Consider the following 144,179-nt stretch of genomic DNA (forward strand, 5'->3'; position numbering starts at 1 on the left):
TTGTCAGGACAAAGTTCTACATATTATTCAAGTTTCAACGAAATACACTAACCTGAGTATGTAAGGTGACCGTCGAAGGATAGCACGACGAAATTCCTCGACGCGACCTACCCTAACTTCCACGACGGTGAGGTACGTGTTGCTTCGATAATTTCTCTGGTGAAGTGCGCTCAAGAACGTTGGCAGGCGCGCCTCACCTGCTGCGTTAGAATTCAGTAAAGACTAGAACGCCGACCCATGAATGCGTCAGCGGCCATATTGGAAATCCAGCGGCGCCAACAAATGCGCCAACTGAGAGCCCCATGGATGCCATTACTCGGTTTAACCGAGGAGATGGTATTCACAGTGGTGGGTTCTGAATTACGCGGAGGAAACCTCCCGTGAACCCTGACAGCGGCACACATTTATGAACTTGGTACCGAGGCTGGACAGGATAACCAGCCTTGCCATCTTGATCGCACCTCCAATAAAGATTGCCTATTTGTGCACTGAACGCAAGCAGTGGCTCTGGATACTTTAAACATCATTCCACTTGGACTAGTCCGATTACCCAAACCAAAAAATCCAATTACTATAGGTTTTATTCTGATGCACATCTAACACCTGAGTTTGAATGTTTGCCTTTTATTTGAATAGTTTTAAGCCATAGTAAATTATATAAACTTAAGCCGCTTTCGCTCCCACCTTAGAACATGTCAACAAGCAGGACTTCTTGTTGACATTACAAATGCATTCCCGGAGTCATCAGCATTCATGCCCTTTAGATAGGCTAGCATGAATAGAACCAACGTTGTGCCTTTACAAGTGCCACAGTGGGAAGAACCCAATATAACTGGCTGCATTCTGTAAATGAAGATATGCAAGTATGCCAATCCACCTACCAAACATGGCATAGAAAGTACCTGAAAGTCGGGAAGCCGCGTCAACATTGCAGTGTTCTAGAGGAAGATAGGAATATTAAAGTAACTGTGGCTGAGTGCTAATCCAAAATAACGTGCTTTGCTGGGGGTAATGCATTGAGTTATGTGGCGCACATATCAGTTTCAATCCGATAACTTCAGCAAACATTACCATGGTAAGCGGATTTGCTGTAAAGTTATTAATGTACATTCCGAGCTCGCAGAGATATATGGGTTTTAGAAGATACGATTAACATTGGCACACACATCAGGCCGCTCTTGGCAAGGTCTCTAGTGGTAAACGTACCTTTCTAGAATTAGAGAAATAGAAACTGGGGTGGTAATATGCAGCAGACATGCCAACTGCCACTTGACTATCTTCCCATTAGAATGAAAGCAGAATTAAAAGGGTGTTTAACTTGATAGGACTGGAAAAACATCAACTACAGGCTATGGAGCAGTGGAAAACACTGCAGACTTAGCATTATATCCGCACTGGCACTGCGGACAATCGATTAATAGCTAAGGCTACTGAAATTCTGCAATACCGGGAGAAACAAATTATGCTGCAGGGTTAAATAGATTGTATGGCAAGTAAGAGCAAAATATACGATTTACATAACCTTGGCATATTCACACATTAACATTGTCTGGGCAAAGGTTTAACCTCATTCGCACCATTTTAACATCCAAATACACTAGTAAGCAACTTAACAGGTGGCCAGTCAACCTGTGCATAAGGTGTTGCGCAGCAACCAGTGTAGCTGCAATTTTAGTACCTTTTGAGCTAGACACTTTTTGGTTAAAATCTAAAATATGCAGCGGATAATTATGCGGCAAATCCGTAATTCTGCAGCTCTGTTGATAGCAAAGGCAATAGATGTGAAAGTGGCAATTAAAGTGCAGTTTAGGTCATCCATTTTCGACAGCTTAAAATATAATATATTTATAATAATAATAAATTTAACAGAGATGAACACATTTCTGCATAATTCGGCTGCAACCGGTTAACTTAAGAGGGCTGTGCAGGTTGTATTCATTCAACTCGTTCTGGGAGTTCCACCCGAAGCCTCTTTCCAGTATATCTTATTTAAGATAAATGTAAATGTAGTCTCTGAAGGGCGTGCTTGGCTCCACCCGAAGCCTCTTTCCAGTATATCTTATTTAAGATAAATGTAAATGTAGTCTCTGAAGGGCGTGCTTGGCTCCACCCGAAGCCTCTTTCCAGTATATCCTATTTAAGATAAACGTAAATGTAGTCTCTGAAGGGCGTGCTTGGCTCCACCCGAAGCCTCTTTCCAGTATATCTTATTTAAGATAAATGTAAATGTAGTCTCTGAAGGGCGTGCTTGGCTCCACCCGAAGCCTCTTTCCAGTATATCTTATTTAAGATAAATGTAAATGTAGTCTCTGAAGGGCGTGCTTGGCTCCACCCGAAGCCTCTTTCCAGTATATCTTATTTAAGATAAATGTAAATGTAGTCTCTGAAGGGCGTGCTTGGCTCCACCCGAAGCCTCTTTCCAGTATATCTTATTTAAGATAAATGTAAATGTAGTCTCTGAAGGGCGTGCTTGGCTCCACCCGAAGCCTCTTTCCAGTATATCTTATTTAAGATAAATGTAAATGTAGTCTCTGAAGGGACGTGCTTGGCTCCACCCGAAGCCTCTTTCCAGTATATCTTATTTAAGATAAATGTAAATGTAGTCTCTGAAGGGCGTGCTTGGCTCCACCCGAAGCCTCTTTCCAGTATATCTTATTTAAGATAAATGTAAATGTAGTCTCTGAAGGGCGTGCTTGGCTCCACCCGAAGCCTCTTTCCAGTATATCTTATTTAAGATAAATGTAAATGTAGTCTCTGAAGGGACGTGCTTGGCTCCACCCGAAGCCTCTTTCCAGTATATCTTATTTAAGATAAATGTAAATGTAGTCTCTGAAGGGCGTGCTTGGCTCCACCCGAAGCCTCTTTCCAGTATATCTTATTTAAGATAAATGTAAATGTAGTCTCTGAAGGGCGTGCTTGGCTCCACCCGAAGCCTCTTTCCAGTATATCTTATTTAAGATAAATGTAAATGTAGTCTCTGAAGGGACGTGCTTGGCTCCACCCGAAGCCTCTTTCCAGTATATCTTATTTAAGATAAATGTAAATGTAGTCTCTGAAGGGACGTGCTTGGCTCCACCCGAAGCCTCTTTCCAGTATATCTTATTTAAGATAAATGTAAATGTAGTCTCTGAAGGGCGTGCTTGGCTCCACCCGAAGCCTCTTTCCAGTATATCTTATTTAAGATAAATGTAAATGTAGTCTCTGAAGGGCGTGCTTGGCTCCACCCGAAGCCTCTTTCCAGTATATCTTATTTAAGATAAATGTAAATGTAGTCTCTGAAGGGCGTGCTTGGCTCCACCCGAAGCCTCTTTCCAGTATATCTTATTTAAGATAAATGTAAATGTAGTCTCTGAAGGGACGTGCTTGGCTCCACCCGAAGCCTCTTTCCAGTATATCTTATTTAAGATAAATGTAAATGTAGTCTCTGAAGGGCGTGCTTGGCTCCACCCGAAGCCTCTTTCCAGTATATCTTATTTAAGATAAATGTAAATGTAGTCTCTGAAGGGACGTGCTTGGCTCCACCCGAAGCCTCTTTCCAGTATATCTTATTTAAGATAAATGTAAATGTAGTCTCTGAAGGGCGTGCTTGGCTCCACCCGAAGCCTCTTTCCAGTATATCTTATTTAAGATAAATGTAAATGTAGTCTCTGAAGGGCGTGCTTGGCTCCACCCGAAGCCTCTTTCCAGTATATCTTATTTAAGATAAATGTAAATGTAGTCTCTGAAGGGCGTGCTTGGCTCCACCCGAAGCCTCTTTCCAGTATATTTTATTTAAGATAAATGTAAATGTAGTCTCTGAAGGGCGTGCTTGGCTCCACCCGAAGCCTCTTTCCAGTATATCTTATTTAAGATAAATGTAAATGTAGTCTCTGAAGGGACGTGCTTGGCTCCACCCGAAGCCTCTTTCCAGTATATCTTATTTAAGATAAATGTAAATGTAGTCTCTGAAGGGCGTGCTTGGCTCCACCCGAAGCCTCTTTCCAGTATATCTTATTTAAGATAAATGTAAATGTAGTCTCTGAAGGGCGTGCTTGGCTCCACCCGAAGCCTCTTTCCAGTATATCTTATTTAAGATAAATGTAAATGTAGTCTCTGAAGGGCGTGCTTGGCTCCACCCGAAGCCTCTTTCCAGTATATCTTATTTAAGATAAATGTAAATGTAGTCTCTGAAGGGACGTGCTTGGCTCCACCCGAAGCCTCTTTCCAGTATATCTTATTTAAGATAAATGTAAATGTAGTCTCTGAAGGGCGTGCTTGGCTCCACCCGAAGCCTCTTTCCAGTATATCTTATTTAAGATAAATGTAAATGTAGTCTCTGAAGGGCGTGCTTGGCTCCACCCGAAGCCTCTTTCCAGTATATCTTATTTAAGATGAATGTAAATGTAGTCTCTGAAGGGCGTGCTTGGCTCCACCCGAAGCCTCTTTCCAGTATATCTTAAATGTAAATGTAGTCTCTGAAGGGCGTGCTTGGCTCCACCCGAAGCCTCTTTCCAGTATATCTTATTTAAGATGAATGTAAATGTAGTCTCTGAAGGGCGTGCTTGGCTCCACCCGAAGCCTCTTTCCAGTATATCTTATTTAAGATAAATGTAAATGTAGTCTCTGAAGGGCGTGCTTGGCTCCACCCGAAGCCTCTTTCCAGTATATCTTATTTAAGATAAATGTAAATGTAGTCTCTGAAGGGACGTGCTTGGCTCCACCCGAAGCCTCTTTCCAGTATATCTTATTTAAGATGAATGTAAATGTAGTCTCTGAAGGGCGTGCTTGGCTCACGTTTTGCTTTTTGACTAACTGCTGATACCTAAAAAATGTGGAAAGATGAGGAAGCTTCTGTGAAGTATCGCATGACTGGTCAAAGGCAGTAACTTCCTTTTACCTGTCTCGGTTCGTTTAATCATGGAAGAGGTCTCCAACAGCACTCAACAACCTTAACTAAATTATTCAGCGCGCTTATCAGAGTGTTAGTTACCAATGACTGCACTTCAGTACGCCGACTCATGGTGGATGTGGTTTGAAACACTCCAACTAATTAAACCAAGAAAGGCAAACACATGGGGTGCAACATACAAAGCTGGGGACTTTAAAACTGGGGAACGAGGTTCTAGTCTCGGCATAAACTCTCTGTGCCTTTCAAAAATAAAATGCAGACACATGTTGAGTATTAAAAATACAGCAAAGCAAAGGCGAAAGCCTGCTATTTGTTGTTGCATGTGTAAAATCTCAAAGAGGAGGCAGGCAGATGCAGTGTGGTGTGAGAATACTTGTGACAACTGAAAACAAGCTTTGTGACGCGGCCGCGAAAGTGAAAGTGATCGCGATCGCGATTACGATCGCGATCGCGATCGCGTGCTACGGAGGAAAGACACATGGCGCTGCGCGCGTGCACGTTCACGTGCACTGAAGCTTTAGGCCACGGCAGCACTTTGAAAAGCCTGTATACAAAATGTCTCGGCCAGATCAGCGCAAGCGCTGGATCAGACGAGACCTAAAAACATCTATCTAAACGACACCGTAATAGAGTATACCACCACTTATCCCTACCTAGGAGTCGTGATAGATAATAAAACCACTTGGAAAAGTGCCATAGAGAACAGAAATTCACAATTCATAAAAGCAACAACGGCCCTGAGAGTGTTCGCCCGGAGGTTGGGCAAAAGAGCATCTAAGGAAATGTTAGACATTTATAACTCAAAATGCCTCAGCACGGCGACCTACGGGGCCGGGATTTGGGGAAATTCACGAGTCACTTTACTTCAAAAGACAGAGAACTCCTTTTTGAAATTTTTGCTGGGAGTTCCGCCGTCCACTTCAACTTTTAATATTCATAGCGAACTGGGTCTTCCATATATCACAGATGTGATACGCATGCAGCCTATTCTTTTATGGCATCGCATCTGGTCCACACCAGAATTAAAATTCACTCAGGAACTCATTAATGACTGCTTGAAACTGGAGCACGGATCACTAATCACTTGGCTTGCTTTCGTTAAAAACTTTCTAATGGAGCCTTACCTGAATTCCATTCTAAGAAACTATGAGAAATTCCTACTCACCAGATTACGACTGAACATATTCCATCGCTTAATTACTTTCCCTGTGATAAACGACTAGAGAACCCAATTGAAGCTGTGCCCTTGTGACGACCTTTCTCCCCAAACAACTTTGCATGTAATTATGTTTTGTAAATTCTATGTAGAGCCAAGAAAGCTATACCTGATCCCTTTTTGAAACTTTTGGGCCTAACCCAATGTCGGACAGCTTTTATGGCCCTCCAAATGCTAGAAACAGAATCATTGGCAAAAAATATGGCAACGTTCTTAAAATTCTGTGTGCGACATAGAACCAACCTTTAAACGGAGATTAGCCCCCCCTCCTTGCTTTTAAACATCTAATTGACAGATGGTCTTCACAAGTCATCCAAACATTCCCTACGATGAACTGGGATTAGCCCCCCTATGCATCCTAAAATTGCTAGCTGGGGGTTTGTTTGTTTCTTTCCTGCCCTGTATCGTTTAAACACTTTTATTGTATTTTACTATTTTTAATGATTCTCAAAACATTTTTTTTAACCGCTTTTTTTGCACTTACTGCCATTTAGTCAGGCCAAACTAACTTATCTTGCTAAAATGATATGTGTATAACTGTTAATGTATTTGATATGCAAATGCTTTTATGGTATGTAATTGCCTTACCGAATAAAGTTTTTCAGTTACTTTGTGACAATGCATAACATCTCCACGGGGGTGGGGTCTAGTTCCACCACTCCCATGTATGCACATCATCTTGCCCCTTAATGCAGTGGGTTGACACAACCTGGAGCGATGGCCAGGCTCACAGGCACCATCCCAATAGCGACCCACCCCATCATCTCAACAAGCATTAAAATAGGTACACCTGCCCTGGGGACACATAACCCTGACTGAGCATCTCATACTGACCATACAGTATGTAACTCTACATTTTAGTAGCTAACAGTCTGGGTTGTTCCTCCCCAAACGCAGTAGCAAGAATAAATGTTTGAGGTACTTTTCATAGCAGATAATGGTTGCAATGCATTGCAATCACAGCCTCTAAAAGGCATCACAGGTAAAATCACAGGATTAGACATTTACAGCCAAAGTCCCTAGCAGGAATGCCTCGCACCACAACCCCACTTTGCTTATGAATCCACCTCACACAGGTATTTCACATTACACATGTGACTTCCAGTTCCTCTAAAATAAATAACATTGGTAAATGCACTTCTTGCGCAGTTGCACCTTGTTGGAAAGTGGATTATTGGTAGGGGCAAATGTAGGTCTGCCACTGGCAATAGGGCCACCAACACATGATTGGACTCAGCATAGGTCTTGGAAAAATATTCCCATGCTGAACCCTTGGTAACGTGGCTGCGAGCTGACAAGCTTAACTTCAAAGACAGGTCTGTAAAGCATTTAAAAACACCAATTCAGTAAATATTTATGACACAAAACATAATAAAAACCCAACATGAATTTATAAAAATAGGAAGCATTTTTATCTTTAAAATGACACCAAAACGACACAAATCCAATGTAGGGAACCGGAGATATGAATTTTCCAAAGATTTAGCATTATATAGCATTTAGAAACATATAGCACCTTATTGGGATATCTGGTCGTGATAGACCGGCTCAAAGTCATCGTTTTCAGGCCGACCACAATGGAGCCCTGAGCGGCTACCACTCGCAGTAGCTCCCGTCACAGTTTTTACCTTCGGACTTAGAAACTTTTCTGGAGCTTTCTTCCCAGGGTCCCTCAAAGCTCTCAGCCAGTCCGGATTTAGTGAGGATTCGCCGAATTGCCTTGTGATGAGCTCCCAGTCAAACTTATGGAAGTCATCCGGAGCGTTCCAGCGGAGAAAACCCAGGATCCTGGCTGACACGTGGTTGAAGGCAGGCAGCTTGGCTTTTGTGGTTTCTCCCGGTCACCTTTTCTTCGTTCGGACTCAGAAACCTTTACAAAGCTTTTTCACGAGGCCGGATTCGGTGAGGGTTCGCCGGCCTCGGATTTCTTCTACTCCCGGTCAAACTCTAGAAGTGAGATCTACGGAGCTTTTAGCGGGACGGACCAGGATGGCTTGGCCGGCTCGCGGTTGAAGGTAGGTGTCTTGGCTGTCCAGGTTGAGTCGGTCACCTTATGGAGCTTTTTTTTCAAAGTTGCTCCAAAGTTCTCGAAAAGTTCTGGAACTTCTTCCTGAAGTTCCCTAAAAGGTCTGGAAGCTCCGAGATGGTCCTTGAAAGTTGAAGACTTAGGTTCCCACAATCCACTTGGAACAACCCTTACAAATACACTGGTAATCCACAGGGCTGTAGTTTCAGCTGATGCAGTCTTCAGAGGGCAGGCCTTAGAATTTGCATCGTAACTTCTCAGCAGGGCATTGTCTTGCTTTCTTAAGTTTCAAGCAGCAGATCTGAGAGACTCTGCCCCTCTCAGATACTTATTCCCAGTTCTCTGGGTCAAGCAGGAGGTCACTGCTGACCAATGGGAATAGAGCAACTCCCCAAGAATATTACCACATCCTGTAGAGTGTGGCATTATTTTGTCCCAGAGTGCACTAAATCCTATAAATTCATAATGGCTGATTTTCCAGCAGGGAGGCAAGAGCTGGCTAAACACACCCCTGGGATGGCTACTTGTCATAACCTCTCCCCCTTGTATCTGTGCATTCCTTCCTTAAGCCTAGCTATGGCTGAGGTGAAAGGTCTAGAGTGGTAAATGACACTGGTTTCTTCACTTTTCTTTGAAGACCATGGTTTATGACTCCTCCCCCTGTCCTGGAATTCCTGTGGAATAGCACACTGCCCTCCCAGAAGAACTGGTTAGCCCTAGGGGCTCTTTCTCACCTCTTCAAAGCAGCCTGGATAATCCACTTAACTCTGACCAATCAGGACAGACCACTGGAAAGCTGAATCTGGTGTCTTATAACTTCTTGTATGTACACTTTAGGAGACATTCAACCATATCATATTCTTGAGTTTATTAATACCATTCTGGGATGTCTTTGAATGGTACTTTTAGACTTCTCCTATCAAGAGTTATTAGTTAGTAACTTCCTGCCATGTTAACCTATGTAGCAGGGGATTTGCAATGCAAAAATTACGTGATCCATTTTTCAAGCACCAGGACTTACAAAAACATATTTTTTAAGTACTTTGCTTATATATACAGGACCCCCACCCCATGGGACAACTAGGGTAGACTTTAGGGGTTCTGAATCTGTAGAAATATTGCAGATCCTCCCAATATAGTGCTCCTAGCAGCAAAGTCGAATTTGGGCAGCACTTTAACACAATGTGGGGAGTGAAATATGAAATTTCACCTAACCCAGGGCATATAAAACTCATTTTATAAGGGTCTACCTTATAAATACCTACCTGCCACCCCTGGGACACCTAGGGGAGACCCTGGGGGTTCCTAGTATGCCAAAACATTGTAGGTTATTCATTTTTAAGTGCCCCAAACCCCTAAATCGAGTTTGAGCACAATATAATTTTTAAAAGCTGTCCTGCCACCCAGGGCTCCTTTTAAACTGACCTCAGGCTTCAGCAGTGCACACATGCAAGTGCAGAAAAAGCTGCTGGCCTCTAAACTGCCATGCCCTATTGTGGGTCAGGGACTTCTAGGTAGTTTTAATCCCTCTGCCCTAATATTTAATAGGGTCTGATAGGGTAGGTCATGCCAACCACAGGGGTACCCCAACCCTTAGTGTACCCTAGTGCAAGTAAGTGTTTTCACTATATTCTACATATGTGTGTTACAGCATGGCACTGGCTCTGGGCCTGGTTAAGCAGAGCCCAGGGTCAGTCAGAGTCAGTTACCACCAGTACAATTCAGCAAAAAGTTGGGGGGTGCCCAGTGGACAGGATGACTTTGTAACATACCTCTTCACCTCCAGGGGATGCCCTTCTACAGACATCCCCAGCACAGCCTTCCACACATTGAGACAATCCTTAAATCACCCCCAACTGTAGAACAAAGTTCCACCCCAGGGAAAAGTTAATTGCTGGCTGAGCCCTTGAGGGGTTGTTTCTTTTAAGTCCCCATGAGACTTAGGGAGGGACTTAACATCATCATGCTGGGGGAGAATGTATTGCTCCTGCAGCTCCCCATTTGCCCCTTAGCGCACATGTTGTGGTGACCCCATTCTCCCGGTGCCACCACACACACCTGGGCTGCAAAGCATTATGGGGTGCTTCCTCCAGCCCCATGAAAATCATAGCAGGAGCTCCCCTGCTGCGCTGGGATGGCCGTGCTGTGGGCCTCCGGCCATGTCTTTGCTTCGTTGGAGGGTCCGGTCCCACCCATACCTCCAGGTGAATGATACAGCTTGGGGAGCCCACCCTTGGCTGTTCCTGCTGTTTTTCGGTGACCGGTCCTACAAGGGCCCCGGGCACCTATCACCTCCTTTGGGCCCCCGGTCCCACCCGGGTTCCCAGTCTGGCCTACTCGGTGGAGAACCACTCAGGGACCCCACCCCCGGCAGCTCTGCTCCATGACTCGCCAGCACCTTCGTGTGCTTCCACGGGAGCCGGCATTCCTGTTCTGGTCTGCCCGCGCCAGCGGGCAGATGCGAGGCCACTTCCCCGCGTCAGCAGGTCTTCAGGGGACTGCGATGGCACTCCCGGCTCCGCCTTCCTGCAAACGCAGGGGAGTGCGATGGCACTTCCCCACCTCATCTTCACTTTGGGGCCTGGGGATGGTGTCCCAGGCCCCCACAGGGACACCTTCATGGGGAGCACGATGACACTCCCTGGCTTTGCTTCTGTGCATCGGGGTCCAGAGTTGGGATCCCAGGCCCCTGGCAATCTTCATGGGGAGCACGATGGTGATCCCCAACTTGGCTTTGCCCGCAAGGTTGCGTGCCAGGGGGACCCCTTTTCTTCATCGCCCTCACCGGGGGCCAGGGTGGGCTCCAGGCACCCCTTTTGGGCATGTTCACAGGGAGCGCGACGGCACTCCCCAACTTTTGGCTTCGCCCGCTAGGGGAGTTGAGCGATGGTGCACCATTCTCCTCTTCAGGGCCATCACCGGGGGGCAGGGTGGGCTCCTGGCACCCCTTTTGGGCATGTTCACGGGGAGCGCAACGACACTGCCTGACTTGACTTCGCCCACGAGGGGAGTTGCGTTATGGTGCACCCCCTCCTCTTCAGCGCCATCACGCAGGGCCAGGGTGGGCTTCTGGCACCCCTTTTGGGCATGTTCACTGGGAGCACAACAACACTCCCCGGCTTTACTTCTGCCGGGGGCAGTCTCCAGGACCTGACCCACCCCGGGGGACCAGATTAGACTGGTGGCGGAGCCCCACGCACTTCGCCATCAGTCGACTAATCAGCTCCATTCTGGCTTCTTCTTGCTTCTGGTGGCAGTCCCCAGCCACTGGGAGCACTTTTTTTCACCCTCTGGGTATCCAGGAGGGTGAATTCAGCAAAGAGTAGTCTTCATTGGCTCCCTGCTCCAGCTTTCGCCTGGCTCTCCACCTGGGCCTCTCTACTCCTTGCGCAGAGGCCCAGGCTTCTGGTCACTTGTCCTGGTCCTCCCCTTTTGGTGCAAGTCAGGGTACTGGGCTAGTCTGGCGGTTCTTCCTTCCAGCTGCCCATGGTGCCAGGCTCCAGCACCAGTCATCCTCCGCAGACCACACCCCAGAGAGACCTCCTCTTCCTGTGCAAACTCTTTTTAAAAAATGGGGAGGGGGCTGGCAGGAAATCTCTGTTTGCCCTATCACACAGCGACACATCACTTCTCTGCCCCTGCTCCCTTCTTCCTGCCCAGGCCTCTGGGTTTGTTAAAAATTGTGTCATCCAGGGGTCTCATGCCACATGGTCTCTGAGAGCCCCTTGCTGCCTTCTCTCAGCAAGGTGCCTGGTACCTGGTACCAGGTGACAGCGGCTGATGGATTAACCTGTAGCTCCACCCATCTTCTCTTCTTGGAGAGGAGACCTTAGCCCTTGGAATGCATGTCGTGAAGGGATAGGTCTCTGATGCTACAGCTTGGGGAGGAAGGTAATTAATCCAGCCTGGCAGGGTGAGCCCCCAGGCTCTGGTTATGAGCTGACCCAGAGAAATATGAAATTTCTGGATGACCGAAAAGCAGTACAAATATGACTGTGGACTCTCAGAATATTTCTTCTCACATAAGTTACAGTGGACTTTAGTGCATGTCTGGAATTTGTGGCTATAGGAAAGTGAAACTAGCCAAAGTGCTCCCCATCCTCATAGGAGAGAAATGGAGTGAAAACAGTAAAGCACACTGACTTTCCCTCAAATGTTTATTCCCATTGTAGAAAGCCTATTCCATGTCACCACCCAGTTCTGCATAAGAACTGCCACACCATTCGACTTGTAGCTGCTCCTGGGCTGCGCACCCCAGAAATCTCTTACACTTGTGCACACGTATGTACACACATGTCTGCATGTAACCAGCTCAGTGCTCCTTACTCTGGCTGCAGCGCAGTGGCCTACTTGCGCCAAGAGGACCACAGTAAAATACACATGAAGTTTATTTCATCATGAGTTCACTGTGGGTGAGTCTCAACTTATGAGTCTCTCCCACAGTAAAAGCTCAACAAATAGGTGTTCAAAAAGCAAAAAATCCAGGTGGCTCAGATGGTCACCAAAACCACCTTCAAAAAGTCTCTTCAGCAGATCAAAGGGTACGACAAACTGTTCCACCAAATGAAACCTACCTAAAGACACTGTCATCTTCTGGTTCTATTGAATATACATTGACACCTGTCAATCAATCATCTAAACGCTGCTAAAATACAGAAGGTAGGTACCACCTCTGTGTAACACCTGCCACATTAATAAAAGGTCCAGAGGGCATCACCTTGTGCTCTGCCAAGCAGAGCTTTCTCATTGTCCAAATATGCATTAGTCTTAAAAGAAGAATAACTTCAAAGACCACAGGGAAAGCATTAAAAACCAAGTTAAACAAAACTTCATAAGAACAAGGGACAGGTTGACAAGAAACAGTTATGGTATGAGAAGAAACAAGGAGTGGATAAGAAGAACCAAGGACGGGATGAGAAGAACCATGGATGGGATGAGAAGAACCAGGGATGTGAGGATAAGAAACAAGGAGGGGATGAGAAGAAATTGGGAGGAGATGAGAAGATCCATTGACAAGATGAGAAGAAACAGTGAGGGGATGAAAGAAAAGGGGACGGGTTGAGAAGAAACAGGTTGGATAAGTTAAACAAATGAATGCTACCAAAGGCTCCCCCTTAGGAGCTGGAGTCATTTTACTTTACACTAGGGCTTGTGTCAGAATGAACAGAGAGCTATAAAAATGCTATTGAATGCTCCCAAAAAGGTCTATTGTGCTAAAAGGCTCACAAGCTGCTGGCCCGGTGACATTTACCTGTGGCGCTCACTCTGTCACTGTTTGTACAAGATGGCAGCTGACAAGCTCCACGTCACTCTGAGGCAAGGGCCTATCCAAGCAGAGCCCAAGAGCTCTGAAGAGGCCATGGTTGAGGGTTTGATTTAAAAAGGTGTTTGCCTATTGGATGGGCCTGTTAACAGGAGGGGTCAGGGCGGGTGGTGTTGATTTTTAATGGGATGATTTCTGTAGCACTTTTTAGTCAAGATTGGAGAGACAGGAGTGTGTGTGATGGAGGGATGTACTAGGGATGATTTGAAAAGAAATTGGGAGGGTGAGGCGATAAGATAAAAAAATAAAATAAAGACCTGGCGGGTGGGAGATGTGAAAACAAGGAGGGACAGGAAGGAGGGTAGAAGAAACAAGGTGGGCTGGGTGTAAATTAAATAAGGTGAAAGAAGAGCTATGACGCGGTCAGTTGCCCGTGTCTTGGCTCTTGAAGTAGCACCTGGATTCCAGCGCAAACAGAAGATGGCCAGCATAGCCTCAGTAATCAAAGAAAATGAATCTGTACTTGGTCTGTGCACCATGCGAAGAAAAGTAAGTGACGCATGGAGAGCAACAATGATGCACATAAATGGTAAGCTGTGGGTGGGTTTCAAGCCCTTTATTGGATACAAGAGTCTGACAATCTCGATATAATAACAAAAGCTGGACAGATAAATTATAAATAATTAACATCTTGAGAACCATTATTGCACAGGTTACAGATCGGGGATGAACAGTACCATTTCACCAGAAGGGGATTTAAAGCGTGCAGAGACAAAAATATTTAGGTAAAAATATAGGTTTACAGAAATATCGACAGAAAAAATATTGTGGTCAAGAATATCAATTTTAGTTAAGTAATATCGATGTAAAAAATATCAAAGTGTTAAATATCGTTAATAAAAATATAGGGGGTCATTACGATGGCAGACAGAAGTGCATCTGCAGTGCTGGTGGTAGCGGAAAACAGCGATTTAGTTACTCCGGGAGCAGTCTTTGTGCACGCCATATTACAATGTGCCAAGATTCCCTATTTTCTGTCCACTGCGGTGTTCCTAGTTCCGCACTATTTTTTATCATGCAAGGGTGTCCTGGACGGAGTCAATAGAGCAAGGCCGCCGTGCAGTATGACGTTCCAACCAGATTCAAACAGCACCTCATACAGCGACGGTAAAATCAATGCATCCCTGAAGGCGGAAGCGCAACTACGAAGAGAGAAACTCGAGCCTGAAATGCCTCAAGACGATCTGAGCCATCATGGATCCAGCTCTACAGGCCTTCCAGCTGCTCTACCTGATCCACTACCTGCAGATAAGATACTGTCGCGTTCAACAGCAGAGGTACGTCCAAAACATCTCTCAGCATGCAACCTCTCTACAACACTATCACACAGCAATCTTTCAGATATGGCCAGCTCTAAGAGTCTCTGTGGCACCGGGCAAAAGGGGAATGTGCAAGGCCCCACAAATTTACATGAGTGACACCTTCAGGGTACCTGAAACTGGTTTGTGTAGACTCTTCTGTGGCCGCAACAACCCGCGCTCCCACACACAAGCACCACTCACACAGCTCCAATAGGGCTGAAGGTGTCCAAATGCCTTGGGGGCTGAGAGTCATCAACCAATAGGAAGAATTGAACCCCTCGGTAGTAAATCAGTACACAAGGCATGTCCTCCTCCTTCCTCTTTCCGCTGTTTGCGTGAGGGTAAGGGTGTTTACCTAACAGGCAGACTGTGACTCAAAGGAGGGTCATGCTTCAGTTTGCCACCAAGTTCAATTGCACGGCGCTTGCAATGTCTTCGCAACCAACCGTGCCTGCCTCCTAAAAGGAATGCCAGTACCTATCATAATTCCCACACTCACGTTTCTGTCTAACTGAAGTCATGTCCTCCTGAAAAACCACAACTGCTGTGGCTCACGGGCAGACATATCATGCACAGTAACCTTCCCCAAACGAGTTGATTGTTGCAGCAATGTCCTATTCCCGCCCCCACATGGGAATGCAGATAATACGCAGTGGCCTTCCATTCCCACTTTGAAAACAGCTTTCAAAAACACCATGCTGAGTCAAAGCGCTATTGTTCCAACAGCAAATGGCTCTCACTTCGGCTCGAGAGACCTTTGAATTACAGGTGGCCAGGACTTCCAGTGGAATACAGTCACTGTTGGACAGGAATCTCCCACTAAATTTTGGAGAACTGATTCATCTAACATATATGCTTCTGAGACTAAAGTCCTTGCACAGATTTATTTTTTAAACTGGTGGGATTTGGCTCGGATCATCTTTCAAGACGATAGTTGGTGAAATTCCATCTTCCATACAATCTGTAAATCCTGCGCATTTGTAGACTTGCCTTCAATCCTCTTGGTCGCTGGTGAAGTTCTGGTGCTTCTACCACAACTTCGTTATGGCTACCAGTCATGTGGTACAATCACAGCTGTACTGTAGACGGATGCTGGATCTATTTGGGGGCTTGCCTCTGGCTGTCATGAGTGCTGCTTATGGACTACCCTACCACTACGCCTATTTTACTTGCGTCCAACTTGTATTCTGGGGCAGACAGTGCCCATTCACCTGGGCTGTGGGTTTGTGCCTCTCAAGCGCTGCGTGGCCTGAAGCCAATTATGACCTGTTGATGGATCCTTTGTTGGCTCATGACCAGACCTGTTGCGATGAGGACTGCATGCAGCTTGCTGCTACGAATGGAATCTTGGCATGCTGGAATACTTGTGAGGCTGCACCGCGCCTATTACAGCAAAGTTACATCGAATATGACGCAAGTTGCCCAGATATACTCCATGCTGCAATGGATTATGACGAGCATGTATGCTCCTTCGTACTGCTACATTGGATGCTGTCCCAGTTTGCATTGAACAACAACAATTGTATTTTGGAAAACATTGCCTTCCGAGGATCACACGATTTGGTGCATTTTCAATATGCGCCATGACCCTACATGGAATATGCAAACAGCTAAATACATACATTTTCTCTTCTCATTCGTTTATCCACCACTAATCACTTTTACTTCATCCTCAGTGCTTAGGCTCCGCTCACTCCTGAGATTTGGATTGCCCATTTGCTACAATCTTGCCAGGGTGAGGATGTCGCATGGTCAAAAGGGCCACTGTCGACATCTTCAAGTTAGCATGAGTCCGGGAGTCATGAGGATGTCTTTGCTCCCATTACTGGACGGTTTCTCTCAAGCAAGACAGTTGACGCCTTTCACATGAGAACTGGCTGATGCGAGTGACCTCCGCTTATATCTGTATGTGAGTCTGAACATTGTAAGCAAGGTCAAACTACAATGCCCCTTGTAATTCAGTTCAGGACAGGTCCGAGTTAATTCATTAAATGACCCTGCAGCTGCTGTTCGTGGAACACGCACACTTTGACATTACAAGGATGCATGTTCAACAGACACACAACTGTAGAGAGGCCTTGCAAAGGGAGAAGTGCTGTACGGACCTGTGATGTAGAAATACGATCTATGGCCTAAAGGTATGGGGTCTGTGGAAAATTCACACGGATCCACCATTACATAATGATACCAAATCTGTCAACGGAGAGGGAGCCTAGGCACTATAGTCACGTCTCCCTCGTCTGAATCAAATGACGTCTCCCTTCATAATGTATGTATTGGCTGTGATGCTGACAATATTTTACTAATGCATCATCATGCCAGCAGTGATACGTATCCTTCATTTTACAGAACGTTAATTGAAATAAATTGTATGAACTAATCAAGTTAATTAAGTGACTCTGTCAGATCTTGTTGTGGACGGCTACATGAGTGTGAGCGAAAGGGAGTGTCACCTTCACGCTATCCAGGATAGATCAGGGAGTGTTGTGTCCTGGGTTGTGTCATCATATGTTTTGCCATTTGTGAGTAGGAGAGGTAATGTGACACAATTGCCAGTCCATCTTTGGGCTTGTGGGTACTAAGGCTCTAGGAATGCATAGCCCCTATACATATGGCAGGGAATCCAAGAGATACCACGTATAAAATTACACTTAGGTCATCAATCAACAAAATATGTGGCACAGAGACAATATTTTGATGAAACTCATCATCACTGCAGCATCACTGTGATCCAGCAATGCAAGTAATGCATTGGTAAACAATGAGATGACTTGTCACAGTGACCAGCCCCTCATCTGTGTCAACTCGAATCATGTGTATACCACCAGCTCAAAATACATGGCTCATGTAGCCAGCCGTTGAATGTCCAACTTAACACAACTTTCACACATACCCCCACCTAATTATCTTCCACCTTCACTGCTCAACACCGGGGACCATGACTGACAAAGGTGAAAAGAAGTCCCTATGAGTTGTTTGAGACCCAATGGACACCCTTGTGTGTAACTCACAATATCTGATTTAAGCTCAAGGATGTCTGGCATAATGCAGAACTCTACGCAATTAGCAAATACTTGGATCACACACCACTTCAACAGAAGTCCAACAAGCATGGTCATGTGCAGCAATACAGTGCACAGCCAATCTGATACCATGCCACCCTGGAACAGATATCAGTTCGCATCTGGCCAACTGCACAGACTGCATAATCCATAGTAATCAGAATTAACATCATAAATGACACATATATATATTGAAGTGTCTGCATCCAGACTAATCTGCCAATACAGCCATAGAAACTCTGTGTGACATAGTCAGCATGGAGTCAGAGGGCCACACAAGCAATCCCATGCACAATCCAGACAAGTGGATGTGCAAATATAGGGGGCCAGATCACATTGTGCACACCAAACAAGCTCATTAATGAGAATCCACATATCAGTACATGTCATGCACACAATAAATGCACAATACATATAGAACACACAGATGAATGCATTCAAATACACACACTCCTTACATACAACGTCCTGCCAAGAAAACATAACACACACATGGACTTATCGCCATGAGAGGTACTTCACCTGTTTTAATTACATTTTGGCAGTCCACGCGGCACCCCTTTATACTAACCTGCTCCCTGCTGACGAGAGGCAACTACCTCAAAACACGTGTCCAGGGATGGCTAATGCAACACATACTTTTCTACATACATCGTTGCATAGGCGTACTCGCCGTCGCCACTACATTTTCCACAGTTCCTTGGAGCAACTTGCTGGTGTGACGAGCAGAGTGCGAACAACCTTTGATTCATTTATTACGGCTGCCTTGAGGCAACGGGCTGACGAGCCTTGGACCTGCACCTGCGCGCCATGAGAGGAACTTCACCTGTTTTTATTACATTTTGGCAGTCCACGCGGCACCCCTTTACACTAACCTGCTCCCTGCTGACGAGAGGCAACTACCTCGAAATACGTGTCCAGGGATTTCTAATGCAACACATACTTTTCTACATACATCGTGGCATAGGCGTACTCGCAGTCGCCACTACATTTTCCACAGTTCCTTGGAGCAACTTGCTGGTGTGACGAGCAGAGTGCGAACAACCTTTGATTCATTTATTACGGCTGCCTTGAGGCAACGGGCTGACGAGCCTTGGACCTGCACCTGCGCGCCATGAGAGGTACTTCACCTGTTTTTATTACATTTTGGCAGTCCACGCGGCACCCCTTTACACTAACCTGCTCCCTGCTGACGAGAGGCAACTACCTCGAAACACGTGTCCAGGGATGGCTAATGCAACACATACTTTTCTACATACATCGTGGCATAGGCGTACTCGCCGTCGCCACTACATTTACCACAGTTCCTTTGGGCAACTTGCTGGTGTGACGAGCAGAGTGCGACCAACCTTTGATTCATTTATTACGGCTCCCTTGAGCCAACGGGCTGACGAGCCTTGGACCTGCACCTGCGCGCCATGAGAGGTACTTCACCTGTTTTAATTACATTTTGGCAGTCCACGCGGCACCCCTTTACACTGACCTGCTCCCTGCTGACGAGAGGCAACTACCTCGAAACACGTGTCCAGGGATGGCTAATGCAACACATACTTTTCTACATACATCGTGGCATAGGTGTACTCGCCGTCGCCACTACATTTACCACAGTTCCTTTGGGCAACTTGCTGGTGTGACGAGCAGAGTGCGACCAACCTTTGATTCATTTATTACGGCTCCCTTGAGCCAACGGGCTGACGAGCCTTGGACCTGCACCTGCGCGCCATGAGAGGTACTTCACCTGTTTTAATTACATTTTGGCAGTCCACGCGGCACCCCTTTACACTGACCTGCTCCCTGCTGACGAGAGGCAACTACCTCGAAACACGTGTCCAGGGATGGCTAATGCAACACATACTTTTCTACATACATCGTGGCATAGGCGTACTCGCCGTCGCCACTACATTTACTACAGTTCCTTGGGGCAACTTGCTGGTGTGACGAGCAGAGTGCGACCAACCTTTGATTCATTTATTACGGCTCCTTTGAGCCAACGGGCTGACGAGCCTTGGACCTGCACCTGCGCGCCATGAGAGGTACTTCACCTGTTTTAATTACATTTTGGCAGTCCACACGGCACCCCTTTACACTGACCTGCTCCCTGCTGACGAGAGGCAACTACCTCGAAACACGTGTCCAGGGATGGCTAATGCAACACATACTTTTCTACATACATCGTGGCATAGGTGTACTCGCCGTCGCCACTACATTTACCACAGTTCCTTTGGGCAACTTGCTGGTGTGACGAGCAGAGTGCGACCAACCTTTGATTCATTTATTACGGCTCCCTTGAGCCAACGGGCTGACGAGCCTTGGACCTGCACCTGCGCGCCATGAGAGGTACTTCACCTGTTTTAATTACATTTTGGCAGTCCACGCGGCATGTGGTAAATATATCTTTTTACCTTGACTGAATTTCATACGGAATCTAAAATAAAGTAAAATAGCTCAGAATAACAAGAGGCAGAATCCGTGGTATAAGAGATTTTCTGAATGGCCTTTATTCCAAAATGGCCGACTCGAGTGGCGGCCTTCAGGTTCCGTCCCCACGAGGGTTCAGGAAGTGAAGTACAATACTTTATTGACAAGAAGTAACTTTTATAGGTCATACATTACAATGAAACGAATGCAAAAGGCGTAACAATTGATAAGAGGAATGACATAGTGGTACGTAATCGAAACTAGGCGTAATAAGGAGCAGAAAGAAACATGATTGGCTCTGATTATCATGCATAGGTGGATCTATAAGATAATACTTAACATAGATGCGCGCGCAGCAGCATGACGTGTGATTGACGTGCAACTAGGGAGTGAAGGGGACTTGACATTTAGCCCTACATGTGGAGACGAGAAGTCTGGGGGGTCAAGTCAACCTAATCCCAAATCATATCTAACATCCTATGTTTAGAGAACTATGTTATCCACAAGAAAAGACTCTCGGACAGAATCTATTCTATACTGACTGTGTGTGCGTGTACAAGCGTCTAAGTGTCTATATGAGATGCGAGGGGCAGAAAACTTTCCATGGCAACAGGGCTATGAATTACTTGCAGGAGGACGGAAAGGCCGAGTCCTTTGCTTGTGAGCTAAAGGAAATGTTTACCTAAATCACTAGACAGGAATGCATCGGCTGAAGAGCAAAGTAGATAATTCGAAGGTGAAATACAGCTTCTTGGCAGGCAGGCAAAACTGGCCGAGGCAGGCACCGTTAGCTGCACAGGGAGTAGGACAAAGTTCATGGATACAGATGCGAGCTCAAGCTGAAGCTGTCAGAGACAGAGAGCAGGGAAGGCTTTGAGGACAGAATCGGGCCTACTTGCCTGAACTGTAAAAATGGAGTAACTTAGCCATATAAAGTCGGTGGCCTTTCATACTTAGGAATCGAATATCCAGCCCATTGATGGCGGATCTGACAGAGAACATGTTGACGGTGGACGCACATATGTTTGCGTTTTGGAAACTGGAACTGGAGGGAACATACATGTACTTGTGACATGCACATAGAACCGTTGGGGTCCAAGATAGGGGACATAACGAATCAGGAAAATCCACATTTCCACATTCCCTCCTTGTCCCCTACTTGCCCTTCAAGAGATATCAATCTTCATCATTCCATCGATTTGCTCATGGAGCATCATTTCTTCTTCCTTCTTCTTCCGGCATTCTGAACGAGAACTTTGATATGGAATGCATGATGTGGCACACAGACCACAAATCGCTGGTCCACATTGCAGGCATAAACAACAACTGAAGAGCATAAGAAGGCCAATACCTAGGAACGATAGAACTCTCCATCCCCAGGCTGATATTACACTCCAAAACCACCCGGACCACGTCCAAGTGCCTGGATTCTCGTGTATCTGGCTCACAATCTTATGAAGGCGCGTTATAGCTTTATATACAGATGGCGAATTTTCTGGTATGAATATGCAGCAGCTGGATCCGATGACCCTGCAAGCTCCGCCCCTATCGGCCAGGATGACGTCAAGGACAAGACGATTCTGGAGAACAACAATTCTCATCACTGATTGTTCCTCTGTCAGATTGCCTAGGGCGGCTATAGTCTCGTTTACTACAGCTTCAAGAGTCTTGGTTAGTCTGCGTATCAGCTTACTATTTGATATTGTACCTATATAGGGAAAGATGCCTTTATTGAAATCTACATACTTGTCCCATGCCGTCTCAGTATAATCGACAACTGGGAGATCTCTTCGCTCTCTATTGTGTACTAAATGAACATTCCGATAATAATCAGGTGGAGCTAGGAAAACAGGTGGCAGAAGGAATGCTATGTAACAGGTACCATCCCAATCTAGAGGCAGACGCATATATGCCGTCTGACCACATATAAAGTAAGAATGGCGAGAAGCTCTAAATGAAGATTTACCTTGATCACTATATTCTACTGTAGTAACGCATTGGCTATGGCCCATATGTATGGAACCAACTTTTCTTACACATAATTCACCCTTAACTGGAAATACTGACATAGTGGGCAGAATTAGTTCAACTTCGGATTTGACATTCAGAATCATAAGATTAGGTGTAAAATTACCTAATTTATACACTTCATTTTCTAGATCAGTTCCTGTTCTACTGGGGTGACCCTCCTTATTAGGATGACAGACTTTGAATAAAACTAGATTCAGATTTCCCCATATCCAATGTTGTTGATAAACTGCTGTGTCTGGGTCTATGGAATTTAGTAAACTAAACCATGCTCCACAGGAGCCATTGTGTGTGAACGGATGTGGAAAGAAAGGCAGAACTCCTTTGTTATTCTGATAGGGAGGGAGTCGGCCACACACCCAACAATTGGTGGCATTACTAGTCTGATGGGAATGATGTAACATACTAATGAAGGTGTTATTGCGCAGCGCAAGTCTATAAGATAATTCATGTGGCGGTAGGTCACTAAAAGAATGTTCAGCAGCAACATTATAAACATGTCTAGAAATAGGATGATATATGTGCAAAATCACACTCGTAATAATTATTAAAACACTCAATAAAAACAAAATTAATAATGTCCTCATACAGTAGCTACGCAGTGATTTACAATACGCCTGTCGTTTCAACATTTCTCGGGTATTTTCTCTACTCAGGTCCAAGGGATACATGTCGGAGACAATTCAACCGCTTCACCTTGGAGAGGACTTAAACAATCAAATTGCTCGACTGTTTGGGCCTAAGCTTTAATTTATAGCACTGAGAGTCATTCTGTTCAACAAAAGGAAGTTTTGAATCAGTCTGTGAGGGAGTGCAGGGCACAGTGTCTATATCCGAGGATAGTCCATGAAATTTCTTAATGTGGCTGGAATGTATCCAGCCCTTGCGGCCCTCAACTTTCACGGCTGTTCTTGTGGTCAGCAGGACTAGCTTCGGTGCTTTCCACCTGGGCTCCAACTGGGTCTTCCGATCAAAATTTCTTACAAACACCAGATCCCCCGGAGCAACGTCATGGGGTTTCACCTCAGTGTTGTCAGGAAAAGCTGCAGCTACCTGTGAACGACAAGATTGTAGTGCAGACATCAAGGAAGCCAAGTAATCTGTCAGCATATTACAATTAACATCAGTTATTTTACGTGGTATAGGCGTCCCCCACATATTTGGTGGCCTTCCGAAGATCACCTCATACGGGGATAGCCCTGTTCGAGAGTGTGCTACCATTCTTATGTAAAATAGTGCAACTGGTAATGCTACTATCCAGTCAACACCTTTCTCCTTACATATTTTAGACAATCTGATTTTCAAAATTTGATTATGTCGTTCCACGAGACCTGCTGCCTCGGGGTGTCGGACACAGTGGAATTTCCACTGATATCCCAACAAAAGTGAGACATGTTTCATTAATTCGGATGAGAAAGGCTGGCCGTTATCTGAATATACAACACGTGGTAAACCGTACCGCGGGAAGAATTCTCGAACTAACTGTTTGGCAGTAGTCGGGCCGTGTAATCTGATACTGGGTACGCCTCAGTCCATCGGGAGAGAGCGCAGACAACTACCAGAACATATTTGAATCCTCGACATCGTTCCATCTGGATATAATCCATTTGGAGCACTTCAAAAGGATGATCAGGAGTCTGGAATCCACCCTGTTCTACGGGAACACTTTTTCCTGGGTTGAACTGACAACATATCATACAGGTACGGACTTTTTGTTTAGCTGCTGCTCGTAAATGTTTGTTGAACCAAATGTGTTGAATGCTATCTAGCATAGCTTTCTCTCCTAAATGCGCTGGGCTGTGAATTGTAGCTATAATGGCTTGGACCATAGAGTCAGGAAGAAACCATACAGATTTCTCCTTCGTCATCCATCCCTGATCTGTCTGGATCCCTCCTAGTTCAGTCCATTTCTTTAATTCTTCTGCAGTAGCATGTGTCTGTATGTCAATTACGTCAAGTGCGGGATCCTTAATTGTCATACACTGTGTTGGTGTCTGAACTATTGGCTTTGTCATGTCTAATGTGCGATTCTGAGCAGTCTGTTTAGCTGTTCTGTCAGCTAAATCATTGCCTTGAGAAATGATATCAGTAACCTTCGTGTGTGCTTTACATTTCATAATCGATATGGCAGTTGGTAGATGTATTGCGTCTAACAAGGCATGAATGAGGGTTCCGTGCTGAATGTGGGCACCATGGGAGGTTAAATAACCTCTCTCTCGCCACAGCACGCCGAAGTCGTGTACAACTCCGAATGCATAACGTGAGTCAGTGTATACATTAACTTTCTTATTTGTGGCTTGAATACAGGCTTGTGTTAGAGCAATAAGTTCTGCTGCTTGGGCTGACAAAGTATCTATACAATTTGTCTCAATAACTTCAGTGTCTGTTGTGACTGCATACGCGGCCACTAAGTCTCCTGTACTTGCTCTCATGCACGATCCATCTACATACAACGTCAGGTCTGGATCTAACAATGGAACGTCTGTCAAGTCTTGTCTAGGTTTCGTCTTTATTTCAATAATTTCAACACAATCATGAGCTAGTGGGTCTGTTCCAATTACAGGTAATAGTGTAGCAGGATTCAATGTATTACACCGTCGGATCTCTATGTGTGGCTGAAACAATGTCAGTTCATAACCGGTAAGTCTTGCTATGGTCAAGTGTTGTGTTTGTGTTCGGTTCACAAGAACTTCTACTGCATGTGGTACTTGTACTGTCAATGGATGTCCTAACACTATGGCATCGCTTTGTCTGATTGCTAAAGCTGTTGCTGCCACTGATTTCAGGCACGCGGGCAAAGCCTGAGCTACGGGATCTAATGTACTGGAAAAATAAGCACATGGCTTGCGTGATCCTGCTTGATCCTGAGTGAGTACTGACAAAGCAGTACCTTCGCGTTCTGTAACAAAGAGTGTAAAATGTTTGCTATAACATGGTGTTGCTAAAACAGGTGCTTGGCATAAAGCTTCCTTTAGGCTTTCAAAAGCTTGTGTATGTTCCTGAGTCCAAGGGAGAACAGTCGATGTGGCTGCCTCCTGTGTGGTTAACTGAATGAGTGGTTTTGCTAGAAATGCGTACTGAGGGATCCACTGCCTACAATATGAAGTGAGGCCTATGAAAGCCCGCACCTCCTTTTGTGTCTGGGGTATTGACATGTTAGCAATTAACTGGATGCGATCTGGTGTAAGCTGCCTTCCCTCCTTGGACAGCGAGTGACCAAGATAAACAACTCGCTGGACACAGAATTGCAGCTTAGAAGGAGACACCTTGTGCCCCTTGTCGGCTAGAAAATGTAAAACTGTTAGAGAAGCCTTTTCACATTCAGGTTCGCTTCTCGCGGTGATCAGCAGATCATCGACATATTGAAGCAGTGCAGTGTTGACTGGCATGTGGATACTGTCAAGTTCTCGTTTCAGTGCTTGGCTGTAGATGCTGGGGCTTTCTGTGAATCCTTGGGGAGCGCGTGAGAATTTAAAGCTGCGCCCATTTAAACTGAATCCGAACAAATATTGGCTTTCCGGATCTATTGGGACGCTAAAAAAGGCATTCTTGAGATCAATTACAGTAAAGAATGTTGCTTCGGAATCAATTGCTGTCAATAATGATGATATATCGGGGACCACAGGAAATTGTGGCACAATGCACTTGTTTAGTTCACGCAAATCAATAACCAATCGGTATACTGGCGGAGCAGTAGGGTCAGTTCGTTTAAGAATCGGAATTATCGGCGAATTACATACATTGGAGTCTGTTTCTACAACTACTCCTTGGGCAATTAACTCATCAATGATTTTCAGCAAAGCCACTACAGCATCTTGCGGTAACTTGTATTGTCGCAATCGTGGTAATACCACTCCTGCCTTGAGTGTAACTCGGTATGGTGTAATGTTCATGCAACCAACATCAGTAGGGCCTTGTGCCCATAGATGTGCTGGTAAAGTCTGTAGTCGGGGATCCATGTCTCTAGACACATAGTGACCTTTAAAATCACGTAAAAACAACCTTATTCCTCCCGGAGAACAACATATTATGGCTCCTAGGGCTTTCAGAGTTTTAATTCCTAACAGATTTTCTGGGCATGATTTAGTAAGCAATAAATCTGTAGTTCGTGTCAAAGGTCCTATCGTAAGTGGAAGAGGCTGTGATACTTCATTAACAATAGGTTTTCCTGAAAAACCAAGGGAAACATTTTGAGAGCCTGAGAGGGGTGCCCCTGGAACTTCACTACGTTTTATAGTTGTTCGACTTGCCCCTGTATCGAGTAAGAATTTTCTATCTTGACCTAATAATTCACTATGTACATAAGGTCCTTCTTGATCTACAGGAATCTCGATAAGCGGTAAGTCAACTTCCCTCTCTAGGCTGGTTCATGCGTAACGCTGATACTCAGGATATTCATACTGTGCAGTCTGATACATTTGTCGTGTTGTGGTTTGTGTGGCAGTAACAGGCAACGGTGGTGCAGCTGGCACAAACTGTATTGGCTGTTGTGCGGCTGGCATGGCCTGGGAATGCGGCATAGTTCCTTGTTCATTCTGATCTTGTCTGAGTGGCCGTGATCTTTCTTGTGTTTTACCTATGGCGATATTATGTTTTAAAACTGGACAATCGTGTACGTAATGACCTGGCTTTTTGCAATAATTGCATGTCCCTTTTACCGGTCCTGCTGAATCGGAATGTGTCATACCCTTTTTATGTCCTTCAGCCGGTACTGTCTGAGACACTAGCATTTTCATTTTTGTATCTTTCATACGTCTTTGTTCGTGTTCTTGTTCATCTCTAATTCTATTGTGATGATACTGTAACATTTGTAGCATTTGTGACGGAGTGTTACTTTGCCAGGTACTCTCGAATTTCAATATTCTATTCTTTACTGGAGGTAAAGCATTTTCTACTAATTTTGTCACAAATAAATGTGGATACGACTCACTACTTGTTTTTATACCACTATTTATTCCAAAACATTTTTCAAATCGGGCATAATAGTCACTTGTGTCTTCATCATGCTTTTGTTTACAGGCCGTGATTGCACCCCAATCTTCCTTTTTCGTAGTTAATAAACGTGGCAGTACTTGTACTAGTAAACCTGGTAATGCTTTGACTTTATCCCCGAGCCCTGAACCTGCAGCTCGGGCCTTTTCTTCCGTCTCTAATGCTGTCCAATCTATCTTTTGGTCTCCCACTTCCCACTCTTTTTCTTTCAGTTTTTCATAAATGCCAGCAGGTAAGAGCACCTTTAATATCGTCATAATATCAGGATAGGTATACTCTCCCATCCGCAACATGTCCTTAATTTCTCGATGGAAACCCGCTGGGTCTTTGTCATGACTTGGTACTACTTTCTTCATTTCTAACAATTCAATTTTTGATATGGGTGTGTATACAAATACACGGTGAAACTCATTGTCTTCGCCTTTTACTGGGTGCACTTCTCGTAAGGGATTTTGTCTATCCATATAATACGGCGTTCTTTCTCTGCGGGGCAGCGAGAAAGAATCCGGACTTACAAAAAGGACATACTGTTTACGTGACACTAATATTTCTTTAATTAACTTGTTACTAGAACCTTTCCATCTGTTCGTGAGTAGTTCCGTTAATATATCAGGTAAAGGACCAGGGTCAGCATGTTGGCTCTTATATAGTATAAGGAGTTGCTGAATCATATAGATTCCAGCTAAACGTTGTTCATCTGCACTAAGGTTAAAAAACGTGTGTGCTACGGTCTTATCACCGTATTTTCCAGGACTGTCAATCCAGTGAACGGCTGATCTGGCCAATTCTTGCTCATCCATGGAATCGAGGAGGTGGTAACCCCTTCGTTCTCGTAGTAGTTTATCTGCGGCTTGGAACAAATGTTCAGGAGACTTTAAATTTATTACAGGCGTCGGATACGTTCTGCTATTATTTGGACATTCTGAGTGTATGGGATCAGAAAAGCATCTAGTATTATCACAGGATCTTCCTCTGCCTACGTATGCTATGGTTTCTGACTGTCTTGTGGAATTCCCTGATTCGGATACTTCATCTTGCTCGAACTCGTCTGTTTCCAATCTTTCTTCGTGAATACGTTCTATTTCTCTACGAATTTTTCGGCACATGGCTATTATACAGTTTTTCTTATCGTGTCTCCCTTCTGATATATTCTGGCTCCATCTTGTAAGAATAAGCATTGTATTCGGGTCTACCCCCGGACGGTCTTGATTTCTGATCACACAGTTTATGAGGAAACGTAACAGTTCCCCCTGTATCTCTACTTTCTGGAATTCCATAGCTCTGTTAATACATTCTGGGTCTCGCCCTGTTTGGACAAAATGATATATGTTATCTAGATGCATAGTCATTCCTGGTAACCTCGCTAAATACTCTGCGGCTCGTCTGATACGTAATGATGCCAGGACCATTTCGTCCTCTTTACCGACCACCGGGTCATATCTACAATCTATAAGGAGTTCCTTAAGCGTACGTTCACTTACGAATTTGGGTGTACGTGAATGCGCTGATTCTTGAAAAACAAGTTTATTTATTCTAGGTGGCGTAAAAGTATTGCTTGCACCTCCCGTGGCCCCTTCAGGGGCGTCGGGTGTGAATGGATTCGTCGAACGTGACACAGCAACTATAGGTGTCGATACCACTGTAGAATCGATTGCGGGGACAGATGCGGAAACAGATGTGCTTGCCGGAGCTCGTGTCGGGACTTGCTGTTGCACGGGGACAGATACCTGATCCTGACGTTGAACCCCTCCGCCAGACGGTCTATGTGGTGTGGGGTTAGCATACTCGGGAGCTGCGTCATCTAGATATGAGGAAAGAAAAACATCTTCTGCGGTTCTGGGATGCCCTTTTGGATGTACCTTAATTGGAAATAATGGGGGTGGCAAGTCTTTTGGCATCTCTGGAACAGCCTTAGGTAGTCCTTCGGCTAGGAGAGGATACATACCACTCATAAGAGCGTTTCTTTGTCTATCTACTTGTTCTGATTTCACTCGGATACCTTCCTCAATTAATATATTTTCTTGAACTTCCTTTGAACTCTCTTTACTCCTCTCTTCTTGTCTACGTGCTTTTTCTGTACGTCTATGAGATTCTTTACGCCATAACTCAACAGCGTCTTTCTGTGACTGTCTGACTTTTCTTTTCCATAACTCTTCCTCCACTTTCATGATGCACTCTGCATCCCAGGTTCCCGCTGCGGGCCACCTTTGACTTTCCGGCAATCCCTTGGTATAATCTACCCATAGATCAAGAAACAATATGGCATCTAAGCCATGCTTGTGATACATAAAATGCCCTGGAGTGTCCCTAGGAGGAATAGGAACTGCTTCTTCAAGCACCCCTTTTCTAGTAGTAATCTGTCTTAACTTCGAAAAGAGCGGCATATTGACAACTGATCTGATACTTAATCTTGAACACACTTAATACAAAAAAAAAAAAACACAACAATGAACAATCATTCATACCACAATATGTAGGACATTTTTAACACATTAAACATTAAACATTAAACATTTTAACCTTTAAAAATGACCAACAATGATGACAGTCTGCATAACTAATCACCAAGCAGAATTCTTGACAATAACTAGATACTTCGGAATACTTGATATACTGCTAAACAGTACATATACACTGCTAAACAGTGCAGACCGGATTTGTGTACCCAAATCCGTCTTGACCGGCACAACCTATGTGCGCGTCAACACGCCTCCCCGGCGATGGTACTCACCGGGTAGCTCCTTGAAACGGAAGGCCTCAGAGAATGGACGGGACTCGATGACTGCGGATAGCGGACCCTCTGGACATCGGGATTTCGAAAACCTGGTGGGCCTCTGTATACCTCGGATCTTGCTCTCTCAGCTAGGCTCTGGTCGGGATACTTCGCACTTCTCACCGCCTCGTCTGGGTTGATCGCAGCCTCAGTCGCCCCCGCTTGACCGGAGGGAGCTTACAGGAAATCCTGCTGGTACGCGTTTATGGTCCGTCCAGCTGTGGCAGGAGACCGGGCCTGCAACGCACCGCCGGCGCGTGAGATGAGAAAGTGTCCCTGTTCGGGCGCCATTATGTGGTAAATATATCTTTTTACCTTGACTGAATTTCATACGGAATCTAAAATAAAGTAAAATAGCTCAGAATAACAAGAGGCAGAATCCGTGGTATAAGAGATTTTCTGAATGGCCTTTATTCCAAAATGGCCGACTCGAGTGGCGGCCTTCAGGTTCCGTCCCCACGAGGGTTCAGGAAGTGAAGTACAATACTTTATTGACAAGAAGTAACTTTTATAGGTCATACATTACAATGAAACGAATGCAAAAGGCGTAACAATTGATAAGAGGAATGACATAGTGGTACGTAATCGAAACTAGGCGTAATAAGGAGCAGAAAGAAACATGATTGGCTCTGATTATCATGCATAGGTGGATCTATAAGATAATACTTAACATAGATGCGCGCGCAGCAGCATGACGTGTGATTGACGTGCAACTAGGGAGTGAAGGGGACTTGACATTTAGCCCTACATGTGGAGACGAGAAGTCTGGGGGGTCAAGTCAACCTAATCCCAAATCATATCTAACATCCTATGTTTAGAGAACTATGTTATCCACAAGAAAAGACTCTCGGACAGAATCTATTCTATACTGACTGTGTGTGCGTGTACAAGCGTCTAAGTGTCTATATGAGATGCGAGGGGCAGAAAACTTTCCATGGCAACAGGGCTATGAATTACTTGCAGGAGGACGGAAAGGCCGAGTCCTTTGCTTGTGAGCTAAAGGAAATGTTTACCTAAATCACTAGACAGGAATGCATCGGCTGAAGAGCAAAGTAGATAATTCGAAGGTGAAATACAGCTTCTTGGCAGGCAGGCAAAACTGGCCGAGGCAGGCACCGTTAGCTGCACAGGGAGTAGGACAAAGTTCATGGATACAGATGCGAGCTCAAGCTGAAGCTGTCAGAGACAGAGAGCAGGGAAGGCTTTGAGGACAGAATCGGGCCTACTTGCCTGAACTGTAAAAATGGAGTAACTTAGCCATATAAAGTCGGTGGCCTTTCATACTTAGGAATCGAATATCCAGCCCATTGATGGCGGATCTGACAGAGAACATGTTGACGGTGGACGCACATATGTTTGCGTTTTGGAAACTGGAACTGGAGGGAACATACATGTACTTGTGACATGCACATAGAACCGTTGGGGTCCAAGATAGGGGACATAACGAATCAGGAAAATCCACATTTCCACAGGCACCCCTTTACACTGACCTGCTCCCTGCTGACGAGAGGCAACTACCTCGAAACACGTGTCCAGGGATGGCTAATGCAACACATACTTTTCTACATACATCGTGGCATAGGCGTACTCGCCGTCGCCACTACATTTACTACAGTTCCTTGGGGCAACTTGCTGGTGTGACGAGCAGAGTGCGACCAACCTTTGATTCATTTATTACGGCTCCCTTGAGCCAACGGGCTGACGAGCCTTGGACCTGCACCTGTGCGCCATGAGAGGTACTTCACCTGTTTTAATTACATTTTGGCAGTCCACGCGGCACCCCTTTACACTGACCTGCTCCCCGCTGACGAGAGGCAACTACCTTGAAACACGTGTCCAGGGATGGCTAATGCAACACATACTTTTCTACATACATCGTGGCATAGGCGTACTCGCCGTCGCCACTACATTTACCACAGTTCCTTGGGGCAACTTGCTGGTGTGACGAGCAGAGTGCGACCAACCTTTGATTCATTGGCAGCAGAAAGAGCTAACTCAGTCCAAACACTGCATCCTTCAGCACAACAATGAAAACATATGCACATCAAAACACATCCCATCGCAATATCACCTGTACATCAGGGGACTAACACCTGGCAAGGCCTAGGCACCATCCATGCATCATCCACTGACAGCAGTGCATGCACAGTAAGCAGTGTGTGAACACCAGGAAACCCAGTACCAGACATATCAGAAAACAACAACATGAACTTGAACATCACAATTCATCACAGCACACACAGCACTTCACACTCAGGATGGGTAGCAGTGCCACAGCAAACAGGTACACACTTTTGCTATCACCTAATGCCACACAACTCAGGGAAACACACATGGATGGAACAAGACAGGAGGACTGTGCTGGAACGAAATCAGTACTGAACCATGACTGCAATCAAGTAACATCAAAAAGCGTATATCACAGAGTGTGGCAGCGCTGAGGGGCACAATGGTTCTGGACACACATCTTTCTCCCACTGTACAGTGTCACACTAGGGAGGGTATGGGTGGGTCAAACATTCACATAGCATGCAGTGGCACATGTTTTCACTGAAGTGGTGTGTACTGGAGGGTTGCACAGGTGAGCAGTGTTCTGAGCTAAAATCCATAGTGGAGTATCGCACATTGTGTAGGGCACAAAGAGTCTATTTAAGACTGTTATGATTCTGAATAACACATAGTGGAGCACATGAAGTGTAAAGTGACAGCAATGTATGTGAATCGTCACATGAAATGTTTGTTTCCCAGAGTCAGTCAGCACAGTGAGCACAATTGTAAGTAACAGGCATGCCTGATACCAAACCTCACAACACAGACATAGCTGCTCTGGAGGGAGAGCATACATATATGACATGTGTGAAATAAGAGAGGCCATCATACACCATGAACAGGACAAGAGTAGACCATCACAGACAAGCATCATGGGCCCATAAATCCTCAGGGCCTAAAATGACATCAGTTGCGGTAAGCTCTGCAAACACCTGCAATAGCAAATGAAGTACATGCCAATGGGAATGTTGCATTCAGAGAATGGAACTGATTAACACATTCATTGTACTGCATCATTAGCATGGCCAGTGACAAATCACTGAACGGAAATACAGTTTCATTACATTTACTCAGTTTCTGCCCCCAAAGTGCTAAAAATCAAGGGCACCGGCCAGTCCAAACTATAGTCCGCACATGTGTGCATGGACAATTCCCATTCAAATTTTCAATAAAGTTCACTACTATTGAAATCAGCCCCGGACAGGGCCATCAAATGGGCAGGTCAGGCACCACTCAGGGAGGAATGGGGTGGGAAGGGGAAGACTCCTCCAATGATTGGTGGGACTGGGAGGGTGATGACTGTGTGGGACAGTCGGAAGACTGGACCTGGGAGGAGTAGGACCTGTTGAGGTAGAGGGATCCCTGGATGTGTGAGCCTCAAGGCAGGCTGGACCTGGTGCAGTCGTTCAATTCAATTTTATTTATTATGTTTTGGCACTCCGAAGAGGGCCACATAAACAAAATACAAAATACACAAATATAGATACATATTCCCAAAGAAAAATAACAATTACGACGCTCTCCACTGAAAAAGACAGATTACGACACAAACCTCCATATTTCATCAATAAATAGCTAAAAAACCTTTAAAAAAGTTAAAAATATTGAAGCAAAACATTTCATTTGGAGGAGTATATAAAGCCTGCAGAAAATAGTTCATATCCAAAATACCCAATTGCAAACATATTGATCTTAACCACTTTAAGCGAAGTGGACGCAATACTGGGCATATAAACAATACATGATTACGATCCTGTACAGACATATTACATAAGTTACATAAAGGAGAGGACACATACCATTTTGCCAAAAGAGTATTAAGTGGCAATAGGTCCTGCCTCAAGAGGAACCAAAATCTCCGAATACCATGAGGTAAATTCCAGAAGACATAAGGTTGGACAAACTTCCTTAGATATGTATTAGTCAGAAGAACACCTCCCTTCTTAGCTACCATGGACTTTTGGTCCAACATGAAACAAAGAGTCCAGGAAGCCTGTTTCAGAAGAGATTTTAGCTGGGAGGGAGAAATAATAAAAATAGTGCTCTCATCTAATTCTAGAAGAGCCACAGCCTTTCTGAAGTTTTTAACAATTTGGGAGAACTCTTTAAAACTTCCCAACAATTCCCCCTTGAGAAGGGATCTCAGAGTCCCCATTTCACCTCTAGCGAGGCTGGCGACCCATCGTATTAAGGCAGATAGGCCCTGCACCCAACTGCTATGAAGACCGAACTCAAGTCTACAGGAAGCTACAGAACAAGCAGAATTAAGAGAGGTTATAGACCTTAATAATTTTCCTTCGACCGTCTGTAGAAAACCCCAATGCTTTAAATCGACCACTTCTATTCCATACAGGAGAGTTGATGGAATTTTTGCCCTATAAACCTCAAGTAAACATGCAAAGTGTCTTCTCCCTGTGGCGGAATAAAGAGCACTCAAACTTTTACCTTGGGACAGGGCTTTACGAGAATTATTATCGATATGAGGTTTCTCACTCAGGTTTGAAGAAATTATTTTTCCTAAAAAGGTATATGTTTTAACCACCTCCAATTTCTGATCACCGACTGACCAGCCAAAATTCTCAGATTTAGATTTTTTTCTCCCTGTAATGCACATAATTTTACTTGTTGTGGCATTTATCCTCATGAAGTGGGTCTCTGCAAAATAATGTAAAGCCTGCAGACGATTAGCTAAACCTTTAGGAGTTAAATCTAGGATAAGAATATCGTCTGCATATAAAAGGCAGGAGATAGAAGAGCCCCCCACTACCGGGGCTATGCCAACACAAGATGCAAGTGAAGCTGGAAGCTCAGCAATATACAGGGAGAACAGTAATGGTGCCAGAATACAGCCCTGTTTTAATCCATTAATAGATGGTATAGCCCGTGATAAGCCCCTTTCTCCACCCTGTAGCACTCGACACCAAGTGTCTGTATGTAAGGATCGAACTAGGTCTAATAGAAGTGGGGGCATACCCAAAACTGCTAACTTTCTCCACAGCAAAAGACGATCTACTTTGTCGAATGCTGTGGAGAAATCAATAAAAGCTGCATACACTCCTCCTCCCCGAACTCTTACGTATTTATCCAAAATAACCTGCAGGGCTGTAAGGTTATCCAAAGTACCATGCCCCTTACTGGTGGAGTCGTTGCACGGGTAGGTGGTGAAATGCAGTTGGAAGGCTCAGTGGCTGATGTTGCATGTGGAGAGCTGGGCCAAGGGTGAAGTGAGGTGGATAATACAGCTTCCTTTTTTCCAGAAAGTGGAAGCATGTGGACATGGATCTTTCCAGGAACATGTATCAGATCTGGTGGTATGCTTGGTGCGAACACCAATTCACCCTGCTTCCCCTGTTTTGGAGGTACCACTACCTGACTTGTTCCCTGTCCATGCTTGCTCGGGATGGGTGTTGTAGTGTGCACCTTGGGCACAACAGCCCTCTGAAATGGTGGTGGGGCAGTTGTGGACGGCACCAAGTCCATGGCAGCCAGGGATATTTCTTGTGCAGATTTGGGATCAGGTTTGGGGATTGGAGGGCTCTTGGAGGGCGATGAATGTGAGGTATGCAATGTGTATGCATGTTCATTTGATTTCTGCTTTTCAGTTTTCTGTGATGGGCTTGTTGTAGTGCTGTCATGTGTGCTTCTTGTGTGCTTTGTGGATGATGTCTGGTGTCTGTCACTTGGAGTGATGTTGTCGTGTGCAGCGTGTGGATAACTTGGTGTCTGAGTGCTCTGGTGTGTGTGTGTGCTCTGCTCAGGCGGGGCCACTGGCAGGGTGGTTACAGAAAGGACATGAGCTGGACTGGGTGCTTGTGACTGCAGAATGGCTGCTGTTAGAGTTGAGTCCAAAGACTTAACAGGTCTTTGCAGGCCACCCTCGTCCGAATGAAGGACCTCCATGAACGCAACATCCTGTGACCAATTGTTGCCATGATCCTGGAGGGCATTCAGGAGCAAAATGTGCCCCACAGTCAGCTGTGGTAAGGTGACTATGGTCTCCACACTGAGGGCAGCAGGAGAGGCAGGAGCAGGGGCCTGGGTGGTTAAGAGACTCTACCCTTTTTCAGGCATCAGGCAAGGATACCAGTTGGGGTGCATCAGGGAGGGTGGACATAGGATTGGCTGTGGAGGACATAGAAGAAGAAGTGGAAGTTCCTCTGCCCAACAACACTGAGGAGTCACCGCTGGAGTGTGAAGATGTGGAGGTAGGTGTTTCTGGACATGACTCCTACAGAGCACTCCTGTCCCCCTCTTAGGCACAGGTCCCCTCAGTGTCGCTGTACTTCCATGGAGCTGTGATGCCCTTAGCTTCCACAACGGTGTTGGGCTGCTCACCTTCCCTGGCCTAAATAGATGCTGTAAGAGACAGACATAGTTCAGTGAGGTGGCCTGCTCACAAACATGATATGCATTACAAACAGAAATGCTTGAACTGACGGACCACATTTGACTAGCCATGAACTGCCTGCATTAGTCCCAAGTTAAACATGATCAGCTGATGCATGGAAACATGTCATGCTCCATGTAGGGTTCACACTGCCAAATGTCTGTGCGGGTGTCTACATCACTGCATCACATACTATCATCTTCAGGCACACCTACATGCCTTCGGTTAAGAAAGCTAGACATTTAAGTGTGCTGTCCATGTCACACCTGGATAATGAGTCCACAGAACATCACAGATGCAAATTGAAATTAAACTATTGTCAAGTGAGATCACATCCTTACAACCACTACATTCAGTACTGCAGCACAACTACTGTAGAAATTAGTTGAACAATCAGTACATGTATCAGTGACATGGAAGTGCACAACACTAATCTCCAATGTCACCCTGACATGATGCTCACTGATGTTCACTGCCAGTTGAAGTCTCTGAGACTGACACTGATGCATATGTTACCTGCCCACATGTGAATAGGAAGATTGTACAGATGGGGAACCTCTGCACTCACCACTGAGGCTACTTAGAAGCGATTGCACCACACTAGAGACATCTCAGAGGTTCCCTGCCTTGCTCTGGACTGGGAGTACTGCAGTCTGTCATGCACAACATCACACTGTGTACAATACTCACCCCAACTTGCTGCTGTTGGGCCCTCAAGCATCCATCCAGCTCTGGCTGTATCACTGCCAGGATGCGTGCCAATAGTGGGCTCATGCTCCTGCGCCCCAAATGGACACTTCGAGGACCAGCACCAGCATTAATTTAGCGAATGTTCTCGCTGAGACGGCAGACGTCAGCCCACCTCTTGTGGCAGTGATTATATCGCCGGTTAGAGTCCCCCTGGGCCTGCACCTTGTGGACGATGTCCATCCACATTGCCTTTCCCTGACGGCCCTTGAGCTGTTGCCATGGGAGACAGGATGAGACACTTTTTAGGCCATGCCTGAGCCTGCGCATGCGCCGCAAGTCATTTAGAAAGCGGTTTTTCAAAGTGCTGCTACCTCAGGCTTTGACCACCAGCTTGCAGTTACGCATGCGTGCATGTGTGCAGCCGCCGTCATGGGTCATTAAGTGCATCGCAATCGCGATCCCTTTCGCACCGTGTGCGTGCCCATAACTCCTGGGCTTCTTTCCAGGCATGCACGTCGGCATGGGAGACAGGATGAGACCCTTTTCAACACTGTGTTGTTTAACATTGGGGTCACTACAGAAGCATATATACATATACCACTCACATGGATCAGTGGACAGCAGAGTCCATGGACCGTGTCACATGCTACGCCCCGAACAAGATTGCAGATCACAATTTTCACATATGTGGTGATGTACCAACTCCCTGCCCATCTCATACACATGCAGCGTGCCAGCAGGGCAATCAAGGTGATACAGGGCCTCCTCTGTGATGCACAATGAGACTCAGCACAACAAAAGATACACTGTAAATGATGTCTAGTGGTCAGATTCACTGTGTCCAAGACTACGCACCCCTTCGTGTCCATGACCATTGCATTTCTACACATGTCATGGAGCTCACAATTGGGACCCTGAATGTACATTCTCCCAATAAATTCAGAATGTGTAGACGTGTCATGTGTCCTCCTCAGACCTCTGATTGCTACTTCATATGTACCATTGTGGACTACTCATGTGTCTTACAGAGTCCTTGTAGTGAAATTGCCTGGAGACAATGTGCATTTTCTGGACATGCCGGAGGCTTTGTCAGAGAGGCAAAAAGTAGCACATCAGAAGTTCCACATGCATTTACAATGACAAGGATGCGACAGTGCATACACATGTGTGACTCTACACATATAGAAATCCACCAGTAGAATGATATGTCCATTGAACATCCATCATTTGTGTATGGGTTGATTTACCAAAGATCTAGACAGATACAGATAAAGGCCTTTGACTCTTGTGCATACTGGGTTTATCTCCATTGTCACACTGTCAAATCAGTACAACCCTGAATCGGTAACCTCTGACCAATGGCCAGGTATCATCACACCAATGTTCATTTGTACACTCAATGAACTTCAACATGACATGTCACAGGGAATGTGTGTACAAAGTTACTTTTCATGAAGTCAACAGTGTGATTGTGGTACTGCTGAATCACAAAATGTCTAACTCATCATTGCAGTCAGTCAGGGATCAGAGAGAAAAATGCTCCTCAACATTCACTCTAAATGAATTTGGCTAAACAGAGTCACACGCGTACATTACACATTCTGAGATCAACATGTGTGATATTTGGCATCAATGGAGCTGCAACATTGTCAAAGTTCCATCCTCTCCACATACTCTGGTGCATCAATTTGTACATCATGTATGGGCCATGCAGAAGTCCACATTGTGATGTATGAACACTGGCTTTCATTCTGAGGCACATACTACTGTACAGTTACATATGTTGAGCATTTTGAACACTCAAACTAAGTTTCACATACACTTACCAGACCTCTGGAGCACCATAGAGCCGACCGTACTGGCCAAGGACCTTATCCACCACAACCTCCATCTCCTCTGTGGTGAAGGGATGGGCCCGCAGTTTCTGAGTGGTTCTGGGGATGGTGTACAGCAGCAGTTGGTGGCAAAGAATGACAGGCGGCAGGCAAGTGACAGGTGTGGACATGTCACAGACATATAAATATATATGGACTGCTAGGGTTATTCCAGTGTTATTCTACTGATAATATTGGTCCACCTGGTTCGCACAATTCAACTGTGGCCAATGTTGGGCACCGCATTGGCAGAGCAAGCCATACGCGATTTTCATAAATTTGAAACCACAACGGTGCTGGAGGTTTCCATTGACTGCTTGCACATTCGCATGGGCAGTGTCACAGAGCGGCGATCATGAAGCGGTGATCGCTACACTGCATCATACAATTGGGGCCAATGCGTGTGACCACAGTGGATGACAGCTACCGTGCCAGTCAGCACATTGTCCCTTTGCTTTGTAGCTTTGCAAATTGCTTCACTTATCACCAACACATTTAACCAAAGTAATTGGTGCACCTTGTGAAGAGATTTGAGAGTGTGACCTTTGACTTAAGTCTTAACACACATGTTGTGTACTTGATAAACAAGGGAGGCAAATAACGAAAGAGTCATGTCTTGTGTTTTGAAACTGAAAGGAGAAGTCAAGATTGGAAGCAGTACAAAGGCATCTTGCATCGTATTTATGTTATCTATCACAACACTCTAAATGGGAACACTCTTTGAACATCTCTTGTGCATGTGTTGTCTTATGAAGGGCCAATGATGGTGGCTGGCCTTTTGAGGTGGGCATTGTACGGAAGTCAGACATACTTGGTGTTACTGGCACTTTAAACACACGTAGTGAAGCAGCATACAGTTTCCCTTGCTGCCATTACCTGTATGCTTTTCACACATTTTCATCCTTGTGTGCATGTATGCACATTCCATGTGTATTTGTGTGTCAGTTTTGTAAACATGACAATGTGTGCAATGTGAGCTCCTACTACAGCAATAATGGACTGACCCCATAATGTGCATATATGTGTGCCCAGTATGCTGTATGTTTATCCATAGTTGTTCAGCTTACAGTCAGTGGCCTCATATCCTTAGGCTGTGGTGTTTTGTGGAACAGAAGGTTGAGGTTGTGCAATGTCAGCAGTGAACAAGAACTCAGCATTGTTTCTGTTAGCCACATGTGCTGTGTCCTCTACCCACAGTGCTGGGTACACATGATGTAGCTGTGTGGCACATTGTAATTGTAATTGTAATTGTAACTGGGTTTTGTATCGCGCCAACTCACCAACAGGTCTCAAAGCGCTACTGACCAAGTACAGCACAAAAGGTGGAATAAGAATATATAGATATCTGATCTAGTAACCGACTATTGAAGCGGGAATGCGTCTTTAAAAAGTAAAGTTTTCAAGGACTTCCTAAAGTGGAGAAGATTGGGCTCTCTGCGAAGTGCCTCCGGTAGCTTATTCCAGATGATAGGAGCCTGCACTGAAAAAGATCTGCCTCCTTTTGTTGTTAGCTTGAAACGTGGTCGGGATAGCAAAAAAGATCCGGACGATCGCAAGGCGCGTTTAGGTTCGTGTATTTCGAGCCTTTCTTTTATGTAAGCTGGCGCCTGTCCGTGGATTGCTTTGTGGCAGATACACATACTTTTAAATTCAACTCTCTGCACCACAGGCAGCCAATGTAGTCTGTGGAGCAGAGGGGAAGCATGAGTTTTAACACTGTCTCTGGCAAATTCACTTAGAGCATGCAATGGTAGGTTCCAAGGGGACATTCCGCCGCAACCAACTTTTAACAGACCAGGCCAGGAGTCCCGGATAGATTATATAATGATCAAACTCCAGGATTGGAAACTGGTTCTAGATTTTAAAATAGTCCCTAGGTTAGACAGCGACCACAATCCCCTAATCCTTTCACTAGCCGCTGACGGTTTTCTAAATGGTGCTGTTCTAGGAAACAGACTATCTGCCCCCAGTCTCACCTTATCCAGTAATAGGCGAAGAATAAGGTGGGACAAACTGCTAGAGAAACCGACTTGCATAAGGAGCATATATGAGCAAGTGGCATTAGCCCTTGAAAAAGTGGAAAGTCTCCTCTCTCAATTGCCCTCGCAAGATGGTTGTTTCCCCCTTGAGGACATTCACCAGACCCTCTGTGATAACCTAGCCGAGGTATTGAACCCTGTGGTCCGGGACAGGAAAGTGAGGAGAGAAAGAGCCTCATGGTTCAATGCCAGTTGCAGGGGAGCTAAGAAAGACCTCCTCCGAGCGTTTAAAAACAAGGAGGCCCCCTCGGTAATTAGGGAAAAGAGGGTTGCTTACAAGCTCCTCCTTGAAAACGCTAAAATCGACTGGGACTGGGAGAATTGGGCAGAAATTACAACTGCATTTAAAACCAGAGACTCAAGGAAATTTTGGCATATAGTCAAACATGGCTCAGCCGAACCTGTCATGGCTATAGAGGGCAATATTGCGCCCGAAGTTTGGGAGGAACACTTCACATCGCTTTATAGTAGGACTGGGCTAGACCAAATAGGAATCCAGGCCGGGACCCCAGTCGCCCTAATCATTGATAATTCCTCTGAGATGGAAGATTTTAACTTGGAGGAATTGGAAATGGCAATCACTCGCCTTTCCACAGGAAAAGCGCCAGGCCTTGACAAGCTCCCAGGTGACCTCTTAAAGCATGAGGTAAAAATTTGGGCACCATACCTCTTGGTATTGTTTAATGCCATCATCCATGGGATGGCGGTCCCTCCAACTTGGCTCGGGGCGGAGATTGTGCCCATTTTTAAAAGGGGCTCACCTCTGCTCCCTGCTAATTACAGACCGATCAGTCTGATAGACGTCCCACAGAAGCTTTTCGCGAGGCTTCTGCTGGATCGACTCTTGGACTGGATCGAAGAGAGGGACATCCTGAGCCCCTTTCAGGCGGGGTTTCGCCAGAAGACCTCCACCATAGACCAGGTCTTTAGGCTGTCCCTTCTATACTGGAAAACAATACAGCTGGAGGGTGGCAGTCTCTATACTGTATTTGTGGACTTAAGGGCAGCCTTTGACCTGGTTCCACGCGGTAAGCTCTGGGAAGTGCTGGCGAATGTTGGGGTGCCAGCTGATCTTTTGACCATGATCATCCGCCTCCACACAAACACCTATGCTCGTGTGAGGTGTGGTAGACATGGAGCACTGTCAAATAAGTTTCCCGTTGACAGAGGGGTAAGACAGGGGTGCGTACTCGCACCAACCCTGTTCTGCCTCTTTGTCAACGGCGTTATTGATCACCTCAACGGGGTCCCCGATTCGGATGTCCCGAAGTTGGCGGGAAGGAGGGTTCCAGCAATTATGTTTGCGGACGACACCCTCCTTCTCTCCAAGTCACCGATGGGAATCCAGCGTGTGTTGGATGGATTTGGGGACTTCTGTAGGGAGCATGGATTGGAGATCAATACTCTAAAGACTAAATTTATGGCCTTCAATCCGCCACCCAGGTTCCACCGCATCCCACGTATAGGGAATAACATACTTGAACGAGTAAACACCTTTGAATACCTTGGTGTTACCCTCAATGAGGAATTGGGGTGGGGTCCACACCAGGAGAAAGCCAGGATGAAATTAGTGCAACATACCAGTGGAATACTAAGGATGATAGGGAAGAATAGGTCGACCCTTAAACCTATAGGCCCACCCCTTCATATTTATAGGGTACAAGCCAGAGGAGCAGTCACATACGGTAGCGAACTATGGGGTCACAAAGTCTTGGATAGCCTGGGAAAGGAGGAGAACAGATTCCTTAGGTGTCTAGTAGCTCTTCCTCCGAGTACACCCCTAGTGCCTCTAAGACTTGACCTAGGCATTAGACGCCTGGAGGAAGAGTTGGCGCTTCGCCCCGTGATCTATTGGCGTAGATTATGGACGGTGCCTGAACTGATTCATTACAGACAGGGTTTACAGGAAGTTCTTGGCTTCCCAAATTTGGGGAACATTGCCTGGCTTAAGTTTGTAAGGAATAGTTTGGTGAGCCTAGGTCTAGATGCACTTTGGAACGACCCTTGGAACGCTTGTTCCAAGCTTCCAAAAAAAGCTCTTACCAAACTGTACTATGATTCCAAGGCTCCTTCACTTCGACCTTCAAAATCTTTAGGGTCTTTAACACACCAATTCCTTCACATGAAGACTACATATAGCTTTGAACTAGCCCTTGACAATGTTTACCCTGCAATAATCAGGAAGCTTTATTTGCAATGGAGGCACGGGTCCTTGCCAATTCGTGCTCTCACTAGCCTTTGGTCTGTGTCGACACCCAGTATTTGCCCGGCATGCAGAGCAAGCGATGAAACTGAGCTGCATCTTATATTCTTCTGTACGGGCTATACTAAGGCGCGCAGAAAGTGGATCATTCCCGTTTGCAGGAATCTGGGTTTTACCAGATGCCACGAAGCCTTTAGAATTCTTAAGAACGAAATGGCTGTACACATTGTGTTTGCTGTGGCAAAATTTCTGGGGGCTTTATGGCACAAACGGAAGCGGTACTTAAAAATGTCACCATGATTCGTTTTGTACTGTGTTAAAAGGCACATGATTTTATGTAACTACCAGGTATTTAGCCGTGCGGCTGCACCAACTTTTAACCATTTTTATCTATTGTTCTTAAATGTTTTTATATTCATTTTATGTACTTTTATGGAGATTCTCCGAAATAAAGTTTTCTTGACTTGACTTGGCATGAGTCCTCCTCGGCACTCCAAAAATCAGACGTGCTGCGTCATTCAGAATAATCTGAAGACGGTTGATGGAGTTCTTTGGAAGGCCGAGGTACAACGCATTGCCATAGTCTATTCTAGACACTATTGTGGCTGAAACAATGGTTCGCAGCATATTCCTCGAGAGCAAGGGGGCGAGTTTACGTAGTTACCTGATCAGATTGGTACAGGAGCCGACTACAACGGATACTTGGTTGGCCATCGAGAGTTCCTGATCGATTTTCATCCCAAGACTCTTGACACTAGGGCATGGTTTTGGAGTAGGTCCTAGTTCTTGTGGCCAAAACAAGTCGTTCCAGGGGGAAGTAGAGGTTGAAATTACGAGAACTTCCGTTTTGTCTCGATTGATTTTCAGCAAATTGGATGACATCCAATTCACTGTAAATCGTAGAATGTCTTGGGCCATTGACCGAGCCGATGGTGTATTATCGATACTCAGCAACAGCTGAGTATCGTCGGCATAGTTGAAAACTTTACACTTCATGTTTGCCAGGGACTCTATCAATGGTTGTAAATAAAGATTAAATAGGAGCGGAGAGAGCGCTGACCCCTGCGGGACTCCACAGGCTAGCATACCCACATCTGAGACCTGGTCTGCCAACTGGATCTTCTGCGTCCTTCTTGTTAAGAAGGCTGTTAACCATTTGAGAGCTTGCTCTCCTATCCCAAACCTAGCCAGTCTGTCCAAGAGCAGTGCATGGCTGACAGTATCAAACGCCGCTGAAAGGTCTAATAATATCAGGGCGCCTGGCTTTTTACATGTCATACACATCTACTCATTTTTAGCTGGCAGTAGTTAGTATGTACACCCTGGCTACCTGAATGACTACAGGATATCAGGGTTTATATGCATGTCACTTGCACATTACACATGTTCACCAGGCCTGTCAATTTAGTGGTTGTGTGAGTCATTCTATAATCTGTTACCCACATTTTATCTTTGAGTAATATTTTACATTTGTCCCCTGCCAGAGTACGTAGGAGAAGACCAGCTGTGTTTTGGCCTTTGCCAGACCTGGTGACAATGGAGGATGTGGACATCATCAAGAAATACTGTTTCAATCGCCTTACCCTGCGAGAGCTTTGTGCTCAGTTGGAGCCCCATTTGAGTCCTGACCGAACATATCCAATAGCTTTGACACCAACAGTTAAGGTGATGGCCGCACTGCATTACTTTGCCACTGGGTCATTTCAGTACACAGTGGCCACAGCAGGTGGGACGTCTCAGCCCATGTTCAGCATGGTTTTGCGTGGTGTCCTTTCAGCATTGTTGACCTACAAGGACAGCTACATTCATTTGCCAAAAAGATATGAATTAGCAGATGTGGAGGGGGATTTTTATGACCATGGCCACATCTCAAATTTTGTAGGAGCCATTGACGGGACACACGTTGGCCTTGTTCCACAACAGGCACAAGAGCACATCTACCGTAACTGGGGGCATTATCACTCCATCAATGTGCAAGTGGTATGCCAAGCTGATAGGATCATTTCAAACATATGTGCCAAATTTCCTGGGTCAGTACATGACTCATACATACTGCAGAACAGCAACATCCCACAGTTGATGGCAAGTCTTCGGCCGGAGAGTGCCTGGCTTCTTGGTGAGTGAGCTGTGTATATAAGGGTGGTGTATGTGTTACATGCTGTTCTCATCAACTATTTCTATTACATTGTTGGTCTGTGTTTCTCACAACTAGGTGACTCAGGGTATCCCAAATGCCCCTGGTTGATGACCCCACTGAGGAATCCAACTACGCCTGGGGAAGTCCGCTTCAATGATGCCCATGGGAGTACACGTCGTGTGGTCAGGCAAAATTTCGGATTTCTGAAGTCTAGATTTCACTGCCTGGACAAGAGTGGTGGTGCTCGACTCTACTCCCCACAGAAGGTGTGTCAGATCATAGTCGCCTGCTGCATGCTCTACAACCTGGCCTTGCGCAAAGCGATCCCCGGATTCAGGACGATGTTGAGCAGCAGGAGCCCCCCACTGCAAACCCACACATGCCCAGTGACAATGATAGTGGTGAGGAGGAAGGTCTGGACCTGCTCGAACAGCTCATCGCCAACTACTTCCATTGAGTGTAAGTTTGAATTGAGCTACTCTGACTATGTCTGTTCGCTTTTCTGTTCTGGGCAAAACATTGATGATGTGGTGGGATGCTGGCTGTCGTTGGCACAGTGCAAAGGGGTACTACATGCCTGCCTGTGTGTGTTTATCCACTCACCTCATGCCCATGTTGATGGTGTTGCTCAGTGTTAAATGAAATGCATCTTGTACAATGTTGACTAGTGGTGTGTTGCTGCTTTTATGCATCATCTGACAACTCAATGTTATGTTCTTGTGTAGTCCAAGGTTTCTCCACCCTATCAATGGATTGCAGATTTCCAAGTTCGTGGTATGTTGGAATCTGGGTTTACATTGTACTTACTGTCTGATTAAGATAATGACGCTGTTATCTGCCTACCACTCACTATTGACACTATAGCGCCGTGATATCCTACTTAGGATGATTGTTCATGCTTTATAAGTACTATTAACATAACATAACATAACATAACATAACATAACATAACATAAAGATGGTACAGACACAAAAGCATTGTGGTGTGAAATCTGTTTATTTGAGCGTGAGTGAGATGTGAAAGTTTAAGATAATTAGGGTATATGACACAATGGTGGAATACCACAGTCCAACAGACAGGTGCCATCTTGTGGCAATGTGACTCAAGATTTACAACAAAGTCAATGTTCAATGCAACACCGGTGACAGCTGGCTCCTTGAACCGACGTTTAGAGGTGCTTTGCCACGTGATCTTATTGTGGTCTTTCTCAGATGTTCCTTCTTCCGTTTGGTAGGGGTAGACCCTGCTGCAGACTCAAATGTGGAGTGAGTGTCTTCAGACTCAATCAAACAATCAATCAATCAAAGACATTTATAGAGCGCACTACCTACCCGTAGGGTCTCAAGGCGCTTAGAGGGGGGGGGGTGCCGTTGCTGCTCGAACAGCCAGGTCTTGAGCTTCTTCCTGAAGGAGAGGTGGTCTTGGGTCAGGCGCAGGTCGGCCGGGAGGGAGTTCCAGGTCTTGGCGGCCAGGCCTCCTATGGCCGCTGGTGAGGTAATACAAGTGTCAGAAGGCTGGCCACTGAGGGGGCAGTTATTTGAGCTTCATGAATGTCCCTTAGAACACTCACAAGATGTCTCATGTACTGAACAAGTTGTCCCAATCAGGTGTCCATGGATCTCTGCAGCAAGCAGAGTTCCCGCAGTTTTACAATGACCCAGCCCATCTGTCCCTGGCTTTGTTGGTATGCACCAAGGAATGTGTTGACTGCAACCAGGGCTTCAGTCTCAGTGTCCTCCTATGCCTTTTTCCCAAGTTTGCCTGCCACCTGCCCTGCAGACATGGACCTGTGGTGTTGCCTCTGCATGCACCCGCACACTTTTTCAGCAACCCTGGCGTGGCTGGTGGGATTGCTGATGACTGACTCCAGGACTTTGTTGCAGGCAGCGGTGGTGATGGTGGAGGTGGCTGCCACACAGGTCGAGGTTGCAGGGGTCAGCGTTGTTGTTGCTGTTGTGGAAGTCGTGGTGATGGGGAAAGTGAGGCCCTGAGACTGTGCGAGCCCTGCCAGTCCTGATGGTCCAGGTAGGTGCTCCTCGTCTGAGAAAGGGAGAGAATCTGCATCCGAGAGGTCACGTTACTTGGGGGATGAGTGGCTCGGCTCGTTGATGCTCCCATCGCCTGGTGTTGATTGGGAATCACCTAATGGACAGAGGTTATATTGTCAGCATGTTCAGTACACTCTACAACTTTCATGAACATGCTTTTTACGTTTCATTATGATAGCATTTGATAGCATTTGTTACAGTTTATCTGCAGAATTACATGATGTAGAGGTACATGCAATACTTGTTAGTGGTGTGACATGGCGAATACCGAGATTGGACATGCACAGTTATTGTGTTTCCACGGACATGCTCTCATCTGCCAACTTGGTGCTCATCCACTTTATGTTAGGCTTAGATCTTGTAGATCTTGTAGATCTTGTAGACTTTTTAAACAGTACCTGTCTTCTATGTGTGAAAGTCATGATTTCTGTTGTGAAATTTGGACTGACATCATGTGGTTTGTGTCCTTCGACTGAGTGTCTATGCATGTGTTGCTTGTGTTACTGTGAGCCTTCATGCTTAGAGCCAAAGGGGCTTGCACATTGTCTTTTTGCAATAGCGTTCTTGGGCTCTGCTTTCAGTTACATGTGACATTATCTTTGACACTGTGATTCATGTGACATCTATATGGGCTTAGCTGTGTGTACACTGTCTGTGACTTGTGGAACTTTTCGGAGTTGGCTAGGAAATTTGGGATGTGGTGGTCACATAGCTCCATGCTGCTTGTGTGGGAGGACAGCAGGCCTTGTGGGAGTTGTTGACTTGCTGCCTGAGCCCATGGACACCCTCCCTAGTAAGATGGCTACCTACCTGCATGGTGATGCAAAGGAGAGTGATGGCTGCCACATGGCTGTTGGATGGGGAGAGAGCTCCATGCTGTTGGGAGGGATGGGGTCCTTATGGGAGTTGTGGACTTGCTGCCTAAGCCCATGTACACTATCCCTAGTATGATGGCTACCTGTAAAGGTGCTCCATGCTGTTTGTGTGGGAGGACAGCGGGCCTTGTGGGAGATGTGGACTTTCTCTACAACAACACCCTCATTAGTAAGATTGCTACCTACCTGCACGGTGATGCAGAGGAGAGTGATGGCTGCCACATGACTGTGGGATGGGGAGAGTGTTCCAGGCTGTTTGGGATGGTGGACAGGGTGCATGGCCTGACTCCAAATCATTTTGTAAGCATGCATTGGACATGTGTTTGATGTGATCTGTGAGTTGAGGCTCATTTTTGCTGCAAGGAAGTACATTGCAATGTGATGGTATGATGTCATTTGTACTTACTAGTCTGTACTCCCCCAGATATCACTGTGAGCCTCTTGGGATGCAGGATGGCAAACACCTTCTCCTCCCATTCGGTGAATGTTAGTGGTGGAATGCGAAGGGCGCCGCCGATTCTTTGAGCAGCCGCATGGTTACTCTGAGCCCGACCTTTGACCCTGGTCTTGAGGTCGGTCCAATGCTTTTTGATGTCACGCAGTGTGCGCAGGGTGGTCCCTTCTGCATTGACTTTGTTGTAAATCCTTTTCCACATTTGGTTTTTACACACAAGTGGGGTCTGTTGGATGAGGTTCCCATACAAATGTGGTTCTACCCTAATTATCTCATCTACCATCACTTTCAAATCTGCTTCGGTGAATTTGGGCATTTTCTGTGCCATGGTACACATGAGTGAGAGGTGAGGGGTGAGGGTGGTGGGTGAGATATGTGAGGAGTGTCAGTGATAAGTGTTGGTGTGTGGTGAGATAGGTGTGTGTGATGCTGTGCTCTGTTATGTGTTGTGTCTGCTAGGTGTTGTGCTGTGTCTCTCTCTGTTCTGTAGCTTCGCAAGGGAGGCTGCTCAGGGAAGTGGTTGGTTTTTATACTGTACTATGTGGGTGTGTCTACATGAGTAATGGCCATCAAGTCTTTTTTCCATGGTGTCCATGGATTTCATTAGTTAGAAAGGTTGGTCTGGTGTCATTGGGGCGTATCAGATGTTATTGAGGTCAGCGGAATGTACAGGGAAACTTTGTGCATTATTGTGATATATGCTCAGACAGCAAATAATATAGTCTTTCCACGAAAGCAGGGGTCGAAACGTAATGCTCATTGTGCCAGCTCCACCGTCTCATCGCAATTTGTTGTGCAGTCATTCCGTGACTGAGGCGGCCTTTTTTGAACATTGCACTGATTTTTCTGTCCGCTGCACGCGGAAATTCTGGATTTCTGAGCATGGCAGACGGTGATTTTATGTGTAACCACTGTTTTATTGTATAAGAATTGTTAGTATTTTCATTGTATGTGTTTAAAATTTTCGTAGTTAATAATTGTTTTTTAATTGACTTTTGCGTATTTAGTTCCTTAGCGGGTTGTGGGTTTATAGGGGAATATGGTGGGAAGTAATTTAATAATATATATATGTTATTGATTAATTATAGTAGTTATAAATTCTTTTTACATTGAATTGTATGTATTTAGTTCCATAGCGGGTTGTGGGTTTATAGGGGAATAGGGTGAGAAGTAATTTGATAATATAAAATGTATTGAATAATTGTCATTTATTAATATTTGTATAATTGTGATGTTATATTGTTAACTGAATTAATTCATTAATTTATAATTGTTTAATAATGTGTTGTTAATTAATTAATTAATTAATTAATAATTGATTATGGTAATTGAGTAACTGATTTTAGGTGTGTGTTGTGGTGTTTATCGGTATAAATGGTGGGAAGTATTTTAAATGTTATTGAATTAGGTGTTAATTAATTTAAATTAGTTATTTAGTATTTAACTATGGTAATTGTGTAATTCATTTTAGGTTTCTGTTGAGGTTTTTATAGGTATAAATGGTGGTAAGGGGAGGAAGTCTTTTATTTTTTATTGATGAATTATTAGTTATGTGTTAATTAATTTAAAATAATTAATTAGCAATTATGAATTGTGTAATTAATTTTAGGTGTGTGTTGTGGATATTATGGTGCCGATTCTGATCCGTTAAAAATATTCTCCGTACGATTCGGATCCGTATTTTTTTCCGTACGATTCGTACAAGTCCCGTACAAACTGGCAAGTACGATCCGTATGTGATAATATACAGACAAATCACATTGGTAAAATTTCCCGACACGTCCTCAGGTCGGAAAAAGTCCTGACACGTCCCCGTACATTTTTACGTACAAATCGTAAAAATGAAGTCTGACCGCGCTAGTACGATCCGTCCCGTCCCGTCCGTCCGAATGTACAACCGTATGGAAACAACACCTTACGGAGCGAACGCACAGCACTCATGCACACGAATAAATATGTGCCCACATATGCGCCGAACACCCCCGTCCGTATGTACGCAGCGTACCCCCAGCCCCCTATGCACGCACCATACCCCCACCCCCGTATGTACGCACCGTACACCCATCCCGTATGTACGCACCATACCCCCACCCCATATACATGCACCGTACCCCCACCCCCGTATGTACGCACCATACACCTACCCCCCGTATGTAGGCGCCGTACCCCCAGCCCCCATATGTACGCACCGTACCCCCACCCATGTAAGTACGCACCGTACCCCCACCCCGTATGTACGCACCATACCCCCACCCCCATATGTAAGCACCGTACCCCCACCCCGTATGTACGCACCATACCCCCACCCCCGTATGTACGCACCATACCCCCACCCCCCGTATGTACACACCGTACCCCCACCCCCGTATGTAGGCGCCGTACCCCCAGCCCCCGTATGTATGCACCGTACCCCCACCCCCGTATGTACGCACCGTACCCCCACCCCCGTATGTACGCACCGTACCCCCACCCCCCTTATGTATGCACCATACCCCCAACCCCGTATGTACGCACCGTACCCCCACCCCCATTTGTACGCACCATACCCCCACCCCCCTTATGTATGCACCATACCCCCAACCCCATATGTACGCACCGTACCCCCACCCCCGTATGTACATGACGTACCCCCACACACCCCCCTATGTACGCGCCGTACCCCCGGTTCCCATATGTACAGCATGTACCCCCAGGCCCCTACACCAGCACCCGCACCCAGCATCGCGCATGTACGAGTCGTACCAAGCCATAGCAAATGTGAGCACTGTACAACAACATGGCGGATGTACGCACCTTACAGATGCCAAAAACACCCGTACTCAACCAGGACACTGCTAAACACCACAAGGAGAGTTCATACGAATCGCACAACACCACAAAACACGTCCAACAAGCCCAAATACATCCAATACACTGACCTGCAACAGCCAAACAGCTAAACAGAGGCCCAAACCACAACCACCACTTATTACACACCCACCCAAAATTCAAACACAGCCACACCCACCAATGGACCAATAAAAAGGGCCCACACACACAAACCATGAGCCTTTGCAACAGATCCACTGCTGACAGAGCCCACAGACTACCCACTGCACCATACCTGAACCATGACTACACCTTACACTTGCACACCTTCACACAACCACCTTCACAAACACCCCCTCATCACATCCACACACACACCTCCACAACCACAACCACACACCCACAACCATCCACACCCACACCCCACACCATGGCCACAAACAAGAATCCAAAGTTCACAAGGGAGGAGCTGGACATCCTTGTCGATGAAATCATCAGAGTCGAGCCACAGCTCTTTGGAACATTGGTCAGACAGACCAGCATAGCGGAGAAATCAACCATGTGGCAGAGGATTGTCAATCGGGTCAATGCTGTTGCGCCCATCCGAAGGACCAGGCAGGAATGCCAAGCCAGTTGGTACGATCTGCGGAGGACGGTCCGCCGCAAAATGACAGACGAATATGACCAGGGGAACATCACTGGAGGTGGGCCGTCCCGCAGACCGGTACACTACCATCCCTGGGAAGAGAAGGTGAAGCGCACGCTGCCACCGGTGGGAGTACACGGAGTAGAAGGAGTCGCCGATCCTGGTGGGTACACAAACAACTCACGTCACATAGGGGGAACCGCATCCACAACCCAACTCCCAATAATGCACGCAACCACCCCAAAGCCATCACCGGACACAACCACACTCAAAAATACACGCACATGCCACTAACGGCTCCATGCCCCATGCACCAAGCAAGGCCATGCCAAGTCTCAGGCCACACAAAACACCAACACAAGACAGGATGTCCGCAATGCCGGGAGGGTGGGCCCCACAAAACACATTGTGCAACTCAGAAGCAGACACCAATGCCCTCAGCCCATATGGCCTAGGGCACAGCTATACAAACAGTGTGTCCCAACGCAGTGCTGTGTCGCCTGTAAATGGTGGTCGTGTCGCTGGATGACATCGTAATGAAGGCCCAATTTGCACATGACAGCAGCTAATGAAGAGGCAACACTTTGAAAGAGTGCCAGCACACACCGCCGCAGCAGCGCAGACTCAGAGACACTATGACCATTGGGGGCAGGGAGAACCCAAACAAACCAACATGAACAAGCCAATGGCCGTTGAAAGACCATCAAAGTGTATGTACCCAGGAAGCTGGGCTGAGGTGACAGAGGGTGACAGTCAGATGGAGAGAGAGGGAGAGAGAGGGAGGGAGACAGAGGGAGACAGAGGGCCACAGAGGGAGTCAGACAGAGGGAGGAGGGTGACACAGGGAGGGAGAGAGCGGGAGACAGAGGGAGACCAAATCACCCTTGAGTGTTGTGGGCATGCACGCTCGTCAGCAGGTGGACTGTGTGCATGTTGACAAGGTTTGGCAGTTCGTGAAACACCCCTTTTACTGTTGGAAATCACTGGGCCATGTGTCAATCTGTGCGCGAGTAGATCCCTGCTGCAGGCACAATCCTAACCTTACACCCAGTATACCCACTCACTGTGTTTGCTAGAACCCAGTCACAAATGCATAAGTTACCTACCTGCATTCTCCAATAGATATGAAAAAGCACCATTTGCCCACGTACAGTGCAACACGTAAGGCGGTTCTGCATCACTCACTATGCCCGCTCGCTACACTGCTAACTGCGTCCCAAAATTATGCATCAACAAAGACTGTTTCACACATAGGAAAAGTGATGACAGCTGTGGCCAAGGGACATACCCATGCACCATGCTCAATGCACAGGGACTTGCCAAGTACAGACAAGGTAGATGACACTTGGCCCTGCTGTAGACAGCACAAGGCACTCCTGTGACCACTGTACACCCAAACTCCAACTCCACATGCCACCTACCTACCACAGGAACTCACATACACTGACATGCCAGCATGCACCATGAGGGGATAGACACATCACCTGGTAGACCCAATGACAAATCACACCACACCCAACAGCATGCCCGGTCACACACCCCCCCTCCTACACAAGCAAACACCCCCTTGGGAAGCCAATTGAAAATGCCACTCCCACAATGGTAATGTGATACAACAAGACCAATCCAGAGCCAAATAAGCATCCCAACAATCATTAGACAGGCCAAATAACCAGGAGTACATATCAATATGTCCCCCGCAACATACCCATCCACAAGTGCACTGTGAGAGGAATGACAGACATTTCCAACTACCCAGAGGAACTGTGCCAACTTGAATATGTATGAAACATGGATGTCGCATGAAACACCATTAACATAGTCTCTCTCTCACACACAGGGCAACGTCATCGATCTCCCCCCAACACTGGGGGGAAGAATCACAGGACCAGGCTCTGCGTGACGATGATCCCACCGGCAGCGACCACTCTCACCACTCCGTGGATGACCCCGACCAACCGGGCCCCTCTGGTGCCCAAGCCCCTGCAGCACCTGCGTCAGGTACAACTGTGCCAACCACCACCCCCATTCCTGCCACATCCCAGGATACACCCAGGAGCCCTGCTCGCACCCAACAATGAAGCCAGTCTGACCAGGAGGGACAAGGTACTCCGGGCACCCAGGAGGAGGCAGGCGACCCCGCAAATGACATCCCTCAGGGGTCCCGGAGACCCGATGTGCCCACAATGGCAGGCCAGGCTCAAGTGGGCAGGGTTGGTGGGAGTGGAGGACGGCGGAGGCGCGAACCTGACCAGCCAGCTGAGGAAACCAGTATGTCCCACGTACGCAACAGCCTGGACACATACCGGCGTGACACCAGGGGCATCAGCCAGGTTGTGTCCACCCTCACAGACATCAAGGGGACCCTCGAGGAGATGAAGACCCTGCAGGCCGAGCAACATGCCAGTCAACGACAACACCAAGGACGGATGGAGGCAAGACTGGCTGAGCTCGTGGCGGAGCAATCGGACATCAGCCGTTCACTCCGTCGGATTGCCGAAAACATGGTCAACCCTCCCTGTGCCACCAGGCGAACATCACCACCAGCCACAGGGAGAGATCAGGAGGAGGAGGAATCGTCCGACGGAGCATCACAGACATCGTCACGGCCTGCTTCTGAGGGTCCCCGTAGGAAGGTTGGTCGTCCACGCAAAAGACCGTGAGAGACAGCGGACCATCACCATCTCCCAGGTCACCTGGCCTGGCACCTGGCCCTCTGGCGCAACAGCAGCACACCATCCAATGACATTCTCAGCCACATGGACTTGCTGGTCACAGTCTGACAAATGTTGACAAAGGACAGGGATCATGTGGAGTGGCCTGGGGTGGGAGTCCCAGGTATGTGTAGCCAGGTGGGAGAACTATGTCCTGCATGCTGGAGTCAGGTGGATGTGGAGACTGGCGGCCAGGCCAAGGTTGGATGCATGGAGATAGCACAATGGGGTCTTTGATGACAGTGCCACAAGGTTGTGTTGGGGTCGTGGTCGTGGGCTGCATCCTGAGTGTGGGCGTGGATTGTGAAGGTCATCCTGCAGCTGACAGTGATCCATTGCAGCTATCTCTGGTGGATGGTGATGTGGCTGGGTCGTCGGATGTTGAAGCAGAGCTGTGCAGATGCACCTTGGATGTGGACAAGTATCATGGGAGTTAGAACGTACTTGTCCGTAGAGGGCAGGGTAGGATTTGACACGGATGTTGTAGTTGACCTGGGGGATGGTCTGTCTTGCCTTGAGGTGGATCGAACTGCAGATCTTGTGCATATTGCACAGTGTGCTGCAGCCTGAGGGACAGATGCTGGTGATCAGCATAGCACATGTGAGCAAGCAATCCATGATGCACACCAGCTCGTGTGCGTGGACACTGTGTGCCTGTGCAGGGCCCTTGCGGGTGGGACACAAGCAGTTGAGCCACCGGAAGGGGACAATCCGCAGATGAACACCTCCGTCCTGTACAAGTCCAGCATCAGGGGGCTGATGTTCAGCCATCTGCCAATGGATACCATGCATTATTCAATATGAGAAATGGCAAGGACTGCGTCTTTGGGGAGGGTGAGGAGCACCTGCCTGTCAATGGGACACCAGATGATGATGAGATGCAGTGCGCATGTCATGGTGCAGAGGGGGATCCTGGACACATTGTAGACTGACACGCTGAGACATGATACCAGTGCCATGTGTCCCACAATGACATCATACTACATGCAGAGGCCTGGAGTACCACTCCCATGGCCTTGTCGGGGTACAGACCAGGTGGGGAGTATGAGGGATATGACCTGGTTGGTGTGACAGGCCCTGGAAGGCGTGCCAGCGCTGTGTAGGCAGTTGGAGTTGCACACTCATAATGCTAAGGTGTCGTGTGGCCGATTATTGCATGCCTGAGTGCATGCAACAGATGTATTGGATGGACATTGCTTGGTGGGTGGCCTCAACATCATGGTGTAGCGTGATGTGCACACGTGCAACGACATGAGGCACGTGCAATGTGCACATAGCATGTGCAGACGGCCCAGCCTTTGCCACGGCAACTGTGTCACACACAAGCTGATTACACCCAAATGAATGGGTGGAGGGAGGAAGGGGGGTGCATCTTAGAGGCGTGTGTGTGATGCCAAACATAGCAACTCTGTGTGCCCTTGCTTTGGACATGCAGCAGCAGGCGCCAAGTCTTGAAAACCATGCCACAAGTTGCACACAAAGACAAGGATGTCAGAAAGGACCACTGCAAAAGGTGTATGTTAAGGAAGGAGTGTCTTGTTCAACATGGCACACACACAGAAAATGGATGCACAATCAGCAAAGTGGCCGTTGTGGGGACTGAGATGGCAAAAAACCTACACAGCCATGGACATCATGCACAATACAGATGCTAATCCCTGACAAACAGCTTGCATCTTCCTACTCTACACATAGGCTCATATGCACAATATGTGACAACTATGCCAGACATGCTGCATGCACAGTGGAAAGAGACCTGCATTGACAGAGATGAGGCACCTTGGAGGCTGAGGGACACCTTTATTAGTCATGTTCGCCGGTAGGCAAAAGCATCTAGTTTAACAGATGCACAGGTCATGTGGATGAACATGTGGGACCTACACTGGCACCCCCCTTTGCACCACAGATGCTGGAAATCCATAGAACTGGCACACAAGTGACAAGTTTGAGCAAAACACCCCCTGCTGCTCACGGAGAGGCTGCTATTCACCATCGAGCCTCTAATGGGGATGTCCCACACAATGTCAACCCGGTGCATCCCGTATGTTTCCGAGGGCACTGTTACACACATTCATGCCTTCATCACAATCCACAATCCCATTACAGATGGCTGTCACCAAGTGTGACTATCAATTCATGTGTATCCAGCTCCATGTCAAGTGGCCCATGGTGATTCTACATGTATGTAAAGTAACCAAACATGAACAGGAGCAGTGCACACACGTTCCAAACAAATACCACACCCAAAAAGCTGTGCTGCATCCCTTACCCTAAGGAGAATTTTCTACATGTCCGTGCATGTAACGCTGATTCTGCACACGTTGCTGTATTCATGAGGAATAGGAGGAGCACAACAATGCCACCAGCAGACAGCATGCACAAATACCTGGGGATGAGAGACACACAAGAAGTCAGCCAAAACAAGCACATCCGCATGCATGGCCATGTACTCGACACGTAGAAGGTTGTCAACATGCTAGGTCAAAATTGTGTCTCAGGATAAACATTCTTTCATTACACCATCACTCGAGTGACACATCCAAACACACCTCTGACTCACTTAGCAGACATGCAGATGGACCCACACACTGCAACACATGCCACACAAGGCTCAATGCATGCACACTCAGACCCTGGAACTCACCACTAAGAAAAGAAGTTGCGAATGAGCCCACTCCGGATGTCCTCTTCCTCCTCCTCCTCCACATCACTTGCTTCGTCACCAAGCCCTTCATCCTCCACGGGTGGATGTTCCTGGTCATCCGGATCCAGGATGAGTGGTACAGCCTTCTCCACTGCCATGTTGTGCAGCATGCAGCACACGAGGAAGATTTTGCAGACCTTCACCGGTGCATATGGGAGGGACCCACCGGTCTTGTGGAGGCACCGGAATTGGCTCTTCAGGAGGCCAAAAGTCCTCTCTATCACTCGCCTGGTCTGCCCATGGCCGTTGTTGTACCGGTGATCGGCAGCCGTTCTGGGGTTGCGGAGAGGCGTGATCAGCCATGGCATGTTGGGATAGCCTGAGTCACCGACATGGAAACATCATGGACAGAAGTGTGTCAGGAGAAGCAGTAAGACGTTAAGATGACGCGAAAATTCAGGACTAACAGGGTATACCCACCCACAAGACATGCTCGTTTGTTGCGCAGCTGCAGCATCATTTCAGGCACCCTGCTATGCCTCATGATGTATGCATCGTGTGCTGATCCTGGAAAACGAGTACAGACATGGGAAATCACCATGTTAGCAAGACACACCACAAGGGCATTAATGGAGTGGTAATGTTTGCGGTTCCTATAGGCCACCTCCTGTGCCTGTGGTTTTACCAAAGCCACATGTGTCCCATCAATAGACCCATTGACATGGGGCATCCCTCCCAGGGCATAGAACTCACCCTTGACACCTGTCAACTGCTCACGAGTTGGGAAATGAATGAACTCATCCAGGTGAACCAACATGGCCTCTAAATAATCATGCAGTACACGGCTGAACATGGTCTGGGACATGCCACCAACATGAGTTATGGTAGTTTGAAACGTACCCGTGGCAAAGAAATGTAGGGCTGCCATCACCTTCATCTTGGGTGTCAGTGCAGTAGGATACCTGTGTAGCGGTTGGAGGTGTGGTGCCAGCCTTGCCGTCAAGTTCTCAATCAACGGTTGGGAGAAGTGGTAGCGGCGTATACAGTCACGTTCCCTCAGGGCAGCCAAGTCTGGCATTGTTCGGGGGAGAGGTGGAGCACTGCAGTATTTTGGAAGGGATAACGAAGAGTGAGTACAGTACAACAACAATGTCAATGTACTGAGCACATGTTCAACAGCCAATACACATGTGCTACAAGCAGAGTCAGGTCTGTGCAATAAATCCTGGGCACGTATGCCAGGCAGGTGACACTCCTACCAAGGGCCAGCTACAAACGTGGATTCTCAAGCTCAACATGACATGGCATGCAACTAGGTGTGGGCCAGTGTAAGTGAATGAGCAGACGCATTACAGGAGTGACAGACATCCGCATATGTGCAGAAGAAGGATGTTTATCATACAGACAGGTTGCGGAACACTAGAGGCACAGGTCACATGTCCTTGAGAAAAGGACAGACCACACACCTTGCCATGAAGGGGTACATGTCAAGACTGATCACACATACATTGAGACTATGCAGATATGTCCTTGTCTCGCAAATCCATGTTCGATGCATACATACAGACGTTACATCTGATTCCACATGTGGCCTGGTGTGCATAATAGTGTGCCATACCCATCTACACACAGACACATGTTGGATGCAGCAACTGCAGATGCATTTGACGGAACACCAACATCATGCTAATGGGAACACATGACACACACATGACATAGTCACATCGTGCCACGCCGGTAGTCACATGTCAGGTGTAATTATCCGTGTACCTGCCATCAGGGGACAGTTGCGGGTGTTGGTGACTGTGCCATGCCAGTGACGCATTGCTGGACAAGTCTGTACTACATGCACACATGTCAAAGGTGTGAAGGGGATGTGTGGCACATAGTGCACCATCACACATGACATGTGTACACAGCTCATCACACATCTATTGGGTTCAAACATGAGGCGATATGTGCCACATCACAGCCTGGCACACCTAGTCACGAGACATGTAGGACTGCACTGACAATGACTTGATGTCCAGCCTTGGCCAAGTTTGACAGCTCTATTCCTTTCTGTGTGCCGCCTGTCACCAGTGTAAGGTGTGCAACGCAAAGTACACACGCTCTGAGGCCATGTGTAGGGTCCGTATCACTATGGTTGTGTTGCCGTAGGCGTACTCCATAGGGATACGGTCGGTACACGCGTGTGTACGGTCCGTATCACTATGGCATATGCCTACGGCAATACTACCATAGTGATACGGTCCGTACACGCATGTGTAGGGTCAGTATCACTATGGTTGTGTTGCCGTAGGCGTACGCCATAGTAATACGGACCGTACACACGTGTATAGGGTCCCTATCTCTATGGGAGTGCTGCTGTAGGCGTACGCCATAGTAATACGGACCGTATACGCGTGTGTAGGGGTCGAATCACTCTGGCGTACTCCTACGGCAGCACTCCCATAGTGATAGGGACCCTACACACGCGTGTACGGTCCGTATTACAATGGCGTATGCCTACGGCAGCACTCCCATAGTGAGAGGGACACTACACACGCGTGTACGGTCTGTATTACTATGGCGTACACCTACAGCAGCACTCCCATAGTGATAGAGACCCTACACACGCGTGTACGGTCCATATTACTATGGCGTACGCCTACGGCAGCACTCTCATAGTGATAGGGACCCTACACACGCGTGTACGGTCTGTATCACTGGAGTAGTGGTGCCCTAGGGCCGTGGAACGCACCATACCTGTGTGTGAATAGTGAAATTACATAGGGGACACATGAGGGACAAGTATAAGGCCCTAAATGCATGCTGGTTGTCATGGAGAACGAGTTTAAATTTCACATTTTTTCTTCAGGTGGCCAGCAGAAGTCGGTTGGAGACAATATACTTTGTTGCAAAGTGGTTGTTGACTTGACATCATGCTCAATTTTGAATTCATGCAAAGGGACAGGTAGGTTTAAAGGGATTGGAGGAAAGGTAGGATGCAAATGAGATTGACCAATCACTCTGTACTTCTGTATATTGAACAGGCCAGCAAGGAAAATATAAGGCAGCCAGGCCCCATGAGAGAGCACTTGCCTACACAACCTTTCATTCCACACCACTGCTGCTGCTTGTGATTCCTCTGGCACCATGTCCAGGTCTGTGGAGAGGGCCCAGCCATTCACCCAGGAGGAGAACCATGCCCTGCTGGATGTGATCCTCCCACAGTACCCCAGCCTGTATGGGAGACCAGGGGAGCAGGTGAGTGCTGACTCCAATAGCTTGGACTGTGCCCCTTTTCTGTGACTGTCACCTCTGGCAATGTGTCCAGGTGTGACAGACATGCAATGTACTTTAGAGTGAGTCCCAGGGGGGGGAATGCCTCATGTCTCCCATGCAGAGAATGCAGTAGTGCATGTCTGCACTCCTTACTTGCATAGTGCTTACTGTGACAATCACTGCATGGTGCATACCACATTCAGCCTGGCTAATCCTCTTGGGAATGTTGTTTCTACAGTCCTGATGTGATTCTGTGGTCCCCCCAGTGTGACAGGTGACTGTACCCACAGATGTGTGTGAGTTGAGTGTAACTGTGGTGAGAGTATCCAAATGATGTGTTCGTCCCCTGGACATTGGTGTGTGTGTAAGTCCCCTGTCATTTGGGTGAGTGTCTATGTGCAGTGTTGAACCCCAGCTGCATGAGGGATGCACATACCCTACCCATCTGATGTGAGCAGGGAGCATTGCTGTGTGTCTGCAGTGCTGAGCCAGCCCCACACCTGTGACATCCCCCAGTCTAGTGGCACATGTGCAGAGTGTGGTTTGTACCCGCAGTTGCCAATGGCAGGCATTGTCCTGTGCCTGTGTGTGTCTGTGTACCCTGCTGAGGTTGGGTCCGTGGCCTGCGGCATGTGACTGCTGTGAGGTGCTGTACATAATCGTGGTGTAGCTTGTGATGCACAGTGTGAGCCGGGATCAGTGATTGTGTTGCACCCCTCATGCCACCTGTGTACTTTCAATGCCACGTAGTGCATTCGGCCTTCCCCAGAGGATAATGTCCATATGACAAAGGTGCAATGAGTTTGCTGCATACTATGCCCTGTTCAAAACAGCCAAATTGTTCAAATGTGTGTCTCTGTGGCATGTAGCAGGTGTATTGATGTTGTCTCACTTTCTCATCATCACAGGTAGGCACCTATGCCAAGGGGGTCATCTGTAAGGAAGCCGTCAGTGCCGTGAGGTCGGTGGAGGGTCGGAAGCGGCGCCTGTCCCAGGTGAGGAAACGCTGGCAGGATATCCGGTGCTGGACCAGGAGGATCGCCCGGGTCCTGCTGGGGGACTCACCAGAGAGCCAAAAGAACCATGGGCACCGGTGCCTGACCCACATCATGAAGCGTGTGCTGGCGGTGGTCTTCCCTGACGTGGATAGGCGCCTACAGGAGAAGCAGCAGCAGGAAGGGGGTAGGTACATGTGTGTTTGTTGTGTCTCACCAGCTTTCGGAAGTGCGCAGTTGCATGGATACACTGCCAGGGTTTATATGTGCAGTGCATGTCCTGTTCCCCAAAGTCAGCCTGTGCTGTACTTCCTCCCTTCCCCTCCTTGACAAGTGTTCCGTGGTCTGTGAGTATTCACTCTTGCACAAGGTTATCTAGGCTGCCAGTTAATCCAAGTGCCCAATGCTTGCAGCATCATGTGTGGGGGTGGTGTGTAACATGTTTTGGCACCTTGCCTGTGCCCTGTCCAGTTCAGTCATTGGGGGGTCCATGTTAGTTGGCACTGATGCTGAGTCCCGACATAGGAGTGTGTCTTAAATGTGTACTGCCTTACAGCATGGATGACCAATGTTGTGCCCTCAGACATGATGTGCTTGAGTGTGAGATATGCATAGTGCAGGGACGGTCGCTTCTGTTGCAGTCATATCCATACAGGACCATGGAGGAGGGTGGCCACTACAGTCCCCTGGGGCACCTTTTCCTAGGTATCATGTGTGTCATCCAACAATGTGGATATTCTCTGTGTCTTCAGCATAGGTTGCGCTCTGTGGCACTGTACCCTGGCCTAATTTGTATATACGTGAAGTGTGCTACATGTGTCCACTGTACAGGGTGATCCAATTTGGCTTGTGCATACTCACAGTGGCCAGTGCCTGTGTGTTTTGGTACAACTATCTGATGATGGTTGTTTGTCAATTATTTGTGTGGACAGGCGCACGAGGGTTAGTTTGTATACATTCAGGATTCATTGAAGGGCATTTCAGTAATCCCCGAGTACAAGGTGTAAGTACTTCCTCTGTCTCACTCACATTGTCTCAGGTAGGGGGGGGGTTTGTGCGGGCAAGGCCTACATGTCCAAACCGTATGTCTCCTTGCCAGGTCTGGCCTGTGTGTGATGATTGTCTGCACATACACTCAACATGCAGTGGCCCAGTCATGTTGGGCATGGTTCTATGTATTTGCTAAGCAGCATGTCCCAAAAGTTAAGAGACATGGTTCATGATCATCACTTTTTTGGCTTCAGTGTGTGGTCCAGATGCTGTGCTCGACTGTCCCCAGAGAATAGCTCCTCTGTCTAATTTGATACCAAATTATTTGCTGTTGTGTCATGCTCACCATTGTTTCTCTGTGGCATGGTGGGTCAACCGACTGTGTGGTGCAAGGCCTACATATGTGCCTTGTATTGTAGATGTTACTCATGTTGCTTTTCATGCTATGCACTGTGACCTATGTAGTTTTCCATCATGTGTCATATGTATACAGGTGTCTGATTATTTCCTGTCTCTTCACCTTGCCCACAGCATCGTCGGGGGAAACTGAGGGAGACACTGGCACGGACCTTGAGGAGGGATCCAGCAGCGCTGCCACCAGTGCTGGCGAGTCTGGCTCAGCGAGTGGCACGGAGGCCGAGGGGAGTGAAGCGGAGGACCTGTCCAGTCCCACCACCGACTATGACGCTGATGGGTTCGAGGCTGAGCTCCCAGAGGGGGCGGAGGCAGCTCCGAGAGCTGAAAGCAGCACTCCATCTCTCGCCGCCCCTCCATTCCCATCACCGGCCTCCCACTTGCTCGGGTCCCTTCCGTCCGTGCTAGGCGTCGACATGTCTCCTTCGTGTCAGGCACTGCACCCCCTGCCCCTGTCCCCCCTGCTGCTGTCAATGCCGAGTCTGTGGACATTCTGCGGCAGTTGCAGGTTGGTCAGACATCGCAGCTTAATGTCCTCCATGGCCACACCAGACTGCTGACACAGATGGTGTCGTACATGGAGGGCATGTCAGCTGCGATGTCTGACCAACGCATGTTGCTGAGGTCCATAGACTCGTCACTGACTGCAGTAGTGGGTCTCCTGCAGTGCTCTGTCCCACCCCCTACTCCTGCACCATCCACACTTCCCCCTCCCATGCCTGTCCCAAGCACACCCAGACGTCCCCGTGCACGCACCCCACCAGACACAGGCAGCACACCACCAGGGAAGGCCAAGCGCACACCCCCTGTCACGCACGCACAGGGTGAAGTAGGCACACCCACTGGGGCGGGGGGCAAACGGAAGACACGCAGCCACACTGGGAGTCCGCAGTCCTCACGACCCACTCCCTCCAAATCCACTCCCCTCGGCTCTCCTGCCCAACAGTCGGACAAAGAGTCCTTCCTGCCCAGTCTGTCCATCAGCCCCAGTGTGGCACCACCCCGCAAGCGGTGGAGGCAGGACACGGGAAGGGTAGTTGAGTCCCCCCCCTGTCCACACCCTCCCCCAGTAGCGCTGCAACCAATCCCGCTGACCCCCCCCTCCTTGGGGCCTGTCGTTCCTTCGGGTGCAGGGGAGATGCTGGGGGACCTTGCAACCGTGTGCAGCGCCATCCTTACCACCATCTTTGGCGCTGCCCCACCCCCTGTGGTGGAGTCCTCCGTCCCTGCACCCACAATGCCTACCCTTGACCCTCCTGTCCCTGCGGTGCCTGGTCCTTCCCCTCCACATGATGCCCCCCCCTGTGGACTGGCCTATGGGCCTTGTAAATAGTGTACATTTCCAATCCTATCATTTTTTCTGCTGAATAAAGCATTTTGTTTTCATTTACACACTAATGCTATTCTGGTCTTGCTGTTGGTGGTGCTGCTCCATGATTTGGGGTGGTTATATTGTGTTAGGTGTCTGGAAAATGTAGTAGTGTGCTGCTCATGGGGTGGACCCTGGTATATGTGTGCCATCCCAAGGTATCTGCAAATTATCTTTGGTCGTGTAAGCTCTTTCTGTATGGTGCCATTGTCACAAGGTGTGTTCCTTCCTCTGTGGACCCTGAGATCTTCCCTGCAGGGTGTTTCCCAATTGTTGTGCTGAGCTGTGTCTACATTTCCTGGGTGTGTGACGGATCCCTCCAACTTTGCCCATGCATGCTCAGCAATGTCTCCACCTGCATCATTTGTGGCATTCTTGGTGCTCACTGTACTTGTGTATGGGGTATATTGACATGACTTCATGTGGACATGTTCCCTTTTACGCACTATGCATGTGTGTACTCCCAGCCTCGCACACATGTGTTACGTGTTCTGCAGGGTCTTTGGGCAACTGACTGACAATTGTGGGCATTGTATCTGTGGGTACTCCACCCTTTTCCTTCCATGGGAGACATCAACTTGTTGGCTGCCCCAGCACCTGTACATTCCTATGAGTCCTGGAATGTGCGTGACAGTGTGTGTTCCCTTTGGGTCTCTTAGTTTAGTAGGGTGGCACATGATTATACAGTATTGTTGCATGCTCTCAGTGTGTGTATTGTGCTGCCAGCGGCTGGGGTGGGTATGCATGTGTAAATGGTCATGACACCCACATGTGGTTTGTCATGCAGTGGGGGATGGACATCGGCCCTCATGGGAGTGAGACACTGCTGTCAGTGATGTGTTGTCATGCCACTCTCAATATAGTTGCACTTTGTGTATGCCTTCATGCACCCATGGAGGTTTGCTAATTGTAGGATGGTGTACACACCACAATGTCTCTGTCCACTGCTGGGAGTGATAGGCACCCACCCCTCCTATGTCTGGGCACTGCTGGGAGTGATAGGCACCCACCCCTCCTATGTCTAGGCACTGCTGGGGGTGATAGGTACCCACCCCTCCTATGTCTGGGCACTGCTGGGGGGACTCTGCACCCACCCCTCCTATGTGTGGGCACTGCTGGGAGTGATAGGCACCCACCCCTCCTATGTCTGGGCACTGCTGGGAGTGATATGCACCCACCCCTCCTATGTCTGGGCACTGCTGGGGGACTCTGCACCCACCCCTCCTATGTCTGGGCACTGCTGGGAGTGATAGGCACCCACCCCTCCTATGTCTGGGCACTGCTGGGAGTGATGGGAACCCACACCTCCTATGTCTGGGCACTGCTGAGAGTGATAGGCACCCACCGCTCCTATGTCTGGGCACTGCTGGGAGGACTCTGCACCCACCCCTCCTATGTCTGGGCACTGCTGGGAGTCATAGGCACCCACTCCTCCTATGTCTGGGCACTGCTGGGAGGACTCTGCACCCACCCCTCCTATGTGTGGGCACTGCTGGGAGTAATAGGCACCCACCCCTCCTATGTCTGGGCACTGCTGGGAGTGATAGGCACCCACCCCTCCTATGTCTGGGCACTGCTGGGGGGACTCTGCACACACCCCTCCTATGTGTGGGCACCGCTGGGAGTGATAGGCACCCACTCCTCCTATGTCTTGGCACTGCTGGGGGGACTCTGCACCCACCACTCCTATGTGTGGGCACTGCTGGGAGTGATAGGCACCCCCCCTTCTATGGCTGGGCACTGCAGGGAGTGATAGGCACCCACCCCTCCTATGTCTGGGCACTACTGGGGGGACTCTGCACCCACCCCTCCTATGTCTGGGCACTGCTGGGAGTGATAGGCACCCACCCCTCCTATGTCTGGGCACTGCTGGGAGTGATAGGCACCCACCCCTCCTATGTCTGGGCACTGCTGGGGGGACTCTGCACCCACCCATCCTATGTCTGGGCACTGCTGGGAGTGATAGGCACCTATCCCTCCTATGTCGGGGCACTGCTGGGAGTGATAGGCACCCACCCCTCCTATGTCTGGGCACTGCTGGGAGTGATAGGCACCCACCCCTCCTATGTCTGGGCACTGCTGGGGGGACTCTGCACCCACCCATCCTATGTCTGGGCACTGCTGGGAGTGATAGGCACCTACCGCTCCTATGTCTGGGCACTGCTGGGAGTGATAGGCACCCACCCCTCCTATGTCTGGGCACTGCTGGGAGGACTCTGCACCCACCCCTCCTATGTCTGGGCACTGCTGGGGGAACTCTGCACCCACCCCTCCTATGTCTGGGCACTGCTGGGAGTGATAGGCACACACCCCTCCTATGTCTGGGCACTGCTGGGGGGACTCTGCACCCACCCATCCTATGTCTGGGCACTGCTGGGAGTGATAGGCACCTACCGCTCCTATGTCTGGGCACTGCTGGGAGTGATAGGCACCCACCCCTCCTATGTCTGGGCACTGCTGGGAGGACTCTGCACCCACCCCTCCTATGTCTGGGCACTGTTGGGAGGACTCTGCACCCACCCCTCCTATGTCTGGGCACTGCTGGGAGTGATAGGCACCTACCCCTCCTATGTCGGGGCACTGCTGGGAGTGATAGACACCCACCCCTCCTATGTCTGGGCACTGCTGGGGCTGATGGCCACACACCCCTATGTGTCTGTCCACTTGCGTGGTACGACCCGTACCCACGTCCTAGAGGCATGGGTACGGCCCGTACCCCTATGGCACCCCAACAATGCCGGTACGGCCCGTATCCACGTCCCAAAGGCATGGGTACGGGCCGTAACGCCATTGTTGGGGTGCCATAGGTGTACGGGCCGTACCCATGCCTCTAGGATGTGGGTACGAGTCGTACCACGCCCACCCCTATGTCACCCCAACAATGGCGGTACGGCCTGTACCCACGTCCCAAAGGCATGGGTACGGCCCGTACCCCTATGGCACCCCAACATTGGTGATACGGCCCATACCCATGCCTTTGGGACGTGGATACGGGCTGTACCGGCATTGTTGGGGTTCAGGAAGCAATTGAAAACCCACCTCTTCCCTTAACCTGTCCCCCTCCCTGCTCCCGCTGACCCCCCAGTTGTACTGTTCTTAGCGCTGGGATACTTACGGGTGACTACGCGGTCTATAAAAATAAATAATAATAATAATAATAACACACAACCACACACACAACCACACACACACACAACCACATATACAACCGCACACACAACCACACAACAACACCCACAACCACACCCACAACCACACACACAACCACACACACACAACCACACACAACCACACAACCACACGCACAACCACACACAACCACACACAACCACACACACAAACACACACAACCACACATACACAGAACCACACACACAACCACACACACAACTACACACACACCACAACCACACACACACAATTACACACACAACCACACACACAACCAAACCCACAACCACACATATACACACAACCACACCCAACCACACCCACAACCACACACACACAACCACACACACACAACCACACACACAACCACACACACACAACCACACACACAACCACACACACACACAGACAACCACACACACAACCACACACAATAACACACACAACTACACACACAACCACACACACAACCACAACCACACACACACAATCACACACAACCACACACACAACCACAACCACACAACCACACAACCACACACAAACAACCACACAACCACACACAACCACACACAATACCACACACACAACCATACCCACACAACCACAACCACACACACACAGAACCACAACCACACAAAACCACACAACCACACACACAACCACACACACACACAACCATATCCACACACACACACAACCACACACACATACAACCACACACACAACTACAACAACACACACAACCACACACACAACCACAGCCACACACACAACCACATACACAATCACACACACATAGACACACACACCCAACCACACATACATACAATCACACACAACCACACACACACCCACTAACACAACCACACACACAACCACAACAACACACACAATCACACACACAACCACACCCAACCACACATAAACACACACCAACAACCACACCCACAACCACACCGACACACAACCACAACCACACAACCACAACCACAACAACACACACAATCACACACACAACCACACCCAACCACACATCCACACACACCAACAACCACACCCACAACCACACCCACACACAACCACAACCACACACACAGCCACAACCACACACACAACCACAACCATATACACAACCACACACAACCACACCCAACTGTACACACACAGCCACACACACAACTACAACCACACACAACCACAAACACATACACACACAACCACAACCACATACACAACCACACACACATCCACAACCACACACAACACCACACACAAAACAACACACAACCACAACCATACACACAACCACACACACACAACCACATCCACACACAACCACAACCACACACACAACCACACACAACCATGCACAACCACAAACACAACCACAACCACACAACCACACACACAACAACAACCACACACACAACCACAACCACACAACCACACACAACCACACACAACCACACACACAACCACACACAAAACCACACACACAACCATACCCACACAACCACAACCACACGCACACAAACACAACCACACACACAACAACACAACACAACTACAATGACACACACAACCACACACACAAACACAACCACACACACAACGACATACACAACCACACACACACACATAGCCACACACACCTGTTAGACGGCGACCTCAGAGGAGCCCGGAAAGGGGGTCCTGGCTACCCTGAGACCCACCCTCAAAGTATCGTAGCCGGGCACTGGCGGGAGACTCCTCAGGAGGAGGAATCCCGTATCGAGGATCGTACTTCTGGCACCACACGACAGAGAAACACCACACCGTGCGTTCTTAGGAATCACTCTTTATCAAACAGGTTAGCACTGCAAATAGGTACAAGGAGAGCGCGGGCTCAATGAGTCTCGGAAGGGATAGGGGGTAGCGGGACAGTCTCTGGTAAAAGGTTCAAGGCAAGGACGTACCCGGCGCACAGCTCACAATCCTCGAGCTGGGGGGTAGGCTTGTTGTCGTTGGGGTCCGGCGGGACCAGTGGAGTCGGTGGAAGCCGCGAGTCACTCAGCGGGCTCAGGTACAGTTCGGAGGTCTTACGATCTTCAGGGAGCCGTGAGTCACTCAGCAGGGCTCAAGTACACGTTCGGAGGTCTTACGATCTTCGGGGAGCCGCGAGTCACTCAGCAGGGCTCAGGTACAAGTTCGGAGGTCTTACGATCTTCAGGGAGTCGCGAGTCACTCAGCAGGGCTCAGGTACAGTTCGGAGGTCTTACAATCTTCAGGGAGCCGCTAATCACTCAGCAGGGCTCTCGTTGTTCCAGCGTCGAATCTGCCGGACAGTCTCAGAGCACCCCTTGTTATAGGTTGACCCCTCTTTGATGTCCGGAGTCTGTGCAGGCAGGGGTCTTGTCACCTGGGGGTCGCTTGTCGGGGTTTCCTGCCATTGTCTTTTGATCCTCTCAGGGCCGGGTCGGGAGGAGTCCCAGACACCCAGCAGGCGTGGAGCCAGCCCTCAGGGAGGCCGGAGGGCCGATCGAAACCCATCGTCCCAGGGGAGTTCAGAGGTGCGATAGAAACTGCTCCTCCCTCTCTCATCCCCTGGCAAGCATGGTGTCCTCCAGCCGGAGTGGCGCCGCTAGGCCCGGGTCGCGCTGGGGCCGGGCGGCCATCTTGGTGCATGAAGTGGGCACGCGGGCCCGGGGTGGCCGAAGGGAGAGAGGCCATGGACGAGGATGTCCGGGTCGGGTGCGTGTGTTCTGGTGGAAAGGATCGGCTAGGCCTTGGGCTCGGGGCTGCACGTACCATGTTAGGTGGTGCGGGGACCAGTAGAGCCATGCTACAAGGCCGGGTCCAACACGCGTCCCCCCCAGCTGAAAGCCGGAGAGAACTGCCCATCATCTTGGGGGGTTCTCTTCGCTGAGGCGGAAGAAACGGGAGAGGCCGTCAGCGTTGGCGTGGTCCGTACCAGGGCGATGTTCTACGGTGAAATCCATCCCCTGGAGGGAGATTGACCACCGCAGTAGCTTGGGGTTTTCTCCTCGCATCTGCATGAGCCATCGCAAGGGCCGATGGTCGGTTTGGACTTTGAAATGGGTGCCGAACAGGTAGGGGCGTAGTTTCTTGAGTGCCCAGACCACGGCAAAGGCTTCGCGCTCAATGGTGCTCCATCTCTGTTCTCTGGGCAACAGCCGCCGGCTGAGGAAGGCGATGGGCTGGTCCAGGCCTTGGTCATTCACCTGGGACAGGACGGCCCCAATGCCATGCTCGGAGGCATCGGTTTGGACTACAGACTCCTTGGAGTAGTCGGGAGCCTGGAGGACGGGGGCAGTACACATGGCCTTCTTTAGGGCATCGAACGCCTCCTGGCAGGCAGTCGTCCACTGCACCTTCTTTGGCTGTTTTTTGGATGTGAGTTCTGTGAGGGGGCCGACAAGACTGCCATACCCCCGGATGAATCTTCGGTAGTAGCCAGTGAGGCCCAGAAAGGCTCGGACCTCCGTTTGGGTGGTGGGGGGTTCCCAGGCCAAGATGGCGTCGATCTTCGGCTGTAGAGGGGCGAACTGGCCACTCCCGACCTGGTGCTCCAGGTAGACTACTGATCCTTGCCCAATTTGGCACTTGCTGGCTTTTACTGTGAGGCCTGCCTGGCGCAGGGTGGTTAGCACCCTCCGGAGGTGCTGGAGGTGCTCACTCCATTCGGAACTGAAAACGGCGATGTCGTCTAGATAGGCCGCGCTGAACTGTTCCAGCCCGGCCAGGACTCTATTCACCAGTCGCTGGAAGGTGGCCGGGGCATTTTTCATTCCGAAGGGCATTACGCGGAAGCGGTAATGCCCGTCTGGGGTGGAAAAGGCGGACCGCTCCTTGGCTCCCTCGGTGAGCGCAATCTGCCAGTATCCGCAGGTGAGGTCGAATGTGCTGAGGAACCGGGCTGCCCCGAGTCGGTCAATGAGCTCGTCGGCCCGTGGAATGGGGTGGGCATCGGCTCGGGTGACGTCATTGAGCCCCCGGTAGTCCACACAGAATCGGAGCTCGGGGGCGACACCGGGGGCCGCTGCCTTCGGGACCAGGACCACGGGGCTGGCCCAGGGACTGTCAGATGGCTCGATTACCCCCATGGTCAACATCTTCGAGACTTCAGCTTGAATGCAGGACCGGACCCGGTCAGGGACCCGGTATGCTCGGTGTCGCACCGGCGGGCTGTCCCCGGTGTCCACGTCATGGACAAACCAGTCGGTGACTCCGGGGATCAGGGAGAAGAGGTCGGCAAATTGTCCTAGGAGCTGGCGGCAGTCCTCTTGTTGCTGGGCAGTGAGAGCTGGGGAGAGGTTCACTCCTTCCACGGAGCCATCCTGCTCCTTGACACACAGGAGGTCCGGGAGGGGATCGGACTCATCTTCGGCCCCGTCATCGGTGGCCAGCAGGAGGCTCAGTTCTGTCCGCACGAAGTGAGGCTTGAGGCGGTTCACGTGAAGGACCCGAAGGGGATCCCGAGGCGACTGGACGTCCACCAAGTATGTGACTTGACTCTTCTGCTCAATCACTTTGTAGGGCCCGGTCCACCTGTCCTGGAGGGCGCCTGGCTTCACGGGGGCCATGACCCATACTTGTGGGCCCGGCTGGAACTCGACCAGAGTGGCATTCTGGTCGTACCAGCGCTTCATCTCTTCTTGGCTTGCCTCTAGGTTGGCCTCGGCCAGTGCTTGGAACTTCCTGGTCTGGTTCCGGAGGGTCAGAACATATTGGAACACATCTCGTGGGGTGGTCTGGGGTGCCGCCTCCCACCCTTCCTTAACCAAACTGAGGGGACCTCGGACGGGGTGTCCATAGAGCAACTCAAACGGGCTGAACCCTAGGGACTTCTGGGGGACTTCTCGGTAAGCGAACAAGAGGCAGGGGAGCAGGACGTCCCACTTACGCCGGAGGGGCTCTTCTAGGCCGGTGATCATCCCTTTCAGAGTCCTGTTAAACCTCTCTACTAGGCCGTTCCCTTGGGGATGGTACGGGGTGGTGAACTTATAGGACACTCCACATTGTTGCCACAGGGACGTCATGTACTTCGAGATAAAATTAGTCCCGCGATCGCTCACGACCTCGCGGGGAAAACCCACCCGGGAAAAGATCCCCATCAGGGCCCGGCCCACCACGGGGGCCGTGACGGTGCGTAGGGGGATAGCCTCAGGGTATCGGGTGGCGTGATCCACTAGGACCAGGATGAAACGGTGACCTTGGGAGGTGGGGGGGTCCAGGGGCCCCACGATGTCGACCCCGACTCATTCGAAGGGGGTACTGACGACCGGGAAGGGTTGGAGGGGAGCCTTGCGCTTCCCCCCACTCTTCCCACTAGCTTGGCACGTGGGACAGGACTTGCAGTGGGCTTCTACAGCTGCTCTCATTCTAGGCCAGTAAAAATGGGTCACGAGACGGCTGTAGGTCTTGTCTTGACCCAGGTGGCCGGCGAGGGGGACGTCGTGGGCTAAGCCCAGGAGGAAGTCTCGGAAGCGGAGGGGTACCACCAGCACCCATCCGGATCCCAGCTCCACCGACTTCTGCTCACTGTACAAAATGTTATTTTCCCAATAAATTAGGTGCGTTCCAGTTTGGTCGCCTGCGGCTTGGCCCTCGGCCTGGCGCCGCAGTCCGACCAGGGAAGGACAAGTGGCTTGCTCCCGGCAAAATTCCTCCCCTGTGGGCCCGCCCTCGTTGCGCCATTGGGCCAATTCGGGTAGATCGCCTAACTCGGGGACCGGGGCGGTGTCGGATGGTGAGGGTTCGTCGCTGGCGACTGGCCCTTCCGATGGGGGGACGGGAGGACCCTCGGGGGTTACTGTTCTGACTTCTTCGGTCGGGGCGTCTTCGACTTCTCCCAGGGGGGGAAGTCGAGCTGACATAAATCGGGTGGTGGCGCACACCCACTCGGGGAGCCCCATCATTCCTAGGTGGGCCTTGCGCTCGACGTGCTTCCAGGGAGAACTCTCCAGGTCGTTCCCTAAGAGGCAGTCGACCGGTTGGGACGTTCTTACGGCAACCCTCAGTTTACCTGTCACCCCACCCCACTCAAACGGCACCAGGGCTACCTGACACATACTCTCTCTATTATCTGCGGAAATTACCGGGCAAAAGACGTTGGGGAGGATCTGCTCCTCGGGGACTAAGTGCCTGAGGACACCAGTGATGCTGGCCCCGGTGTCCCGCAGGGCCTCTATTTGGTGGCCATTGATCTTGACGAGCTGCCCGTATTTCTTCGTGTTGGAGGGCAGGAGGATACCAGGGACCATCTCTCTATCTCCCAGCGATACTAGGGCCATAGCTGCGGGTTCCCACTCCCCGGTTTCCTCAACCTCCTCCCCCAGAGCTATGTTGGCTATCTGTCTTGCAGGGGTGATTTGGGTGGCCATGGGGCACTCTGGGTCATTGGCGTAGTGCCCGGGCTTCTGGCAACGAAAGCAAGTGATGGTTACCCGGTGTCCCCGTCTCCCGGGGGGTCCGGTTACTGGTGGGGGGGGCGCTGGGAAAGGTGGAGGTTGGGTCTTTGGGGGGCTAGGCTGGGACTCTCGCTGCCCTCCCTGGTTCCCTCCTCCTCTCTGGCGGGGTGGTCCCTGACTGGCTCGGGGGTATTCTCCTACCATGCCCCGGGGGACCCGGGTGTTGGTCCAGCGGTCTGCTTCCACCGCCAGCTTCCTGGGATCGGTGAGTTTGCTGTCAAGCAGATGCTGGCGTAGTTCCACAAAGCAGTTTGCAGCCAGGTGTTCCCACAACATGAGGTTGGTGAGTTCCTCAAGGGTGGTGACTTTGCAGCCCTTGATCCACCCATCGAAGGCCCGACTGAAAAAGTTTACATATTCCACCCAGGTGGTGCCCGGGATTTTCCTGCAGTCCCGGAATCGCTGACGGTACATCTCAGGGGTGAGACCGTACCTTGTGAGTAGAGCCTCTTTCATGTGGCTGTAGGAGGTCTGCAGAGAGATGGGTAGGTCGAGCAGGGTGTCTCTTCCTTCGCTCAGAAACCGTCCCCACAACCCCGCCCCCCAGTCCTTCTGCGGGACCCGATGGGAGGTCATGGCGACCTCGTAGGCCCTGAACCATTGTTGAATGTCATCGTTTTTATAATATTCTTTGACCACGTCCTTGGGGATGTGGACCTTCTGCTCCGCTGGGGAGGCCACCTCTCGGTTTCCCGGGGGCCTCCCTTCATCACTTCTGGCCTTGAGCTCGATTTCCTTTAAGCTGCGCTCGTGCTCTAGTTGGAGCTTCCTTCCTTCGTGTTCCCGTTGGAGCTTCTACTCTTCTAGCTCGCCTTGCACGCGCATTTGCTCTACTGCTAGCTTTTTCTCCGCTAACTTTAATTCGCCTTCGATTTTGAGTTTGGCTAACTCGAGTTCGTGATTGCGGCTTCTCTCTCTGTCCGCGAGTTCTTCCGGGGATAGGCCCCCGTCTGGTACGATGCCTCGCACCTGATTGCTGCTGCTTTCGCCTTGGGGGGGTTCGGCTTCGTCGGGGCGCTCCCCCGTGCCTTCCGGGCGGGAGGCCCCGGCATCCACCCAAGCTTTCAGTGCTTTCTGCAAATCTTCTTTGGTGTTGAGACCGGTGGTAGCGATTTTAAGTTCTTTGCAGAATTGCTTTAGTTCTTTGTGCGTGTATTCTTCTAGTTGTTCCACCTGGAACACCCTGTTGGCGTTGGTTTCTGCGGGGATCATGACGTTTCCTTCTGCCATCTTTGTCGGTAGTGCGTCCGTCGTTCACGGTACGATCTCTAGGTGATGGGCCAGAATCCCGTCGCTTGCCACCAATGTTAGACGGCGACCTCAGAGGAGCCCGGAAAGGGGGTCCTGGCTACCCTGAGACCCACCCTCAAAGTATCGTAGCCGGGCACTGGTGGGAGACTCCTCAGGAGGAGGAATCCCGTATCGAGGATCGTACTTCTGGCACCACACGACAGAGAAACACCACACCGTGCGTTCTTAGGAATCACTCTTTATCAAACAGGTTAGCACTGCAAATAGGTACAAGGAGAGCGCGGGCTCCATGAGTCTCGGAAGGGATAGGGGGTAGCGGGACAGTCTCTGGTAAAAGGTTCAAGGCAAGGACGTACCCGGCGCACAGCTCACAATCCTCGAGCTGGGGGGTAGGCTTGTTGTCGTTGGGGTCCGGCGGGACCAGTGGAGTCGGTGGAAGCCGCGAGTCACTCAGCGGGCTCAGGTACAGTTCGGAGGTCTTACGATCTTCAGGGAGCCGCGAGTCACTCAGCAGGGCTCAAGTACACGTTCGGAGGACTTACGATCTTCGGGGAGCCGCGAGTCACTCAGCAGGGCTCAGGTACAAGTTCGGAGGTCTTACGATCTTCAGGGAGCCGCGAGTCACTCAGCAGGGCTCAGGTACAGTTCGGAGGTCCTACGATCTTCAGGGAGCCGCGAGTCACTCAGCAGGGCTCTCGTTGTTCCAGCGTCGAATCTGCCGGACAGTCTCAGAGCACCCCTTGTTATAGGTTGACCCCTCTTTGATGTCCGGAGTCTGTGCAGGCAGGGGTCTTGTCACCTGGGGGTCGCTTGTCGGGGTTTCCTGCCATTGTCTTTTGATCCTCTCAGGGCCGGGTCGGGAGGAGTCCCAGACACCCAGCAGGCGTGGAGCCAGCCCTCAGGGAGGCCAGAGGGCCGATCGAAACCCATCGTCCCAGGGGAGTTCAGAGGTGCGATAGAAACTGCTCCTCCCTCTCTTATCCCCTGGCAAGCGTGGTGTCCTCCAGCCGGAGTGGTGCCGCTAGGCCCGGGTCGCGCTGGGGCCGGGCGGCCATCTTGGTGCATGAAGTGGGCACGCGGGCCCGGGGTGGCCGAAGGGAGAGAGGCCATGGACGAGGATGTCCGGGTCGGGTGCGTGTGTTCTGGTGGAAAGGATCGGCTAGGCCTTGGGCTCGGGGCTGCAGGTACCAGGTTAGGTGGTGCGGGGACCAGTAGAGCCATGCTACAAGGCCGGGTCCAACACGCGTCCCCCCCAGCTGAAAGCCGGAGAGAACTGCCCATCATCTTGGGGGGTTCTCTTCGCTGAGGCGGAAGAAACGGGAGAGGCCGTCAGCGTTGGCGTGGTCCGTACCAGGGCGATGTTCTACGGTGAAATCCATCCCCTGGAGGGAGATTGACCACCGCAGTAGCTTGGGGTTTTCTCCTCGCATCTGCATGAGCCATCGCAAGGGCCGATGGTCGGTTTGGACTTTGAAATGGGTGCCGAACAGGTAGGAGCGTAGTTTCTTGAGTGCCCAGACCACGGCAAAGGCTTCGCGCTCAATGGTGCTCCATCTCTGTTCTCTGGGCAACAGCCGCCGGCTGAGGAAGGCGATGGGCTGGTCCAGGCCTTGGTCATTCACCTGGGACAGGACGGCCCCAATGCCATGCTCGGAGGCATCGGTTTGGACTACAAACTCCTTGGAGTAGTCGGGAGCCTGGAGGACGGGGGCAGTACACATGGCCTTCTTTAGGGCATCGAACGCCTCCTGGCAGGCAGTCGTCCACTGCACCTTCTTTGGCTGTTTTTTGGATGTGAGTTCTGTGAGGGGGCCGACAAGACTGCCATACCCCCGGATGAATCTTCGGTAGTAGCCAGTGAGGCCCAGAAAGGCTCGGACCTCCGTTTGGGTGGTGGGGGGTTCCCAGGCCAAGATGGCATCGATCTTCGGCTGTAGAGGGGCGAACTGGCCACTCCCGACCTGGTGCCCCAGGTAGACTACTGATCCTTGCCCAATTTGGCACTTGCTGGCTTTTACTGTGAGGCCTGCCTGGCGCAGGGCGGTTAGCACCCTCCGGAGGTGCTGGAGGTGCTCACTCCATTCGGAACTGAAAACGGCGATGTCGTCTAGATAGGCCGCACTGAACTGTTCCAGCCCGGCCAGGACTCTATTCACCAGTCGCTGGAAGGTGGCCGGGGCATTTTTCATTCCGAAGGGCATTACGCGGAAGCGGTAATGCCCGTCTGGGGTGGAAAAGGCGGACCGCTCCTTGGCTCCCTCGGTGAGCGCAATCTGTCAGTATCCGCAGGTGAGGTCGAATGTGCTGAGGAACCGGGCTGCCCCGAGTCGGTCAATGAGCTCTTCGGCCCGTGGAATGGGGTGGGCATCGGCTCGGGTGACGTCATTGAGCCCCCGGTAGTCCACACAGAATCGGAGCTCGGGGGCGACACCGGGGGCCGCTGCCTTCGGGACCAGGACCACGGGGCTGGCCCAGGGACTGTCAGATGGCTCGATTACCCCCATGGTCAACATCTTCGAGACTTCAGCTTGAATGCAGGACCGGACCCGGTCAGGGACCCGGTATGCTCGGTGTCGCACCGGCGGGCTGTCCCCGGTGTCCACGTCATGGACACACCAGTCGGTGACTCGGGGGATCAGGGAGAAGAGGTCGGCAAATTGTCCTAGGAGCTGGCGGCAGTCCTCTTGTTGCTGGGCAGTGAGAGCTGGGGAGAGGTTCACTCCTTCCACGGAGCCATCCTGCTCCTTGACACACAGGAGGTCCGGGAGGGGATCGGACTCATCTTCGGCCCCGATATCGGTGGCCAGCAGGAGGCTCAGTTCTGTCCGCACGAAGTGAGGCTTGAGGCGGTTCACGTGAAGGACCCGAAGGGGATCCCGAGGCGACTGGACGTCCACCAAGTATGTGACTTGACTCTTCCGCTCAATCACTTTGTAGGGCCCGGTCCACCTGTCCTGGAGGGCGCCTGGCTTCACGGGGGCCATGACCCATACTTGTTGGCCCGGCTGGAACTCGACCAGAGTGGCATTCTGGTCGTACCAGCGCTTCATCTCTTCTTGGCTTGCCTCTAGGTTGGCCTCGGCCAGTGCTCGGAACTTCCTGGTCTGGTTCCGGAGGGTCAGAACATATTGGAACACATCTCGTGGGGTGGTCTGGGGTGCCGCCTCCCACCCTTCCTTAACCAAACTGAGGGGACCTCGGGCGGGGTGTCCATAGAGCAACTCAAACGGGCTGAACCCTAGGGACTTCTGGGGGACTTCTCGGTAAGCGAACAAGAGGCAGGGGAGCAGGACGTCCCACTTACGCCGGAGGGGCTCTTCTAGGCCGGTGATCATCCCTTTCAGAGTCCTGTTAAACCTCTCTACTAGGCCGTTCCCTTGGGGATGGTACGGGGTGGTGAACTTATAGGACACTCCACATTGTTGCCACAGGGACGTCATGTACTTCGAGATAAAATTAGTGCCGCGATCGCTCACGGCCTCGCGGGGAAAACCCACCCGGGAAAAGATCCCCATCAGGGCCCGGCCCACCACGGGGGCCGTGACGGTGCGTAGGGGGATAGCCTCAGGGTATCGGGTGGCGTGATCCACTAGGACCAGGATGAAACGGTGACCTTGGGAGGTGGGGGGGTCCAGGGGCCCCACGATGTCGACCCCGACTCGTTCGAAGGGGGTACTGACGACCGGGAAGGGTTGGAGGGGAGCCTTGCGCTTCCCCTCACTCTTCCCACTAGCTTGGCACGTGGGACAGGACTTGCAGTGGGCTTCTACAGCTGCTCTCATTCTAGGCCAGTAAAAATGGGTCACGAGACGGCTGTAGGTCTTGTCTTGACCCAGGTGGCCGGCGAGGGGGACGTCGTGGGCTAAGCCCAGGAGGAAGTCTCGGAAGCGGAGGGGTACCACCAGCACCCGTCCGGATCCCAGCTCCACCGACTTCTGCTCACTGTACAAAATGTTATTTTCCCAATAAATTCGGTGCGTTCCAGTTTGGTCGCCTGCGGCTTGGCCCTCGGCCTGGCGCCGCAGTCCGACCAGGGAAGGACAAGTGGCTTGCTCCCGGCAAAATTCCTCCCCTGTGGGCCCGCCCTCGTTGCGCCATTGGGCCAATTCGGGTAGATCGCCTAACTCGGGGACCGGGGCGGTGTCGGACGGTGAGGGTTCGTCGCTGGCGACTGGCCCTTCCGATGGGGGGACGGGAGGACCCTCGGGGGTTACTGTTCTGACTTCTTCGGTCGGGGTGTCTTCGACTTCTCCCGGGGGGGAAGTCGAGCTGACATAAATCGGGTGGTGGCGCACACCCACTCGGGGAGCCCCATCATTCCTAGGTGGGCCTTGCGCTCGACGTGCTTCCAGGGAGAACTCTCCAGGTCGTTCCCTAAGAGGCAGTCGACCGGTTGGGACGTTCTTACGGCAACCCTCAGTTTACCTGTCACCCCACCCCACTCAAACGGCACCAGGGCTACCTGACACATACTCTCTCTATTATCTGCGGAAATTACCGGGCAAAAGACGTTGGGGAGGATCTGCTCCTCGGGGACTAAGTGCCTGAGGACACCAGTGATGCTGGCCCCGGTGTCCCGCAGGGCCTCTATTTGGTGGCCATTGATCTTGACGAGCTGCCCGTATTTCTTCGTGTTGGAGGGCAGGAGGTTACCAGGGACCATCTCTCTATCTCCCAGCGATACTAGGGCCATAGCTGCGGGTTCCCACTCCCCGGTTTCCTCAACCTCCTCCCCCAGAGCTATGTTGGCTATCTGTCTTGCAGGGGTGATTTGGGTGGCCATGGGGCACTCTGGGTCATTGGCGTAGTGCCCGGGCTTCTGGCAACGAAAGCAAGTGATGGTTACCCGGTGTCCCCGTCTCCCGGGGGGTCCGGTTACTGGTGGGGGGGGCGCTGGGAAAGGTGGAGGTTGGGTCTTTGGGGGGCTAGGCTGGGACTCTCGCTGCCCTCCCTGGTTCCCTCCTCCTCTCTGGCGGGGTGGTCCCTGACTGGCTTGGGGGTATTCTCCTACCATGCCCCGGGGGACCCGGGTGTTGGTCCAGCGGTCTGCTTCCACCGCCAGCTTCCTGGGATCGGTGAGTTTGCTGTCAAGCAGATGCTGGCGTAGTTCCACAAAGCAGTTTGCAGCCAGGTGTTCCCACAACATGAGGTTGGTGAGTTCCTCAAGGGTGGTGACTTTGCAGCCCTTGATCCACCCATCAAAGGCCCGACAGAAAAAGTTTACATATTCCACCCAGGTGGTGCCCGGGATTTTCCTGCAGTCCCGGAATCGCTGACGGTACATCTCAGGGGTGAGACCGTACCTTGTGAGTAGAGCCTCTTTCATGTGGCTGTAGGAGGTCTGCAGAGAGATGGGTAGGTCGAGCAGGGTGTCTCTTCCTTCGCTCAGAAACCGTCCCCACAACCCCGCCCCCCAGTCCTTCTGCGGGACCCGATGGGAGGTCATGGCGACCTCGTAGGCCCTGAACCATTGTTGAATGTCATCGTTTTTATAATATTCTTTGACCACGTCCTTGGGGATGTGGACCTTCTGCTCCGCTGGGGAGGCCACCTCTCGGTTTCCCGGGGGCCTCCCTTCCTCACTTCTGGCCTTGAGCTCGATTTCCTTCAAGCTGCGCTCGTGCTCTAGTTGGAGCTTCCTTCCTTCGTGTTCCCGTTGGAGCTTCTACTCTTATAGCTCGCCTTGCACGCGCATTTGCTCTACTGCTAGCTTTTTCTCCGCTAACTTTAATTCGCCTTCGATTTTGAGTTTTGAGTTCGTGATTGCGGCTTCTCTCTCTGTCCGCGAGTTCTTCCGGGGATAGGCCCCCGTCTGGTACGATGCCTCGCACCTGATTGCTGCTGCTTTCGCCTTGGGGGGGTTCGGCTTCGTCGGGGCGCTCCCCCGTGCCTTCCGGGCGGGAGGCCCCGGCATCCACCCAAGCTTTCAGTGCTTTCTGCAAATCTTCTTTGGTGTTGAGACCGGTGGTAGCGATTTTAAGTTCTTTGCAGAATTGCTTTAGTTCTTTGTGCGTGTATTCTTCTAGTTATTCCACCTGGAACACCCTGTTGGCGTTGGTTTCTGCGGGGATCATGACGTTTCCTTCTGCCATCTTTGTCGGTAGTGCGTCCGTCGTTCACGGTACGATCTCTAGGTGATGGGCCCGAATCCCGTCGCTTGCCACCAATGTTAGACGGCGACCTCAGAGGAGCCCCGAAAGGGGGTCCTGGCTACCCTGAGACCCACCCTCAAAGTATCGTAGCCGGGCACTGGCGGGAGACTCCTCAGGAGGAGGAATCCCGTATCGAGGATCGTACTTCTGGCACCACACGACAGAGAAACACCACACCGTGCGTTCTTAGGAATCACTCTTTATCAAACAGGTTAGCACTGCAAATAGGTACAAGGAGAGCGCGGGCTCAATGAGTCTCGGAAGGGATAGGGGGTAGCGGGACAGTCTCTGGTAAAAGGTTCAAGGCAAGGACGTACCCGGCGCACAGCTCACAATCCTCGAGCTGGGGGGTAGGCTTGTTGTCGTTGGGGTCCGGCGGGACCAGTGGAGTCGGTGGAAGCCGCGAGTCACTCAGCGGGCTCAGGTACAGTTCGGAGGTCTTACGATCTTCAGGGAGCCGCGAGTCACTCAGCAGGGCTCAAGTACACGTTCGGAGGTCTTACTATCTTCGGGGAGCCGCGAGTCACTCAGCAGGGCTCAGGTACAAGTTCAGAGGTCTTACGATCTTCAGGGAGCCGCGAGTCACTCAGCAGGGCTCAGGTACAGTTCGGAGGTCTTACGATCTTCAGGGAGCCGCGAGTCACTCAGCAGGGCTCTCGTTGTTCCAGCGTCGAATCTGCCGGACAGTCTCAGAGCACCCCTTGTTATAGGACGACCCCTCTTTGATGTCCGGAGTCTGTGCAGGCAGGGGTCTTGTCACCTGGGGGTCGCTTGTCGGGGTTTCCTGCCATTGTCTTTTGATCCTCTCAGGGCCGGGTCGGGAGGAGTCCCAGACACCCAGCAGGCGTGGAGCCAGCCCTCAGGGAGGCCGGAGGGCCGATCGAAACCCATCGTCCCAGGGGAGTTCAGAGGTGCGATAGAAACTGCTCCTCCCTCTCTCATCCCCTGGCAAGCGTGGTGTCCTCCAGCCGGAGTGGCGCCGCTAGGCCCGGGTCGCGCTGGGGCCGGGCGGCCATCTTGGTGCATGAAGTGGGCACGCGGGCCCGGGGTGGCCGAAGGGAGAGAGGCCATGGACGAGGATGTCCGGGTCGGGTGCGTGTGTTCTGGTGGAAAGGATCGGCTAGGCCGTGGGCTTGGGGCTGCAGGTACCAGGTTAGGTGGTGCGGGGACCAGTAGAGCCATGCTACGAGGCCGGGTCCAACAACACCCAACCACACACACACATACAATCACACACAACCACGCACACACCCACAAACACAACCACACACACACACACACAACCAGAACCACACACACAACCACACACACAACCACAACAACACACACAACCACACACACAACCACACACAACCACACCTCCACACACACACACCAACAACCACACCCACAACCACACCCACACACAACCACACACATACCCACAACCACACACATACCCACAACCACACACACAACCACAACCACACACACAACCACACACACAACCATATATACAACCACACACACAAATACACCCAACTGCACACACACAGCCACACACACAGCTACAACCACACACACACAACCACACACAACCACAAACACATACACACACAACCACAACCACATACACAACCACACACAACCACACACAACACCACACACAAAACAACACACAACCACAACCAAACACACAACGACACACACACAACCACATCCACACAAAACCACCCACACATAAACAACCATACTCACAAGCACACACACAACCACACATACATCCACCCACAACCACACACACAACCACACACACACACAACCACACACATATACAACCACACACAAAACCACACACAACCACACTCATACAACCACACACACAACCACAACCACACACACACAACCACACACACACGCACACACACAACCACAGACACACACACAACCACACACACAACCACAACCACACTCACAACCACACCCAACCACACCCAACCACACAACCACACTCAACTACACACAACCACACACACACAAAACCACACACAGCCACATACACACACAACCACACACACACACAACCTCACATAACCACACACACACAATCACACACACACATACAACCACACACACAACCACACACAACCACACACACATCCACACACATAACCACACACACACAACCACACACACATCCACAAACGACCACACACACACACACAAACACACACCCACACACACAACCACACACACACACATAACTACACACAACCACACACACACACACAACCACAACCACACACACACAACCACAAACACAACCACCACCACACACACAACCACAGCCAACAACACCCAACCACACATCCACACACACACCAACAACCACACCTACAACCGTACCCACATACAACCACAACCACACACACAACCACAACCACACACAACCACACACACAACCACACACACAACCACACACACGACCACACAACCACAACCATATTCACAAACAAACACACATCCACATCTAACTGCACACACACAACACACAACACACAACCACACACAACACACACAACCACAAACACACAACCACAACCACATACACACACAACCACAACAACACACACAACCACACTTACAACCACAGCCACACACAACACCACACATAAGCACACATACAACCACAGCCACACACAACAATACACACACAACTACACACACACAACCACAACCTCACACACACAACCACACACACAACCATACACACAACCCCACACATAACCACACACACAACCACAACCACACACACACACACACAACCACACACACACACACAACCACATACACACACACAACCACACACAGGCACAACCACACACAAGGCATCCTGTTGTATTTGTACTGTGTACACTCAGGAAGAAGAATAGCAAAGAACAAAAACATAAATGTAGTCTAGCCTGTTTGCCCTAAATAAAAATGTGTGCATCTTATGGGATGGATGCAGCATCAGGGAGCAACAACAAAGAACATATATATACACATAAAAACTAAAGGCATTTACAACACCCAAAAAGTGAAATCTACACCCGTAAAAAAGTAAAGGCCACATTTTACCAATCAATCCAAAGCCATACATGATGTTGATTTAACGCACAACACAAAAACAGTTGTTTAAATTCCATGCACCCATGATGAGTACCCCTGGGCCTACTGTACGACTAGGCCACAAGCTTTGAGGCCTGTGCAAAAAGCACGATGCCTGCCTCCACAAAATGGCCGCCACACATGCACAAGCCACCCACCACCATAATAACCAAAAAGTGATTACAAAGGACAGGAACAGTCTGTGGAACTTACTTCCTCTCATAAAAATATTTTCAGAAAAATAAAAGCGACTCCCTGATCCAAAACTACAGCAGAATGAGAACCTGAGGAGTTTTTTTGCCAAATGCACAAAATCAACGTTTTCGAGAAGGATTTCTGTTGCTCGCGAGATATTGTTTGCCAGTTTGCAAATGCTGCGTGTTCGGGAACGTGAACTGTACAAAAAGGCTTTATCGCGTGCACAAATACGTATATTGAGAGCGCGAAAATGACGAAAACTGTAAGTCCGCGTTATCGCGCTGTGCAGAGTTACTGGAAGTACGCGAGCTGAATCCCTAGGGTTACCTACTGGCTAAAAAGCCCTATTTATTAAACAAACACCCAAACACTGCTATCCCACCCCAAAAAACACCTTTTGCAATGAAATCCAAAGCCATCCATGGTGTAAAAAAAAACAAAAAAAAAAACAGACAACACAAACTGTAAATTTAAACAACGCACCAAAGATTTGCGGCTGGCTACCTCTGGGCCTACTGGCAGACTAGGCCACAAGCTTGGAACAGTCAACGTAAGCCTATGTCAAAAGCAAAAGCACAATGCCTGCCTTCACAAAATGGCCATCACACACATGGCCAGGAGGACACAACAACAACAAGCATAAGCCAAGGGGAACAAAGAAAAGAAATGCAGGCCTTTATGGAAAAAGAAGCACACACTGCTAAACTACCACCACAAAAATTGCCACAAGCCACATGGGCACTCACAGTCACAACAGGCCATGGAAAACAATGAACTAAAGCAGGCCTATAATATATGACCGGACAAAGGAGGCCTGCTAAACAACACAGCTTTAATTCAAAAATGAAAATCAACAGGGCTACGAAAGGATTGAAAAGCAGTTACACATCAAGCACACACATCCAACAAAGGTAATTCACACACACACACACACACAACCACACACACAACCACATACACACACAAAACCATACTCACAACCACACTCACAACCACATCCAACCACACCCAACCACACATCCACAACCACACCTACAACCACACCAACACCTACAACCACACCCACACACAACCACAACCACACACACAACCACACACAACCACACATACAACCTTGCACACAAACCCCACACAACCACACAAACAACCTCACACAACCACACACAACCACACACAATCACACAGATAACCACACACAACTACACACAACCACACACGCATACACAACCACACACCACACACACAACCACACACACACAACCACACACACAAACACACAACCATACACACACACAACCACACACACACACACAACCACACACACAACCACACCTGCACCTACAACCACACACGCAACCACACACAAAACCATACATACAACCACACACACAACCACACACACACACAACCAACCACACACACAACCACATACACACACACAACCACACACACAACCACAACCACACACACAACCACACACACAGCCACATGGTGCCTGGGGGAAGGACACTCTTCCCTTCTTACTGATGCGAGTAAGTGCAGCACTAGTGGAAGTAGCTGGGAGGGTGGGCACTGGACGATGTGTGGTGGAAGAGGAGGCAGATTTCCCACTCCCTGTGCCCACCAACATTGAGAATTCACCGCTGGCATCAGATGATGCAGAGGTTGGTGTTTCTGGGCAGAGTTCCTCAAGGACACTCCTGCCCCCCTCCGAGGCATTTGTCACATCAGTGTCAGTGAGCTCATGCATTGCAGTCATGCCTGATGCCTCACCACTAGTGTTCGTCCCATGTCCTTCTGTGCCCTCGGTAGATGCTGCAAGAGACAGAGATGTAGGTTCAGTTTAGTGCCATACACACAAACATCATATGCATTCAAAGCACAAAACAAGATGAGGATACCCCCAAGTTGCACAACACCCTGTACAGTAACATTCTGCTACCTTAATTCAAAACTCAAAAGATGCCTGGTAGCTTGCACACTCGGCATTATTGACCCATGTGATGTCCACAGATCACTGTGAGTGTACCTAGGTCCCTGTGGGTGAAAAATATGCACATCCCAACATGTTGTCACATATGGAGTCAACATAAGGGGACAACACAGATACAGACTCCAAAATGTCATTTAGCAATGGCCATGAGCTCCTGCCATCCACCATATCATGCTTTTGTGACAACTACAGTTGCACATTGGTGTCAGAAGTGTATTTCTCCCAATTTAGAGCTCATGCACTGCACACATTGACGAAAGCACACTCAGATGAGGCACACTGCCGTTCACTGCCATGGGCTGTCCCTGACTCCCCTAATGCAGCCAATCCCATAAGGCCACAACTCAGAATGCAGCGTCAAGGGCCATTACATCAATGACATTAGAAAGTACATTTAGAGAAAATGCATGACAGTTGCACCCAACACAGAGGCCACATACAAGCCATTGCATCACACTAGGAACATCACAGAGCCCATCACTGGCTCAGGGTTGGAATACATGCAGTCACTCACACCCAAAGTCACCCTTTGCAGAAAACTTACCCCCAACTTGTGCTGATGGGCCCTCAAATGTTCATCGAGCTCAGGCTGTGTCACAGCTAAGATACGGGCCATTAGTGGTGTCATGCTCATGCACGCCAACCTGCCAGTTCGAGAGAGCAGCCCCAGCATCATCTCTGCCACATTTTTGCTCAGCCGGCAGATGTCATCCCACCTCTTGTGACAGTGTGTGTGCCGTCGGTTGGAGACACCAAGAGCCCGAACCTTGCATGCAATGGCTCTCCATACGGCCTTCCGCTGGTGGACTTTTAGCTGCAGCCATGGGAGAAAAGGAGAGCAAACTTCAGTGACACTGGGTTATGTACCACTGTGTCTCAGTACAGGAGCAAGCACACACTCAGCAGAGCTACTCAGATATGTTTATTATAGACAATACAGCATGACACGTGGTACATTAGCATGAGATAATCATACCAATATGCATGCAGGTATGAGGATGGACACAGTACCTGGCGATCTCATACACATGCTGAATGCCAGCACAGAAAGCAAGGTGAAGATGGCTGTTAGAATCTCTAGTTGGCACAGGTAGGTACTTGTGAAAAATAGGGTCCCTCTCCTCCAGTCAGGGTAAGGGGGTACACTCCTAAAATAACCCCTGCTCACCCCCTTGGTAGCTTGGCACGAGCAGACAGGCTTATCTCAGAGGCAGTGTGTAAAGTATTTTTGAACACATTCAGTAATCAAGTGACAACACTACAAATAAACACCACACAGGTTGTCTATTTATAAAAATAAGTATCTTTTATATAGAGTTACCACAAGACCATAAACGACAAAAATAATCCACAATACTATTAGAAATCAAGAGTTCTTGTCAAAAAGGCTTAAATCAAATTTCTGTGCGAGTCGGTTGCCCTATACGGCTAAAGCGTTGCTGATATAACACAGAGTCTAACAAATCCAGTGGACCGCGTCGGTCCGGCCCACTCAAATGTCGGATTACCAGCCCTGGGCACACACAGGCTACGCTACTAGGGACTAACAGGTAAACCAAATAAGCCAATCACGGATATACCAATTCACATGTCATATTTACACAGGGAGAGCATATTCACTTTAGCACTGATCAGCAGTGGTAAAGTGCCCAGAGTCATAAAGCCAACAAAAACAGGTTAGGAAAAATCCAGGCGGAAGTCAAAAAGCTTAGGGATGACCCTGCAAAAAGGGCCATTTCCAACACAACTTCACTGGTACATTGTAAACAGAGTCAACATCATGCATCATGTGATAAACATGGAGATGACACAAACACATAGGTGTGTAATGAGTGTTTATTTTCAATGGGTGTATGTGACAGGTAAGTGAATATTGACAAAAAGGTGGAAAGTAAATCAAGTTGTCAGTGATGGAGACAATTGAGTAGTCACCAATTTGATGTGGTGACCCAGTCCAACAGACACATGCAATTAACCTGGCAGCGTGGGTAAGGACAGTCAACAAAGTCTATGGCAAGGTGAAGAGGGGTGCCATCATGGCTGGCTCCTTGACAGGCATTTGGCTGGTGCTTTGCCACAGGATCCTCCCTGGGAATTCTTTGGATGGCCCCTTGAATGTTTGGGCTCTGCTGCGGGCTCAGCGAAGTCTGAGGACTCCTCCATCTCTGTGGCTGCAGGGGAGGTAGGGGTACTGTCATCCTGCAGGCCACTGGAGGGAGGTGGAGCTATTGTTTGGGCCACAGACCTGTCTCTCAGAACAGCCACAAGCTGGCCCAAGAGGTCCACGATTTGGCCCATGCGGATGTCTATGGACCTCAGCAGCAGGCAGAGCTCACGAAAATCTTCAGGAGCCTGGCCCGTGTTTCCCTGGGCTTGTTCATAGGCCCCAAGGACTCTGGTGATGTTGACCAGGGCTTCGGTCCCAGTGTCCGGTCGGGTTTGATGCCTAGTTGCCCTCCCACCTGCCCTGCTGCTCCCCACCTTTGGCGTGGGGTGGTCATCCTCTATAGCAGGGAGAGTTTTGCAGGCAGTACTGGTGGTGGAGGCCGCACAGGTCGTTACAGCAGGAGTCAGCATATTTTTGTTGCTGATGTGGAGGCGGGGGGACAGTGGGGTCCTGGGACCTGCAGCACCCTGGCATGCCTGAGAGCATCAGAGAGTCCATGTTCCGGGGGTGTAGACTGGCTCTGCAGGTTGTTGTGATCATCATCTGCCGTCAATTCTTGGTCACCTGCGGAACAGAGGGGAAATGGTCATCGAAGTGCACCCCTTAAGCTTGGTGTTAGATGTATCTTATTTGTTATTTGCAGATTATACACCACACAGTTCACTAGTTCTCACATTGTTTTGAAATAATTTGGACAAGCCATGTCAATTAAAGCGTCTCTGTTGTTATTAGCAGCTCATTTGCACGACCTACGAATGGTGTTCGGGGGGGTACTTCTTTTCTTAAGGTTGAATGCTCAATAGTGTTGCATGTTCTTTATATTTTTCCATTGTGGAACAATTCCTCCTTATCCTCAGGAATTGTCCAAAGGGAAGGTTATCTCGCAGGGCTTTAGGATGGAAACTTTCAAAAGACAACAACGAATTTCGAGCCAAAAAGGGCTACAAGTCCCTATGTCAGCTTATTCGTGATCCCAGCGACAAGGGTGTAGTTAGAACTACTAAGAAAATAATAATAATTTCTTTGACATCTAGGGGCAGATTTATGTTAGACTTGCGCCACTTTTACGCCGCCGTTGCGTCACTTTTGCGTCAGGGTTGCGGCGTAAACCCTGTGCCACGTTGCGCACTATTTACATCGTGACGCATCTATGGAGATGCATCACGGTGTAAAGCCCTGCGCCACATTAAACCTGCTTCAGGTTTAATGTATGCAGGGTGGGCGTTCCATCGGAAAAAGCCTCGGAAAAGTGACTCAGCGAAATCTACAAGATTTCACTTAGTCACTTTTCCGACGCTGCTGCGTCAAAACCTTGCGCCTGCTTGAAGCAGGCATAAGGCATGACGCAGCATGTTAGGTATGGGCAGCCCCTAAACATTGCTGGAGTTGCGTCGTGCTTGCGACACGACTCCAGCAATGCGCCGCCCTTGCGCCATCAGATGCGTCACGCATCTGTTTATCCTTGCGCCACGATTCGCTGCATTGTAAATGCAGCGCATCTGTGGTTGCGCAAGGGTAAACTTGCGTGACGCATCTTTCCTGGCGAATCCCTGCTGATTTGCAGGGATGCGCCAGGAAACATAAATCTGCCCCCTAGTCTTTACCCAGATCATGATTTCCACTATAATAATTTCTGATACCTTAGTGTGTGATGTTTGATCTGGTGTTAATTTATCAGGTGCAGATACATGTTTGTGATTGTGATCGTGATTACAATATTGATAAAGTTGGGTTGACACTACAGCACAACAATTTAATATGGAACATTTGCGCATGCGTGATTATGATAACACTGATTGTTTGCGCATTAGCCGAACAGGCATCTCGGTAGGACCATAGCTATTGACATTTTCGTTCTTTATGTTTGGTCCGGTACTTTTTATGAGGTGCAGGATATGTTTTTAATTGTGATCATGAGCGCAATATTGATAGAGTTACACCTCCTCTCGACAGGAAACCTATTGTCCAGGCCTCCCCTGCCAGAGTTTTGGCAGTAGCATTCCACTCCTCCATTTGCCGCTTTCGGACGGCTTCTACCATCTGCATCATGCACTGGAGGACACGTTCCACTGTCTCCCGCAATTCTATGCCTCATTCACCTTTGACAGCAATGAGGACCCGCACAGCTCACTTGGCCCTATCTCAGTGCACCACAAATCACCGTCCCTTGCGGGTGTGCCTGTGCCGGCCGCAGTGCATCCGGGGCCACTAACTCTTTGCAGCTCAAGTAGGGACCTTGTCTGCTGAGATATTGGATAGCCTCTGAGACGGTGACCTTGGGTCCTCAATGCCATGTGTCTGTTTCCCTGCGCTGACCGCTGCCTCCGGCCTCAACTGTGGTCCACCAGGGCTCATACATCAATTTGAGTCCTGACCACATCAGACACGCATCTAACTCTGGGTGTAGTACTACACTACGTTAACAAAGCATGCCTAGTTTGCACTACTACGCACTACATAAAATACACATAGCACACTCCAAGAACTGTGCTAAAACATAAAGCGTAGCAGCTAAATCAACAACACCCACAAATGCTTTCATAAAGCAAATTTACATGCTAAAAAGCATATAACCAATTCACAAAAGTGAACTGTGAAAGTAAATATTAGGCAATGAGAGAGGTGATGATTTTGGGGCACCCCTAAACTAGGGGGAGAACCAAGCAGATGCCTTGAACACAAAGAGCACATCATGCTGGTGAACGATTCAGTGGTGGTCCCTTCCTTCTTGGGCCACTCCAAGCACAGTTATGGGCAAAAATACAATCCCAACCAAAGGCCCTGCAAAGCATTATGGGATGAGATTAGCATTGAAACCCTTTCACGAAGCTTTTGCATTTGACTCGTGAGAGAAATCTAGTAACGACTATTGGAACTGCAGCTTGATGTAATAATAATTTCAATGCTTTTGCATTTGACTCGTGAGGGACATCTAGTAACGACTAGTTGAACTGCAGCTCTTTGTAGAATTGTTTTGATATTGGATACTATAATATTCACTGCCCACTGCTAATCTCGTCCCATAATGCTCTGCAGGGCCTTTGGTTTGAGATTGTATTTTTGCCAATAACTGTGCTTGGGGCGGTCCTAAGAGGATGGGACCACCACCGAATCGTTCAAGAAGATGTGCTTTTTGTTTTCAAGGAATCTGCTTGGTTCTCTCCCTAGGTTAGGGAGGATCCCAAAATCATCACCTCTCTCACTGCTTGCTAATTTAACATTTTCACTTTTGTGAAATTACTATATTCATTTTAGCATATAAAGTCAGAGATACTTTTTAATCTTAACTTGCATTGTGTAAGATTCTGTTTGCAATTATTGCACAGAGCAGACAAGCACACAGTGCTAACATCTTTGCTGCTTTGTGTAGCTGAGTGTAGTTCAAAGTGTACTTTACGTAGCTACGTGTAGTGCTACTACGCAAACTATGCCCGCTGCAGAATGCACACGCCACCACTGCCTGGACCACCTCCAGACAACAACTGCCAGAGTCATAAGTGTCTTACTGCCAGACTATCAGAGATGGTCTCACCTGTCGTAGATGCCATCATCTGCCTAATACCCTGGTCAGCACTCCAGGTGCCACTGACTCAGAGCACCTCGATTCATGGACCATATCTGATTCAGTTGTGTGCTGTGGAGAGCTCACACAGTAATGTTACCTCAGGCAGTGTGGGAGACCTGGGACGATGATGAGAAAGATGATGCAGGTGTAACACACCCCACTGCAGCTGCATCAGGTATTTTCTGAAGGGACACAATCCTAGACATTTTCTTCATATGATTAAGCTCAGCTCTACTGCCCCAATATCAGTACACTGCAAATAATGGACACATCTGTTTGCATGTTGGGTGACCTCTGTACTAGGCCTGGGCAGTAAATTCCGTTCCGTTCGCGGAATTTGCGGATTTTGGGTAATTTCGCGTTCCGCGGAGAACGCGAAAAATCTGCGTTCCGCGATTTCGCGAAATTTTTTGCTTGTTCGCGTTCTCAATATGCGTGTTCGCGAGAAATTTCACCCCGAGCACGCAAACAGCGATCGCGAACAGGAAAAAAGTATCGCGAACAAGCAATTCCGCGTCTTCGCGGAATTTCTGCGTGTTCACGGAGATTTTTTACCGTTTCGCGGAGATTTGCGTAACGCAATTCCGCCAATTCCGCCTACCCCTACTCTGTACTTGCTCCGGCTACCAACATTATGCTCTACAGAAGTCTCTGTAATGCTGGTGTTTACTGTTTTCTTTTCCATCGTGTTCACTGTTCAAGTTGTTGCCAGCACCAGTCACTCTGTGCGGGCTGGCTTTCACTCACCCCACACACATCCAGCACAGGCGTCACTGTACATTTGTCCCTGCCAATAAAGGAGCCAGGGCGCACGTGCCCATAGTCAGTTCCACAAACTATCTCAGTGTGTCCATGTGGTCATGATGTGTGCATGAGGGTCTATGGGCCTAGAACATCACATTGCGCTGTGTGCAGTGGGCGCAACTATGTTCCCGCTGACAGCGGGTAAGACCTTGGACATGCAGCTTTGTCGTCACCCGCTCAATACGTGGGAGGAGTGGACTGGGCCATCGTACAGAGGTCCAGCGTGGGGGTATGAATGATGATTCCTGGGCTCTGGGCGTGGTTCATTGCAGGAAGTGTGCATGTATCTCTGTCGTGTGTGTTCTAGTATGGCTTCCACGTACTCTGACCCCACTCGCAACTGTTCGCCCACCTCCTCTTGGCTTTCTGTCACCTGGCATTGGAATGCGATGTGTGCCAAGGTAAGGTGTGTTGGGAGCAAGATGTGGGGGCAGGTGCTTCCTGCTGTGTTATCTGTGCAGGTGTTGGTGTCTCCTCTATGGAGCCTGGCTTCCCTGCTCCTGGGGGTTGTAGGAGAGTAGGATCTGCTTCACATGGGTACCCCCACTTTTTGCTGGTGTTTCACTGTTTTTCGACCTTAGTCTGGCTGTGGCCCTGCTAATCAGGACCACAGCGTAGCTGCTTCCTCTCTAAAATGGTTTCCATGTACATTAGTTACATATCTAATTGGATTCTGGATTGCCTTATAAGCCCCTAGTATATGGTATACTATGTACCTAGGGCATAGGTACCTCAGAGGCCTACCAGGGGCTGCAGCATGTATTATGCCACCCCTGGGAAGCACTCCAAAATGGCACCACAGGTCTGCCACTGCAGCCTGGGTAAGGGTGTGCTTGCACCCCTTACTGTGATATAGGCTACTTATATCACTACGCTATACAGACACATATAAACCTATAAGCCACTCTTAGGGTAGGCCTTGACAATCCTGAAGGCAGAGTGCTTGGTTCTGTGTGAGAGGGTGCCCAAACATGAGCTGAGCCCCTCTGCAGTTTTTGGAAATACTTCCTTATGGTTGTTCTGTGATACAGCCATACCATATACTCTTAAGTGCATTATAACCTCGCGGTAAATGCTAACTTTGGAATGGCTGCATCAAAACATGTTGTGTTTGTTGTCAAATGCTTTGGAATGCTACCCCCCGCCAATTCTGGCGGCGGGGGTAGCATTCCACCCTTCTAGTGGGATAGACATGTTCACACTGGCTAAACCCGGTAGGACTTTCCTGAGCCCTGGCATCACATAATGGATCCCTCTGCCACAGACACGGGTCTGGCCTCCTGCTGCTGACCAAAATTCTGGCAGGGGAGACCTGGACAATAGGTTTCCTGTCGAGAGGAGGTGTAACTCTATCAATATTGCGCTCATGATCACAATTAAAAACGTATCCTGCACCTCATAAAAAGTACCGGACCAAACATAAAGAACGAAAATGTCAATAGCTATGGTCCTACCGAGATGCCTATTCGGCTTATGCGCAAACAATCAGTGTTATCATAATCGCGCATGCGCAAATGTTCCATATTAAATTGTTGTGCTGTAGTGTCAACCCAACTTTATCAATATTGTACTCACGATCACAATCACAAACATGTATCTGCACCTGATAAATTTACACCAGACCAAACATCACACACTAAGGTATCAGAAATTATTATAGTGGAAATCATGATCTGGTAAAGACTAGGGGGCAGATTTATGTTTCCTGGCGCATCCCTGCAAATCAGCAGGGATTCGCCAGGAAAGATGCGTCACGCAAGTTTACCCTTGCGCAACCACAGATGCGCTGCATTTACAATGCAGCGCATCGTGGCGCAAGGATAAACAGATGCATGACGCATCTGATGGCATAAGGGCGGCGCATTGCTGGAGTCGTGTCGCAAGCACGACGCAACTCCAGCAATGTTTAGGGGCTGCCCATACCTAACATGCTGCGTCATGCCTTACGCCTGCTTCAAGCAGGCACAAGGTTTTTATGCAGCAGCGTCGGAAAAGTGACTGAGTGAAATCTTGTAGATTTCACTGCGTCACTTTTCTGCGGCTTTTTCCGATGGAACGCCCACCCTGCATACATTAAACCTGACGCAGGTTTAATGTGGCGCAGGGCTTTACACCATGACGCATCTCCATAGATGCGTCACGATGTAAATAGTGCGCATCGTGGCACAGGGTTTACGCCGCTGCTGCGTCACAAAAGTGACGCAACGGCGGCGTAAAAGTGGCACAAGTCTAACATAAATCTGCCCCTAGATGTCAAAGAAATTATTATTATTTTCTTAGTAGTTCTAACTACAACCTTGTCGCTGTGATCACGAATCAGCTGACATAGGGACTTGTAGCCCTTTTTGGCTCGAAATTCGTTGTTGTCTTTTGAAAGTTTCCATCCTAAAGCCCTGCGAGATAACCTTCCCTTTGGACAATTCCTGAGGATAAGAAGGAATTGTTCCACAATGGAAAAATATAAAGAACATGCAACACTATTGAGCATTCAACCTTAAGAAAAGAAGTACCCCCGAACACCATTCGTAGGTCGTGCAAATGAGCTGCTAATAACAACAGAGAAGCTTTAATTGACATGGCTTGTCCAAATTATTTCAAAACAATGTGAGAACTAGTGAACTGTGTGGTGTATAATCTGCAAATAACAAATAAGATACATCTAACACCAAGCTTAAGGGGTGCACTTCGATGACCATTTCCCCTCTGTTCCGCAGGTGACCAAGAACTGACGGCAGATGAGGATCACAACAACCTGCAGAGCCAGTCTACACCCCCAGAACATGGACTCTCTGATGCTCTCAGGCATGCCAGGGTGCTGCAGGTCTCAGGACCCCACTGTCCCCCCGCCTCCACATCTGCAACAAAAATATGCTGACTCCTGCTGTAACGACCTGTGCGGCCTCCACCCCCAGTGCTGCCTGCAAAACTCTCCCTGCTATAGAGGATGACCACCCCACGCCAAAGGTCGGGAACAGCAGGGCAGGTGGGAGGGCAACTAGGCATCAAACCCGACCGGACACTGGGACCGTAGCCCTGGTCAACATCACCAGAGTCCTTGGGGCCTATGAACAAGCCCAGGGAAACACGGGCCAGGCTCCTGAAGATTTTCGTGAGCTCTGCCTGCTGCTGAGGTCCATAGACATCCGCATGGGCCAAATCGTGGACCTCTTGGGCCAGCTTGTGGCTGTTCTGAGAGACAGGTCTGTGGCCCAAACAATAGCTCCACCTCCCTCCAGTGGCCTGCAGGATGACAGTACCCCTACCTCCCCTGCAGCCACAGAGATGGAGGAGTCCTCAGACTTCGCTGAGCCCGCAGCAGAGCCCAAACGTTCAAGGGGCCATCCAAAGAATTCCCAGGGAGGATCCTGTGGCAAAGCACCAGCCAAACGCCTGTCAAGGAGCCAGCCATGATGGCACCCCTCTTCACCTTGCCATAGACTTTGTTGACTGTCCTTACCCACACTGCCAGGTTAAATGCATGTGTCTGTTGGACTGGGTCACCACATCAAATTGGTGACTACTCAATTGTCTCATCTTCCATCACTGACAACTTGATTTACTTTCCACCTTTTTGTCAATATTCACTTACCTGTCACATACACCCATTGAAAATAAACACTCATTACACACCTATGTGTTTGTGTCAGCTCCATGTTTATCACATGATGCATGATGTTGACTCTGTTTACAATGTACCAGTGAAGTTGTGTTGGAAATGGCCCTTTTTGCAGGGTCATCCCTAAGCTTTTTGACTTCCGCCTGGATTTTTCCTACCCTGTTTTTGTTGGCTTTATGACTCTGGGCACTTTACCACTGCTGATCAGTGCTAAAGTGAATATGCTCTCCCTGTGTAAATATGACATATGAATTGGTATATCCGTGATTGGCTTATTTGGTTTACCTGTTAGTCCCTAGTAGCGTAGCCTGTGTGTGCCCAGGGCTGGAAATCCGACATTTGAGTGGGCCCGGACCGACGCGGTCCACTGGATTTGTTAGACTCTGTGTTATTTCAGCAACGCTGTAGCCGTACAGGGCTACCGACTTGCACAGAAATTTGATTTAAGCCTTTTTGACAAGAACTCTTGATTTCTAATAGTATTATGGATTATTTTTGTCGTTTATGGTCTTGTGGTAATTCTATATAAAAGATACTTATTTTTATAAATATACAACCTGAGTGGTGTCCATTTGTAGTGTTGTCACTTGATTACTGTATGTGTTCACAAATACTTTACACACTGCCTCTGAGATAAGCCTGTCTGCTCGTGCCAAGCTACCAAGGGGGTGAGCAGGGGTTATTTTAGGAGTGTACCCCCTTACCCTGACTGGAGGAGAGGGACCCTATGTTTCACAAGTACCTACCTGTGCCAACTAGAGATTCTAACAGCCATGTTCACCTTGCTTTCTGTGCTGGCATTCAGCATGTGTATGAGATCGCCAGGTACTGTGTCCATCCTCATACCTGCATGCATCTTGGTATGATTATCTCATGCTAATGTACCACGTGTCATGCTGTATTGTCTATAATAAACATATCTGAATAGCTCTGCTGAGTGTGTGCTTGCTCCTGTACTGAGACACAGTGGTACATAACCCAGTGTCACTGAAGTTTGCTCTCCTTTTCTCCCATGGCTGCAGCTAAATGTCCACCAGCGGAAGGCCGTATGGAGAGCCATTGCATGCAAGGTTCGGGCACTTGGTGTCTCCAACCGACGGCACACACACTGTCACAAGAGATGGGATGACATCTGCCGGCTGAGCAAAAATGTGGCAGAGATGATGCTGGGGCTGCTCTCTCGAACTGGCAGGTTGGCGTGCATGAGCATGACACCACTAATGGCCCGTATCTTAGCTGTGACACAGCCTGAGCTTGATGAACATTTGAGGGCCCATCAGCACAAGTTGGGGGTAAGTTTTCTGCAAAGGGTGACTTTGGGTGTGCGTGACTGCATGTATTCCAACCCTGAGCCAGTGATGGGCTCTGTGATGTTGCTAGTGTGATGCAATGGCTTGTATGTGGCCTCTGTGTTGGGTGCAACTGTCATGCATTTTCTCTACATGTACTTTCTAATGTCATTGATGTAATGGCCCTTGACGCTGCATTCTGAGTTGTGGCCTTATGGCATTGGCTGCATTAGGGGAGTCAGGGACATCCCATGGCAGTGAACGGCAGTGTGCCTCATCTGAGTGTGCTTTCGTCAATGTGTGCAGTGCATGAGCTCTAAATTGGGAGAAATACACTTCTGACACCAATGTGCAACTGTAGTTGTCACAAAAGCATGATATGGTGGATGGCAGGAGCTCATGGCGATTGCTAAATGACATTTTGGAGTCTGTATCTGTGTTGTCCCCTTATGTTGACTCCATATGTGACAACATGTTGGGATGTGCATATTTTTCACCCACAGGGACCTAGGTACACTCACAGTGATCTGCATGTCAGGTTATACGGAGGCACGGGCAAGCTATTTGGCTTTGTGGACATCACATGGGTCAATAATGCCGAGTGTGCAAGCTACCAGGCATCTTTTGAGTTTTGAATTAAGGTAGCAGAATGTTACTGTACAGGGTGTTGTGCAACTTGGGGGTATCCTCATCTTGTTTTGTGCTTTGCTTGCATATGATGTTTGTGTGTATGGCACTAAACTGAACCTACATCTCTGTCTCTTGCAGCATCTACCGAGGGCACAGAAGGACATGGGACGAACACCAGTGGTGAGGCATCAGGCATGACTGCAGTGCATGAGCTCAGTGACACTGATGTGACCAGTGCCTCGGAGGGGGGCAGGAGTGTCCTTGAGGAATTCTGCCCAGAAACACCAACCTCTGCATCATCTGATGCCAGCGGTGAATTCTCAATGTTGGTGGGCACAGGGAGTGGGAAATCTGCCTCCTCTTCCACCACACATCGTCCAGTGCCCACCCTCCCAGCTACTTCCACTAGTGCTGCACTTACTCGCATCTGTAAGAAGGGAAGAGTGTCCTTCCCCCAGGCACCATGTGGCTGTGTGTGTGGTTGTGTGTGTGGTTGTGGTTGTGTGTGTGGTTGTGTGTGTGGTTGTGTGTGTGGTTGGTTGTGTGTGTGTGTGGTTGTGTGTGTGGTTGTATGTATGGTTTTGTGTGTGGTTGTGTGTGTGGTTGTGGGTGCAGGTGTGGTTGTGTGTGTGGTTGTGTATGTGTGTGGTTGTGTGTGTGTATGGTTGTGTGTTTGTATGTGTGGTTGTGTGTGTGTGGTTGTGTGTGTGGTGTGTGGTTGTGTATGCGTGTGTGGTTGTGTGTAGTTGTGTGTGGTTATCTGTGTGATTTTGTGTGGTTGTGTGTGGTTGTGTGTGGTTGTTTGAGTGGTTGTGTGGGGTTTGTGTGCAAGGTTGTATGTGTGGTTGTGTGTGGTTGTGTGTGTGGTTGTGGTTGTGTGTGGGTGTGGTTGTAGGTGTTGGTGTGGTTGTAGGTGTGGTTGTGGATGTGTGGTTGGGTGTGGTTGGATGTGGTTGTGAGTGTGGTTGTGAGTGTGGTTTTGTGTGTGTATGTGGTTGTGTGTGTGGTTGTGTGTGTGTGTGAATTACCTTTGTTGGATGTGTGTACTTGATGTGTAACTGCTTTTCAATCCTTTCGTAGCCCTGTTGATTTTCATTTTTGAATTAAAGCTGTGTTGTTTAGCAGGCCTCCTTTGTCCGGTCATATATTATAGGCCTGCTTTAGTTCATTGTTTTCCATGGCCTGTTGTGACTGTGAGTGCCCATGTGGCTTGTGGCAATTTTTGTGGTGGTAGTTTAGCAGTGTGTGCTTCTTTTTCCATAAAGGCCTGCATTTCTTTTCTTTGTTCCCCTTGGCTTATGCTTGTTGTTGTTGTGTCCTCCTGGCCATGTGTGTGATGGCCATTTTGTGAAGGCAGGCATTGTGCTTTTGCTTTTGCCATAGGCTTACATTGACTGTTCCAAGCTTGTGGCCTAGTCTGCCAGTAGGCCCAGAGGTAGCCAGCCGCAAATCTTTGGTGCGTTGTTTAAATTTACAGTTTGTGTTGTCTGTTTTTTTTTTTTTACACCATGGATGGCTTTGGATTTCATTGCAAAAGGTGTTTTTTGGGGTGGGATAGCAGTTTTTGGGTGTTTGTTTAATAAATAGGGCTTTTTAGCCAGTAGGTAACCCTAGGGATTCAGCTCGCGTACTTCCAGTAACTCTGCACAGCGCGATAACGCGGACTTACAGTTTTTGTCATTTTCGCGCTCTCAATATACGTATTCGTGCACGCGATAAAGCCTTTTTGTACAGTTCACGTTCCCGAACACGCAGCATTTGCAAACTGGCAAACAATATCTCACGAGCAACAGAAATCCTTCTCGAAAACGTTGATTTTGTGCATTTGGCAAAAAAAACTCCTCAGGTTCTCATTCTGCTGTAGTTTTGGATCAGGGAGTCGCTTTTATTTTTCTGAAAATATTTTTATGAGAGGAAGTAAGTTCCACAGACTGTTCCTGTCCTTTGTAATCATTTTTGGGTTATTATGGTGGTGGGTGGCTTGTGCATGTGTGGCGGCCATTTTGTGGAGGCAGGCATCGTGCTTTTTGCACAGGCCTCAAAGCTTGTGGCCTAGTCGTACAGTAGGCCCAGGGGTACTCTCATCAATCATCATGGGTGCATGGAATTTAAACAACTGTTTTTGTGTTGTGCGTTAAATCAACATCATGTATGGCTTTGGATTGATTGGTAAAATGTGGCCTTTACTTTTTTACGGGGGTAGATTTCACTTTTTGGGTGTTGTAAATGCCTTTAGTTTTTATGTGTATATATATGTTCGTTGTTGTTGCTCCCTGATGCTGCATCCATCCCATAAGATGCACACATTTTTATTTGGGGCAAACAGGCTAGACTACATTTATGTTTTTGTTCTTTGCTATTCTTCTTCCTGAGTGTACACAGTACAAATACAACAGGATGCCTTGCCTTGTCAGTCTCTTAATGGCTGGCTATACTGTTGTTGTTAACTGACTTCATAAAATTTAATAATTGTGACCACCCACCAGACACTAATAAGTTATATATTATATTTTGTATCTTTTGACTGATGTTCTTCTGGTTTTTTTGCTTTTAGGTGCACAAAAGACAGAGGAGGTGTGTCATCATCATCCACTGTTGTGGTGCCAGACTGACGTCCTGCTGCTGTACACAACGTTACGTGTGAGTGACCTGACTAGGCATCTCTGCAACTTGTGCAACTGAGTGCTGTTTTGACATCTGTTGAAGATGACCCCAAAGAAAGCAGGTCCTCCGGAACCAAGAAAGTTGCCATGGAGAAGAAGGAACAGAAGAAGAAGAAGGAAGTGTTACTTAAGTCTGGTGTGAATCCCAAAACCTTGTTTGGTACACCAAAAATGACACCTGCAGCATCGGTGTCGGGGGGCCAAGCTGGGGGCAGCACCTCCACATCAGTGGGCCCAAATAACCAACCCAGGCCCAAGCAGATGAGTGTGGAAGAGGTAGCCAGCCGTATGGTGGAAAGCAGTGATGCTGAGCCTGAACTAAACGTATCGCTATCTCAAAGTAGTACACAATCAACGCAGGAGGGAACGCAGCAGATAAGTGGTCAACAGCCGCAGCCACCGCCCGCAATAGTAGCTGTTGTTTCTCCCGAAGTATGGGCAGTTCAGGAAATTGAGCCTCCTGCTGAGGAAGAAGAGGAAGCCACTCCTTTAGAAGTTCCATTGGCTTCCAAATCCCCAGCAAGGAAAAGGAGGGTTAGTACATCAAGTTCTTCACCAAGCCCCCCTTCTGATGATCTAGATGCCACTTGGAAGCCACAAACTGAGTCTGAGAGGGAAACACATCACAAGAGCATGCATGGGAAAAGGAAGGCTCCAGAAAGCCTTACACTTATGGATGTTGATGTATAAGAGCAGGATGATGATGATGAAGAGCCAGTCATTACAAACATCACTCCTGAGGAGATGGAGACCAACATTTTGACACTATCCAAAATGGCTGCGAGGGATGTAGCACGTATACCTCCAACACGACCTCCAGCATCCATATTTACATTAGCAAAGGGCCGGCAGCGTCCTACATCCAGCACAAGCACCACCTCAGCAGAAGTAGGTAGTGGTACTGCACAGAGTCAAATTCAACACACACGCTCCAGTTCATCCGGCATTGGAAGTGGGAGTGGCCCCTCCAGCAGGAGAAAAAAGTTAAGCTCCCCAGTGTGGGACTTGTTTACGGTTAGCGAAAAGGAGAAGAACATTGCTATATGCTCCGTTTGTCATACCTCTGTTAGTCGTGGTAAGCTTGGTACCAACTATGGTACCGGAGGCCAATTGACCCATCTGAAAAAACACCACGCAATCCAGTGGGAGGAGCACCTTAGTCGCACCAAAACTGGAACCATTGCTGTCGGGCATAAACGAGTAGAAAGTCAGCTCATGGTGGAACAGGAAGAAGAGGGAGACATTCTCTGTGGTAGTGGTACACAAACACAAAGTAGCCAAAGAACAAGGGGCACCCCCAAACAGCACAATATGGGTAGAGATATGGGGGAATAAACAGCCAAGCAAAAAACACAAGTAACTCTACCCCTATGCTTAAAAAGTACTACGTATCATATTTTTATTAAATCCCCAAAGGGTATGGCACTCAAGGAAAAGAAAGAGGGTGTTGTGACGAAATAACAAAAGAAAGATAAAGAAACAATACAAGTGCAGCAAAATATAAAAATGATCACAATAAATAGAAAAAAGTTTCCTTTTTATTTAGAAACATATTATCATGAGCATTAGATTGCTTGCTTATGTATTTTTTATATCAAAATCAATAATACATAGGACATACACAAAGTTATTCACAAAACAAAAAAATATAATGCAAAAATAAGCCACAGAAAACAGGTTCCCAGGCAGGGGGGGGAAAAAAAGGGAAAATATGAAAAAGGGGGACGATTTTCAATCAGAGGACAAACACTCAACTTCAAACAGCTCACATTCAAACATCATTCCCCTGCCTGGGAACCTGTTTTCTGTGGCTTATTTTTGCATTATATTTTTTTGTTTTGTGAATAACTTTGTGTATGTCCTATGTATTATTGATTTTGATATAAAAAAATACATAAGCAAGCAATCTAATGCTCATGATAATATGTTTCTAAATAAAAAGGAAACTTTTTTCTATTTATTGTGATCATTTTTATATTTTGCTGCACTTGTATTGTTTCTTTATCTTTCTTTTGTTATTTCGTCACAACACCCTCTTTCTTTTCCTTGAGTGCCATACCCTTTGGGGATTTAATAAAAATATGATACGTAGTACTTTTTAAGCATAGGGGTAGAGTTACTTGTGTTTTTTGCTTCACAAACACAAAGTAGCCCTGTCCCCAGCACAGCAGTGGTAACGCCCACATCCTCAGCCACATCTCATTGGCACAAGAGTAATAGTCAGCTTGAGACACCAAGGAGTACTGCTGGCCCAAAAAGTGCGCCGTTGACCACAGGAAGGAATACCATGCAGCCTACCATTCTCAGCGTGTTTAGTAGGCCGTAGGGGCAGTACGAACGCAACCACCCAATAGCATGTTTGTACAATGCAAAGCTGGCTAAAATGTTAGCACTGGACCTTCTCCCTTTTTCTTTTGTTGAAGGGGTGGGATTTCTTGAATTTGTGAACACCATCTGCCCAAAATGGAAAGTTCCCAGCCGCTACTATTTCGCAAGAGTTGCTGTTCCAGCACTACATCACGACGTGCTGGAATTGCTTGGAAAAGCCTTAAAACAGAGTGCTGTTCAGAGTATACACCTGACAACAGACATGTGGACCAGTTGCCAAGCCACAGATTACATGTGCATCACTGCACACTGGGTCTCTTTTTCGGGTGTTAAAGATAAGATATCTGACGGTGTTGTTGACACCGCTGAGATTTTTAAAGACACTCGCAAACATGCAACTGTTGCCATGTTTGCTATGGAGAAATCTCATACTGCTGCAAACATTTTGGATGAGTTTAACAGCAAGGTGTTTGAGTGGCTGCGACCAAGAGAGCTTACCATTGGTTTTGTTGCCATAGACAGTGGCAGTAATGTAGTTAGGGCCATGAAAGATGGTGGCTATTTCAGGGTGCCATGTTTGGCACACTGCATTAACATTGTTGTTCAAGACTTTCTGAAAAATGAAAGCAAAGTCAGCAGCTTACTGACCACCTGCAGAAGAATATGCACACATTTCAACCATTCTTTTAAAGCCCAGAAGCAGCTGAGGGTCATTCAACATGAGCATAAAATGCCAGTCAAAGCACTCATCCAGGAGGTGCCAACATGTTGGAACTCAACGTATTACATGCTTGAGCGTCTGTTTGAGCAGTACATACCACTTAATGCTTATGTCATGAAAAGATCAGGGGATCCTACTGTGAAAGGCATGAGAGTTGAGATGGCCCAATGGGACCTCGTCAAATGCCTGACAGAGATACTACTTCCTTTTGAGGTCTTCACACGTGAAGTGAGCAGGGAGGACTGTACTATGGGCCAAGCTATCCTATTGTTGCACATGCTAGAGCAAGAGCTGAAGGAGGTGTCAGAAAAGTACGCAGGTGTGGATGACACAGTAGACGCACATTGGCATCCGCCTTATCCGCTCGCTTATCTGACAATACAAGGATTCAAAATAACATTGTGTCACATCCACATTACATTACAGCCTCAATTTTGGATCCACGTTACAAATTATTGCTGCGCAGTAATGAAGTAATTCCTTTTGCAGAAGTGGATGTTGCCAAGTACAAAACTTTGATAGCTGAGGAAGCCACTGAGTTTGAAAAAGAAAGGATCTTAATTAGAGGCCCGCACCCCCAGGGCAGAAAAAGTACTGCAGGGCACCCAGAGTCAAGTTCTACTTCAGAGGCCAAGAGCAGTGCGTTTGCCTCCCAGCAGTCAACAACACTGCCAGCAATAACATCAACTGCATGAACAGGATCATCAGGTACATTTAAAAAAACGGCAGGTGATTGGTTTCTACGGAAAGGGTATTGTACGTCCATGACTGATGCAAAGGCAAAAGAGGCCCAGGAAATCGGAGCACCCCTGAACATTGAGCGGATGGTTCAGGCCTATCTAGATGACACAACAGAGGTTTTCATGGATCAAAGCCCATTGGAGTATTGGTATGGGAAAAGAAGCCAATGGCCAGTGCTCAGCAGGCTGGCGATAAAGTATGTGGCTTGCCCTGTTGCAAGTGTTTCTTCAGAGCGTGTTTTCAGTGCTGCTGGTGCCATTGTTACTGTCAAAAGGACCAGTCTCTCGCCCAAAAGCGTTGAAAGGTTAACCATGATCAAAATGAATCAACACTTTATACCACCGGAGTACAAAATACGTGAATCACAGCAGGAAGAGGAGAGCGACTTCAATGACATAAGTAGTGGGTTGTTAGACGTACTTCTGTCCGAACCACCAGAGTTTGAGGATGAGTTCCTCTTCCCTGACAACTAGGCTTTCAAATTGTTCTCCCTTCCTTTATTTGTGTGTGACTGTGGAAGTGTGTATCTGTTTTTCTGGTTCAAAATCTAATCACAACAAATCCATCAACAGTCTCCTCTTTTTATTTCCCTATTGGAGTTGCACGTCTGTGCATAACTGTCCACTCCACTCCTCAGGGTCCTGCTCCATCTTCCTTACTCTCCCTAAGTACATTTCAAGCAAGCCAGACATTGGATGGAGATGGAGAATAGTACAATACATGTTGCCTCTAACAGTCCCTCCATAAGAAGTGAAACGTGACTCCAGCTATATTCCATTTTGTTTCCAAGCCAAAAGAAACTCATCACTGACTGCCAGAAGGCCAGGCAGGCATCAGATCAGACAGCCAAAGAGAACACTAAGACAGGTAATGAGTGATTATTGTGAATGATGGTGGCATGCATTGCATTGGATGCTGGCTGACTACGAATAATTGTGCATGAAGTAGAACTATACTAGTTTATCAACAAAGTAAAAGTGACTCGGGTGTGGTAATAGTTAATGTTTCCTTGTTGTTTAATAATAACCACATTGTACTCCTACCTCTGCAGGTGCCGGCCAATATCCGTTGCAATTTAGTAATATGGAATATATTATAAACTTAATCAGTCACTACAGACTGAGTTGGTGTTGGAGAATACGTACCACACGGTCATCATCGTGATGCTGCTGAGCATACTATCTTTGCACACAGTCAGTTGGATCGGAGAAAATTGATGGAATAACTGCGTTTCATGGGCTGACTTAAAAGGTAAACAGTTTGAACAAGAACCACAGCAGACTTAGTCTAGATGTCAATTTAGTGGTGTGGACTAGAATAGAGTGTAGTGGTATGAGGGTCAGTTGCGCATTGATTTAATCACATTATTTGGAAAATGCTAGGTTGCTGCAGTGCATATGACATTTCTCTGGCTCGCTCAAAATGTAAGTAAGGGGTAGGGTGCCTGGCCTGTGCCGCGGTTCTCCTGTTCTGTGGCTGTGCTGGCTCCTCCTGAGTCCTGTCCCGTTGTTGTTGTACCTTAATGCTGTAGAGTAGACACTATGTATCCTATCCAAGCTGCCTCAGTCTGAAAGTGTTCTCTCCAGAGTGTTGTGACTGTATTCTCGTCTTGCACTCCACTGTAATTGAGTTTATTGTTTTCAATGCAGTAGTTTTTCAATTCCCCCTTTGTTTTTCCATCTACACTTACAGGCCGGCCTTTAACCTGTGCTTTAGTGGGAGAAATGACTCACACTTACCTTACCAATCCGCATCTGGCAGGCAGTGGTACCCAAGATTGATGTGTGGAGTGTCCATGGAAGGGAGGACCAAGAGAAATGACGAGAATGATGCAACTCCACATTTGGACCAGGATAATACAGTAACTTTAGTATCATTCATCATTTGTCTTTAAATTTATTTGATTGCTTTTTTCTCTTCAATCATTACGACTGTGTGTTGTGGTTTGTTTGGTAACTAATTGATCCCTACAACACATTTTTAATTTCCTTTGCTAGCTTGAGAAATAAAAGTAAGCCCGGTACAGCATGTAATTGGGTTTGGTCTGAGCTCTGAGGGCGGCAGACAGGCAAGGCAAATTTCAATTTCTTCCCTGAATGTACTGTCTCATTGGGTAATAGTAGTTATAGTAAGTACAACTCATTATCATTACCCATCAAGTTCTCTTCCTCAGCATGCATGCATTTGCTTTTTCTCACTTTATACTTTGATTTCTTTGATAATGGATCATGGTCGTCTTACAAGATTGTGTTTTACTTTTGTTGTGTCCATGCATACTGTCTGTTTTTCGTTCTCAAACCTTTCCCAAAACCCCACTTCCCATCCATTCATCAATCCCTAACCCTCTTACCCCGGGCTGTGTGATTTATATTGAGGTGTGATGTGATGACTACATTAAATGTACACCAATTGATCACACGCTTGCTGGGGCAGATGTGGTAAAATCAACACTAATTGAATTTCAACTAAGGCAAGGCAAGGATCTTCTTCTGCTTGCCCACCCATGCTGTAGTTTACTTTGTCTTCTGTTCTACTACTCCTCCCACAGTCTCTCAGTCAAGTGACTTTCTCTTTCTTTTTTCAAATGCTATTGCCAGTGTCTACTACTACCACCACAATAATGTCATCTTGTCCGTTAATTTGGGAAACCAACCATGCAGCCATCAGTGTGCCGAACTTCATCATCAATCACAGGTAAGATAAGTTTGGTGGGAGGTATGGACTAGGAGGAGAGACTGACAGTACTATTATGACAATTAAAAATAACTCAGTGAGGGGTACTGCATCTATCGGTTTGTGTGTTACAAAATCGGCAGATCTTTTAAATCAAACACTGGCTGTAGGCATGCAGCAACACGGAAACAAAGTAAACAACCATGCAACTTAGATTGAATTTGGAAAACTGTAACCCACCACAAAACATTAACATTGTATAAGTAAATAGTAAATAGTATATATTTTAATGTCCCCTAACAAAAATAAACTATCCCACTCTGACCTAACCCACCCCCCTCCCTAACCCCAACCAATGTCCAAAACGAAAGTTGAGTCCCAAATGTCCAAAAAAATCCCCAACGCCCACAAACCCACCCACCAACAAAAGGAATTAAAAAAGGGGCAAATGATGAGGTCCTCTATCGTCGGCGGGCCTTAAGGTGTTTGTCCACCAGGATCTTTACCCGCTCCTCCAGGTTCTCCTCTAAGCATGCCATCTGGCAGAGCAGCTGGCGGCGAAATGCCCTGCAGTTACATGCAGGGTGGGTGTCAGCAGTGCTTGAAATTGATGCGCGCCGGTGGGCGGCTGCCGCACCACGGCGCCGTGAAAGTGGAGGCAGGGCCTGACTGGGGCCCGGTACATTGGAGGAGGCTGCAGCCGCCTCCTCCTCCTCCGCCTGAGCCACCAGCCAGCGATAATGTTCACAGATGGCCTCCAGTTCCGGCGCTGGGCCCTAGCGGCCAACTCCTTCCTTGATGGTTTAGCAGTGGATGTGGAAGGAGTATCTATATCAAGAAAGAAAAAGAACATGTTGTAGCTAATACTCTTAGCAAAACAGAAACATTAAAAGCATTCAACAAATAGTGTCACAGTATCACTAGACAGCACAGTTCATAACATTTGTGATTTGGTGGTAAGTATCTGCTCCTACTTCCTTGGACGCTAACATTTGTGGGAGTTTCCGACATTATAAATATAATCGTACTATGTACTCCGGCACACCAGTCGTGTTGTTCTTATCTGTAGTTTAGCCCAATTACATAACCCTGTTGTAGCCGGCATGCCAGCTCAGTCAGATAAGCTTGCACCCAAGAGAAACAGATATGAGCCACATGATGCAGACTCACGTTAGTTTTATTTACTACTACTGTCTGCAGGTAGGGAAGCTCATATTTTTGTATGACGCCTTACAGCCGTTGGTACTGGCCAGACTCTGTCTGTTGCCTTGAGGGCAAATGCACAATTTCACTTGCACCCTGCCATAGGTTCTACAAAAAGGCTGATTATTTATCTCATCCAATGATCATTGCTTAAATTCATATTATAGATGCTAATACGATACGACATCAGGCCAGTAGCGGTCGGTGGTGGAAGTGCTGCCGGGCGGTGAGTCGGTGACGTGGGAAGGTGCAGGGTGGGGATCGTAAACTATGGATTAAGGACAATCACAGGTAATTAAACAATACATTAAAAAAAAAAATTGTTGCACGCACTGCATCGCATTCGGCGGTGCAGTGCGCACATTGAAAATAATGTTATTTATTTTTATGTTGATTACCTGTATTTGGCCGTACACAGTTTACTCGCCAGTGCCACCCACCCGTCCCCTCCCCATGTCACCGCCCGCCAATACTCCCACCACCAACCGCTACTGCAGAGGGTACTTTGCTTTCATTGATTGTGTAACCAATAACCATAAACAACAGATAGGCCACCCTTTGCAGGCTGGTTGCCCCAATCGAAAAAACATTAATAATAATAGGTAGGGAGTGGTCCCAAGAGTGGGAGAAAGGGGCTTCCGCTTGATAATATATATATATATATATATATATATATATATATATATATATATATAAATATATATGACGTGCTTGCAAACTACTGCAAGTGTACTGTATTCTGATAATACTACCTATATTCCCCTAGGCTTTGCTACTGGCGCGCAGTTTCTTTTACATTTTCTTCAAAGTAAGAATCTCCAGTGACACTTTCCACCTACACTGTCTATTGATGATAGTACATCCAGGCATACATCCATTAAAGTAAACGTTTATCCTTCTTTTTTATATCTCTCATACTTAGTTGGTTTCACCAACAACCACCCATTCTTCCGCTCATTCCTTGCTTGCCTTGGCTTTGAGTTTTAATTTGAACCAAACAATGGTGATTTTTGCTATCTACCACTACCAACCCCTACTTTTTCGCCCACCCAGGCAGGCATTCTCTTTCACCTTCCACCCATCCTTCAACAACCCATGCATCTGATCTGAATACTATCAGCCACCTATGCATGCTTCCAACAACATATCCTTCTCTGCCAGTCAGTCATATTATTTATCTTGCCCGTCCTTCCACCCTTAGTTCTTTCCCTCTTTGTTCAACACATCCATCAAGGTCATCTGATCTGAGTTTGTCTTCTCCATAAAACCTTCACAGCTGATTTTGGCGTCAAATAGAAGAGGCCATTGGTTACTCTACTCACGCTGCTAATGCTACGTAAAGGGTGTCTTCTTCAACCGTTGTATAATAATAAGTAGCACAGTACTGTGAAATAGTGAACACAGTTCCATCTAGCTGTAATGTCAAGAAGTAATGAATATAACTTACCGCCGCCGGCCACTGCTGCTGGATCTCCCCCTGTCTCTCCTGCAGGTGCCGCCAGTTTGCCTGCCCCCTCTGGAATGGCCGCAATGCTGGCCCCGACGGCACTGGTGGATGGTAGTGTGCCTAGAAAAAAACATCACAAATTTTTAGATGCCTGGAAATCTCCCCCTATTTTAAGTGTTCACTTGGAACATTGAAAAAAAAGTTAACTAATTTAACATACATCAGCACTAGACAGTAAGTACAGTCAGTAGACAGACACTAGTAGTGATATGGTTCCACTTCCTAGGGTCTACTCTGCTCTTTTGAAAGTTAGCCTGAGCCATGTGTAACCCTTTTAGATTCATCATGTCGACTACTACTCTTTTGGCGCATATTTAATTATACCTGCCAGCTTATTGACATGTGCAGTAGATGCCTTTGAGGCTACTTGACTGTTGCGTACAAGTGAAGAGGTCGTAAAAAATACCCCTTATTGAGTTTGTTTAGTTCATATTGCTTAGCCATCACATACATGTTACACTTTTTGCCATGACTGCAAAATGCTTGCATTCACCAGTATACTATCTAACGGCTAACTCGCAGCATTTTTCTCATATAATAGGCGGAAGATTCGCTTCTACAAACCAGAGATTTACAGAACATATTATGATGATGCAAGATGATGTAACCAGTATTTCTACGTTCAACGGTGAGGGGCCTTCCAGTATTCTAAAGATCTTGGCTGTTGTTCTTCTTGTCATGCACTTGTAAATGTTTACTGTTTTAATCTTAGGCTTTTTGCTGGCTTATTGACTATGGCTGTAGCAAATTAAATTTCATATTAATGATGTACAGACTAGTTTGATACTTGTTTCAAATAAACCTTTTGAACTTATACATAGACTCTGTGGTATTTGGTGTGGTGGTGTGGACTTACACAAGTGAGTGAGCAAAATTGTGTTATTATGTTCTGGGTTGTCTGTCTCAGTCATCATCAACATTGTGTATCTTCTTCGTGGGGGGGGTCGGGAGTGGGACCCTAATGTGAGACACTATAGCTAGTCGGTCATGGGATCCTGGGTTCTTTGGACTGAGGTGTGATCAGTAAGGTCCAACCTCCCATCAGCAACATCCTATTTTGTTGTGCATAGTTCTGTATGTGGCTCTGCAGAATCACTAGACAAGAGTAGTATCATGTACTATCCGATCAAAAATACTAGTCAAATATCTGGTTGGCCATTTTGTTTGTGGTAATTGTTAAAGCCTCAACATTGAGAAGACTTGAAGAGGACAACCCAAAGGACAGGACACAGTGGCTAGAGCTATTGGTCAATCAGAGTTTTATTATTACAAAGAAAACCTTCTATAAAGAGTGGGCAACTGTGCAAGCTTCGCTACAGACAGAGTAATATAATAGTAATAGTTGTAGTAGTAGTAGTACAGAGAGTCATAGCAGAGACAGTTAGAAGCAACTTAGTTAGAGGCAGGGATAAACAGAATTTGGAAACAGATAGTCACGGTCAAAGAAGTAAGCTTTTGTAAAAAATAGAATTAGAAAGTGGAACCATAATTTATAATTCGGAAAAAAAAGATGCAATAAAAGTTAGGGAAATATAAATGTCAATATAACCACTGGAGGACTTACTGGGGCCCGCAGCAGGAGCCTCGGTAGAGGAGCGGTCCTCCTGTGGTTCCCCCGCCGACTCCGACCCCGTCTTCTTGCCCCTGGGTGGTGCTGATGATCATGTAAAATATAATAAAAAAAGAGACAAACATTAAGGTGTGCTGTGGAAGAAATAATAATAAATCATTTGGAAAAATAAGTCAAACAACATTTTAGGAAACATCAATTGCAATAAAATTGAACTATCTAATCAGATGGATCGACTACTGGCTTCTTCCTGCATTCACGGATCGTCTATTTATTTATGAACACTCCAGTGTTCCATAATCATTCTGATTACAAATACTAACAAAGCCTAGTAAGTACCACCTGACCTACACCACCTATTCCAGACTGGCCAATTGTTCACTAAGTCTGCATTTCCATTTTTTTTCAGCCATCAAATGCATAGATGAGATGGAGGACACATGCATACATTAGTGCATACATAGATACAACAAATTGTGGATTGGTTGCATGATTCAGATCTAGTTCTGCTACTGATTGATCATGCTAAGCCTACCACTCACTAAACAAAGTACAAAAGGTTCGACGGAGGACTGGGGTAAGCAGCACTCAGTGACAGAGGAGGCGTCACGCAGACCGCATAAAACAATTATTAACTAATACTCACAAACTAAACCTAGTATCCAATATCCATCCACCACTATTTCACAGTAGGACAATGGAAGGACTAAAGTCTCTCTAGCAAATCGCATTACCTAACTTCAGTTCTGTAAAATAAACTCTTATATAATCAGCATCAGCACAAGCTAGCGCAAACTAAGTTGCAAACAAGTAAGAGTACCACCGAGCACCTGGGTCCTTAAATCAAAGAACATTTTGCTTTTTGGAACTTAATTTACCAGCAACGCTTGGCACGCAGCAGTAATCTTGTTGTTCATCAAATTTAATATACACAATAAGTTACTCACCAAGCCCGACGACCTCGACACCTAGCAGGTCCAACAGGTCCTGCTCCCGGTCCAGGATATCGGACCCCCGGTGGGCTAGTAGATTGTGTGTGCACCGGACCCCAGAGCACCGAAATACGGCCTGGCGCACCTTCGCCCACTGACGGTGCCGCTCCTGGGTAGCGTACCCGGAGCCGGGCCTGCCGCCTGCTGCCAAGGTCAAGGGGAGGTGGCGCTGTATGAAAAAAAAAAGGGCAGCCACCTCCTCCTCCCCAAACAGTTGCCAGGCCTGCACCCCTGCAGGACACATTCTGCCGCAAGGCAGGCGGCCCTTCTCTGCTCCTGCAGGTCCCTTTCCCTTGGCACTGAGACTTGGTGTGCCCTTGGCCATGGTTCTGGGGTGGGTGGGAGGCGGAAAAGAAAAGTTAGACGGGGAAAAAAATGTTAGGGGGAAGAAGATAGAAAGAACTTTATAAAAGTAACAAAAACACACTAAAAGTAGAAATAAAATGCAAAATATAAACTTAGGCAAAGAGAGAGATAGATAATAACTAAAACAAAGTCAAAAAAATTGTTTTAAAGACAAAGGATGGCAAAGATACAGGGAGAATATGAAAAAATGGACCCAGAACCATAGCATAGAATGAAAAACAAGATGGCCGCGCCCATTCGCGACAGCGTGGGTAAGTTAGCGTGATATTTCTCGCAAACATGTACTATTCATCGTGAACAAGTAAAATGCGCTCCCGAACATGTCAGTGCACATCGCGAACACGCTATCAGCGACCCAGAACAGGAAATAAGGCATCACGAGCGGGCGGGACAATAGAAAAACAAGATGGCCGCGCCCGTTGGCGACCGCATGGGTAAGATCGCGAGATATATCCCCAGAGCATGCAAACAGCTCCCCGAACATGCTCACCGCGCTCCAGAACAAGATAAAGCCATCGCGAACGGGTGCCCCAAGCAACTACGCAAGCTCGCGAAGCTACGCGAAGGTCGTGTAGTGCAATGACATCTTCGCAAAGCTTCGCAAAGCTTCGCGAAGCTTCGCGAAGCGCGGCTATGCGAAATACGCCCAGGGATAATTCAGATGAATTATTCAGCTGATGCTCTAGCATTTGCAATAATGGGATAGCTTGGCCCATTGTACAGTCCTCCTTGCTGACTTCACATGTAAAGACCTCAAAAGGACAAAGCATCTCAGTCAGGCATTTAATTAGGCTCCATTGCTCCATCTCAAGGTCCATGCCTTTAACAGTAGCATCCCCTCTTCTTTTCCAGATATATTCATGGAGTGACCTGTACTGCTCATACAGACGATCAGGCATGTAATACGTTGAGTTCAAACGTGTTGCCACCTCCTGGATGAGTGCCTTGACTGGCATCCTATGTTCACGTTGGATGATCCTCAGATGCTTCCGAGCTTTAAAAGAGTGGCTGAAATGAGTGCATATTCTTCGGCCGATGGCCAGTAAATTGCTGGCTATGGGTTCTTTTTTCAGAAAGTCTTGAACTATAATGTTTATGCAGTGTGCCAAACACGGAACCCTGAAATAGGAACCAAGTTCCATTACTGCCATTGTCTGTGGCAACAAAACCAATACCAAGCCCTCTTGGCCGCAGCCATTCCAAAACCTTGCTGCGAAATTCATGTAAAATGTTTTCAGCCGTATGAGATTTCTCCATGGCGAACATGGCTACAGTTGCATGTTTCCGAGTACCTTCAAAAATTGCAGCTGTGTCAACAGCACCTCGTGCAGATCGTTTATCTCTAACCCCCACAAAAGAGATCCAGTGTGCAGTGATGCACATTTAATCTGTGGCTTGGCAACTGGTCCACATGTCTGTTGTCAGGTGGATATTTTGAACAGCACTCTGCTGCAAAGCTTGTCCAACCAATTCCAGCACATCATGATGTGGTGCCGGAATACCATTTCTTGCGAAATAGGACCGGCTGGGAACCTTCCATTTAGGGCAGATGGCAGACACAAATTCAAGGAAACCCACCCCTTCCACAAATGAAAAAGGAAGAAGGTCCAGCGCTAACATTTTAGCCAGCTTCGCATTGTACAATCGTGCCGTTGGGTGGGCGCATTGGAACTGCCCCTCCAAACTAAACATGCTCTCAATGGTAGGCTGGATTACTTTCCTTTGTGGTGCTGGTTTCATTAACCCACTAAGGCTCAACGACACAGATTGTCTCATTGCGGTACTCGGTCGCCTTGGTGTCTCACTCTCAGCCTGACTCAGAGTATGGCTCTTACTGCGGTGCCACTCTGATGTTACTGAGGAGGATGTGGGCGTTACTACTGCACTACTGGGGACAGGGCTAGAAATGCCTCCCTCTTCTTCATCTTCCACCACAATAATATCGCTCCCTGATTCATCCTGAGCAACTTCAATGGTTGAGTTTTTCTACTTTCTTTTAACTTAAGTAGGTGATCCTCCCACTCGATAGTGTGGTGTATTCTGAGATGACTTGCTTGTCCTCCGGTACCATAGTTTGTACCAAGCTTACCACGCGGAACACCTTGCCGACAAATTGAGCATATAGCAACGTTCTCCTCCTTGGCGCTAACAGAAAAGAAGTCCCAAACTGGGGAGGAGAACTTTCTGGCACTGCTGGATGTGCCACTTTCAATACCAGATGAACTGGAGAGTGTGCTTGAAATTTGACCCTGTGCACCTAGACTGTGACTTTTACTACCACTACCTACTGAGATGGTTGAGCTGGATGTAGGTCCCTGCCGGGCCTTGGAAAATATGGCAGCTGGAGGTAGTGGTGGTGTATCCTGTGTTGGTGATATCCGTGCTACATCCCGCTCAGTAGCAGCCTTTCTGGATAGGGTGAGAATGTTGGTCTCCAATCCCTTGGAGGCGGGAGTAATGTGCGTGATTTCTGGCTCGTCTTAATCAACATCATCATCACCCCCCTCTTCTACATCTACCTCCATAACTCTAAGTTTTTCTGGGACCTTTCTTTTCAGAAGCATTGCCTTGTGGCGTATATCACTCTCAGACTGAGATGGTGGGAGCCAAGTGGCATCACGATCATCAGAAGCGGGGCTTGAAGAAGCAGATGATGGACTAATCCTCCTTTTCCTTGCTGGTGGTCTGGAAGACAATAGATCTTCTGAAACAGTGGTTTGACTTTGCTCCACTTTGTCTGCAGGAAGCTCGATTTCCTGAAATGCCCCTACGTCAGGAGCAACAACTACTATGGTGGGCTGTTGTGGCCACTGCTGTTTTTGTTGCGGCTGCTGCTGTTCTTGTTGCGGCTGCTACTGTTCTTGTTGTGGCTGCACACTTATCTGCTGAGTTTGCGCCTGCGTTGAACTTGATTGTGTACTACTTTGCGGTAATTACATTTCTTCAACATCGCTGCTCGTTAGTAGACTGGCTACCTCTGCGACACTAAAGCCCTTGGGCCTAGGTTGGTGGAGTTGGACCGCTGTGCTGCTCCCAGCTTGGTTCCCGGACAACGCTGCTGCAGGCGTAACTTTTTTGGTGCAAAAAAAAACATTGGCCGGCACACCACCAGTCGTGGTCAATGGCACTTCCTTTTTCTGTTCCTTCTTCTCACCGGCAACTTTCTTGGTACTGGACCTGGTACCTTTCTTTGGGGCCATCTTCTTCAGATGTCAGACAGGATGCAGATGCACAACAAGTTCTGGTCACACGTGGACGTGATGCGCAGCAGGACTTCTCTCTGGCTGGCAGTAAAACGGCAGCCGGGTGAGGATGATGACACCTCCTCCTCTGGCTTTTTGTGCACCTAAAAGCAAATAAGCCAGGAGAAGAACATCAGTGAAATGTTGCATTTGTTGTTGTGGTTCAATTACTTAGTACTGTACTAGTGCAAACAAAAGATATAGTCTAGCCATTTATGACTTTTTTTTAACAGGGGCTATGTTATACTGCTGTGTACAGTCACACCCTACACTCTCAGGAAGGATAGGAAAGTTAATAAGAACCACCAAAATAAAAATGTAATGGAAGTGGGGTGGACCCTATTTGCCATTAAATTATTTGAGCATCTCAGCATCCATGGAGCTGCTGCTGGCAAAGGGGGTGGATGGATGGAAGCAGTAAGCCAAATAGCCAATAGGAAAACCGTGCAGGCCTATGGCAAAAGCAGGACACTAATAACTCCCAGTCCAAACACAAAAAAAGGCCACCAGCCACATGGACACTCACAAATCACAAACAAGCACTGGGCCTGAGAAACACCAGGAGCTAACAAAAGGCCTATAAAAGCCAGATAAAATATGTGTGCTAAAGCACTGCCTTTTTAATTTAACAAAATGGAAATACGAATATTCACAGGCCCCAAAAAGGTCTGCAGGGTGCATGCATTGCACACCAACACACCAGACACATACAACAAAAGCATGTCTTTAAGACAACCAACATCAGAAAGCCCACCCCAAAAAAAACACACTTCCCCAACTCAATCCAATGCCATCCATGCCCTAAATGATGTCTAAATTCAACAGATCACATAGAAAACACTTGATCAATAAAGCTGCAAAATTAAAAAAAAAAAAGGAATGATGATAATTAGTTAATTATCAAAAATAAATTGTACAACAACTGCAATGCCCACAATCAAACACAACAACCACTTACTTGTAAAATATCCTATTCCAAAAATCCTGAAATCCAATTGCAATGATGCAGCAGACAAAAAGAGTGATCTTTCCAGCTCCAAATCCAAAGGCAGAATGAGCATGAGATGGACAAAGCACTGGGAGGAGCCTGCTGGACAGGAACAGGAAGTTGGAGATTCTGTGTCACTTCCTCCCTCTCTCCACCTTTTAAAAAAAGGACTCCTTGCACAAAAAAGGACAGCCAAATGTCAATGTAAGGAGTTGTTTTCATCCAAAATCAGCATTTGCAGAAGGTTTCATGCTGCTAGAGCTGATATTCCTCTCCAATTTGAAAATTTTACATGTTCGAGTTCTCGAGCTTCACATTACTTCCGCCGGCGTGTCGAAAATGACATGATCGCGTTCTCTTCGTCCCTGTCGCATTGGATATGACGTGTTCGGGGTCTCTTTCTCCTGTTCGCGTTCGATTAGACGTGCCCGCGTCCTCACCCTCTCGCTCGCGGTGGAGAATGACGTGTTCGAGATCTGAATCTTCTTATACTCGTGCGGTGCATGATCGCGAGAAGAATGACGTGATCGCACGACAAATAACATGATCGCGCGACAACTGACAATAATGCGAGCAGCGAACTGTTGCGAGACAGCGCAAAATGGCTACCAACAATCCAATATCTCGTTGAGAACGCGACCGGGTCGGGAAAACTTGTCAGCGAATGCGGGGAGTCAGGTAAGGCAATCGCGCGCACGCGAGAATGTATTTTTTTACAGTGCGAGCAAGAAACAAATTATCGCTAAGCTGCAGATTGCGGAAATTTTGACATTTTCGCGCTTTCCGCGGAACGCAAAAATGCTAAATTATCGCAATTTCCGCCAACGGAACGGAATTTTGGCCCAGGCCTACTCCCAAGGTTCATGGGAGTTGTGGTCTTTGTCATGTTTTTTGTTTCTTTGAACGTGCTGTTTAATAAAATGTGAGGAAAGAAATGCATAATCCTCGCCTCCGCCTCGTTATTAGAATTGAAACTTTCCTTTGCGCTAATTAGGAATTTTCTCATTTCCTCATTTACTACAGTCTCATCGCTAGGAAATACTTTCAGTTTTTACTTTGATTCCATCAAGAAGGCATTCAGATGTGTCACACATTTGCCATAAATTCAGAATGTTAGCACTCTAGCTGCTTATTAGATCACTGTAGTAAAGCTGCTGCTCACCAGGGAAGTCTGCTGCTGGTACAGAAAGTGCATGTTTCAATCTGCATGTCAGAATTGTTTACTGAAATAGAAGAGGATTTGAGAAGTCAAAATGTGCCCTAATTTTTCATTTTTCAGCACTAATCATAATTTCTATGGCAAAATGAACCCCCTCTTTGTGTTCCTTTTAATATAAACTACTCACTCTCTACTACTCACTCGCTATTACTCTCTACTACTCACTCTCTACTACTCACTTTCTACTACTCTCTACTACTCTCTACTACTACTCTCTATTGCTCACTCTCTACTACCCACTCTCTACTATCTACTACTCACTCTACTACTCTCTACTACTCTCTACCACTCACTCTCTGCTACTCTACTACTCACTCTCTACTACTCCCTACTTATCTCTCTCTACTACTCCCTCTCTACTACTCACTCTACTACTTTGTACTACTAACTCTCTACTACTCTCTCTCTACTACTCACTCTCTACTACTCTATACTACTCACTCTCCACTACTCACTCTCCACTACTCGCTCTCTACTACTTGCTCTCTACTACTCACTCTCTACTACTCTACTACTCTCTACTTCTCTCTCTACTACTCACTCTCTACTACTCACTCTCTACAACTCACTCTCTACTACTCTCAATACTACTCACTCTCTACTACTCTCTACCATTCACTCCATACTACTCACTCTCTACTACTCTCTACTACTCTCTCTCTACTACTCACTCTCTACTATTCACTCTACTACTCTCTAATACTCACTCTCTACTACTCTCTCTCTATTACTCACTCTCTACTACTGTCTACTACTCACTCTCCACTACTCGCTCTCTACTACTCTCTACTACTCACTCTCTACTATTCTACTACTCTACTACTTGCTGTCTACTACTCGCTCTCTACTACTCTCTACTACTCACTCTACTACTCACATTCTACTACTCCCTACTACTCACTCTCTACCACTCTCTAGTACTCATTTTCAACTACTCCACTACTCTCTACTACTCACTCTCTACTACTCACTCTCTACTACTCACTCTCTACTACTCTCTGCTACTCTCTCTCTACTACTCACTCTCTACTACTCACTCTCTACTACTCCCTACTACTCTCTCTCTACTACTCACTCTCTACTACTCTCTACTACTCACTCTCTATTACTCTCTCTCTCTCTACTACACTCTCACTCTACTACTCACTCTCTACTACTCACTCTCTACTACTCTCTACTACTCACTCTCTACTACTCTACTATTCTCTGTTTGCTACTCACTATCTTCTACTCACTCTCTACTACTCACTCTCTATTACTCTCTATTACTCACTCTCTACTACTGTCTACTACTCACTCTCCACTACTCGCTCTCTACTACTCTCTACTACTCACTCTCTACTATTCTACTACTCTACTACTTGCTGTCTACTACTCGCTCTCTACTACTCTCTACTACTCACTCTACTACTCACATTCTACTACTCCCTACTACTCACTCTCTACCACTCTCTAGTACTCATTTTCAACTACTCCACTACTCTCTACTACTCACTCTCTACTACTCACTCTCTACTACTCACTCTCTACTACTCTCTGCTACTCTCTCTCTACTACTCACTCTCTACTACTCACTCTCTACTACTCTACTACTCCCTACTACTCTCTCTCTACTACTCACTCTCTACTACTCTCTACTACTCACTCTCTATTACTCTCTCTCTCTCTACTACACTCTCACTCTACTACTCACTCTCTACTACTCACTCTCTACTACTCTCTACTACTCACTCTCTACTACTCTACTATTCTCTGTTTGCTACTCACTATCTTCTACTCACTCTCTACTACTCACTCTCTATTACTCTCTACTACTCACTCTACTACTCACTCTCTACTACTCTCTACTACTATCTACTATTCACTCTCTATTACCCACTCTCTACTCCTCTCTACTACTCACTTTCTACTGCTCAATCTCTACTACTCTCTACTATTCACTCTCTACTACTCACTCTACTACTCTCTACTACTCACTCTCTGCTACTCTCTCTACTACTCTCTACTACTCACTCTCTACCCTCTACTCCCTATTACTCATCCTCTACTCTCTACCTCTCTACCTCTCTCTCTGCTACTCTCTACCTCTCTTCCTCTCTACTTCTACCTCTCTACCTCTACCTCTCTACCTCTTCACCTCTACCTCTCTACCTCTCTCTACCTCTCTCTACACGCCCACATTTGCACATATATATATGCATATATATGCATATGCCTTTATATATATATATATATATATATATATATATATATATATATATATATATATATATATATATATATATATATATATATGTGTGTATATTATATACTGGCGGTCGCCAGTAAATAGTTATAGATAGGACTGAGTTTCCATAGGAAATCTGAAAATTCTATTTTGAATAACTTTGGCGCCGGTTGACTTATGTTTGTGAAATTTTCAAAACTAATGGGGCGCTCCGCTCAGCTCCTACCCTGAAAGTCTCGGGGTGATTCGTCATGCGGGAGCTGAGAAAAAAGGGGGGTCCCAAAACGCATTCTCCCCATGCATTTTCCCATAGGACCTTTAGTCGAAGGTACAGCCAGAACGGCTGAACAGAATTACTTGAAATTTGGCAAAGAGGTAGTCCTCAGGTCAGGCATGTGCCTTTTGCATATATAGTGTCAATCTGTTCAGTAGTTCCTGAGAAAATTGCAGTTAAAAGTACATAAATATCTATAAGCGCGCACGGTGCGCGCACGGTGCGCGCACTAAATGTTCGCGAGCGTAATTCTGATTGGTGGTTAGATGTCAGTCAACATTTGAATTGGTCGAAATCAGGAAGTGTCGGATCCCATTTTGTGTGTGACAGTGAAAAAGAAAGGTGGAGAAAGTGAAAAAGGGGGCAGGGTAGAGAGTTTATGACCCCCTAGCCTTTGTCAGGGGTCCCTGAAGGACCCCGAAGGGTGAAAAAAACATTTTATTTTTTTTCAAAAAATCACGGGGTGCAAAATGAGGGGGTTCATTTTGCCATAGAAAGTATTATTAGTGGTGCAGAAAGAAAAATTAGGGCACATTTTGAGTGACTTCTCAAATCCTCTTCTATTTCATTAAAAAATTCTGACATGCAGACTGAAACATGCACTTTCAATAACAGCAGCAGACTTCCCTGGTGAGCAGTAGCTTTACTACAGTGATCTAATAAGCAACTAGAGTGCTAACATTCTGAATTTATGGCAAATGTGTGACACATCTGAATGCCTTCTTGATGGGACCAAAGTAAAAAACTGCAGTAAATGAGGAAATTAGGAAACTTCATAAAAAATAAATCTCCCAAGATGGCCACCAGAGACAAAAGAGCCCACATGTAGCCCAAATATCACCCAGATGTAGCCCAAGTATAGCCCAATGACAGAATGTCCCAGAGTGTTTTAACGAACAACTAGAGCGCTAACAGTCTTACTTATGACAAAAGAATGGCACACCTGAAGCCATCTTGATTGGAATAAAATGGTAACACTTAAAAAATTTAATTTAGAAAGGAACACAATGAGGGGGTTCATTTTGCCATAGAAATTATGATTAGTTCTGCAGAAAGGAAAATTAGGGCACATTTTGACTTCTCAAATCCTCTTCTATTTCATAAACAAATTCTGACATGCAGACTGAAACATGCACTTTGAATACCAGCAGCAGACTTCCCTGGTGAGCAGTAGTTTTACTAAAGTGATCTAATGAGCAACTAGAGTGCTAACATTCAGAATTGATGGCAAATGTGTGACACATCTGAATGCCTTCTTGATGGAACCAAAATAAAAAACTGAAAGTGTTCCCACTGAGGAGACTGCAGTAAATGAGGAAATTAGGAAACTTCATAACAAATAAATCTCCCAAGATGGCCACCAGAGACAAACGAGCCCAAATGCAGCACAAATATCACCCAGATGTAGCCCACATGTAGCCAAATGACAGAAGTGTGCAAAACACTTATTTTTTGTGCATTTGCAGTTTTATATAGTGCAGACTTGTCAGGTGTTGGAGTGCTTTACAGGAGCATTGGTTACATCACACAAGATCAAATTCATTTTGGTTGTAGACATGGGGAGATTAAGTGATTTGACCAGAATCACAGAATGTTGAGCTGAAGCAGAAACTCCAACCTGGTTCCCCAGTTGCAAAGTCTGCAGTAACACCACATCCTCTCCCCTAAGTGCAACATTTAATCAAGTGGTCAACTGGATAACAAAACATAAAGATTACAAATAATTTAAAAGTTATTTGTCGCTATTTGAAAACTCAGAAAATATGTCCTCATTTTAGTTTTTTAGAGCACTAACCATAATTTTGATGCAAATAAGACCCTCTCATATATGTAATTTCTAAAGGAAATACTCTTGGTATTACAGTTTTGATTACATCAAGATGACGTCAGGCGTTCCACACTTCTCTAATAAATATAGAATGTTAGCAATATAGTTGTTCATTGGGATACTGTTGAGAGGCAGAGGCCAGGGGCACGGACTCTGAAAATTGAAGGCAGGTAGGAGAGGGCAGAGGCAACAATTTGACCACACTGGGCAGGCAGGAAGGGCAGTGGCAGCACAACAGACTATGGAGGGCAGTGGAAAGGGGGGCAGGGGCAACAAACCAACAATACAGGACTGGCAAGAGAGGCTGTGGCAATATAATAGACCATTGTGGGCAGAAGGAAGAGGCGGTGGTAGTACAAACATACATGCCAAAGACCCGTTTCAGCCAGGAAACGTCCAATGCTTTTAAGCTCAAATGGGCTTTATTTGATCTGTCTCCTGTCTATAATCTCCTCTTTTTCAATGTCACTCAAAGGGGAAAATCAATACCCCAGTTTTTTTTCAAAATCTCCCTCTTACCAAGTTCAAAATGTTCGCAAGTATGGTACATTGGATCATGGTAGGCAGGAGGATTTGGAGTAGGGACTTGGACTCGGATAACAGAGGACAGGAGGGACATGGAGAGGTGCACCAAACTGAGCCTACAGGGCAGGCATCAGGGTTTGCTGCAGCACAATACACCACACAGCGCATGCGGGACGGGAGTGCAGCACAACAATCCATAGAAAGCAATAGGGAGGGGACAGGATCATGCACATGGACAACAGAGAACAGAGGGGAAAGAGGCAATGCTGGCTAGCTGACCATAATGGACAGACAGGAGAGAAAGCTGCAGCATAACAGACCATAAAGGGCAGGAGGGACGGATCAGGGGCATTACAATGGAACAGACAAGCCAGGAGGGAGGGAATAGGGGTCTGCACATGTAAACAGAGGGCTGGGGGCAAGTGGGCAGGGCAGGAGCAGCAAGATGACCATGGAGGTCAGGCAGGATGGGCACTAGAAACAAGACACACCATGGAGAGCAACAATGAGACTATGATGGCATACACACAGACCATGGAGGGAAGGGGTCAGGGGCAGCTAGCTGACCACACAGGGAAGGTGGGAGGGGCCATGGCAGCACAGAAGACCATGCATGGCAAGCAGGAGGGTTAGTGGCAGCACAATGGCTATGATGGGCAAGAAGGAGGGTGCAGGGGCATGCACAAAAGACCGTAGAGGATAGAAGGGAGGGTCAGGACCTGGGCACAGACAAGAGAGTTCAGGGGAAGGGGCCTCACAACAGACCACGTGGGGCAGGCAGGAGGAGCAGTTGCAGCACAACAGACAAGGGAGGGCAGAAGGGTGTGGCGGAAAAATGAACCATGGAGGACAGGAGGAAGGGGATAGGGGCATGGCATGTGGACAGGCAGGGTGGAGGTGGCAGGGACAGGTTACAGTCATCTGACAATGATAGGCAGGTGGGAGGGGAGTGGCACCTCAACAGAACACTCAGAGTAGATAGGAGTGGCAGGTCCATGGAACATGGTGGGCAAAGAGGATGGAGTAAGGGCATGCACAAAGACATCGGAGGGCAGGGGGAAGAAGAATAGGGGCAGCAAGCTAAGCACAGAGGCTAAGCAGGAGGTCAATGATGGGCCATAGAATTGGGCAATGGAGGGCAGGAGGAGTGGACTCGTACATCATGCTAAATGGAGGGCAGTGGCAGCACCTCAGACCATGCATGGCAGGAGGGAGGAGGCTGGTCCATGGATTCAGACAACAGAGGATAGGGAGGAGGTGGATGGGGCAACAAGCTATCTGTTCAGAGAAGGTGGGTATTAGGAACTTTATTGTTTTTAAAATGTGTGTCTGTGCGAACTACTTAAAATATTAACAAGTATGCAGCATAACCTCACTTTTATTCAGGAAGAAGATGACGTTTGTGACTGTGACTCCGGGCTCACTTGGCAGAAACACCCCCTGACCCTCCGCCCCCATCACAAAATGTAATGCCCGAGAAAAGGGTAGTTGGATATAGTGTTATATAGAACATAGTCCTGAGAGCACGATTGAAAATGAAAACTAGATATAGTATATGGTATAAACTATGCACCAAATAGTGTGATATAAGATGAACCGGGGCGTGAAATATAATATGCAATACATTGTGCGCAATGACAGATTCATTGGAGAGCGTGAGATAGCACAGGCACTAGCGCGTGCTATGCCATATGCGCCTTGGAGTGTAATATGCACAGGGCAGTGTTGTGTAACCTAACTAGTCTCTAAAGTTGTAATATAAAATATGTGCTGGGGAGTGTAACGTTGCATATGCACAGTGACAAAGATGTGGATCCCAGATTGTAATATATATGGCATAGCGCTGTGCATTATAATATAGGCATCGAGGAAGGCACGTTAGATGGGGCAATATAACCTGTGCGAAGGCAAGTGTGGCATGACATATTCACGGGGTGGTGTTACAGTGTACATGGGCTAGACAGTGTCATAGCATATGCACTAGCTGGTGGAATACAACACAGAGGTGTGAGGCACTCAGCGGGCACTGGTGGGTGTAACACAGCAATCGTCTCCTTTCCAGAGAGTAAAATAAAAAGTATTACACATCCGGCGGTGGATGTGTGTTTTATTAACCGTGAGGGGGGTTTCTTGCATAGTTTGGTTGAATTTTTGTCGAATCCCCTTTGAATGGCTTAGTGTGCGTGTATATTAAATGTGCCTGTCAATTGCTACCCATGTTTGTATAAATAAACGACAAGGGTGTCTACTTGGAGAGTACCCACCGGCGGGGGCGCCGGGATTAGGCACGGCAGGCATCAAACACGTCAGAGCTTCACTAGCGGTGTAAATACATCCCATGTGGATTCATTCTATGCATAGTCGCCTTTTAATGAATATCACGCAAATCGTCATGGTGATAGGTACATACGGTTTGTCCAGCATGTCCTAGGTGTTTCTATAAATATATATTTTTTAAAGATAATAAAAAACAAAGGCCGGCCCCGGATTCAAATGAACTTAATCTCCCAACTAAAAATGGCCACAGGGCGTGTTTACACAGTGGTGAAGGGAGGGGACGGGGCCTGAGTTAACGGGTCCAAACAAGCTCTGTGGCGCATTTTAAGTTGGCAAAATAATTCCCCTTCAATCCTGAGGGACCCTGGGGGCCAACTAGCCCACCAGGTGCTTTCAGTAAGCGCCACTGCGCTGCGTAGCAGAGAGGTGGTCTAGGCCGTGCCTCTTTTTACATCTCTCTGCAATGCAGCTCTGTGGCGCTTACTTGAGGCACCTTGTGGTCTAGTTGGACCCTAGAGACCCTCAAGATTCAAGGGGACTTAATCTCCTAACTTAAAACGGCCACTGGGCGTGTTTACACAGTGGGGAACTGAGGCGACGGGGCCTGAGGTGACGTGTGCAAACATGCCCTGTGGCACGTTTAAAGAGGTAGTTTTAATCCCCTGCCCTATTATGTACTAGGGGCTTACAGAGGAGGCCATGCTGATCACAAGGGGACCTCAACGCATAGTGTTCCCTAGTGTATGTAGGTGTTTTCACTGTATTCTGAGTGTCTTTTAACATAGCACTGGCTCTAGGACTGGTTAGTCAGACTCAGTTACCACCAGTATCCGTCTGAAAAAGTTGAGGGTACAGGATGATTTTGCAACAAGGCTTCTTTCTGCTCTTCTGTTTGTTCTTTCTGCACATTATCCTTCTTCCTGCACTTTTCTTCATCTTTGAGGACTTCTGCTGCTTATTTCTGCATTTCTTTTTTTTCTTTCTGTGCGTTTTTTCTTCTTTCTTCACATGTCCTATCTCTGTAGGCATAGTTAGAAATTAGCATTTAAAAACCTTTGAAATTCACTGAAAAAACCATAGGTTTCAGGCACATTATAGTTAGAATTAGCATTTAAAAAACCTTAGAAATCCACTGAAAAAAACATTGGTTTCAGGGGCGTTATAGTTAGCTGGACTTTTCACTCGTACAAAACCATTGAAATTCCCCCGTTATAGTTAGTTCAGCTAACTATAACTCGCGCGCCCGCAATGCACTGCTGATGACGTCACATATTACATCACTCATGACATGGTCAGTGACATCACTCATGACATCACTGATGACATCTCAAATGACAGTGAATGTGTGTTTTTCTGAAAATTACATATGTTTTATATATGTATATCTCAAGGTCGAGGGAAGAATATATGGGTATATAAGTGTCTAAATGGATGATTTGTTTTTGAAAAATTGATTGTATAACTGACTGATTAAGTGTATCTTAGTGAATACATGGCTTAGTGAGTAATGTTTAAATATGTAAATATCTGTATCAGTCTCTCACTTTGTGTATAAGTGGCTGCATTTCTAAGGTTTTTTAAATGCTAATTCCTAACTATAACGTGCCTGAAACCTATGTTTTTTTCAGTGAATATATATATATCCATACATATATAAACATAGATATATTCTGCATAGCTATATAAATACAAATATAAATGCATGCATAGTTATACATATATGCATACATATGCATGTTATGTACATGAAAGTTTGAAAAACACTAATAAAAGCAAAGCTAAAAAGCCACCTATTTACAAACAGAATTGCTTTAACTTAAAGGAGGGCGAGACCTATTGCATTTTCTATGCTTTTTTACTTTGGTTCCATCAAGAAAGCATTCAGATGTGTCACACATTTGCCATAAATTCTGAATGTTAGCACTCTAGTTGCTCATTAGATCACTGTAGTAAAGCTACTGCTCACCAGGGAAGCCTGCTGCTGGTATTCAAAGTGCATTTTTCAGTCTGCATGTCAGAATTTTTTAATGAAACAGAAGAGGATTTCAGAAGTCAAAATGTGCCCTAATTTCCTTTCTGCAGCACTAATCATAATTTCTATGGCAAAATAAACCCCCTCATTTTGTTCCTTTGCAAATTAAATGTTTTACGTGTTACCACTTTTTTCCAATCAAGATGGCTTCAGGTGTGCCATACTTTTGTCATAAGTAAGACTGTTAGCGCTCTAGTTGTTCTTTAGAACACTCTGTGACATTCTGTCATTGGGCAATACTTGGGCTACATCTGGGTGATATTTGTGCTACATTTGGGCTCTTTTGTCTCTGGTGGCCATTTTGGGAGACTTATTTGTATGAAGTTTCCTAATTTCCTCATTTACCACCCGTCCCTCAGTAGAAATACTTTCAGTTTTTTACTTTGATTCCATCAAGAAGGCATTCAGATGTGTCACACATTTGCCATAAATTCAGAATGTTAGCACTCTAGTTGCTCATTAGATCACTGTAGTAAAGCTACTGCTCACCAGGGAAGTCTGCTGCTGGTATTGAAAGTGAATGTTTCAGTCTGCATGTCAGAATTCTTTATTGAAATAGAAGAGGAGTTGAGAAGTCACTCAAAATGTGCCCTAATTTTTCTTTCTGCAGCACTAATCATACTTTCTATGGCAAAATGAACCCCCCCATTTTTTCCTTTTTAAATTAAATGTTTTAAGAGTTACTACTTGATTCCAATCAAGATGGTTTCAGGTGTGCCATACATTTCTCATACTTTTAGCACTCTAGTTGTTCTTTGGAACACTCTGAGAAGCTGCAGTAGAACACAAAGGAATCAACTGACAGTCTCTGCACTTGTTGGATGTACATGTTTTACTGAGAATGTCAGACTTCATTCTCACATGACTGAGAAAGATAATGTGAATTTACAGAAAATATGCTCTCAGTTTAGCTTATAGATCACCTTCCAAACCTCTGTGGGAAAAGCATGAGAAAATAGTTTTCTCTCAAACATGATTCATGATATCCCAGAAGAAGTCTTTTTCACATGGTAAAATCACCTTAGAACATACCACAATTCCTAAAATGAGTATGGTACCATCAACAAATGATTTATAATGTAACTAAAGTCTTAAAACCTATTAACTGCAATGCTTTTTAATGAGGTGCTATCATGTATATTGGTCCCAAGATGGCTGCCAACACTTCTTGGATGAAGTGCTGACAGCCAATCAGATCTCACAATGAGATGTGTGGTTAGGCTCCGCCCAGATATATATGTGATTTTACTTTTGATTTTCTCAGGAACTACTGAACAGATTTATACTATTTAACCAAAAGGCACGAGTCTGAATTGAGGACTACATTTTTGCCACATTTGGTTTAATTCCGTTCAGCTGTTCGGGCTGTAGCTGTGATTAAATGTTCCTATGGAAAATTGCATTGGGAAAACATGTTTTGGGACCCCTTTTTTCTCGGCCCCCACTTGACGAATCACCCCGAGACTTCCAGGATGAGAGCAGACCGGAGCGCCCCACCAGTTTTGAAAATTTCGCGGAGACTCGTCAACCACCACCAAAGTTATTCCAAATAGAATGTTGCGGATTTCCTATGGATAATAGGTCCTAACTATAACTACCTACTGGCGACCGCCAGTAGGTAATATATATATGTCTGTGACATGTCCACACCTGTCACTTGCCTAGAGACACTGCCGCCTGCCATTCTTCACCACCAACTGCTGCTGTACATCATCCCTGGAACCACTCATGGCTCGAACAGAGAACCTGAGGGCCCGTCCCGTCACCACAGATGTGCTGGAGGTCCTTGTGGATGAGGTCCTTGGCCAGTACAGTCATCTCTATGGTGCTCCAGAGGTACTGGTAAGTGTATGTGAAACTTACTTTGAGTGTTCAGAATGCTCAACATATGTAACTGTACAGTAGTATGTGCCTCAGAATGAAAGCCAATGTTCATACATCACAATGTCGACTTCTGCATGGCCCATACAAGACGTACAATTTGATGCACCAGAGTATGTGGAGAGGATGGCACTTTCGACAATGGTGCAGCTCCATTGATGCCAAACATCACACAAGTTGATCTCAGAATGTGTAATGTACATGTGCGCGACTCTGTGTAGCCGAATTAATTTATAGTGAATGTTGAGGAGCATTGTTCACCCTGATCCCTGGGTGATGAGTTAAACATTTCGTGATTTAGCAGTATTACACACACACTGTTCACTTTTCATGAAATGTAACTTCGTACACACATTCCCTTTGACATGTCCTGTTGAAGTTCATTGAGTATACATATTCACATTGGTGTGATGGTACTTACCCATTGGTCAGAGGGTGCCGATTAAGGGTTGTACTGATTTGACAGTATGACAATTAGGCCTGGGCCAAATTTCCGTTCCGGTCGCGGAAATTGCGATCATTTGGCATTTTCACGTTCCGCGGAAATCGCGAAAATGTCAAATTTTCCGCATTCCGCAGCTTAGCGATAATTTGTCTCTTGCTCGCGCTGTAAAATAATACATTCTCGCGTGCACGCGATCGCCTTACCTGAATCCCCGCTTTCGCCGACAAGTTTTCCCGATCCATTTGCGCGGTCTCGTGACAGTTCGCGCCCGCAGTAACGTCATGCGTCGCGCGATCACGTCTTTCTTCTCGCGATCATGCACCGCGAGACAAGTGAAAACAAGATGGCAGCGTCCGCGAGCAACCGCATGGGTAAGTTGGTGAGCCGCGACCAAGCAGAAAATACCATGAACAGGCGGGAAAAAAACTTTGGCATTTTCGCGATATTTCCACGTGTTTGCAGAGATTTTTAACATTTTCATGATAATTTGCGGAAGTAAATTTCGCAAATTCTGCCCACCCCATAGATGAACCCAGTATGCACAAGCGTCCAAGGGCTGTATCTGTCTAGATCTTTGGGAAATCAACCCGCACACAAATGATGGATGTTCAGTGGAAATGTCATTCTTCTGGTGGATGTCAATATGTGTATGCACTGTGTCATCATTGTCATTGTAAATGCATGTGAAACTTATGATGTGCTACTTTTTACCTCTCTGACAAAGCCTCCGGCATGTCGAGAAAATGCACATTGTCTCCAGACAACTTCACTACAAGGACTCTCTAAGACGCATGAGTAGTCCACAATGCTACATATGAAGCAGCAATCAGAGGTCTGAAGAGGACACATGACACGTCTACACATTCTGAATTTATTGGAAGAATGTACATTCAGGGTCCCAATTGTGAGCTCCATGACACATGTAGCAATGCAATGGTCATAGACATGAAGGGGTGTGTGGTCTTGGACACAGTGAATCTGACCACTAGACATCATTTACAGTGTATTTTCAGTCGTGCTGAGTCGCATTGTACATCACACAGGAGGCCCTGTATCACCTTGATTGCCCTGCTGGCACGCTGCATGTGTATGAGATGGGCAGGGAGTTGGTACATCATCATGTATGTTGAAATTGTGATCTGCAATCTTGTTCAGAGTGTAGCATGTGACAAGGTCCATGGATTCTGTTGTCCACTGATCCACGTGAGTGGTATGTGTATATATGCTTCTGTACTGCCCCCAATGTTATACAACACAGTGTTAAAAAGGGTCTCATCTTGTCTCCCATGCCGACAGCTCAACGCCCATCAGGGAAAAGCAATATGAAGGGACATCGCCCGCTAGTTGCGGGTCCAGGGGGACTCTAACCAGCGACATAATCACTACCACAAGAGGTGGGCTGACATCTGCCATCTCAGCGAGAAAATTTGATAAATTAACACTGGGGCTGCTCCTCAAAGTGACCGTTTTGGGTGCAGAAGCACGAGCCCACTATTGCCACGCATCCTGGCAGTGATACAGCCAGAGCTGTATGGACGCTTGAGGGCCCAACAGCAGCAAGTTGGGGGTGAGTATTGTACACAGTGTGATGTTGTGCATGACAGACTGCATTACTCCCAGTCCAGAGCAAGGCAGGGACCTCTGAGATGTCTCTAGTGTGGTGCAATCACTTCTAAGTAGCCTCAATGGTGAGTGCAGAGGTTCAGCATCTGTACAACCTTCTTATTCACATGTGGCCAGGTAACATATGCAAAACCAAAGGAAATGATGGACGGAGTGTTGAACATTGCAAGCACTCACCCCCAGTCAACTGATCTGGGTTTAATCCATCATCGTTCTTAAGCCCACTCTGCCACCCCAGTTCAGACATGGCCATATGCAAATCAGTCTGACCCTGTGCCTCATGGGAACAGTCCAGCCCGAACTGTCAAACCATGTCTTTCCTGGACCGGAAACAAGCTTCCTAGGACCAGTTTCTGGCATTTCAGCCGTCTTCAGCCAGGCTTGCTTGAATCCAGTGGCAAAGTGAGCAAGGGACTCACGTCTGAGCATACCCTGCCAACTTATGGCGAACAATGCAAAACCAAAGGAAATGATGGACGGAGTGTTGAACATTGCAAGCACTCACCCCCAGTCAACTGATCTGGGTTTAATCCATCACCGTTCTTTAGCTCACTTTGCCACCCCACTTCAGACATGGCCATATGCAAATCAGTCTGACTCTGTGCTTCATGGGAACAGTCCAGCCCGAACTGCCAAACCATGTCTTCCCTGGACCGGAAACAAGCTTCCTAGGACCGGTTTCTGGCATTTCAGCCGTCTTCAGCCAGGCTTGCTTGAATCCAGTGGCAAAGTGAGCAAGGGACTCACGTCTGAGCATACCCTGCCAACTTATGGCGAACAAAGCAAAACCAAAGGAAATGATGGACGGAGTGTTGAACATTCTAAGCGCTCACCCCCAGTCAACTGATCTGGGTTTAATCCATCACCGTTCTTTAGCCCACTCTGCCACCCCAGTTCAGATATGGCCATATTGAGGTTCTGTAGCGATCCGAACCCGTGAATTCGGTATCGTAGTACTGACACGATTTCGGTACCAATGAACCGCAAATGATCCATTGTATACATGACAGTGTTTTCGCTGCGCAACTAGCATGAATCCACTGGAAAATAGGGCATTCTGTCGTAAAAGTCATGGCATCCATTTTAGTTACGGCATCCATCTTGTTTCTTGCCCTCACATAGTCAATGAACGAACGATGACCCCGGCAGAGTCACCTTGTTAAGGACACGTAAGCTCGAGCCCGAGAAAGGCTGACGCTGCATGACTAGGCAGAATCAAGCTGCCTCCCTTGCCTGAGGCCAGTCCTGCTATACTGGTTCTCGTGTCCGTTGTCCCGACTGAAAGGCCGAAGACGGTAGCCATGCCCGTTTATGATCCATAAACACCTCTTATCCTACATTTCAATCCTTTGCACCTGGCTCTGCTCCTTTCCTTCTGGGCTTTTACAATGGGGAGGTTACGATTTTTATGATGGGGAGGATCGGGCGAAGAATGGAAAACTGTTGAGAGGACCTGATCGAATACCGAAAACCTACAACTAATTGTTTAATGTCAAATTTACTGTTTGTTTGGGATACCGGGTTGGGCATGAGAAATATTTGTGTAATGTTGCCTAAAGACAATTTGCATGTATTTAAAGAGTGACCCACTTAATGCAATTCGAACAGTCTCGTAGATTCTGCCTCTGTGTGGTTCCTATGATTTCTGTGTCCCTGCAGTAAATAAACCTTGGTCTTTGACGCCGCCATCGAGAAGCCCGTGTCTCTGTTTATTTGTGCACCGAGACAGGAGGAACTCAGGGGTCTTCGGGTGTTGTTTCCCTGACACCTCTGGACTCTTAAAAGTCCAGAACCTCAAATTGGCGCCCAACATGGGGCGACGTCATCCGGTACCGGTCCAAAGCCTGAAAAGTTCGAGAAGTTTCGTGTGAAGATTCCGGAGGGAGGTACCTCGCTTCATCGATCCCTGCATGTCGTAAAAGTGGCCCGACGATCTTTTCCACGAGGGTTCCCGTTCCCAGACGGCTACAGAGGACCGCTGCCCTGACTGTCGCCCTGTCTTGGACCCGAGGTGCAGACCTTAGTACGGCGAGACGTAGACGGGTTCTCCTTGGTGACGTCTTCCACATTTCAGTTAAGTATTTTGTTACGCTCGATCTGGTTGTTCCTTGTTGCTCTGGTTTGATTCGTAGATTATCATTGGTTGCTCTTGTTTAGATAATCTTTGTTTTGGTATTGGTTCATTTTGGTAGGCCTAAGTTCTCTGCGCATATTTGTTGGAATTTGTTTTTGTTGTCATGACTACCAGTAGTAATTGTTTCTTGTCCTGGTTACGTTGCAACGGGGATTCCCGGTTGGAGGATTCATGTTCGGTTCCTCCGATTGGAACTCCTACGTATGAGCTCTATTGTAAACATGGTGTGGGTCCTATTACGTATAATGAAGTATGGGTCCGTTATACCAAAAAAGATGGTGTCCTTAGCTGGCCACCGCATGGTAGCTTCGAAACGGAAATACTAGATAATTTAGAAATGAAGTTATTCAAGAGAAAAGCCCGGCCGGCAATGTTTGATTCTTTTCGCGTATGGCGCAAAGAAGCCAAACAGAGAGAAATTAGGAAAACGAAGAAAGAACAGAAAGAGAAAGGGTTGACTTTAATGGAGTCTGCTAGGCAGTTGTTGTAAGGGATCGGGTTGTGCGCGCCTGCGTGGACTACAACCCCCATAATGCGCAAGGACCGGATGGGGGAGGAGTCGCGGGTTCAAAAGGATCGACGCCCGCACAGGACGTCGTGCGTAATTCAGGATAGCGAGCCGTTCCGGATCCCGATTGGGAAGAGAGATCGTCACCGGTTCTTCGTGGCGGCGAGTGACCAAGCTGGTTCCCGTTTCCGGCGTATTCCCTGAGCACTTCCGAAGTCTCGTTCCAGAGGAGAAGAAAGCCACCAGAGTCTTGGAGCTCCCGGCGGAGCAAATCAGATAAGTGTGTGCCTTCGCACCCGGCGGGGGAGTGTCCCGTCACCCCTTCCGTTCATTTTGCAAGACTCCCGTTTCCCCCATTGATGCTATGGTGTAGGAGTAAGACTTCCCTCCCTACACCCCTGGTCTGAGACATTACCCGTTGCGTTCATTTCCCGAGGCTCCCGTTTCCCTCATTTGTTCTATGGTATAGAAGTGAAACTTTGCCTACCTACACGCATGATCTGTGACTTTGTTCAAGGAAGTGTGTAGGCGGAGGCCGTATCCTAGCGTTCAAGGCACCTTTCTCCCGCGGTGCCGTAACCATAGCTCCAAAGACCTTTTTGTTTTGGACTCACGAATTATAGGGGGGTGTTGTTTCTGAACCTATTCATATAACGCTGTGTGAGGCCAATGAACACAGCAGTTTGTTTATCCTAAGTTCATTGGGCGGCATGTTCCGGAATTTACCGATTCCCGCAGGGGAAGGGGCCCTAGTTAGTTCACCTCAATTACAGTCATACCATGAATGAATGTGTGTGATGAAGGGGGCTGTGCTACGGAACAGTACATATATGTGAAGAAGAATACAGATTGGTGTTCGTGGTATTGCTTATGGTTGTATGAGTTTATATTCCAAGAAGGGATCTTTCTTGGCAGTGAGAATTAAAGAGCGTAGCTATTAGTGAGAATGTAAGAGAGTAGTCTTCCAGGACTTTTCGTTATTATTGTTTCATGTTTGTAGATTGTCTTTCCTTTACAGGTTCTACTCCCTGCTGTTCCCTTCCTTCCCTTCCCTCACTTGATCACCCTAACCTTCCGTGCCATCAGTGCAGGAGTTGGGGGTGTCGAGAGGTGGAACCCCTATTGCATCGCCAGAATCCTGAGGAGAGTTGAACTGGGGAACGGAATCGTAACAGAATTACGCACCCAAGTATTGAATCTCCTCCCGATTCTGGGGGGGTGCGATAGGGTACAGTATGGATGAGGTGTTGCTAGCACTAGCCGCAGTCCAACAGGAACTGGCGGCCTCTAGAACAGAAACAGCGGCGTTACGGGACAGAGTAGAACGGTTGTCGAGGAACCCTTTTAATGCTAGCCCCGGAACTCCTCCCATTCAAGTCACCGTGCCCCCACCCATTCCGTTAGCCAACCCCGAAAGGTACACAGGGGACCCCCAAAAGATACAGGTGTTCTTGACTCAAATCCTGATGCAGTTTTCTTGCAGGCCGTCCTCGTTCCCGACTAACCACTCCAGAGTGGCGTTTGCCATTTCTTATCTAGCGGGCGACGCAGCCAATTGGGCGGTGCCGCTAGTCAGAAATAATGACCATGTGTTGTCCGATTGGGACGAGTTCCGAGCCGCTCTGGAGGGGGTATTTGACAGACGCACTACCACCTTCAGTGCGGACAGAGAGCTGCTAACTTTAAAACAAGGAAAGACAGAATTAGTGACATATCTGACCGCTTTCAATAGATTGGTGGCTGAAGCAGCATGGCCCGAAGAGAAAAGAATGTCTCTTTTCTACCAGGGGTTATGTGGAGAGCTTAAGGATGTCATAGCCAGAATAGATCCTCAACCGCAGACTTGCAATGATTTAGTCAGCTTAGCTTTGCGGTTGGATGGACGCATAGCAGACCGAGGCGGTGAGAGGTTCAGGGGTGATAGAGCTAGGAATGAAGCGACCAGCCAAGCTGTGGTACCAGAGCCCATGGAGGTGGGTGCCATTCGTGCTCCACTATCCCGAGTGGAAAGGGAGAGCAGGCGAACCCAGGGGCTTTGTATGTACTGCGGAAAGAAGGGACACTATGTCCGAGAATGCCCAGCTAGACCCAAACGACCGGGTGGGAATAACCGGAATCGTAAATCCCTAGCCTCGGTCACGAGTCCGGATCTGCATGACGTATCGCTGGTAACTCCTGAGAATACAGGCGAACAGCTTTGGAGGATCCCTTCGCTGGCCACTGTCAGTCAGGGGGACACCGCAAGACACATAGAGATGGTTATGTGGTTAGAGAAAGGCCTACAGTCACATCAGATTAAGGCCATGTTGGATTCAGGGGCCACAGGAAACTTCATACATAGTGGGTTGGTAGACCAATTGGCAATAAGGAAGGTTTCTCGCAAAATCCCCGAGGAAGTGCTGGCGGTAGACGGAAAACCACTCACTTCAGGTCTCCTCATCGAACAGACAGAACAACTCAGGTTGTCTACCAGAGTAGGAGAAGGAAGACACATAGAAACAGTGTCCTTGAACATCATAGAAGCGCCGCAGTATGAGGTGATCCTGGGGATGCCCTGGTTTAGTCTACACAACCCGACCATAGATTGGAGAAAAAGACAGGTACTGTTCTTGTCTGAGGAGTGCCAGGAACATCTGGTTCCGGGAGGGGGGTCGTGTGCGGCCGCCTTGGCATGCCCGTTCGTAGCAGCCACAGCCGCGGAGAAAGAGGTATGTCTTCCCCCTGAATACTCCCGCTTTGCCGAAGTTTTTAGCAAGACGCAGGCAGAGTCGCTTCCCCCTCACAGGCCCTACGACTGCCAAATAGACTTAGTGGAAGGAGCCACCCTTCCGGTGTGTAGAGTCTATGCTCTCTCGGAGCCTGAAACCACGTACCTCAGGGTTTATCTGGATCATTTCCTGGAGATAGGGTTTATTCGTCCTTCCCGGTCTCCTGCCGCCTCTCCTTTGTTTTTTATATCAAAGGCCAATGGGGAATTGAGAGCGTGTTGTGACTACCGCATGCTGAACAAGAACACCGTTCGCAATAGGTATCCACTGCCGCTCATTCCCGTCTTATTGGATCAAGTGCGCGAGGCGAAAATATACACGAGGTTAGACCTTAGAGGCGCATATCACCTGGTGCGCATACGCAAAGGGGATGAGTGGAAGACCGCTTTCAAGACACGCTATGGGCTTTTTGAGTATCTGGTAATGCCGTTCGGGTTGTGCAACGCCCCGGCGGCATTCCAGTACTTCTTAAATGATGTACTAAAGGAGTATGTAGATAGGACAGTAGTGGTCTACATAGACGATATTTTGATCTATTCGAAATCTGTAAGCAGTCACACAGAACATGTGAGACAAGTGTTACGAGTCTTGAGAGAGCAGCGCTTGTTCTGTAAGCTGAGCAAGTGCGAGTTTGGGGTGTCAGAAGTGGAATTCTTGGGGGTGATTCTTCGTCCTGAGGGAATGAGTATGTCCGAACGAAAGATCCAAGCGGTACAAGAGTGGCCGGTCCCCGGTAATGTTAGGGAAACGCAGTGTTTTCTTGGCTTCGCCAACTACTACAGACGCTTTATACAGGGGTTCTCGCAACAGGCCCTTCCGATCACCAGGCTTCTCAGAAAGGGAGTGCCTTTTGAATGGACTCCCGCCGCCGGAAAGGCTTTTGAGTTCCTAAAAAGAGCGTTCACTTCAGCACCAGTGTTACGTCATCCTAAGTTGGATACTCCTTTCATAGTGGAGGCCGACGCCTCTGACGAAGCAGTTGGAGCCATATTGTCACAATGGGACAAGGAAACAGGACAGCTGCATCCTGTGGCTTATCTCTCCCGGAAGCTTCTCCCAGCAGAAAGAAACTACAACATCGCCGAAAAGGAGTTACTATCCATAAAGAAGGCTTTCCAGGAGTGGCGTCCATATTTATGGGGGGCTAGGTTTCCGATCACGGTGTACTCCGATCATCGTAATTTGCAGTACCTAAGAACCGCCCGACGCCTATCTCCCAGACAAATGAGATGGATGCTTTTCTTCGAGGAGTATAATTTCATCATTACCTTCAGACCTGGAGCGGACAATAGGAAGGCGGATTCTCTATCCAGGATGTTAACCACCGGAGAGGAGGTCGATGGATCCGAGGCAGCTATCATCCCATCCTCCAAGGTAGTTTGCGTGATACAGGCCGAGAAATATCTGGATACCATACGACACTGGAAGAGTCCGGAAGCTTGGAACAGGTGGGCTGATCACGGACCTGAGCGATCTATCAGACAGGGGCTTCCTTTTCAGGAGCAACGGTTGTTTCTCCCTACAACGGCCCTGAGAAAAAGGGCTTTTGCGTGGTGTCATGAGTCTCCGTTGGCCGGTCATCCCGGCATACACAAAACCACCCTTTTGGTACAACGATACTTTTGGTGGGCCTCGCTGGTACCGGACGTTAGGAACTGGGTAGTGGCATGTGAGACCTGTGCAAGGGGTAAATCGGATACATCCAAACCCAGGGGCAAGTTAGTTCCCATGCCCACACCTCAGTTACCATGGCAGACCATCAGCCTGGACTTCATTACCGGACTTCCGGTGGATCAGGGGTATGCAGCTATTCTGGTGGTAGTAGACAGCCTGACAAAGATGGGTCACTTCATCCCATGTAACAATCTCCCTACAGCGGGCCAAACAGCGCATTTATTGCTTCAACACGTGGTGCGTTTACATGGAGTTCCGCAGGTCATAGTGTCGGACAGAGGCCCCCAATTCATAGCCAGCTTCTGGAAGGGGTGGTGTCATTCCCTACACATCGAGTCTGCAGTATCCACCAGCTTCCATCCCCAGACGGATGGACAAACAGAACGGCTGAACCAAACGCTGAAAAAATACTTGAGATGTTACGCGGAAGAGGCACGAGACTCGTGGGTCAACCTGTTATGGATGGCCGAATTGGCATACAATAACGCGACGCATAGCTCCATCGGCGTCTCTCCCTTTTTAGCCAATTTTGGGTTCAGTGCCCGGATATTGCCGATAGCCCTGCCACGAGTATCGAACACTCAACCATCGGTCCAGGCACACATGCTAGCGCTCCGTAAGGGGCACGATTCACTGAGGACTCACCTGATCAAGACCAAGCTGACATATAAGCGATGGGCAGACAGGCACCGCACAGAAGGACCGCTGTATCGAGAAGGGGACAAGGTGTGGTTGTCCACAAAGAATATACGCTTCAAACTGCGTAGCATTTTCCATCCCAAGTACATTGGCCCGTACCAGGTGGTGAGAAAGATCAATCCAGTAGCTTACAAACTGCGACTTCCGGGCTCTCTTCGGATCCACCCGGTCTTCCATTGTAGTCTTTTGAAGCCGGCGGTGGGTGGGCAGAAGAGGCGGCCCCCTGAGCTGGAGAAGGAGACAGGGCAGGAGTATGAGGTGCGTCGTATTGTGGACGCCAAGTACCGGAGGGGACGTTTGTGGTACCTCGTCTCGTGGAAGGGGTACACCTCAGAAGAGGATTCCTGGGAACCATGCGACAACGTGCATGCACCGGCCCGAATCCGTGCCTTTTATCGTCAACACCCGGGCAAGCCCGGTTCTAGGAGGCGCTGGGGCGGGGGACCTACTGTAAGGGATCGGGTTGTGCGCGCCTGCGTGGACTACAACCCCCATAATGCGCAAGGACCGGATGGGGGAGGAGTCGCGGGTTCAAAAGGATCGACGCCCGCACAGGACGTCGTGCGTAATTCAGGATAGCGAGCCGTTCCGGATCCCGAGTGGGAAGAGAGATCGTCACCGGTTCTTCGTGGCGGCGAGTGACCAAGCTGGTTCCCGTTTCCGGCGTATTCCCTGAGCACTTCCGAAGTCTCGTTCCAGAGGAGAAGAAAGCCACCAGAGTCTTGGAGCTCCCGGCGGAGCAAATCAGATAAGTGTGTGCCTTCGCACCCGGCGGGGGAGTGTCCCGTCACCCCTTCCGTTCATTTTGCAAGACTCCCGTTTCCCCCATTGATGCTATGGTGTAGGAGTAAGACTTCCCTCCCTACACCCCTGGTCTGAGACATTACCCGTTGCGTTCATTTCCCGAGGCTCCCGTTTCCCTCATTTGTTCTATGGTATAGAAGTGAAACTTTGCCTACCTACACGCATGATCTGTGACTTTGTTCAAGGAAGTGTGTAGGCGGAGGCCGTATCCTAGCGTTCAAGGCACCTTTCTCCCGCGGTGCCGTAACCATAGCTCCAAAGACCTTTTTGTTTTGGACTCACGAATTATAGGGGGGTGTTGTTTCTGAACCTATTCATATAACGCTGTGTGAGGCCAATGAACACAGCAGTTTGTTTATCCTAAGTTCATTGGGCGGCATGTTCCGGAATTTACCGATTCCCGCAGGGGAAGGGGCCCTAGTTAGTTCACCTCAATTACAGTCATACCATGAATGAATGTGTGTGATGAAGGGGGCTGTGCTACGGAACAGTACATATATGTGAAGAAGAATACAGATTGGTGTTCGTGGTATTGCTTATGGTTGTATGAGTTTATATTCCAAGAAGGGATCTTTCTTGGCAGTGAGAATTAAAGAGCGTAGCTATTAGTGAGAATGTAAGAGAGTAGTCTTCCAGGACTTTTCGTTATTATTGTTTCATGTTTGTAGATTGTCTTTCCTTTACAGGTTCTACTCCCTGCTGTTCCCTTCCTTCCCTTCCCTCACTTGATCACCCTAACCTTCCGTGCCATCAGTGCAGGAGTTGGGGGTGTCGAGAGGTGGAACCCCTATTGCATCGCCAGAATCCTGAGGAGAGTTGAACTGGGGAACGGAATCGTAACAGAATTACGCACCCAAGTATTGAATCTCCTCCCGATTCTGGGGGGGTGCGATAGGGTACAGTATGGATGAGGTGTTGCTAGCACTAGCCGCAGTCCAACAGGAACTGGCGGCCTCTAGAACAGAAACAGCGGCGTTACGGGACAGAGTAGAACGGTTGTCGAGGAACCCTTTTAATGCTAGCCCCGGAACTCCTCCCATTCAAGTCACCGTGCCCCCACCCATTCCGTTAGCCAACCCCGAAAGGTACACAGGGGACCCCCAGAAGATACAGGTGTTCTTGACTCAAATCCTGATGCATTTTTCTTGCAGGCCGTCCTCGTTCCCGACTAACCACTCCAGAGTGGCGTTTGCCATTTCTTATCTAGCGGGCGACGCAGCCAATTGGGCGGTGCCGCTAGTCAGAAATAATGACCATGTGTTGTCCGATTGGGACGAGTTCCGAGCCGCTCTGGAGGGGGTATTTGACAGACGCACTACCACCTTCAGTGCGGACAGAGAGCTGCTAACTTTAAAACAAGGAAAGACAGAATTAGTGACATATCTGACCGCTTTCAATAGATTGGTGGCTGAAGCAGCATGGCCCGAAGAGAAAAGAATGTCTCTTTTCTACCAGGGGTTATGTGGAGAGCTTAAGGATGTCATAGCCAGAATAGATCCTCAACCGCAGACTTGCAATGATTTAGTCAGCTTAGCTTTGCGGTTGGATGGACGCATAGCAGACCGAGGCGGTGAGAGGTTCAGGGGTGATAGAGCTAGGAATGAAGCGACCAGCCAAGCTGTGGTACCAGAGCCCATGGAGGTGGGTGCCATTCGTGCTCCACTATCCCGAGTGGAAAGGGAGAGCAGGCGAACCCAGGGGCTTTGTATGTACTGCGGGAAGAAGGGACACTATGTCCGAGAATGCCCAGCTAGACCCAAACGACCGGGTGGGAATAACCGGAATCGTAAATCCCTAGCCTCGGTCACGAGTCCGGATCTGCATGACGTATCGCTGGTAACTCCTGAGAATACAGGCGAACAGCTTTGGAGGATCCCTTCGCTGGCCACTGTCAGTCAGGGGGACACCGCAAGACACATAGAGATGGTTATGTGGTTAGAGAAAGGCCTACAGTCACATCAGATTAAGGCCATGTTGGATTCAGGGGCCACAGGAAACTTCATACATAGTGGGTTGGTAGACCAATTGGCAATAAGGAAGGTTTCTCGCAAAATCCCCGAGGAAGTGCTGGCGGTAGACGGAAAACCACTCACTTCAGGTCTCCTCATCGAACAGACAGAACAACTCAGGTTGTCTACCAGAATAGGAGAAGGAAGACACATAGAAACAGTGTCCTTGAACATCATAGAAGCGCCGCAGTATGAGGTGATCCTGGGGATGCCCTGGTTTAGTCTACACAACCCGACCATAGATTGGAGAAAAAGACAGGTACTGTTCTTGTCTGAGGAGTGCCAGGAACATCTGGTTCCGGGAGGGGGGTCGTGTGCGGCCGCCTTGGCATGCCCGTTCGTAGCAGCCACAGCCGCGGAGAAAGAGGTATGTCTTCCCCCTGAATACTCCCGCTTTGCCGAAGTTTTTAGCAAGACGCAGGCAGAGTCGCTTCCCCCTCACAGGCCCTACGACTGCCAAATAGACTTAGTGGAAGGAGCCACCCTTCCGGTGTGTAGAGTCTATGCTCTCTCGGAGCCTGAAACCACGTACCTCAGGGTTTATCTGGATCATTTCCTGGAGATAGGGTTTATTCGTCCTTCCCGGTCTCCTGCCGCCTCTCCTTTGTTTTTTATATCAAAGGCCAATGGGGAATTGAGAGCGTGTTGTGACTACCGCATGCTGAACAAGAACACCGTTCGCAATAGGTATCCACTGCCGCTCATTCCCGTCTTATTGGATCAAGTGCGCGAGGCGAAAATATACACGAGGTTAGACCTTAGAGGCGCATATCACCTGGTGCGCATACGCAAAGGGGATGAGTGGAAGACCGCTTTCAAGACACGCTATGGGCTTTTTGAGTATCTGGTAATGCCGTTCGGGTTGTGCAACGCCCCGGCGGCATTCCAGTACTTCTTAAATGATGTACTAAAGGAGTATGTAGATAGGACAGTAGTGGTCTACATAGACGATATTTTGATCTATTCGAAATCTGTAAGCAGTCACACAGAACATGTGAGACAAGTGTTACGAGTCTTGAGAGAGCAGCGCTTGTTCTGTAAGCTGAGCAAGTGCGAGTTTGGGGTGTCAGAAGTGGAATTCTTGGGGGTGATTCTTCGTCCTGAGGGAATGAGTATGTCCGAACGAAAGATCCAAGCGGTACAAGAGTGGCCGGTCCCCGGTAATGTTAGGGAAACGCAGTGTTTTCTT

Source organism: Triturus cristatus, chromosome 4_2, assembly GCF_964204655.1.
Source record: "Triturus cristatus chromosome 4_2, aTriCri1.1, whole genome shotgun sequence".
NCBI classification, from domain to species: domain Eukaryota; kingdom Metazoa; phylum Chordata; class Amphibia; order Caudata; family Salamandridae; genus Triturus; species Triturus cristatus.